We start from the raw sequence: 140,390 nt of genomic DNA, 5'->3' as shown, positions 1-140,390 counted from the left end.
ATATATTTTTCACCTTATTTTTCCTTTACAATTTTTTTTTTAGAATTTGCCACCTTACATTATAGATGTATATTAATGAAAGGCAAGAATAATTGGCTGTTTTTTAGCATGCAGAAGTAAATCAGATGTACTTGTTATAATTAATGAAGGAAGTAAATATGATGAACTTGCTAAAATAAGTGAAGGAAAGAAAGAAGGATAAACCACCAATGCAAACTCTCATGGCCTCCACCAGACATTAATTATTGTTTGCGGTGGCTAAAGCCGTGTGGAAGTAAAACGTAAGCGAGCAAAATGGGAAAGAATGAACTCCGTTGAAATAGTGAAGTTTTAGGTATTAAAGGAGGATAAAGTAATATATCTATTTCTATTCATAATCACAACTGCAAAAGAAAACAATTCTTGAAATATTAAGAAATATGGAAACCAGAGAAATAGAGAGAACTAATCATCAGATGTAATCTAAGAAACTCCAAGAATAAAATAAGGATCCTAAGCAAACAAACTCCAAAATTCTTCTTAATGCAAAATTATCAATTTAATCCCTCTCTGTTGAAATCAACATATCAACTCAAGAATCGATTAATGACGTTATTGCCAGGTAGATGCACTTCCATTAAGAGGGACAACAGATATAGCAGAGACAAAAAACGTTGTAGACTAAGAAATAAAGTTAAAGAAACAACAATACTGAGAAAGAGAGTGAAGACCAAACATTTTTCCTTAGTCCAAACACTATGCTTGTATCACGGGGCAGTTGTACGCATGAAATTTTACCGCTAGAATTATTTACAACAAATGCAACAAGCAACCAATAAAACATGACTAGCCAAGCAGCAATGCATCAAGGAAAAGAAATGGCGATGTACCTGTAATCGGTTATTGGGCAATTAAAGAATCCTCTTTCACTTTCTTTACATAAGTAGACTGTAGGCGTGTCGTGTCAGACATTCACAATTTTCCACATATCAATAGTTCAGCATAAGTGTACAACTCTAGCCAAACTGAATTGAGTGGCTATCACACAATTATCAATTAACAGCAGGTCTTCACGAAAAGGACCAGCTTACCAAAACATGGGGGAAGACAAATGTATCTCTACTGTCATTATTGTCATCAAGTAGATGTGTGGTGTCTCTTACAAACTCATAGTAGGCCCAATGTTTTCAACTGCTGAACATGCTCAGGAGGGAGAGCAGGGGGAGACCAATCAGATCCTGTCAGCTCTCCATCAACGTCTTCAACCACGTACTCCTATGATGACAAGTGAATAATTTCATAATCAACAATTCAAGATGATGCCAGCTTAATTGAGGGCATCATGATGCTTTCATAAAACACGCAATTAACACATGGGATTATTGGTCTTATTCATAAATTATAACTAATTACAAATTGTTTATGGTCACATATCAGCCAGAAGATGCCTCACTACTAACCGCTCCCGGTCCCAAAAACCTCTCCCACACAAGAAAAGAGATACAGACATGATAAAACACATTTTGGAAACAAAAAACAGAACAACACAGCTTGAACATGTCACGTAAAATAAAAAATTAATATTTTACAATCCCATTACAAAATATCTAAAACATAAAAATTCAAATCTTTATAATAAAATTTTTGCTATTTTATATATTATGAATTTATGATAAGTGTCTTTAATAAAATAAAGGTTCATAACAAATGTCGTCCTACTAAATTTGTCATATATAATGTTCCTAAATCCATTGGACATTATTCAGCTCATTGCATTCCAGTTATTGCCTACTTTGGAGGACAAATGCATTTCTATCACGATTTTGTATTTAAAAGGTGCTTTGATGGGATAAGGGTGCATATAAATGGTATTCGACTTCTAAAAAATGTGAAACTTTTTAGATATGCTGAAACAAACCCCTCAATCGAGTCTAATGAACTAGAGTGGCCTAGCTCCCCCTACCTAGCAAGTCAATGTTCCAACTTCAAGCTTCAAATGACAATACCTCATATGCAATAATCTTAATGTGTCTATAGCTCCAAGTAAAGGGGGGCCCAAACCACTTTAGCTCCTTTAGCCTCGGCTAGGAGGGTGGTTATGAGCACCTAAAAATACCACTTCATTTAGGAGCTAGAGCCAATAGTAGTTATATACACATTCCTCCCAAATCTACTAAGACCTATTTTAAGGATAAAATCGTGACGGGGACAATTTTGAGTTCCAAAACACACAACACTAGGATGCGGTGACCCTAATGAGTTATAACGAACTTGTAGTATTCAGAACAATTGACTAAATATTTTTTGTTTGAAAAGTAACATTTAAGAGGCCCAAAATCCAGCTTTAAGGCAACAAGCAAGATACAAGACCTAAATCAAGCCGAATTACTACAGCCATTTTAGCAAATCACTCTGATACAAATATGAGTTGAAAAATTAAATCTAAAACACTTTGTCCTGTCAGACAAAAGAAAGGAGAAAAGAGAGAGAATATCTCCAACAAAATTCTTCAAATAAAATCATATCTGATGGATAGCAAAGAATAAGAAAAACCAGATGGTAAACTCCACACACTAACTGAATGCAACTCCCAAACAGTTACGACCCATAGAATCCAGATCTTCAAACCGAGTCAACTCACATCCTCTCCAGAAAATTTTGAATTTACCAAAAATCCAGTCAAATTTTAACCTTCAATAGCTTATTGCACAGTAGTTACGGAAGAGAAAATAAAATAAATGCTACAGATTTTGGCTGCAGAGAACATCCTGTTGCACAGACTAGAGAAGATCTTAATCAATGGCAGCAGATGCAAAATGGTTTCAAAAGGGTGACCAATATAAAATTCATGTATTCTTTTTAGTGAGGGGCAACAATTATTTTGTATATAAAATTTTAAAGAAAATTGAAATTTTTTGGGGTGACCATGGCATCCCCAGTTACCCACTCTATCCGTCCCTAATCCTAATCCACCTGCCACATACCCTAACATTTCGCCAGAGGATCTATGTAAGAGACATGTCCAACAATGGTACATCAGCCTTGCTGTCCCACCAGTCCTTCAAAGTGTCCCATTTCCACCCTAGCTAAATTATGCAAACAATGGAAGAGTAGCAAGAGATTGCATAATGCATGCTCATGTACTTGGGAGGGGTGTGTGAATGAGAATGAACTTGGGGAATTGATTTGTAACAGATGCACACTGCAGGTGGGACAAAAGAGTTTTGGTTTGAGAGCAGAATTGGGGAAATGGGGAAGTGAAATAAGCATCTGAGCAAGAGTTTGGACAGAAGAAAGTATACCAATTGAAGGGTCTGTCATATATCTGTACTTATCTTTTTTTTCACCCAGTTTTTGTACAAAATTATAAAATCTGATCAATATAATAAATACTGTCGTATCAGTAGCAACAAGGATGGATGTTAGGAGAGTTTGGCAGTAATTTCCAAATTATGGAATCCAGTTCTCTATCTATCATTTATTAGACTACAAAATTCCTTTCAATTCCATCTACAAGTTCACAACAGCTACATAACAACGCATAATAAACGTAAGCTAGTAGCTGAAATACATATACTTTCGCAAAACCATCAGAAAATGCCTCGGTCAATGTGACTCTAATGCAAGAAAATCTTAAAAGCAAAGTCAATTATAAAACAATAAAAGTTTAGAGTTGACTTTCTTGGCATTTCCATCCCTGGTAAATGTTTGTGCGAAGATATCATATGGGGCTTAAATGCTAAAAATTAAATCAAGCGACAGCTAAAAGGCTAATTGCAGATATTGGTTAGGAATTAGCATTACTTGTCAGCAGAATTGCAAAACGGTTAGACAGCTCATATATATACACCAAAGGCACAAAAGAACATAAAGTAAACCAGCCACACCTTTGTTAACATCCTTTTTGCAAGTATGTGATAATGACGTTGCCATATCCGCTGACCTACCATGGTAGCCACCAATACACTGTAGAATATCCCAATTACAGTAAAAAGTCCCAGAACAACCAAAGCCATTATGAATAACAATGGCAGCCCTGCTTCCCCAGCACCCCCCAAACAACCACCACATTCAGTTGCCATGGTTCCACAACTCTCAAAGCAAGTGGTGCAATCAGTCCACATACAAAGAGTGCCTGGCAAATGACAGTCTGCACAAACTCTGCAACATCATGTACAACACAGAAGTTAACCTTCTGAATCACAAACTTGTTGCTACTGTAACCTACTTCATACACAACATTGCAAATCTTCTTTTTCTGCTTAGCATAAGCAAGCATGAATGATTTAGCAACTTAAATTTATATATCTTTGAAAAAATGTTCTTAAAAGAAGGGTCTGCAATATATAAATTAAATCTTATATATTGCTCTCCTAGCATATTTTCTGGCATCCTATAATGAAATAAGAAAACAAGCATTATAATGATGCCTTATGAAGATGCAGAGTTCCATTATGTGTTCTAACAATGTCAGATGCTTGTGAATGTGAAAAATCAAGATTACTACCCAGGTTGACAGCAACAAAGACATAATTCTCTACAAGGCTGAGCTAAATCATTGCGAACTCTTCGATCATAACAAGTAATGAAGCACCCAGAAAGGCCAAGCAATGCGAAAAATAATAGAGCTCCTGCATTAGAAATTACCAACAAAAATTAACCAAAACCAATATCTTTTCGACTTTGGAACAAGAAAACATTGAACTCGAGGCAATGGAGTCAAAAAATAATTTGCAGAAAACCATATTGCATTAGCATTTTGATGACATAACTCAAGTTAATCGTAATTTACCACATATGTAGTAAAAGCTCATTTCACTATCAAAACCCCAGAGAAGACGAAGCCAATATTGCTGGTATCCATCTATTAGATAAACCAAATATGCCAGTGCCGCAATGACCTGCATAAATAATTAAGGGGCTGAATCAGATCACCTATATGCACTCATAAAGTACAAACAGACAAGTATGTAGATGGCTAGACAAACGGAAACAAGTCACCTACAAGCTGGACAGACAGAAAAATAAACAAAATGTCTCTGGTGACAAAAAACCGAAATTTCAGGGTACGCCATTTCCTATCAGCAGCAACATGAACACGCAAATGGTAAGGAGCCTTGCACGTAGTGCAGTGAGCAAAGGCAAATCCTTCCTGGAAAAGAAAAAAAAAGTTAAGTAATATCCATATATTTCTTAGGTAAGCACGGTAAAGTACACCATTTTACACATGGAACTGTGGAGTACAGGAAAAAATATTCTGCTACTAAAAATTGGGCCAACTTTAACGACTAAAGTTTAGGCGGTTGCATATCATAAAAATACAGATTATTGTTAGAGCTCTGCATAATACAAATATCCAGGTGTTTCTCCATCTGTGGTTAGTACTTTATACTCTACAAAACACCACGCGCACCGGAGGATAACTGAAGGGTAAAAAATAAATGGTTTAATGGGTAATGGATAATCGGTAATGCATATCACCAAAATAAATAGGTAATGGATAGCCAGCAAACAGAGAGATGACTGAAGGGTAAGAATCAAAAGAAAACCACTGAAAGAGGTATGAAATGCTACCAACACATGTTAATACACACAAATTGGAAAATATTATGAGATCGAATCAACAAATGAGAGCATAACATAAATCACTGTTTAATTGATTAACCAAACAAAACGTTTACTAAACACCAAAGAACCCTCCAGTCAGTTTAGCATAACACTTGCTTCTTGCCACGCTTACTAACAGTGACAAAACTATCATCACTTGTAAAGTTGTAGTGTAATGTTATAAATCATAAAACATTACCTTAACTGCTCGCCAATGATCCAAACATTCTCGGTGTACGTATTTTGATGTCCCTTTGCACTTACAAGGGGCTATGAAATCTCTACCTGAGTAAAATAAACGGAATGCAGCTGATAAAATATATCATATACTCTAAGAGTCGGGGATCATCATTCAATAATGAAGCGTACATACATTAGCAACCATTCCCGACATAGGTGCAATACCCCACACATGGAACAACAACAACAGTCCCAAGAGCAAGTACACGCATAATTGCTAAAATAACGAAATTCAAATTCCAATGAACAATGATGAAATCCAGACTGTACTGCATTACTCAAATTCAATAATTAATTACTTTCTCCGTATAACGAAACCAAAATGAGCAGAGCTAGGCGAATAACGTGCTTCTCGTCAACTCACACGATTCAAGTTTCTGAAGACTTAAATTCTTAAATCGACAAATAAAAGGAATTTTAAGGACAGAAGTAGTAAAATTCGAAATTACAACATATTGAGTCCTTAGAATTACGAAGTGATTGTTTCTCAGTTCTGAGCCCATGAAAGTGCAACTTGCGAAAACCTGAAATCGAAAATTGAAAAAGAAAAAAGTATGGAAGTGAAATTACCATCGGTTTCGAGACAAATTCGGCATTGGATTTGTTCGGAGGGGCCGGCTTCGAGGTCGATCTCGGAAGGGTCGGTGAGAGGAAGGGGAGGGACGAGAGGAGAAGAGTCTGAGTGATCGGCCATTGAAATCCAGAGGGTAGAAATGTCAAATGAGAGATGCTGAATCAACTTTACTTTCGCGAAACCATAATTCTAATTCATCATCCTTAGCTTAGATTACAATTTAGAACTCAGGAGAAGAAGAAGAAGAAGAAGAATCTCACTGATCCTTCTCTCTCTCTCTCTCTCTCACTCTCTCTCTTCTCTCTCTCTCTCTCTCTCTGACTTGTAAGTGCGAATTGCTTTTTCAAGTTTTCGTTATCAGCGTAAACAAGGTTATGCGTGAACCGTTGGATTGGGAACGATGAAATGTTCATTTTCATTTTTATTTTTATTTAAAAAACTTAATTATAAGTTTTACAGTTTTGTGAACGTAAAAGTGTCAAAGTATTGTACTGCAAAACAGAGAAATCAAATGTAAGAAATCAAAGTTTGAATATAATTTTTTTTTTTAAATTGAAAGATAAGATAACTTTATCAAAGCAGTATTTTTTTTTGGGAGTGATTATTAGTAAATAATTTTATATTCGCAGCATTGATTGCACACTGGTTGTTTTGGAAGTATAAATATGTAGCTCTGAGCATTGAAGAGAAGACTCATTCTTGGGCATAAACCATGACTTCAATCTTTTTGGGCTTAAACCATAAGGAGCTTTTGGGCTCATTACTACTCTGTTCATGAAAAAAAAACTGCATTTGTTTACCAAAAATATTCTCCCATTTTTAGCAAATTCTCCCTCCACCTTTCTGATTTTTTTTCTAAGTTTTTCAACTTCAAGATTGTACAATAGGTATTTTCATATCCAAAATGAGATCTAAATAACTTATTATTATTATTATTATTATATATTATTTTAATAATAAAATATTTACATGTGATTTTATTTGAGTATTGATACGTGACAATCCGCATTAGATGAGAATTATAAATATTTTTTTATTAAAATAAAATAAATTTTAAAATTATATTATGTCACATATAATTGTAAAGTGGTGTCTTTGCAATTGTAAAATTAATATTTCTCATCTTAATTATATATTTTTATTCTAAAACTATTTTTTAATCCTTACTTTCTCCTCAATAAAAAAAATCATCCAACATTTCACAACACCTTGACACTATGTTTTTCCTCTAAATTATTTATTCTAATGATCTTCAATACTAATTGATATAATTAAAAAAAATAAGTTATTCTTACACGTTGTGCACCTCCAACATATGACTATCATATATATATATATATATATATATATATATATATATATATATATATATATATATATAATACATAAAATACTAGGTTTTGCTAGGTGATGAGTTAGAGCAATCTGATAAACTAATGAAATTACCTTTCTCATAATTCGATAAGATAAAAAAAAACAAACTTAAAAAATAATTTATCCAAGGTAAATTATTTGAAATATAAAATAGGGTTGATCTTTAAAAGAAAAAGAAAACTTACAAGCTCAAACTCTTTATATTGTGTCAACTTACTATAATATTTTAATACTAACAACAGAAAACATTAAATAATTTATGGTATCATAAAAAGAAGGGGCAAGGGATAAGGTGGGGTTCCCTTGCGCATGTGATATGTTGTTTAAGGAAAAACATAATTGTTGTTTTTATTCACTTCATTTTTTTCAAAATAAATTTATGTTTCGAAATGTGTCATTTATGATGTAGTTTGTTTTTATCATAATATATTTTCCGTCCCGTTTTATTTTTATGCTCAGGAACATAACCAAAAGAATTTGTAACAAATTATTAATTATAATTTATTCTCAAAAGAATTTGTATATTTTATATTTATACTTTTTCCTGCTATATAATATTTTAAAAAATAATTTAAAATTTATCAAATTAAAGTTATCTCTACGTTTTTAATTAGACAAAAATGTAAGTATTAATTTAGTTTAGTTTAAAAATTAAAATCATTTTTTTTATAAATTGTATCGATAAAATTATTTCTTATTTTTAAGGATTTTCAAATTTTAATTTAAAACTAAATTATTTATCTATTTAATGTGATAAAATATTCATTATCGATAACTAAAACAAACAGTATCTATCCTTCTGATACATTATTTTATTTTCCTTTTTTGTAATAAAACTCTCCAATCTAATCCTAATTGTACTAATATTCACTGATCGACTAAAAGATCTTCCAATTCTTTAAGCAGTCTTTATTCTTTAAACAAAGAAACAAAAGATGAAGAATCAAACAAAAAGTTTTTTTTCCTACAAGAATCAACCAAAAAACAATTCCCTTAAACTGTATGTTTATTTTTTATAAAAGTTTATTCTTTTCAAAAAAGTATATGATCATTCTTAATAATCTTATTTTTCGTTAAAAATAAACAAATAATTTTAATAATTGCTATAGTTTTCATTAACTCGTCTATTATCAAAATAAATTTACATGTATTTTTTAATATTTTTCAAAGCGCTTTTGAGAAATTTGCTTATTTAATCAATATAATTTAAAAATTTATTTTTATAATTTTTTTATCTTCTCATGTCATTTGTAGTGTCATGGGATATTGTGGATAAAGAGATCTTAGTTAAAGATATTAATGTTGTATCAGTGCAAATTAAATAATTTTGGGATAATCAACTTCAAATAGGATACAATACTTATTATTGAAATAAGCCAATAACAAAATCAAAGAAAACAAAGAGAAAAATTTAGTATATATCATTGAATACACAATACACAAGAAAGAAAAACAAATTACACACTAGCCAAGAATTTTCATACTCTTGACTACTCTAAATATTATAAGTTTGACATCGTAAATACTCTTGTCTGAAACATCATTATTATTTAAATATTAACTTTTTCATGGTTAAGAAAAATATGATAACTAATTAAATATTGAAAATATGCGTGTAATAAGAATAAGAGTAGTTTGCATCATCAAATTGAAATGGTGTTACCAAATATAGTTGTGTGTGATATCACTTGTAACATTAAAAGAAGATTCAGTGACGCAAGAAGAAAACATGATCCATAGAACATAGAAGCAGCCATAAAACCAAATTTCCCATCCATAATTTGCAGCATGCAAAATTTTTGTTTACGTGAACACATCTCAAATGATGAGAGTAGTTAACACCCTCTTTCATTTTTTTTCTCTCTTCTCTTTCTAAACACGTAATGTTCTTGTCTCTTACTTTAATTTTTTTTTTCGTGTTTGCCAAAATACACAACAACTTGAGATGGTGGTGTTTGAGAATCTAAATTCTTGCATAATAGGTGAGAGGCCCCAATAGCCATTCTTAGTGACAACCCACTTTCTTTGGATTGCAATTTGGAATAATAATAAAAAAAAAGGCAATGTGGGTGTGTTTGGTTGACCTATCATTAATTATTCAAAGAAAAAAAAAACAAAAAATAGGGAATATATGAAAAAGAAAATCACTCACAAATGCACCCACCGCCATCATTATGGCTTTATACACATCATTTGACACTCACACCTAATTGAACACAATTATTTAAATTCTAGTCGTTAAGATAGGCTCGAAATGGCTCTGATACCATGTTACGAAGTGGACTTTAAGCTTAACTCAACCCCATAAAACCGATTCATGAGGTGAGGTTTGCACTCACTTATATACAATGAAAGACTCTAATCTCTCGTCGATGTGGGATCTCCAACAATTATATAAAAAAAATTATAAAAAAGCTAAACCAAAATCTATATATTAAAAAAAATACCTAAATAATTTATACCTAGATGAAACTCTATTATTCTAATAAATATTATAGTTTTTTTTTATAAGAATTACAACTAATGAATTAGAATTATTTGGTTGACGAAGGAGAAGCCACTGTCCCTCAGAAGAAGTACAATGGTCGACCCTTGTGCTTTCATCATTGTCTCTTGCCTTTTCCAATGCACGTATGGTTCATTCCTTCCAAATATATTTTACATTAAATTAGGTTTTTTATTTTTTATATTAACCTCTTTTATTCATTTAAAAATATTATATAAATATTTTTTTATCTTACTCGGATCTCATGTTCTCTTATATTATTAGATTATTGTATTTGAGGAAATGGAGAACTGCTAGATCCCAATAATCTAGAAAGGGTCTTCTATAGGGTAGTGTAGTAGGTGCCTTGGATCTTCATTTCACTGTGTTATTTTCCTTTTGAGGACAAATATTCAGTATATTCTTAATTTCTTTAAAAAGCAATAAATTATTATAATTATTTCAAAATCATATCCTTCTTGCTTCTACAAAAAATTATTTTATAAAGACCTTTTTTTGTCTAATTCACTTTAAAGAAACATTTTTTTTGTTTTATTGATTTTTAAAAAGTAAGTGGTTATTTATGTAGAAGTTAATCGATTCTACAGTACCGAAATTAACGTATAAAAAACTGTTCTACTTTTAAAATAATTAAATGATTTTAAACCATGAAAAATTATGTCCAATTGCATTTTATCCCATGAAGTAGTAATTGCATAGTTCATTAAATTAATATATACGTATGTATATATAAATTAATAAAGGTGTGTATTGTAGGGAGATGTGAATCCCTAATTAATTAAATAAATAATTAATATTATGCATATATATTACATTATATTATATTATTCTATTTTTATTTTGTTTATTATACTATATTATATTAAAAAATGAGTTCGGCCAACTTATCTAACATATAAAGTGACCTTTGTTTTTTATTTGGTATCTTTTTTCTCTGAAATTGCAATATATGAAAGATATATTTGCTTAATTTTATTTTTGGCCATGTTCAAATTGTTTTAATTAAAGGAAGTGGTGGTCTAAGCATAAAACCTTTTTTTTCATAAATCAGTAATAACAAATATATAATGGTTTCATATTTATTATATCATATGTATATGTTATTGATTGGTCGTAATTACTAATCTTTTTCACATCTATTACTGTTATTAAAGTGTTGTGTTTTTTTTCCCTCTTCTATATTTATTTAATCCTTCTAACTAACCTTAAAATGTATTTTTAGTGTTTGCATGTTTACAAAATTAATTGTTGAGTTTATCCCTAATCACCCTTCTTTCTCATTCATTATTTTCCCCTTTCTCTTTATCCTTTTTCTCATCCATTTCTTTCCTTTTTTTTAGTGTGCCCACAATTTTAAACTTTCCATCAAATCCTCATTCTACACTTTCGATTCCTTTTTCTCAGTTATACTTTTTCTGCCCTTTCCTTCATAGACATTAACTTCTATAACCATTATCCAAATAATGTAATCAAGAATGGATGGAACAAATTTAAATTAAACCAACCAAGTTTTCAAAATTAAACCCTTCAAACTATTAAGTATGTCCTGATTTATTTTCATAAAAAAAAAACTAATTTTATGAAGTATTTATCACTTAATACTGTTTATTATAATATTACTGTACGATCGAGTCGAAATTCGATTATGTGGATTGAATTTTTGAATCGGTCGAATTAAGTCTAACAAATTGGATTGTGTCATAAATTCACTCTTTTCTTCTTTATAAATTCTCTCCTTAATTCAAATACATGAATATTTAGGTATTCGAGGATCACTCAATTTTATGAAATATTAATTAAATTTATTGATAAAATTCAAAAATTTAACACAATTTCGCAGAAATTACCTCAACATTTTCCTTTCCTTAATTAGCAAGTTATTAATTCCATTGTTGCGTAAATGAATACGTCTCCTAGTGCAGATTTTGACTCGGACTTCTCCACATTGACCAAACTCTAAAAAACAATAGCCAAATTATTCTAATCGATTCTTCACTCTTTCTATTTTTTTTTTCTGTGCTAAATTATATTCACAACTGTATATGTACTCTTATAATAACATATAACATAATTTTTATGATGCAGTTAGATAACAAGAGTGTAGCAATAAAAATAAGAGTAAATAGTTTATATCCCTAATACTAAATGAGATAAATTAAAAAGGGTAGTATTTTGCTTAATTGTTGACTTGTGGGAAAGATTAAAGTATGATTGGATCTTCTCCTATCTTGTCACTATGAAAAATTAAGCAACAAAGAGAACAAGTAAAAGAAAATGGGAAAGAAAAAAATTAGTTGAGGAATGTTGGGCCTACTTGAGGTGTTAGGCTTGTAGAGATATTGTTGGAACCAAAAAGTGTGCCAAAGTAGATTTGGATTCCCAAGTTAGGAAAGAGGGGTTATTTTAAAGTGGTAGGCAAAGGTAAACTTGCAATAAATTAAGGAAAAGGGGAAGAACCTTATTAGTATACAAAATGACTCACTTGTGACTAAATTATTAGTATAGAATAGATAAATTACATTATTATTTAAAACATTGTTATACAAATTTTCAATGACTTGGGATAATCACATTATTGAGTAATCCAAAAACTAAGAATATGTTTTTAAAGGACAAATATATATTAACTCGTCATATTTTGTATTGGGTTGATTTAAAAAAAATGTATTTTAAGTTTAATTAGTTATAAAACTGATTTATAAAGTGATATTGGTACTAATTTATATATTAATTTTTATCTCTAGTTAATGTGAAATTTTCAACATACTGAGACGGTCAACTTATACAAGACTAAATATTTAATGATAGTGTAATAATGATTTGATAACTAATTACATAATAGATTTAATAGCTCTTGTTAGAATAAACTCTAAAACTGATATAATTTTAAACAATATATTTTTAATCTAATTTAACCTTACAAAATGAGATTTGTATATACTTATTTCTAATCAAAATCTATAGCTAACAAATTAGGACTAACATAATGTAAAACAAACTGTTTGATTTAAAATTAATGGAAAACTCTAATTAAGAAAGTAATTCATTCTAAAAGTGAAACCTATTCTTTTTATAAGTTAAAGAAACAATTATTCTTTTGACGAATTAAGTTTCTGGGTGTCAAGGTGTACTTGGTATCACCAGACAAATGATCACAATCATGCGAGTTCTTTTCATTTTATTAGTAACACAATTTCTAATGTCACTTTTCCTTTTCATCTCTTTTTACGATAAAGTTGTTCTACAAGTTTTTCCAAGCCAAAATCATAACGAAAACTTCTATGGATATGGCTCTAGAATCCTGCAAATTCACGGAAGCAACGACAACATTTTTATGAGTCAAAACCAGTGTGTAAATGATTCTGGTGCATGTTTGATGAATACAAGTAACACACACATGTACTATGCAACCGACAAAACAAAAAAAAAAAAGTTGATTCCATAAGAAGGGAACTTAAAAATGTGGTTATCCTCGTCCCAACACTATCTGAAAGGGCAAAATATGTGACAGAAAATAGGTGTGTGGTTTGAAGGGATTGGTAATTAAAATATCAAATGAAAAGACAAAAGAGACAAAGAATGACATGTAGATAACAACTTAGCGACAGAGTTTTTGAACTCGTTTGTCTCAATGGAAAACTTTGTGCGCGTACCATAATCTACATCTTAATTAATAAATATATCCTACACGCATTCTAGCTCCTTTACCTATCTTTTCACAGTTTTTTACAAACAAGATCATGTTACACACTTATAGATGGAGAAACTGTTGCATAACAAAATATTTATCAGCTTGTGCTCTTTCCATCAAAAAAATAAGTGGGTCTCCTGCTAAATCCTCACATCTCTTGTATGATTCTTTCATTTTAAACTAATATAAGTATTATATTACATTCAACACATATTAAAACTTGGACATTGGTTCAGAGGGTTTTGATCCATTTTACACTAAAGTGTTCTTTTTTTAGTGCTGGTCTATTTCCTTTTTATTATTATAATGCCTTTTTCATTCCTTTTATAAGCTCATTACATTGCACGTAACGTAACTTATATAAAATTTAAATATATTAATTGCATATAAATAATATTTACTTGACAGATGTGTATTGTACCGGGCGGTCCGTAGATAGCTGGGACTCCAAACATTTGGTCAAGGTCAATTGACACAACTAAATTCATTATATTTAAACAGAAGATTAAGAAAACTAATTAGTGATAAACATTAGGTAATACACTCTTAATCATGATTTAAAATCCTAATTTGGTCTAATAAAAAAGAATTTATGATAATCATATAAATAGACACAAATTTCAAAAATCAAAGTACGTTATTATTCAGTACTCACCGATGACCGAATACTGAAAAATCACTTGAGCGTCAGAGTGTCTTTTACAGATATCATCTGAGCTTGAAGTTACAAATACGAGAAGTGGATGAGTGATAGAAGAGCGCAGAGACCGACCAACTGACAAAAAGGAAAGATAATAGTTTTCTTAGTCTAGCCCTTTCGAAAACTTGTATTAAATGATAAATATGAATTTAATATTAGAATGATATATTTACCCTTTTTTCATAATTATAAGTTAATTATGATAAAACATTTTTTCTATTCTATAAAAATAATTTTAATTTAAAAAACATTTTTTTTAATATTAATAAAAAAAACATTCATGATAAGAGAATAGATTTCATGAATAAAATAGTAGTAATAGATTTGGACACGTACTCGTTGAGTTGGGTATATCATAAGTACGGATTTAATTTGAAGGCCGAATCGTGATATTAAGCATTGCTTTACACATGGATATTAAGTTAGATAAAAAAAATCTTAATTGCGGATATTCGTATTGATATTTACAACCATTCCTAATTTATACGAACAGTTAATAGAAGAATTTAATAATAATATTTTTTTTGGTTGCAAATAGTGTAGGAAGAATAATCCGTGGTGACACAATTCTTATTCTAAAGACAACTTAAATTGGAAGACAACTTAAATTGGAAGACAACTAGTTACTTTAAAATAAATTAATGTGTTATTCATTTACCAATATTGTTGTGTCCTACATATATTATAAATACTGATATTTCTTCGTTATAACATCATCAATATAACGAATAGTTATTTAAGTTAGTTAGTTTGTAACTATGATCTAACTACTTCATTAACAATAATCAAAACATAAATCAATTTTAAAATTATGAGATGCTGGTCCCTACTTAGATATTAACTTTCCTAGTTAATTCTAGTATTATAAATAGAAGTATGTCCAAAAATAAAATGTGACTAATTAAAAATTTATTAAATCACTATTTTTATTAATTGACTTAAACGTTGAAATATAATCACAAATAACTCAATTAAAATTGAGACGAATCAAAAGTTAAGACTGAAACTAAAATTGAGACGAATCAAAAGTTAAGACTGAAACTAAGAAAAAAATCAAGAAGAGAAAAAGATGAAAAGTTAGAAACCTAAACTATGTAGTGATTATGTTAGTTGATCCGACCTTACAACAACGATAATGATATATCATTATTTATTTAATTATGGAAAATAAAAATATTTAAAAAAATGATAAACACTCTTTATCTGAGAATATTTTTTTATTGAATATGATAAAGATTAATCTTTTTTAAGATACTAGAATCCATTTAAAAGAGGTTTTATTTTTTACATGACAGATGAAGAAGAATGGGAAGATGGAAGAGCATTTTTAAAGGAGAAAACGATGTGGGGCAGCATGGTGGTATAGATGAGTAAAGATTAACGTAAAAAAATAGAAAACGCATTAAGTATTATAGTTAGGGTGCAGAGAGTTGAATTAATATGCATGATGGTTTGTTAGTTGCATTTGATGCTTTGATTTATTAGGCACAAATTCTTTTGGTATATATTATGGTGGAAGTGGTGAGGTGAATGGTTAAAAAAGTATATGAAATCACAATTATTCCAATTCTCCACCCTAACACAGCATCAATCTAACAGGGAGACGTAAGGATCTGCGAATCCTATTTTATTTCAATATAAACTAATACTGATAACAACTAGAGGGATGCATAGGTATAAATATTGGTTAATGTGCAATCTCAAATTCAAAAAACAGTATTATTAAGGTTAATCATCGCATTTGAATTATTATATGTTTTATAAATTAGTGTTTTGTAAGATCTTTGGAAGAGGTATATAAACTCTTGGATTTGACTTCTGAACGATGTGAGATTTAAAGTTAGGATGTGTGTATAATGTAAGCTATGAAACTCAGACACTTCTCTTAAATGACGTATTCGTGTCAGACACACTCCGTATCGACACTCGTAGGACACTTATCGGTGAAGTGTTCAATCCAAAAAATATTTGTTGGATTTATGAAAATTCTTTTATGGTTTTAACACAATTTTAAAAAAGATAAATACAATAATTTTCTAAAAGTTCAAATTTATTGTATAAATTTTTATTATGATTGTAGAAATAAGAAACAAATTCTTTTGAACTAGTTAGGAAAAACATCTTCCTACTTCCAAAAGAATCTGAAACATACTTGTGCATATAAATATTTATTGTCAATTTATATAATTCATAATTATATAATATATAAATTAGTGTCTTGTATCTTATATTTTAGAAATTTTACGTATCTCCGTGTTCGTGTAAGTGTCATATCCATATTTATGCTGTAAGAGATGAAAAAATAAATATTGAAATGATTAGGTTTTGTCGAATCTCGTGTGAAGGTGTGACGTCTTCTTCTATTCGAAACACTCCACAGCACCCTTGATTAATCATATAAAACTCATAATTTCTTGACTTTTTAAAATTGTTGGTGCCCGCATTCTCCTAAGGTTATCATTTGACAAAGGGTGATTAATTTCGTGGATGGTGACACCAATAATAGCTTATAGCACAGATAATCAAATACAAAAATACCAAGTATATTCATCATTAAAATATTATTTTATAATATAATTGGAGATAGAGAGATAGGTGTGGAGAACAGGAACATGAACAGGAACAGGGTTGTGGTCTACCTGGTGCGCACATTAGCGATAGTGGAAACATGACGATGACTGTGACACTTGGCTTCTGAAATATATTTGACTCTCTGTAGATCAACACAAGCAAGCAATTAGTATTCAGTAACAACAACAACAACACACAGAGACACAGAAAAAAAAAAAAGTTCCATTCTCTAAAAACAAGACACCAAAAAGTCGTCTCTGCATTTTTATTTGTTTTTGCATATACATAAATAATGCAACCCCATTTAAAAATGGGGGGCTATGTTTTTTTTAATATATATAGTAAAAATAGAAGGAAGAGGTGTCTCTGAAAGCGTCGTCTTCTGAAGTAGCAACGCAATGATGGAATGATAGGAAGGGTGTAGCGTTCTGCGGTTCTTCACCACGCCATGTTGGCATCAAGATTTTGAGCGGGAAAATAGTAATAAGACAACGTAAATAGCCTTCCTCAAAGTGGCTTTATAACAAGGTTTGGTTTGGCTTTTTGGATTTTGTTTTTTCAGTTTTTGTGGATAATTGTGTAACTGTCGAGGATGGGAATTGGTAAAGATCAAAGTTTGTTTGTAGTACTTTTCCAACTCAATATTATGATGACATCAATAGGCAGAGATACTTGGAGAGATTGATGCCTTTATTTATCTTTGCTTTGAACTGCTATGATTACTGGTACTTTCTTCTGGCGGTTGCTAAAAACTTTTGTTGCTTTGGGAAAAGGGAAAAAAAGTGAAAAAAAAGGGGGCTATGTAGGATTTGGTTTTGCTTTCCTATATTTGCGAAAAATGATGAGGTGCTTTGTTACCTTATTAATGGGAAAATCGTACAATAGATTCTTTTACATAGGCGTTGTCTGTGGCAGTTGTCGTACAAACGTGGATGAGGTGGAGGAAGAAACTAAAACACGGTTTAATTAAATGAATCATGCGGTTTTTTGTGCTTCTCTTTGCCTTTGTGATGTCTGTTTTTTCTTGAGATTTAAGGTTCTGTTTGTTGCCGTGTGTTTTTAGCTATTAGTTAAGGTATTTCACTCTTGGAATCTCTCACAGTACTTCTTCTGGTTGAAACAGTGGCAACTAAATAATCTACTCTGCTACCCTTTTGTATCTTATTCTACTTCCTGCTGCTACGATGTAGGATTAGCACAGTATGAAGACCTGCTCTATTATTTAACCTTAAAATAGATGTTTGTGATTCTTATTTTGTTTCTCACTGTTGTTTCTACTGTTAATCTTTGAAGTGAATGTGTTTGGCTTATAATATTTAATGCATTTTTTTTTGTCTTGACAGCAGTTTGCTGCATAGGTATGTATATGTTGAATGCTTATTTTTGAGTGGTGGCAGTGATCAGTACCAAGAGCATGAATTCAGCATCCCCACAGTTCGTTTCCGCAAGAAGGATGAGTGTGTACGATCCAATCCACCAGATTAGTATGTGGGGAGAAGGCTTCAAAAGTAATGGTAATTTAAGTGCTTCCATGCCTTTAATAGATGATGCAGACATGAAGTTAGATAGTCAGGTGCGAGTCTACGAAATCTGTGCTTTGTTTCATTGGCAAATACGAAGGCCTATTCTGCCAACTAACCAAATTTGTTTGTGCTGTTTAATACTAGTCAGAGGATGCTTCTCACGGTATTCTGGGAGCACCTAGCAAGTATGATCAAGAAGCTAACAAACCTACTGATAAGGTAAGAGCGTGTTATGCAAATTTGTTGGCTCTTTTTACCCCCCTTTTCCCCCAAACAAAAGAACAGAAAGAAGGGTTATGTCTTAGCGGGATTTTGTTACTGTAAACTGTATCTACTTGGGAACTCTGGAATACTTCCTGTAATTGAATTGTCAGCTCAAATTCCCTGTAAATGAAGAGGTGGATAATTTTGAGTAATACAATTTCAAGTTTCTTTCATTGGGCCATTTGTCTAGGATTAAATGTTTTGCATTTTAGATACGTTGTCATCTTGAAGGTTCAAGGTGTATTCTGTAGGGTGTTGTTGTATAATGTAATGAAGCATTCAAACCTTTTGGAGTTATTGGGAATGTTTTGGCACAGCCTTTTCAGTTCTGTTTCCTTTATGTGTACAATTAGGGTGGGAGTGAAAAGTATGTCAGTCCTGCCATTTTGAACTTTGAAAAATCTGTATTCAAATTGGATCCATGGCTTGGATTCATACTCTCTTTTATACCCATATATGGTGGAAACAAATAGGAATCTAATATGATGAAACATGCAGATACAAAGACGTCTTGCACAAAATCGAGAGGCTGCTCGTAAGAGCCGTTTGAGGAAAAAGGTTTGCATGTTTATACATTGATGGATTGTTAGATGTGCTATTGGAGTTTAGATATGCTAATGTTCGTGTGGATTCTGATATTGCCCCACAGGCCTATGTGCAGCAGTTAGAGTCAAGTCGTTTGAAGTTGATGCAGTTGGAGCAAGAGCTCGAACGTGCAAGACATCAGGTGTGGGGAAGATGAGTTAATATACTTGTAGTTTCTCTTGTGGATCACATTATGTTGATCATCAACTTCCTTTCTTTTCCTTTCTCTTTAATATCTTGAGGCAACAAAACTGCAGGGAATGTACATAGGTGGTGGGTTGGACTCTAATCATATGGGTTTTTCTGGATCGGTAAATTCAGGTTGGTTTCTTATCATGCTACTGCAACTAAATAAAATCAACGTATCTTTGAGAGTGACCTTAACTTGTACCAATTTTGGTAGCCTTATTGGCATTGCAACTCTTGAATTGTTGAGAAACTTTCGTGCTACCATGTAAGCTTACCATAGTTTGTTATGGTTGGAGTAATAGTTTTCCTGGTTTTCGTGAGTATCATTTCTTCTTGTGTTACAATCTGTTTTCCACTCTGTTCTTGCATTCTAAGAATACCATGCTTGCAGGAATTACAACCTTTGAGATGGAGTACGGACACTGGGTGAACGAGCAAAATAGGCAAATCACAGAACTGAGAACTGCTTTAAATGCTCATATTGGTGACATAGAACTCAGGATTCTAGTAGATGGTATGATGAACCACTACGCTGAAATCTTTCGCATGAAATCTGCTGCCGCAAAAGCAGACGTGTTCTATGTCATGTCTGGTATGTGGAAAACAACAGCTGAAAGATTTTTCCTGTGGATCGGAGGCTTTCGCCCCTCTGAGCTTCTAAAGGTGATGGTTCATATTTAATAAATGCAAGAAGTATAAAATGTTATTTGTAGAATGTGTTCAGAATCTACAGAATGTTTTCTACTAAAATCTCCATCACTCTGTCAGTGAGCCCCAAAGAACTTGGTCCAAAATTAAAATTCCGCACTTGAATGTTAAATCTACTAAAAGGGATTTATTGTGACACTATGAACTTGATATTATTTCTATTGCCATATTCAACTGTATGCTTGTAAGTATGGTTCTTGCTGACACTTTATTTTAATTGCAGGTTCTTGGGCCCCTGATTGAACCCCTCACAGAGAAACAACGGTTGGATATCTATAACCTAGGACAATCATGTCAGCAAGCAGAAGATGCCCTATCACAAGGTATGGACAAACTCCGGCACACACTAGCTGATAGTGTAGCAGCTGGACAGTTCATGGAGGGAACCTACATTCCACAGATGACTTCTGCAATGGAGAAGTTGGAAGCTCTGGTGAGCTTTGTGAACCAGGTAATGTTTCCACAGACATTTGTTCTCACTTCAGTATTCTTTTCCTTTTCAAAACATGTCATGTTAATTAACGGATGCCATCTAGTAATTTCAATACTTTTCATTCTAAGGTGTGTTGGATATCTTACATCACTTACGGATAAAACCAATTTATATTATATAAGTGGAAGCAAACCTCACCTTATAAATAAATTTTGGTTTTATGAGAATGAGTTAGGTTTAGACTCACTTCCTAATATAATATAATATCAGAGTCTATCCTAGCAAGATTAGTTGGATCTATTGTGCCACCCGCTATCTACTGTCGAACTATCCATAAATATCTAATCGCACACTCGAGATGTTTGATCCTCAGTATGAGGGAGGAATGTTTGATATCCTATGTCGACTATAGTTAAGACCAATTTACACTATATAAGTGGGGACAAACCTTACCTTCAAAGCTGGTTTTGTAAGAATGAATTAGGCTTAAACTCAATTCCTAATATAAATAAATCCTAGTAAAAACAGACAACAACAATTTTGTCAACTAATTTAAAGGTTAAAAACATGCTCTATGTGAAACAGGCTGACCATCTTCGGCAGGGAACCTTGCAGCAGATGTCTCGAATACTTACAATCCGTCAGGCGGCTCGGTGCTTGCTTGCTTTGGGAGAATATTTCCAACGCCTGAGGGCTTTGAGCTCACTGTGGTCTAACAGACCCCGTGAACCTGCTTAGTCTCACAAACAGGTTACAAGAACCAAAACTTGTAACATGAATGTGATGTGATGATAAATATTGGTCAGTTTCTTTGGCCAAGAGCATCAAAACCATGCATCATCTGAGGGTCCAGGTTGCTCTCAATTTTCCTGCAGTTTTGCGTTATGGATAAGTTGTAAATAGGACTGCTCGCTCATTCTATGCATACGAGTCTGTAAATAAATTATTTTGGACGCATGGTGTATATTGGATTGTTGCAAAATGAAATATTTAGAATATGCCATGAGCCTGTGTGGAAGTTGGTAATGTAAAATTGATATAATGTTGCGTTGTTTGTTTTTCAAAATTAATCGACTTTTAGACTCTCTTAGTGGACACAATTATTTTCTTATGATTGAGAGTAGTTTGTTAGAAATACCAGTTAGTTTTGTTAAAAAGCTGTAAACTCTAAGAAGCTCTATAAATAGAGTATTTATACAGTTTTGCTGTATCTTTGTTCTATAAACTACAGATGGTACTCCTTTTCTCTACTCTAATTTTATGGTGTATGGCCCATTATATTGGTATTACTTGTCTCTTTCCTCAAAGTTCTGATATTGACAGTGCTAAGTAATTATCATTCGTTCTTGGGATGGAGGCTTGAGTTTCTATCCAAATGCTGATTGAGAAAATATTGATTTGCTGAACACTCTATATTTTTGTTTGATTTTATATATACACAAATATCAGGAAACCAAGCATAAAGACCAGTGTACTTATTCACATTCAATTTATAATGTCAATTGTTTACAGGAATTTTCACTTTGCAATGGGATGAGCATTGCAGTGTTATTGGTAATATGTAATACACTACAGCAATGAGCACATACACAAGTGCAGCTAGCAGGACTTGTTTCCTTATTTAGTAGTGATTTTTGTAGTTTTCAACCATGAAAAGGGAATGAGAGCAGACATGGTTCTATTTTGAAAGCACACCAATGTCTAATTTGGCCTTTTTGCCTTGCCATATTACATTATTTATCTTTCCTCATTGACATTCAATCTTGCAAAATGTTCATGGGACTAGATCATGTGAAAATTCAATGTAAGAAGATCATTATTATCATTCCCCTCTTTGGGAATAGTAACTGAAACACAAATTATGAAGATAAAATTGATCTTAAGGTTCCAAGGCCTCAGCAAAGTCAGCTATTGCATGGTGTAGATATATGGTTGTTGTATGCTGCAAGAGTTTACTTTGCTCCATTATAGCATTCAGAACTTCAGGATGGCAATGTCCACCAGAAATAATAACTATTCCAGCAAAAGCATGAAGATAACACCTGCCATTCTCATCAAATAGATACTGCATCTTGCCCTGCACAATGTTGAGCTTTGCACATCATTTGATTCACATTTGAATTATAGATAGCTGTTTCTCAAGCATAATTCATAAACATCAACGATAGCTGTTTCCCAAGCATAATTCATAAACTTCAAAAACTGTACTTTGTCAATACCATTTGACTCTTATCACTCTGTCAATCATCTCTCCATTAATTTTTAAAAACATCTTTTATGAATAATTATTACAAAACACTAATTTTAAACATGAAAATCACTTTTACTTTTATTTTCTAAACAACTAAATGAAAGCTCTGTTAATGGTAAGAGATAATATTCAAAAACATAAATATTCTACATTTTTTTAAGTGTTATTTGTTCGCATACAAGAAAGGATGAAATTAATTTCTAATTTTGGAATTTTTTTTTATTTAATAAACTTTTTATCAATTGAATTTTCAAAAAAAAAAAATCTCTAATCATATAAATTCCTGCTCCTATTCTTAATAGAAAAATGTGACCATATTATTTTTTCAATTTATAAAAATCTTACGAATTTATATATTAAATTAATATTTTCTAGTTTATTAATATGTCATCAATTTTATTTTATTTTACTTTCCTTAATTATTTAATTAGTACTTAAATTTTTTCAATCATCATACTAATTAAAATAGGATACTTAAAATTATTATCCAGATAATATTTCATTAACTAAACTAATTCTTAATATTTTAAAATAAAAAATAGACATTTTCAGCCTTTAATTCCAGTAAAAAAAACTCATTAAATATTGTTATTTGTTATATTTAACGTATATTTATAAACTTGTTTAAATGATAATAATAAACTCACTTATTATAAACAAAACAAAAAAATTGGGTGGAAAAATGGTTTTCCACTTACCATAGTGAAAAGTTCAGTGTATCTAATTTACGGGGAGTATTGGTGATCGGATTAACATGTGATAACTAATGCAGAGACTTAATATAATATAATAACTAGTTTTAAGTTTTCCTTAAAATAAAAACAACTAGTTTTAATTGACATGGAATCTTCTTTGTTAATTGGGCGTTAACTTGGATTACCTTACTCCAGAAAAATTATGCTGAAATTTGTTTAATTTAAGCAATGTAATTAACAATAATCTCATGTTTAATAACTTTGTATTCATCTATTAAATATATATTGTTTTGCATTGTGCTATGACTATGTTGGAGATCTCACATCGACTAAATAAACATAAGTGGTGCTAAAAAGTTCACTCCATAACATGGTATGAATCTTGACGTGAGGGGTTGTGTTGCAATATTATATTTCATCGACATGTCGGATCTTTTACATCTTTGGAATCCAATTGATGTGGTTAACAAAAATACATATTGTTTTAAAACTTATATCAACATATACTGTAGATTTTTGATAAATCTAGTAGCTGGTATCCATACTCGTGGCAAAGTGATGCAATTAACTGCAGGAGTAGGAGTGTATAACCCGTAGTATAATTGTGTAGATCTTTTATTCGCATTATGGAAATACAAAAAAAGAAGTAGAAGATGAAATGAAGATATCACAATGTGAGTGAATGAATTATCTTAAAAGCCTGCAGGAAGACCACCCTTTCTTGGATCACTCACTGCCACAAGCCTTTCAATTCCAGTCACTTTAGTTTTCCTTGATGACACAGAATTCTCTACAACAATAAATTGACAAATAGTCCCACCGGCAAGGCTCTGTAGGACATGACCCTTACTTCTAAGGACTTTCCTGATATCAGCGCCAAGTTCAAAATGGTCACCGGTCACAGTTGTCCAATTCTCATAGTTAACCACGTTAGGAATTAGCTGCATAAAACATGGGGAGTTTCTCAGTTAATTAGTCATCGAAATTTTGAGACAAGTGTGCAGTCACAATCACAAATGAGAAAAACATCAGAAATAACAGTAGCAAAATAAATACAGAATTCTTATTACTTGAACTGAACCAGGGGAACACAGATTCGGAGGTGAAAAATATAGATGTGGTTGTTATTTCGGTATAAGTTTTACATTTTTTATAACATTTTTCCTTGGTTTTAATGCTGCCATTCATTATATATATCTATATCACTTTAAGTCTAAGTCAACTTCATAAAACTGGCTTATAAGGTAAGGTTTGCACCCACTTATATACTATGAAATACTCTAATTTTTAGTCCATGTGGAATCTCTAACACACCTCCCTCACACCGAGAGTGATAGCTCATGCGTGGAACAACATATTATGGGTGGTCCGATAACTGTTAGATAGCGGATGGTCTGATAAGTCAAACAAACTCTCACTAAAATAGGCTCAAAATGACTCTGATATAATATTAAAAAGTGGACTTTAAGTCCCACTTAACCTCATAAAATTTAAGATACCTGATGATAGACCCTTGGAGCCGTTACAGAAGAAAAAGGATCCAGTCCTTTACCGAAGTGATTCAAAAGAACCTCTGAAGTTCCACCAATAATGAAAGCACCTCCACTTGCACCTACTACAGCTTTTAGCTTCCCATCCTGAATGGACATGGTAAGAAATCATTGCAAGTGAACAATGAGTACCGTAACTAATAAATAATGACAGATTTCAAAAGCATTGATGAGGCTGAAATTGGGCAGTAGTGGATGACATAGATAATGTGGAAAAAGATAGCCAAATTAAGAGAGTCAAATCTTTGTTAAAGGATTGATTACCTTGAGAGCAATAGTTGGTGACATGGATGATAGTGGCCGTTTTCCTGGCATGATGAAATTGGAAGGAGCTGGTGGTGGGACATCCTTGGAAACATTTCTAGGTATGGAAAAATCATCCATCTCATTGTTCAGTACTATTCCAGTACTTGGTGAAAGGATCTTTGAACCAAAATATGCATTTACAGTGGTAGTCATGGAAATGGCATTTCTCTCAAGATCTATTACACATAAATGACTTGTACCATGATCATGAATTTGATTCCACCTGCAAAGACAATTAAGCAAAACTGAGACTTCTGTATTGCCACAAATAATTTTACTTAGAATATTAATTTAGACTTTGTTTATTTGGATCTATATATAGTGACCACACATACAAACATTTTCAACCTCCTTTTCATCGTTGTCATAACATAACACATAATATAATGCGAGGCTTCTGATATACGCTGGTTTGTGAAGATTGAATGCATTACTTCACTTGACTTTTAAATGGCATTTGTAGTTCTAACTGTGAATAAGCCTTGCCAAGTTGGTCAAATGCTTAGTCAAGTTAAATACAATTCTAGATATGCATGAAGAGCTTAGTCAAGTTGGTCAAATGCCTATAACAACTAAAGTCAACCTTTATAAACAAGTATGGGCACTTCCTCAATCAAGTTGACTAAATGCCTATAACAACTAAAGTCAACCAATTGATCACTAAACTGAAAGCATTGAATCTTTCAAATCTAGTTTGCGGCGCATGTTATGATGCATTATTTGTCAACGGTTACTGCATTTTTTTTCTGCCATTCATACGTAAAGCTGAATGTTCCTAGTGTATGAGGTAGAATACAAACATGGAATCTGAAGAATCTCATTAACTAGCACAGGCATGAATGAAACATTAGTGTAAATTCAAGGAACTTAGGAGCTTACTTGCCACCGTAATGAGTGGGGCTAAAAGTCTTATTATCGTTGATGTCATTTTTCAACACTGTAGCAAACCTACGAGAAAGCATATCAGAAACAACCTCGGTTATATTTACAAAATCAGGATCACCAAGATTCATTCTCACGGCAAATACATGTTTCAAAGCTTCAATTTCACGATGGATCCCTAGGGCACCAGAAAGGCCAGAAGGGAGTTTATATTGATCTAGAATGTTCAGCAGCTGTAACAAAAAGATAACAATGGCTAAATAAAAAGAAAAGGAAAAAACTATTAACAAGAGAACCAGTGTAGTGAATCAGATAGACTTACCAGTATCATTGGAGGCCCACCTGAAGGAGGAGGCATGGCAAGGAGATTTAGTCCAAGAACATTTGTAGACAATGGTTTCTTCTGGTTAACAGTGTAATTTTTGAGGTCTTTCGTAGTCAATATCCCTCCAGCATTCTGAACATCCTTAACTAAATTATGACCAATCAATCCATCATAGAAGGCTTTTGGACCAAACACAGATATTGCTCTGAGAGTGTCAGCTAGCTTCTTATTGTAGCATGTGTCACCTATGTTCAAGAGTTTTCCATTTGGTGCCAATATGCTACGAAGACCCTTGTCTTGCAGTATATCTGACTCTGTTGATTTCATCTGCATGTGCAGGTATGCTGATATCTTAAACCCTCTACGTGCCAGATTCTCAGCTGGATTTACAAGCCTTTTCCATGGAAGTTTCCCATATTGTTTCCACGCCTCGTGAAGGCCAGCAAGTTCACCAGGAACTGCTACAGAGAGGCCACCTTGGGCCTTCAAAGTAGTATTTCCACCATACATATCCTGAAAAAATGGATATACAATGTTCAATACACCTTACTAGTTGTTTCTAATATTGAATAATCATCCACACTGAATTCCCTAATATACATTATGTGATCACAAACCGACTGATACAACCAAAATCATTACGTTTAAATAGGATTAAAAAGACTAATTAACAATCAAGCTCTAGGTTAAGCACGCTTAAGCATGAACTAACTTCCTAATCCAGACCAATAACAAAACACCCATGACAATCATATAAATAGACACAGATTTCAAGATTTAGGTACGTCATACAGTGTTAATAGTGTCGAATACCGAATTCTTACTTGGAACATCGGAGCGTCTTTTGCACATACCATCCGAACTTGGAGTTCACGTGAAACGAGAGGTAGAGCAGCAAAAGGAGAATGAGAAAATTGTTTGAAGAGGATGGGAGGAAGAGTTGACTAACTGACTAAAGTGTTCAAATCATTCTCCTGAACCCAGTTCGAGAAGATATTACGTACTGTCCTCCCAAATAAAATCTGGCCAATTTTGAATGCTGAAAACCAGCCTCAAGAATTAACCCCTCACTGTACAAAGATACATTTATGGGACTTCCATCTCTCAAAATCATAAACGATTTCATTGCAATATAACAGTTACCTATACTTTTACTTTTACTTCTTTGAGCAGTGAGTGTCTATAGATACTAGCTGACCTTAATGCCAAAAAATCATAACAAGGCTATTGTGAGATGAAAGGAATTAAAATAAACAAACACAAAAACCGAGATACTTTTGGTTTTATCTCTCTCTTTCTTTCTCCTGAGTCTCAATCATGCAACAAATTCATCAATTGAAAGTATAATAACTGGAGTGGTTGGAGCTAGGAGGGTAGGTGGTACCTTAGAAGCAAGAGCAGGAGCAGTTTCTCTCATATCAAAGGCCTTGGATTCCCCATTTGCCTGCCTGAGAAGCATAAAGGCTCCACCGCCAAGGCCACTTGAGGCAGGACTCACAACCCCCAAACAAAGGGCAGCAGCCACTGCAGCATCCGCAGCATGCCCTCCTTCTAGGAGAATATCCTTCCCAATCCTTGAGCATCTACGGTCATCAGTGGCAACAGCTCCATTGCGGGCATAGATCACCTCTGCCCTGAGTCTTTTGGCATCATGGCTTGAAGCATACCCCAAATTTGCCACAAGAAGCAAGGCAATGACATGCCATAACAACACAGCTGCAACACTTGGCATGTGTAATGAGAGAATTTGATGCAGGCAATGAAACTGTTTTGTTAAACTCTGAAGGCGAAAATGAATGGTGCTTCAGGCTTCACCTCAGTTTTTTGCAGTCATAAAGCAATAATGGGTGGTGGTAGTGACACACACACACTCAGTGGTGAATATTTGTGTACTATCTTCTATGAAAGCACAATATATTTATAGTCAAAAGGGTAAAGGACCACTAACGTTTTCTAGGATCCTGCTATTCCAGATTTGCTTACAGTTAACAGCTTCCATGCTTTTCTTTGTCGATGTTCGAATTTAGGTAAAAATTAAAAATTAAATGAACAAGGTCAGTTTCTCAACCTAGAATTTGACTAAGTTGGTCAAAACTTATAACTTTTAATAGATACCAATGACATGGAAATGGAAATAGTATAATCTCTAATATATAAATATTAATTATATAATTATTAATTATATAAATTGATAATAAAAATTTATATGTATAAATATATTTAAATTTTTTTAACTAGAAAAATATTTTTTATAATTGATTGAAAATATTCATTTCTTATTTTTTAATCATCCGCAGTTAACATCTTGAATTTTAAAAAATTAATATATTTTTTATTTTTAAAATTTCATTAGAATGATTGAAGAATTTTTAAAAATCTAACAAATATTTTTTTATATTGAATATCTATAAATATTGTACGAGTGTCAGTATTTGATATATGTGTGTCTGAATGTCGGTATTTGATATATATGTGTCTCTCAGATACGTCATTCCATATATACAATATTTTTCAAACTATACTCAATCCATATACAATATTTTTCAAACTATACTCAATCCAAATTTAATAAAAATAGGATCTTTTAACATCGTAGTTGAATAGTGAATTAAAAAAAAAAATACTACTTCCGTTTAGATATTTTGTAGAAAAATAATGGCGATTTAATTCCTTCACTCTGAAATTCAACAATCAACTTGTTTATAACTCCTTTGTTTTCATCAAATGCGTTGTGCAATGCGTTTTGTCATTATGCAACTGCTCAATGATGAAGCAAATTTTGATGTGCCTTTTCGTTTTTTATTTCTTTCTATTCTATGCATTCGCGTTTATGAGACTTTAACGTTTCTTGCTTTCAGTACACATCCCTCTCGTTTGTTTTTATATACAAAAAAAATAACTTCACACCAATTAATAAAATCATTAGATTGTATTGTTTTTTAAAAATATTTTTCCTCAACTTCATGACGAAATCATTAGTTTGATTTAGAATCAATCAAATAATAATCTAAATACGTTTTCAAAATATGTGCTTGTGTTTCTCGCGGCTCCGTAAAAACATTATTAAAAAACTGTCTCTCAAAAAGTAAAAGCTTGTTTGAGCATTTAATTACTAATTTATTTTGTTCAGTTAATGTTAAATAACTAAAGAAAATCAATGTTAGACGAAATGTAAGGATGTGGGGATATTTTTGAACTTATTTAATAAACAAATTAAAGTTGTTTGTTGAAGGAAAGGGTTGTTTGAATTATAAAATTATAAAAGTAACGTTGGGATTCTCTTAAAGTGTGTTAAAAGTTAAACAAAATGTGCTGAAATAAGATGCTCTGAACATGTGATCTTATTCTTGGAAAAGTATAAAATATTGTTTGAAGAAAATTTGGTTCTTCGAATCTATCACGTATTTAAAGTAATCTCTCAACTATCCAAAATGATATGATTGCTAGGTATTCAAAAGACCTTATATTGTCATGGTTTAATCTTGAATTGGAATTAATATTTTATTTTTAGTGTATAAAATATGATAAAAAAATTATATCGATCAATGATTAAAAGTAGATGATTATTGTTATTTGAAGTGTTTATTTAGTGGATATATTAAATTAAATAATAATAATGTTTAATATAAAAGTTTTTATAAAAAAAATATGTAATGAAATGAGTGAATTAGAGAAATGGTGTGTTTTGTTTATTAAATATTAAAGGACGGCGAAGTGAGAAATAGCAATTAAGTTTGTTTGAAAAAAAGTGGGAGAAGTGGTTTTGAAACAAATGGCACGCGTAACTTTAATGAAACAACACAAACACTTTAAGCGCATTAGACAAAGTGCTCAAGTGGTCCACCAAATTCAATCATTTTTATTTTATTTAGGATACCTTGGGTTCACGTCCACTAAACAAAATTGTGTAGATTAATTTCTCAATCTGTATTATTCATTTATGAATTATATTTTTTAAATTTAACTTAATTTTATAAAATTAACTAAAAATAAAATAAATTATATATTATAATTTATTTTATTTTTAGTTAATATAAAATCTTTTATACATCTTTTTATATTAAGGATATTGAATATGAAAAACAGAAAGATCTAATGATAAAATATATTAACAAACTCAATCAACCTAAAATAAATTATTTACATATCATATTATAATAACTTTCATAGTTGTGAGTGAATTTAAATTTTGAGATTTGTTTTAAACTTTCATATTATTTGTTTTCAGTTATATATTATAATTTAATTATATATTTAGATAATATGGAATCTTCAATACAATATCTACAATAATATAAAAAACACACTAAACTTTAAAGAATATGAATGAACTAAACTAATCTTGTAGTTCAATAAATATTCAAATGCTTATTTTATGTTTGTAGGAAATGAGTTATAATTACTTTTTTTCATTAACCTTATGCACAAGAAGTTTTTCGAACTCTAATCCAACTATATATGCTTTGTCCGGTATGTGTTTAACCATTAATTGGTGCAATATAAGTCTTTCAATTAAGATATAGGGAGAACGAGGGATCATTTTTATAATCACTTTTTCATCCTTCACATATGATTCTAATTTTTTTATCTTAAATTCATTAATATACCATCGTTATAATCAATTATCGCATTCAATATATTGTTTGTTTTGGAACTTAAAGTTTCATCATCTTTTGTCCTTTAAAAACGTTTCAAATGATTATGTGAAGAATGTGTATTTAAATTATTATTGATATCTATTAAATTACACCTAAACTATGTGAACATATTAAACGAATCGAAATAGCTTGTATATCTAAAGACTTGTAGTATTTATGTTGATTTTTGTTGTTCTATCTTAGTTTTTTACTAACTAAATATAATGATACATATTGTACTACTTTCTACTTAGTCAGTAAAATATTTTGTGAACCACTTGTGAAAGAAACTCCACCCAATAATTAGTCATTCATATAAAATATTTAATTTTTTATTAATATTAAAAAATTTATTGGAAAACCTAATTAATTATAACTTAATGCGATTTTCTTGTCAAATTACAAATTTTCCTCGGCAAAACATCAAGTAAATTTGTTTACATTACGTATTTGTTTAACGGTATATAATATTTGATGACATCGCTTTCGTTTCGTTCATATATGTTATTGATATGTTTTGGATCATTTTGTTGAGATTACATGCTTGTCTTATGTAAATATGTTTTTTCTATTTTGTTTTTTATATTTTTGCCCGAAATATGAGTATAATGACATATATGTGTTTGTCCCTATTAGAAATAATGCACGATTCCACTGTTCACTTTATATACAAAGAAAAATGTTAGACAAAAAAATGTATTCCTGCATTGTTTTTATTGTTTTCAAAATTAGGATTTCAGAATAACTTTAAAATAAGATAGTTGGAAAATAATTAACCAAACAAGGGTTTTTTTCGTTTATTTATAAAAATATTTTTTTCTTAAAAACAAAAAACAGGCAAAAAATTAATTAACTTACATGTATTTTCAATCCATAAAAAAACTAAGTAAATATGTATTTGAGAAAGAAAAAAAAATCTATTCAAATATCATCTATTCAGACACTGTTATAATGAATTCTTCAAACTGAAATACATATATGATAGAATGTTTCTAAATAAATTAAAAAATAAACGTAAAGTGATATTATAATCATCAGAATACTAATTAAAGCTTAACATGTATTTTTATTAATATTTTGTCAATGTTTTAATTTTAAAAAGTATTTATTAAAAACCAGTGATGATGAGACGAATTAAAAACGTTAAATTATTTTATTAATTTAAAATATTGAATAAAAAATAAGATATAATATATGTAACTACCTTATTTATACTAAATAATAAATATACAACTTAATTAAATTATATTTATAAAAACTATAACTATCTCAATTTAGAATGTTTCTTCTATGTTAATTAATTATAGTAATTAATACTTTGTATTTTTATATTAAATTAACTATAGTTATTTATAAAGACTAAAAACTATACAGAGTTATATTTATAAGGATTAACAATATATTTTCATTTTTTATTTTTAATCAAATAAACTGAAAAATACATAATGTTATAACCCGTTTCTAGATTAATTGGTTTGACTTTGTCAAAGTTATCACCATCATGTTATATGTTGTGATTCACGAGTAGATTTTATCCTTTCTATTCCTCCTCCCAAGAGGCAAACCGTTGACTATTAACCATTGACTATAGTACCATCTTTATCACATTAATCTTCCTATTTTTTTCAGAAAAAAAAAAATCATTGCACCCAGCATCCAGTAAAAAATAAATTAAAAAAATCAATTTTCTGGATGAGAGATAAAAGTGTTTCGATAAAGTTAAGAACCGTTTATATATTTTTTTTCACTAATTTACAAAAACATTTTTTAAAAATAAAACTGTAATAAAATACTGATCTTTAAAATAAATAATATTTCGAATACAATAATTGATGTAATAATTTTATGGGACTTAAAAGTTCGAAAATATGATATTTTCTCACAGAAATTATTATTAAAGTATTATCTTTTAAAATATATAACTTTGACCCAGTTAACACTTCCCAATGAAACTGTTCATTCTGAACTTGTATTCACTCAACGTCAGAGCATTAACGAACAGTTTCTAAAACCAGCAAAGATGTAAAAGAAAAGTGACACGTCAAATGTAAAAGGAACACAGCCTCTTTGACTGCATTTTTAAGCATCTCTCTCTCTACACACAAAAAGTCATAAATTCACATTTGCAAAATAATAATGATAATAATATTCTTATTACTATTATTATTCATTTACAAATTATTATTATTATTGATTATGTATATATAAAGTTCGCATGCATTATTATGGATTTTGATATCCCAACGCTAAAAGAAAAGAGTCACTTTAAAGTTCAATCATCATGAAAAGTTGCATAAAAACGTATGATCAAACTTCTATAGAAGTTATACAAAAACCAAAGTATATGAGAACGAAAATAAGGGAACAAAAATAAAAAGAAAATAATATTTATACCATTAAATATCGAATCGTCTCCAACGTATTCGTATCTGATACCGATTTAATAACATAAATTTAACTATAATTAAACAATTAAATAATATAAATATTAATTATAACACACATTTTAATCAAGATCTAATAATAATAAAAATATTATAAATAGATACAACAATCAAAATAAATATATTATGTACCTGTTTGGAGTAATGGGGCCCAGGCACGGTTGGTTGACGTAATGAGATTGCTGACGTGTCGATCTTCTTCTCCTTCGGTCGGTCGTTCTTTTTTGGTGTCTCCTTCAGTCGGTCTTTCCTTCTTGGTGTCTCCTTCGGTCGGGCGGGGGAGGGTACCTGCGAAGGCACTCCGACGCTCAAGTAAGTATGAGATTCTAAGCGCGGTTTCGTAAGTGAATGAAAAACGTACCTTTCTCTGGCTTGAGCACAGTATTTATAGGATTGCCTAATGGGCTTTCTATCCCTTGGGCTCAGGGTGGTTATGGATATGTCTTGCCAGTCGTGCTCCGAAATACCCGGGAAACATATTTTCTTTAAACGCATATTCCTTATTCTTCGGAGTTGTATCTTAACCACCTTAGCTTGTCACATAAATGCCCTTACATTTATTGTGCATTCGGTCGGTCGATCACGTGCGTTCGTCCGGTGCCTACCAGTACATATTACATACGAAATACTTACTTAAACAATGATATAATATTTATTAAAAAAATCAAGTCACACTTACATTTTAAATATACACATAAAAGTCTAAAAGGTCCGGATCTTCCCAATAAAAGTTTTTATTTATTTTTCTTTTCTTAATGTAAATATTCATGTTGTGTATTGTTAAAAAAAGTTTAATAAATATTTGAAATGAATTTCATAAAATTATTTTGTTAAAAGATTATGAGGAAAATGAAAAGTAGAGAAGTCTGATGGAAGCAGAGCATTTAAGCCCTACTTTTAAAGTCAACCTTATTGGAAGAGTCAACACGCAAATACACTCAATCAACTACTTTACATAAATATTTATTTTCTTTTCTAAATTTGCAGAAGGTCAGTGTCTCCACTCGTTATATTTTTTACAATAAACATTTTAAAAAGTCAGTTTAATTAAATATAAATAAATTTTACAAATTATTTAACGGATTAAAGTAACTTTTTGAAATTTGAGGACCAAAATTAAATGTATCAGGAATTTGAACATAAAGCATAAAGAATTAGATTAAATAAAAATGATTTAGTTTTATATAAATATGAAGCAAATAGTTTTATGGAATAATAAGAAGGTGAAGCACTTAGTACAAGTTCCATTGGGCAGCAGTGCAGGAGAATAGGAGAATGTAGTGACAAAATAACCTTCAGATATTTCTTATCATACAAATAAGTTGCTCCACAATTTTCTTTCTCAAATACATTATAAATATTTTATAAACTCAAATTTAGTTTCTAAAAAATTAGGGTCACAAAACGGATAAACGATTCCAGTGGTCAAACTCAGTATTGGATGTATATATTTAGTTGTAATCATTGATATCACATATTTTAACATTAATAAAAATATAAGAAAAATAATAAAACTAAATTAAACTTTAATATTTTTATCAACAAAATTTTATTATCTAATAAAATAAAGTAAATATCAACAAATACTTCGATAAATTAAATGATGTATAAATAAATGTAAATAAAATTCTATATAAAATCCATCAAAATTTAATTTCAAAACATACCAAAATAAAAAATTATGGATTGACGGACTAGCCTATCTCACTCCGTTTGTAATCTGTTGGGTTTACAAGTTAAGTAGAGTAAACCGATCAATACAAATTCAAATGATTGATCTACCTCACTCAAATAGTGACAGATTAACGGACTAACACTTTGAACTCGACTCATTCTCAAATAAAAAAATGACCACTATCCAAATACGAAACTTATCACTCAATAAGATAAGAACTAAATGCTATCAAAATTTATTATAAAGTATTATTTATTAATGCACTTTCAATGTATCATTTCATATAAAGTTAATATTTATTATTAACTATGGACCAGGATTCAAATTATAATATATATATATACGTGTGTTTAAAAAATAGAAATATAAGGAAATGTGTATTTAGTTATAAATGTCTATCTCTTAAAATAAAACTACATTAAACCGAATATCCAGAAGTTATGATTCGATCCTACACTGTTGAGGTTTTACTCGAAAGACTTTTCTAGAAGAAATAGTTTTTCAAAAGATAAATTATAATATACTATAACTATTAGGATACATTACAAAACCTACAAAGTCAACTAAATTAAATAAAAAATAATAATTTTATTAATGTGACTTATTTACAAATGCGCGTTTAATTTATTATTTAAATTATTTTATTTATATTTTTTAAAGTAGTCAAAATTAAGAATGATAATCCAAGCTCATTCATAATCTGCAATAAACAATTGCATAGAGAATAGATATTTCAAATATAGTTAAATTCCATTAATTTACAACCGGCGTAAGTTTTATTATATTATATTATTTATACGTTGACTGATTAAATAATTTTATTCATCTTTTATTAATATTCTATTTTAATAATTATGAATCTAAATTTTATTTCATGTTTTTTTTAATATACGTCTTTAATTATCTGGAAATTGTTAATATGCACATGTTTATTTTTGACTTTATATTTACCGTAAATAATAATTTTTATTGAGATATTGAATTTTCTAATTATTAAAATTACGAATGACGTTGATTTCTTTAGTTTATACGAATCGGTCTGAAAGCGTAGTATTGATGGTCAAAAAGCAACATGTCAACTCAAAATAAACTATTATATTTTAGAAATCAAAGTTGACTTGTGATGATTGCTCATGGCATCTAGAGAAAAAAGTGAAAAAAACACAATGTTGAAGATGAAGATCCACCTCTTTTTTTTTAAAAAAATAAAAAAAAAAATAAATAAATAAATATATATATATATATATATATATTTAGCGTTTATGATTCTATAGTTTACTTTTTTTAAGACTATTTTTATTGTTAGTTTAATTTATCAATTCAATTCCTCTACTACTAAATTAAATTAATATTTGAATTAAATTTAAACTAAATTATTAACATATTTTATAACTACTCTTTTCCATTTAAATTAATTTTATAAAAAAAAAAATTAAAAAATAATTGTTGGACTAACTTGTCATATTTTCTTTGACAAAGTGGTGGTGGATTGGGCTCAAAAGAGTTCAACTAGTATGTTTCGTCGGCTATAAAGAGCAGAAATCATTTCAAATTAAGCCCATGTTCATCATAGAAAACATTAGATAAATTGACACGAATAATTTAAAATTAAATTCTCTTACAATAATTTTTACCTTTTTCTTAAAAGAAATTAAGTGTATGTATTTTATTCAATAAATTTTTATAAATTAATTATAGAAAACACAACACTACTCTATTCACATAATGTTATTGTCCAAATATGTCAACACACTAAAGTGGAGTTACTGGGTTTTGAGAAACGATTAAAGCCCAATATGAATGCAGCCCAATCTGAATGAAGCCCAATCTGTTTCAAGAGTCATAAATTTGTTAAAATAAATTAAAACTGTTTTTCGAATTTCTTTTGGCTGTAGTAATGGTTAACGCAATGAACGTGACCTATGTACGAACTTTCTGTGATTTTCGTTCACATGATACATAGATCAAAATCAAATTTTTAAGTATCACCTTCACTATTTTAGTTAGAGCGTAAATTTTAAATTTTAAAGATGACGTATTTAAATTTTATCATTTTTGTTTGAGAAGTATTATTAAAAGAATATTTGGTGCTTGCAAAAGCAAAACGGAAAATTAGGAAGCATCTTAATGATAGATTTATGAGATATAGATATTTTAAGAGAATTAGAATTAGAAGAAAATTTCAATGGTGGAAAGGATATTGATACTATTGACCATGAAGAAAAACAACAACTAATATAATTAGCATATGTAAAATTCAAGGAAAAAAAATCATAAATGCTATAAAAGATCAAATTCCAAAACAATGTTAATATTGTTTCATCACTTGTATATAGCTCATTTCGTTTCTTATCCTTAAAACACATTTTATTATTTCTGTAATAAATTAACTTTAATCCAGAGATATAACAAATTATTGTTAATGTAAAGTATAAATAGTATAAAATTAAAAAATAGATTTGTTTATTAGAAGGACACTAAAAAAAATCATTAAATAATAATCAATTTTTTAAAATAATTAGTTAAATTAGATACCATTTTAGATATTAGAAAATAATTGGTATTTAAAGTAATTTCTACTATTAATAAAAATCTATAAAATAAATCTATAAAATAATTTTTAAATTGATATATTAATTAGTTTATAAAGTTTTAGGTACTAATGTTTTATATTTTAAATTGATGTTAAGAAGTGTACTTTAAGTATAAGTTAAAGTCATAAAACCGGCTTATAAGGTAAAGTTTACATCCATCTATATACAATGAAATGTCTCCATATCTAATATATGTGGGATCTCTAATAATTAATCTTAAAAGATCAATAAAGATTATTTTAGAATATAAAGTAGTTAGTAATTAACTTTTGGTAGGTAATGGGTAGATACCAATTTAAAAATTAATTTAAATTTTTTTATTAATAATATAAATTAATTTATATATCAATAATTATTTTAATTTATAAAATGATATTTAATGTAATAAAATATTAAGTAATTATTTTATTTTCTAAAATTAATTTTTATTCAATGATTTTCTCTGATAGTCCAAACAAAAATATTTATTTAAAATTACTTATAAAGTTTTTTTTTTTAATTTATAAAAGGAAAACGATTTTATGACGCGTTAAATCATAAATAAACCGATGTCAAATTCTATTTATATAAAAAGAATTTAAAAATAAAAAAGTTTTTGACAATATTTTTTAGCACAACCAAACTGAATGATATGATAGTTGTTGGGTGTGAAATTGTGTGTACTGCTATATGATCTTTGTAATGAACAGCTTCCACAGAAAACATACGTAATTGGATTCTAAGCACAGTGAGAAATTTCTAAAACATAACACTCGCGCATTTACCTTGCATGATTTTCAGGCAGCCATGGCTACTATCCTTGTCACTTTTTGACATCCTATCACAGTGTTTCAAGATTGAATGAGGTGTTATAATGTTAAAGGCATGCAAAAGAGAAAGTAGTAATTAAGAAGTATACAAATTTTGAAGATCTCTACAATATTAAAATAATACAGAATAAGTTAAGTTATAAAATCAGAATCTCTAATTTATGTAGATATTCAAGCATAATAAATTTCTAATAGTAACTAGTCTGCACCATGGCTTACATTTACGTTGCCGATGATGTTCCCGAAAGGATAGCACCCACTAAATCCATTGGAACATTTGTGTTTGAAAGGGTGTGAGAAAGAGGGGCTTCTTCCTTGTTGACCTCGATCTTTGTCTCTCATGGAAAACGAGGGAAATGGTGATGAATGATATGACAAAGAGCAGGAAGAGGAAGAGGAAGAAGGTGACCTAGAAGATGTTGGTGGCGACTCATGATGAGACTTTCTTGGCCCTACAAGCCTTGGCAGAAGGGTTGAGAACATGTTGTTGGGCTTGGAGCTTCTCCCCTTGGCATTGCGTGAGTTTGAAAAATAGGAAGGTGGAGGTGTGAGAGGTGGTAGAGATGTCTCAGACAAGGGGTGTTTGGGAGTACCAGGTTGTGCCTCCCAGGTAAAAGGAACAGCTACTGAAGTTCCTCCATAGTACAAAATCCTTGAAGAGGAGTTTGGGGTGGTGGCTTCCTTCGCCATTAGCCTAGAGAAGAACCTATCATCCTTTGTTATTGTGAAGGACATTTTGGATGACTGATTCTTCCCACCCTCACTCAACATTTTGCAGGATATTTCTGAGATTCAGCCAAGTTCTGTGTGTGTATGTGTTGTGTTGGCTTATCAGATCTAAATGCCTCAAGATCTGAAAAGAGAGTAAAAAACAGTGTGATAACTATTTTCTACAAATTTGTGTGTAGAGAGGTTACGGCAATATTATGTTTGGTTTGAAGTGTTCACGTTACTCAACAATATAAACAACTAGCTTCTCCTACTTCCCTGACAGGATCTTTATTTTATTCATAATCATTGTAAAGTGGACACCTACTCAGATTTTTAATTCATCATAATATTTTATATATCAATAATGATTTTTAGACGCCAGAATACATCTAGCTTAGGTGGATGTATAGCTTACGTGGCATGTCATTTTGTCATTTTTGCAAAATGACATCGCTGACGTGGCATGGCGTTTTTGTAAAAGGGAATTTGAATTTTGTTTCACAAATCCCTGAACCCTAACTGGGTGCTGCTCAAACGCAAGGAGTGTGGGTGCGAAGCGGTTGCGGTTGCGGTGCGAAGCGGTTGCAGAGCGAAGCGGTTGCGGTGCGAAGCGGTTGCAAATCGTGCTGATAGAGGTCACCGGAATCAGAATCAGAATCAGAATCGGTACCACTCCAAATCGCACTGAGAAAATGGGGCTGATTTTGGCTTTCTAAAACCTACTCTTTTACTACAGAACCCTAAATTTTAAAATTTTGCCACCTCAACAATACTGGCCCCACATCATAATACTTTATTATATTTTCATCCATGTCAGCAGTGTAATCTGGCTCTAACACTTAATTAAGTTAGAAATTGTACCGGTACGGGGAAGACATCGGGACCCACCCGGCTGCCCGATGCCGTGTCAGCCTGACCGAGACCATGAGAACCTGGTCAAGACCTTTGAAGACTTGACCGACCGGCCGTGGGCCGAGACCTTTGGAGACTTGGCCGAGACCTTGGAAAACTTGGCCGACAGGTCGAGACCTTGGAAGGCTTGAGACGACCGAGAGGTCGAGACCTTAGAAGACTTGGCCGAGAGGTCGAGACCTTGGAAGGCTTGGCCGAGACGACCGAGAGGTCGAGACCTTAGAAGACTTGGCCGAGAGGTCGAGACCTTGGAAGGCTTGGCCGAGACGACCGAGAGGTCGAGACCTTAGAAGACTTGGCCGAGAGGTTGAGACCTTGGAAGGCTTGGCCGAGACGACCGAGAGGCCGAGACCTTAGAAGACTTGGCCGAGAGGCCGAGAGACCGAGACCTTTGGAGACTTGGTCGAGAGGCCGAGACCTTAGAAGACTTAACTTAGACGGCCGAAGACCACAGGTATTTGGCCGATGACCGACCCTTACCATGGGAATTGGCCGATGGCCGAACCCCATTACAACTAACGCTCAAACCGAGATCAGTGAAGCTAATCCATCATCAAGAATTAGGTAATGCAATCCTAAGCGGTATCCACCTCGATAAACGGGCCCAACAAGGTAGGCCCACTAGAATAATATAAATAGCACGCATTTCAAGGAGTAAGGTATGTCATTATTACTGTTCACCTACCTGAGAGCTAACCACCCGCTTTACTGACTTGAGCGTCGGAGTGCCTTCGCAGGTACCCCCACCATCCGGTGTTCACCCGACGACCGAGTCCCGAGTGCCGAAAGGTAAGCAGAAAAAAGAGAAGGATCCCAGTTCATCACTCAGCCACCTGCCCGACCGAAGGAAAGAGAAGAAGACTTCAACAGTTCTCTAGGTCCCATCTCCCTAGCAGGAACAGAAATGTTTTAGTCTTAAATTATTGTGTTTATGTTTTAGTCTTAAATTATTGTGTTTATGGTGAGTTTGTTTTCTTTCTTTTGTATAAGATAATACTTTCTTTTGTTTTCTTTTTTATTTAGTTTTATTATTTACTTAATTTAATAATAAACTTTATCATATATTTAAAATTGATTATTTGAAATTCTTTGATTAATATTAATATTGTATTAATATTTTTAACTAAATATCGATAGAGAATATATATATATAAAAGGTATATACTACACTTATAACATTTTTTTATTAAAGAGGATAACATTTTAAAAGAAAGTTACGTGTAAACTTTTCTATTCGTGGTTATTCCATTACATGCGTATAAACAAGAAGGAGAAGAAAAACACTAGACCCTAAAATGTAAGATTGAACCTAAAAAAGCTAAATAAAGTATATCATTAACTAATAAAAATGACTTCCAATTACAACTCTGTTCACGAATTAGATAGCGAGACTAAAGTCACATTTTATTACTGTTCACTTTTTCCGTACCGTTTGCTTCTACTATTAATTGTAAGAAAAATGATTTTTTTACACCTCATTTTTCTTTTGCTTCAAATTACATCTTTGAATTACTTATGTGATAGGGGTATTTTGGTAAAATAATAGACATAAAGAAGATGTAATTTAGAGTATTGGGTGTCAAATTATCACTACTCTAATCGTAATGAAATCATCATTTGAACTTACCTAATACTTTTAAGTTTATATTTTAAACACGTAGTTATATCAAATTTAAATACCTCTAATAATAACTCTACTTTAACTCAATTCAAGTAAAAATATTAATATCTAATTTCTGATACCATCTTTATTCACGTACTGAAATTTTATTAAGAATTGACCTTTAAAATCAACTTCTTACGATTTACAAAATTGACTTATAAAATATTTTTATTTATTTTTGTCTATTAACGAAAGATAATCATAACACATGCTTAAATTTTTCTTTAATACATGATATTTTGAAAAAGTATAATAAATGTTAGTGTAAAGTATTTGAAAATAGAATTTTGAAGGGACCAAATTGCAAGTAGATTTAATGAGTGATATAAATGGCAGACAGACCATAAAAGCGAATAGAATGGGTAGGTGCGCAGTTATTTTTGGAAGCATTTGGACCATAGATTTTGAGATTGATGAATATTATGGCGAGGCATGCATTTACAAAAGCATTCATCACCCGAAATAGTTGATGTGGTTTTAAGGAGGAAGAATATATTAAAATTGGTTATGTGACAGTTGAACACTAATAAATGGAAACCAGTGATTCGTCCAAGTGGGGCTGGGACATTTAAGCTACCTACACCAAAATGTTTAACACTTACGTTAACCTAAACTATTATTTGATTTGATTACTATATATCTTGGGTAGACTCCCAACAATCGAAGATCCGGTGAAATATTATTTATAACATAATAAAAATATAATAAAATAAGTATGTTTTGAAATATGCGGGTAAATATATCAGGAAATCACTACACATGTCCTGATGAATCGTTTATCCAATTCACAAAGATAAGGACTTAAGTTAACTTATAAATATAACTGTTGAAGGGGGAAAATGTATGTTTCTTCATATACTACTAGAGCACACAAAAAAATAGTAGCATTAACTTAAGCGTCGGAGTGCAGCCGCAGATACTCCCAACCGGCGGAACACACACAACAAGAAAAAGAACTTCAAGGAACTAAGAGACTACTGACACACCAGCAAATTGTGTACCAATGACAGATATTACCTGGGTCCCATCATCCATACAGGTACACATGTAAAATAAAATTAAAAAATTATACTTATTTATATATATTACAAACAAGAATATTGAAAATCTTAAACTTAAAACATTAAATGTAATCAAGAATATGAAATTTTTTAGCTAGTCTTTTGTCTTTCTTGTGTAATCTATCTTTATTTTTTTGTGTTTTCTCTAATATATACTGAAATTTTCATCTTATCTCTTTTGTATCTTATTAATTCAATAATAAATGTTATTTTTTATTAAAATTTAATTATTAAAAAATCTCTTAATTTACATTAATACATTTAAATATAGATATCAATATCGAACTCCATTTATAATACTACAGTTCCTAAACTTAAACATAAACCAACAAAACTAAAAATAAGTTTATTTTAACAATCTTTGATCAATAGAATAAAAATATCTCTCAAAACTAAATCCTAAACAGTACAATATATTAGGAGAATAAAGAGATGCAGAGTATTAACGTTGTACATGTTGTACAGTGACCTGACATGGAGTTTCACGGTTTCACACAGTGCAGAACAGTCATATGTGAGTTTAATGTTTAATGTGATAGCTGAGATTGCAGTATCTATTTTAATGTTATATTGAAACGTGTCAACTTTTCATTCTTCCTGCTACCTTTGCTTTAGACAGGGTAGGTTCAAAATTGATTTTATAATCATTTCTATATTTTTATTTTTCAGATATTATTACTTTTAGTTCTTCACATTTTAATTATCAATTTCATTTTCTCTACTGTAAATGTGTCATGATAATCTCTCAATGTCATAATTATGTCTCTGTTGGATTCTTTATCAATCATAATCATGCAGTTGTAATTTCTTTACCAACATTAATATTTTATTTGGAATAGATGGAAATAAGAAAGAAAATAAGGGAGTGAATTTTAGATGGTATAAGAAAAAGTGTAAAAAAATTTAGAGTTTTTGAATTAAGATAAATAAAATAAAAAATATGAAAATTTTGTATAAAAATTTATGAGTATTGTCACTGAAATTATATATTTTTTAATTGATAAAAATTGTAAGTTTATAAATTTATTCTTATATTTAAAAATGGTAAAAAAATTAATTTGAATCATTTATTATAAATTATAATTATTTTTAATTAAAATATTTGATAAAAAATCATTTTTATATTAAATAATAATATTATTTTTATGTTAATTTTTTTGTAATTAATATAATTATGATATAAATTTATTTATTTTATTATTAAAAAATATATTTATTTTTATTGTTATTTATATTTATAATTTATTATATATATAATATGATTAATTATGTTTTTTATAATAATATTTTTTTTATATAATTTTGATTATATTTTTTATATTTAAATTGTAATTCTATTTTAAATAAAACTAATAATAATTTAAATTTAAAATAAAAATAAAAATAATAAAAAATAAAAATAATATATATATATATATATATATATTTGGTGATGAATTGGTGAAGATTATTCCATAAGTTAACCATAAAAGAGTAATATGATTTTAATATTTATATTTATATTTGTCTTTTTAGCTTGATTTATTTTAAAATATAAGTTTTATTTTAAAATTTGGTTTATAATAATATAAAATATGTACCGATCGATCGGAGTCGAATGAGTCATGTTATTCGACATCGATGATCGATCGAATGACTGTAATTACATTAATAGTAAATAGATGATATGTGACAAGTATGTAACATCCTACAAATCAGGATAACACCTTTATAAATCCAAATAACACTTCTACAAGTCTCAGAATTATGAGATAAATAAGTTAATATTGTTTTATTAAAGATATGTGTCAGATAGGATCCATGAACGAAATAATCTATTACTAAACACTATAAATAAATCTTTTTACACAATAATATGGTATACTTTTATCAATATATCACACACTTTCGTGTATAAAGTACTTTACTTAATTATAAAAAAAAATTATAGGTTAATTTCCAACCAAACACTAAAAAAAGAGCACGTAAATTACTAAAGAGTAGAGAAATGATTCACCATTAAGAAACAAAAATGATAAGAACAAAAAATAAAAGACAGTAGAATAAAAACAACTATTATTATCCCTTTAAGTTACTACTAAGTAATGTACTAACTATAAAACTTAAATTTTTTAGTAGTCATTCTAAAACATTTATATTTATATTACTTGTTTTAAATAGTACAAGGTTTAAAAAGTATTTGGAATAAATTTATTTTCGCCATACATGTGATACATTTTTCAGTTATCCAAATCACCAAATCTTACGGTCTTCTACAAATATTCTGGTCTTCCATGTCGTTTACCAACATCTCATTTTAATTTTAATAACCATAAAAGTTCAAAAAACAAGAAAAAAGAAGTCCTTAAAGTAATCACTCACCATTACCAAATAACTTGTTCATACTACATTTATTTACATCATGAGACATGGACTTAAAAAAAATGAATACAATCTAAACATCTTTGAAAGTACATATTAGTATTAAAGTAAATAATATTTAAACTATATAAAGGACAAAAGAAGCTTCTCTCTCTTCCAATCAATTTCATGCAAATCTAATCAAATTATCAAATATTTATTTTCTTGGCCAACACTGCATGCATTTTCCCTTTTCCCCGCTGAAAGAGCTAATCATGATAACTAATGATGAACAAGTCATAATAATATTTTTTCTTATTTTGATATTCACGTTACCTACTTAAATTATTTTCTCCGCCTTCCAAAAATGTATGTGTTTCTCTTACTAAATGGAAAATTAATTATTAGAGGCTTCTTAATTGATGATTTATCATCGTTGTGCATTAAATCCCATTATTTTACACTGTCATAATGCAATGTCACGCATTAATTGATAAAAATTTAATTTTATTGACACCAAATCAATCTCAATGAAAGGATTAAATAGTAGATATTTTTAAGAAAATAAACTGAAAACATTGGCAATTTTAAAAGGATAAGTGTATAACACTACTCAAACTAAAAACTCAGACGATACTCCAACTTCATAACTCAATAACCATAGAGAAAATGGTACAGTAATCAGTGATAAACTGCTATTTATAGAACAATAAATAATAGTTATATATAACTAATCTAAATAACTCGATATCACTTAATTAATTTATAAACATTATACTCTCTAATAAGTACACTTCATCATATTTTATATTATTTATTAATTATCATATTCTTAAAAATCTATCATATTTCTGTTGCTGCTTACTTAAGTATCCAAAAGTCATTTTTAAATAAATTTTTTCTTCCTATTAAATATAAATCAAAAGTTCATTCCCTAAACATCATTTCATCGTTAAGTCACACTCTTCAAATTCATTTCCATAACAAGCATTTAATGAAATGGAGAAAGCTAGTAAAATTAACTTTATGTAAAAACTAATTTTAATGTACAAGGAAATTGTTTGAATTTTTTGTGTTTAGAAGTAGTTGTTGTTGTGCACTGAATCCTTGGTACTCTCTTTTGAATATAAAAATCTAAAAACTTTTCTTAAAGCAACAATTTCACTGTAGCGATGGCAATTGGGAATGCTTTTACTGCGTGCGCACTACTCAAACTAATCGTAGCAGTAACCAAAGGAAGTTAGTGCTGGTGGGTCGCCCCAAACGTCGTCGTTTCGTTCCAAGCCTTTCCCCCGCTAAAAAGTCAATCATAACGCTTTTCCGCGCCAATCACGCTCTCAGTCATAACGATCTACTAAGTCTCCTTATGACGTGTCACTCTATCATTGGCTCTCACTCGCACCAACCAACCACCTTAAAGCGCACCACTATAACCCATGGTTCTCAGCCCCACCCTATCATTCAACGGAAAAAGGAAAAGGTCCCTCGCAAAAGCGTCCTCTGCAACCCTTTCCCCTTTTCCTTTTCCCGTTTGGCTCACCGAGTCGACTCGGCCATGCGACATAATCATCACGCCCATCCTTCCGATTCCATCATCCTCGGATTGCATAAATTCCGCAATGGTTTTTTCGCGGAAGTCCAAGCTTCCACTAAGAAACAACCTTTTCGCCTCTCGGTTTTCTCCATGCTTCTTCTCTGAAACCCGCGTTTGCGTTCATACGCTTTTCTTGTTTTCATCAAAATGGCAGAAACTCGAGACGCCGCCGCCGCCTATGGGGTGCCCGGAACGCCCGCCATAAGGGAAGTTAGACCCGACACGGGGAACCATGGCGGAAACGGGTCGGGCGGAATTCGGAGAGTGAATTTCCGAGCGGAGATTGACACGTCACCGCCGTTTGGGTCGGTTAAAGAGGCCGTGACCCGTTTTGGAGGTAGCGGGCCCTGGATACCGTTTTTTGTAAGTTTTTTCTGCACCTTGGACTTGTGAGAACGAGTTTGTTTCAAATTTTCTTTCTTGCAAAGTTCTTAGTAAGAGTAATTGAAGATGGTTCTATGTTCAAAATTATTAATTAAACTACATTAATCGTGCATCAATTCATATATGTGGTGGGTGCTTATATATCCTGAATACACTTTTTTATCACCATCTTTTTAAGGAAAAAATGAAATGAATCTTTCTCATGTATAAATGGATTTTTTAATTTTGTTTTCAGAAGTTTTTTTTTACTTATAAGCTAATTTTATTTTTTCTTCTTAACCCTAGGTTGTTGTCCATTTTTTTTTTGACAAAACATAAATGAAGATACTTAAGTATTCCTGATCTTCAATTAAATTGATGACTCCCTAATTTAGTTTTTTAAATTGTTATTCATTGCACTTCAATACGAAGAATTAACAAAATTAAAAGAGTTCCTACAACTAATATCCATCATTCATTTTAATCCAAAGTTACATGTGAAACGTGATTTTAGGGATAATACGAATAACAATAAATAATTAAATGTTGGACTTAAACAAAGCGAATACACCTTCAGGATTTTTTTTGAATGTACTCATTAAAGTTAGAGTTTCACCTGTAATTACACTACAATGCAGATTCAAATTTTGGAGTAAACACTTGGACATTTTAGTATTTTTTTATTGTCAAGTTTTATTACGCGAAATACCAAAATTGGAATTCTAATTCAAGAATAATGCAAAAAAAAAACTTGTATGGATTTTGCATAAGTTCTGTTCCTGTTTTTCAATTATAGAAATTAATGAAAGGCTTTAATTATTTATTTGGTGGAGAAATTTGGTTGCATGGTTGGTGGATTACTAATATGCTTTAAAGTAGGATAGTTCTTTGTACATTCTTGATACCTGCCCCGTGGGTTAGTTTACTTTCTGATGTAGAAGAAGATTATCATTAGCAGAACAGCATTGAAGATTTTGACATAAAGAAAGTGGAGGAACAGGCAGCAGAGTTGGAAAAGGATTTGATTGTCAAAGAACTTGAAACTCTTGATGTGCTTGAGGAACTGGGAGCTACCAAGAGGATTGTGGAGGACTTGAAGCAGCAATTACAAAAAGAGGCTATGAAATGTTTTGAATCCCGAGATGTAAATTCATATGAACAAGTTGGAACTCCTGTTTTTAAGGAGATGAATAAGGAGAATTGTGGAAACAATGTCAATGATGAAGAACAGATGATGAAAATTCCAAGCCCGTGCTCTATCATGTCATCATCACCTGATATGATCTTAATGGAGTTGAAGCAAGCCAAGTTGAATTTAGGCAAAACTATAAATGAACTTGGAGTGATACAGTCCTCCGTTGAGTCTTTGAATAAGAAGATGAAGAAGGAGAAAGTTTTTCTGGAGAGGACACGTGAAAAACTAGCATCAAAGTTTGCAGCAGTAACTGCTCTGGAGAGGGTCCAAGAGCAGACAAGATCAAATCCACCAGCATCTCATGTAGAATGTGCCTTTGGTAACCCTGCTAGTACTATGAGAAATTTCAATTCTGATTCCGGGCAGTGCAATAGAATGGTTGAGACTAGAAGATCTGAACCTTCAAAGCCCTTAAGTGTGTATGAAGAATATGGATTCAGTGTTAAGACTGCTGAGATGAGGTGGCTCGCTGCTAAAAAGATGGAAGAAGCTGCAAGAGCAGCAGAAGCTATTGCTCTTGCTGAAATCAAGGCTCTATCTAATGGTGAGAGATCTTCAGGATTTGTTCTGCCAGAACCTGAGAAATTCACTTTCGCTTTTGGAGATCGCTCTCCCCTAAACTCCAAGGCTCAGATACCTGAGGAGTCAACCTTGAAGAAGGTAATAGATGCCAAGTTTCAAATTAATGAAACAAAAATTTCTAAACTGACTATTTTGAAGAAGTTGGAGGAAGCATCAGAGGAAGTTCTACACAGCAAACAAGTCTTGACAGATGCTTTAAACAGAGTTGAAACTGCAAACAAAAAGCAACATGCTGCTGAGGAGGCTCTGAGGAGATGGATTCCAGAGGATGACCTCAGAAGGTATAACACTATCAACTGTAACAAGCTTAATCAAGGTGGAATCTGTCAAGATTCTCTGCATGATGTAACCAAGTCAACAGCAGCAAACAATGATCCAAAGCCAACATTAAGACCCACAATTTCTATGAGAGATGTACTTAGCAGAAAGCAGGTTCCTGAAGGATATGCTACAAGAAAGGAGATGGAAGAGCACACTGAAAGACAAAAGGTAGCATTGAGTCAAATGCTTCAAGCATTGAGGGAAGATCTAACTCTTCCAACAAAGACTGAGAAAGATGGGAGTAATCAGAAGCAGTTCATGCCACAGAGGAAGAAATTTGGATTCATTCAAATATCACTCCCCCCCTTGACAAAATCAAACAAGAAAAGGTCATGAAATTTCAATCCACAATCCCCATGCATGATTGAATAGCCACTACTCATGCACCTTTATGTTCCCATGTCATTCTTTATCGGTTCATGTGCTTACTTTGATGTTATTTATGTAGAGGTTTTTTGTGGGTGCCTATTTTGTAAAATATGTCTTTTGAGTGATTGGTTTGTAATTCTGTAACTAGCTTTGCTTTGATGGAGCTAGTACATTATGTTGCTTGGTTGGATGCATTAGAGTCATAAGGAATTCAAGGCATTGTGTTCTATCACATGGTTCTACCAATATATAATAAGTTCAATGGTTTATTGACAAATGTTGAAAATACCTTAATTCACTTTTTTTCTACACACACTCTTTTATATTTGTTAAAACTAATTAAAAACTATTAAATTAAGAACAAAATTCACAAATATTTACATTTTCAATAAATATTAAATCAACCATAAAGTATTTAAGAATGTGGCTGGAATATTCCTTGCACTTTTGTTTGTTACCCCGTTTACAAAAACTTGAAGGGGTGTTGGCTTTAGTTGGTATTCGATGCTTTTATTTTTTGTTTTTACTACTTTTTAAATACAAAAAATGTCATAAGGTTTTTAATTTAATTTCTCACCTCGGACGTTTGTATAGGAAACATGAAAAACAATTACTTTATTTTCTCTTTCCTATTTTATTGCCAGTGACTGAAATTATATATATGATATAGATTAAAAAAAAAATAATGAGAAAGTACTTGAAAACGAAAAGAAAATAAAAGGAGAAAATAGTAGAAATGAAGTGGAGAGATTCTCTGGTTGAAGAGATATGAAAGATAAACAAATAGAAAGCTAATTTTTTTAGATTGTTTATTTTTTTAATTGTTATTATTATTATTATTATTAAAGCTTCAATAAAGTTAGTTCCAGTAAGAATAGAGACTTTTGATTTTAGTGTTTATAGTTTTTTTAATCTCTATAAAATTTTAAAATAACTATTTTTACTCGTTACGAAAACGTATGAATTTTTGTTTTAGTTTCTGTAAAATATATTTTTATGTTTATCCTTTTAAATTTTAAAAAAAAATATTTGTAGTCAGTAATATTCATTTTAAAATAAATAAATAAATAATAGTTAATTTTATGAGTTTTAAGTACTTTTTTAATGTGTCACATTTATATTATTACAATTCTATGGTGTTATTTATCATTATCATTTGACTTTTTTGTTTAACGGTGAATACTTTACTTTTTTTTCAACTCAAACAATTAACTAATCTTATAAAGTACTAGGAAATAAAAAAGACTAAACGAATGAAACTTTTTATAAGGACCAAAACTAAAATGCTCTTATTTTATAAATATTTAAAATGTATTTGAGTTTTATAACGAAAGTTCTTCTATTTTTTTAATTTTTATTATAGGAAAAAATAAACCATCGTAGCCTATAATCAATTATGTTATACTTAAAAAATATGGAATTCACAATTTAAAGAAAAAAATTAATTGTACATTTTACCATTTTGTTTTTACTTTATTTTATTTTATGAATTTCGCTTTTAAGTTTTCTGAAACCATTTAATCATCAAAATTTTAAATTTTCACCATTTCTAATTCACTGGAGATTGTGATGAAGAAAATTATAAAAAAATACGGCGAAATCAATGACATCATTTTGATTTTTTTTTAATATTTTTTTTTTCTGTGTGTAACAGTTCTGTTATGGAAATTAACTATAAAGTGTGCGAAAATTGAAAAGTTTGGTGCAGAATGAGCCAAATATAGAGTTAAGTGAGAAATAAACGATATAAAAGAAATAAAAATAAAATAAATAATAGTGAAGAAGTGAGAGCACGTGAGATGTCACGTGAGTAGAAAGCAGGGAAGCAAAGGAAAATCGAGAAGGCGGAAGCTGGCTTAGGATCAGAATTAAAAGCACAAGGATTCGGATTGGGAGCACACACAAATGAAATAAAGAGTGAAACAAACAAAACAAATACCAACGAACCACATCCTCGTCGTCATCTTCCTCTCCTCTGTTCTGCTTCCGTAACATTAACGTTGCTGTTACTGTTGCTGTCGTTTATCCCAAAACCATGGACTTCACCACTTTCGCAAATTCCATAACTACTCCTCCTGCAATTCCTCCCGCACACCCTTATTGCCTTCAACCCTCTCCTTTTCCTCTCCACCTCCCAGTATGCGATTTTCTTTCTTTCTCTCTCTACATATATATACACATGTATTTATTTAATGTTATCTCGTTTATGTAAATTCTTCTTTTTCTTTTGTAATTTTCAGATTTTAAAGCGCTCGGGTTTGGTGAAGAATCGGCTAATTTCTCGTTGCAGTTCTAAGTCCGATGAATTTGGCTCGGTTAATGGGTTGCACTTGACGCCCAATAAGCTTTTTGTGGAAGAGGTATCGACTCTACTGATTTTCCTGTTAATTCTCAAGTGTTCATAATTCATCTTATCCATTTTTCCCCCATTGTTCTACACGTAATCGAGATTAAGGGTTTTTGTTTTAGGTCTGGCTAGCACTTCGGGCGCCGGTTAAAAAGTGTTTTATGTTTTTGGATGTAGGGTGTGTTTAAGAAGAGTTTGTTTCAGCTTCTTTTGAAATTCTTGTAAACTTAATTTAACTGTACGTTTCTCACAGAAGTTTTAAAAAAATGAGTTTATTTAGGTTGTTTGTAAAGCTTGCTTATGACTGAGCTCTTATTTGACAAGAGTATATGGAATAAGGGTTTTCTTGGAAGAGCTTTTTTGCAACTTAATTGGTCTTATATTATGACATAAACACTGGTGCAAGAGTTTGAAAGAGCTTATTAAAATAGCTTATGATATGTTTATCAAACGTTTAGCTTATTTCAATAAGCTCTCTAATGACTTAGAAAATATCGTACAGCTTATATAAAAACAACTTAACCCAATTTCCTCTGCGACAGTACAAGCAATTTATCAATAGTTGCTTATATGATAAGCACGTATTCAGTATGCCGTTGATGTCTACGTACGTGCCAAGTAAATAATAAATATTCATAAGCTCTTCTTTTGTAAGATTTTATCCAATGAGTACTTAACTAAATTGTTTACCAAAACATGTTTGTAATAAATACTTTTTATTTTTGTTTTCAGAGAGGGCAAGCTTTTTTTCTTTACACTTTCCATTTCCCGTCTATACTACAGAATTTTGTTGGAACTGAGTTCATCAATGTAAAGTGATTGTAACTCTTCTTATTCGTTCGTTTCCTTCCAGACTATTGGAGCTGAATATGGGGAAGGCTTTGAGACTTTTAGGACAGATGGACCGTTAAAAGTTGATGTGGTAAGGAATTCTTTGCCATCATAGAAATTTCTAGTTTTTCTTCAGAATCTGCTTCATTGCCTCTTTGTACTTTTGTGATGCTACTATACAGTAATTTATGACTGAAGGTTGATAACTCTATTTGAAAACAGGACTATTTGAATGAAAAATTGCAAGATGGTTTTCTTCACCGCATACGCTATGCGATGAAGCCAGATGAAGCTTATGGTCTGATTTTCTCTTGGGACAACGTGGTGGTAAGTAATTTTAACTCAAATTTGTATGTTTTTTTTTTCTTTTATTCTTGGGTTAGAATGTTCCATGCTTGATTGTTGTCTTTCTATAGTATTTTTCCATGTTTTAGAAATGTTAAATACTTCTAGTGAGTTTATGAAATATATTGCAATTGTGCTGAAGATATGTATTTAGTAATGTAATATCATGCAACCAGTTCATTTAAATCAATTCCCTGATGAATGCATGCAATTCATTTCAGGCTGGTACTCGAGCTGTAAAAAGGAAGGCATGGGAGCAGCTGGCCTCTGAAGAAGGTATGCTAATTTTTGTACTTAATTACTTTGGGGCTTTAGATGCGATGATCTTCATAGATGCATGGTACAAAATAGAAACAAAAGGACAGACTTAACTCGATTGCCTATCACAACTAAATCATTCTCAGGCAACAATGAGTCAGACTTTTTAAGAATTAAAGAAAACCGTGATTTGCTGTAATTTCCACGCTTCTGTTACACCCACAGTGCAACCAACACCCCTCACCTTTATCTCTTTTGTGCAAAAAACTCCCACTCTTCTCCAACAGTGTCTCCGGTTATGCTCACCATCCATTGTTTTCTCTGTTTGGAGCTTTGTACCCTCAACCTACTCTGTTGTTTTCTTTGTACAACACCCATGTTCTCTTTTTATTAAATATTTACGATGCCCTGTATTTGAATTAGGACTTGGTCTTTGGCATTATTGTTTTTTTTTTCTCAGCAATCATAATTGTTTGTTTCCTTGACCTATTTTATTACTCTTCACTAACAGTCCCAATGTTTTAAATCTCAAATTGGAGCCTGTAGCATCCAACCCCAAAAATGCTATAGCAATATAGTGTATAACTGGATAGTCACTTTTTTCAATTTTTTTATAGTTTATTTAATGTATGCTACACCCACGCACAAAATTAAAAACACTGATATTTAATAATAAAAGGTCAGAGGTTAAATAAAACATGTAAGTAAATACCAACAAAAGACAAATATAAGTTTCCTAGATAGGAATTAATAATCATATTCTGTATCATGATCTTCTTTATCATTGTTACTATTATTACATCTATGGATTCAGCTTTCGAAATTAACCCCAGAAGTAGCCCTCTAAAAAGACCCTAATGTCTCTGTTCAGAGGGACTTTTTTGGAAGCAACACACAACACTATTTGCAACCCTGGTATCTCCAGTGATACTCACTATCCTTTTTTTTATCTGTTTGGAGCTTTGTACCTCAACCTTCTCTGTTGTTTTCTTTGAACGGCACCCATCTTCACTTTTCATTGAATGTTTAAGATGCCTTGTATTTGAAATATAAACGTCTTTTTGAATTTTGTTTGTTTTACTTATTTTGCTGTTACATGTATCTTTTGCTTTAGAGACCTATGAGTTTTAATTGTTAATTATGAATATGTCATGAATTCTGAGTATTTATATACATATAAATACTCACTTGGTCCTTTTACCTACAGAATCTTTATGCTTTAGTCCCTATACTTAAAATGATTCATTTAGTCTTTTTGCATATATAGTTTTTAATTGGTTTTAGTATCTGTTGTTTAGAATTACAGGGACTAAAATAGATTAAAAAGTACATGTATTGAACTAGAAGGAGTTAAAAAGTGTATGTGTAAGGACTAAAATGAGTAGTTTCTAGGTGTAGGGACTATAATGTAAAGATTGTGCTGGTACAGGGACAAAATGAGTAAGTAAACCTAAAAAACTCATAATAATAGTCATCCTGCTATGGACTATCCCACCATAACGTTTTTGGAATTGACCTCTGCATGCTACTGTCTGATATTGATAGCTATGATTATCATATGCAGGAAAGGATATTCCGAAAGAAGGTGATATCTATACAAGTGCTGATTATGTGTTGCATAAGGTTTGTTTTCCTTTTTCTTTTGGTTTGTTGGTTTACAAAGGCTTTCAATTTTGAAGATATGCTTTCTCTAGAGATGATAGCATCAACATTAAAAGTCTAAAACATTGTTCTGAACATTTCTCTTCACTGATTATCCTCTCTTCATTTGCAGTTTTTTCTATCAGATAAGGAAGAAAATGAGCTGAATAGGCTAAAGTTGAGGTTTTCTCAGATATATTATGATAATCTTCTCAGAGTAAGTTGCCTTGATTTATTCTAATGGATATTGTCGAGGGTTCAGAGGGGTATAAAACTTTAATTTCTTGCTTGTAACTTTGTTTAGCTTGCAAAACCAATAGATGGCCTCAAAGACTGGTTAGAAGCAGTTTATACAGCTCGCATCCCCTGTGCTGTGGTTTCAAGCCTTGATAGAAGAAATATGTTGAAGGTTTTGGAGCGAATGGGGCTCAGCAAGTATTTCCAGGTTGGTTTTCAGAAGAGTTTACAATAATCAATTTTCACCTTGTTTCTCCAAAAGAAAAAAAAACATAGTGGTATGTATACCTAATTTTGCTTGAAATAGGGTTATACTTGAAGACTGCCAGGACTTTGTTCCCCCTTATTATATTGTTGTGCTAACATTTCTCTTAAAGGGAATTAGGGATACAAAATGACTTTCCTCTTCATTTTGCGGGTAACCCCAATTTGATAACTTGGCCGTTCATTTATGGCTAGACTTTGTCCTATTTTATGTACTAGATATAGTATATAAAATTATGAATAACTTGACATGATTTAAAGTTTGGCAATTGCTGATTGTCTCACTTGACTTGCAGGCAATTGTGACAGAGGAGGACGGAATGGAGTCAATAGCTCATAGATTTCTTTCTGCTGCTGTCAAGGTACAGTTTATCCATCTTATTCAATTTTGATGAAATGAAAACTATTACTATTACTATATAATATATATACTATGGTTTTTTAACATTTACGACATGTATAATTACACCCAGGCAAGTTTCCATCACCATGTCTACTAAATTGTAAATACCAACAGTAAGAAATTTGTGAAGTTATAGCAGTAATGTACTATCTATGGCAAAACATAGATATGAAACTAGATTTATATTCACTTGTATGTAAAGTTGAGTTTTTTTCTGTATTTTGAAGTTGAGGCATATCACACAGGGTAAAGATGCAAAGAAATTGTTATATATATATATATATATATATATATATATATATATATATATATATATATATATATATATATATGACATTTAGATCCTGAAATCATCTTAGTAAGACATGAAATTTTGGAATCATCGTTTCTAATTGTGTAGCCCCAGACATTATTCACAATAAATGCCAAAGGTCCAAAGTGCAAATAAATAAGCGAATGTTTAGATGTAGCATTGTATTATATTTAGGGTTGTTTAAGTTCCCCTGGCTAACTATCCTGCAAGTCTTTCATAAAATTTTCTCATTCATATTACAATATTATGCTAGTTTTTTGACCTGTTTGCTATGCCCTGCAGTTGGATCGTAAACCTTCCAAGTGTGTGGTTTTTGAAGATGATCCTAGAGGAGTAACTGCGGCGCACAATTGTACAATGATGGCTGTAGCATTAATTGGAGCTCATCCTGCGTGAGTAATTTCACATTTATGCATAATAGCATAAGATTTGATGAAACGTTTAAGAAATGCACATTTCAAGTTTAGTGCTTTTCATGTGCAAACACCATTTCTCATGTGCACAAGTACATGGAAGTCACTAGAAGTTGGACTTGGTATTTGATTTTTGTGTCAGCTTGTGAGGGATGGCATTAATGCATCATATCATACTTCCCTTCATTGAAATGAAAGAGTAATTTCCATTCAGTTATACTCTTCAGCACTTCAAATTTTCTGATGAAATTATTCATTTGAAATTTAGAAACTGATTGATGTTGAAAACGTGCAGGTATGATTTGGGGCAGGCTGAAATTACTGTTGCTAACTTTAGTGAACTTTCTGTGATCAACTTGCGAAGACTATTTGCTAACAATGGTTCTTCATTTATGGACCTGCAGAGGCAGTTCATAGAGACAACTCCTCCCAAAAGGAAACTCACAATAGACACCATTTTTTAATGCCTTTTCCTTCCCATTTTCCTCCCCCTGCTAAATTTCCTTGTAATTAAATAGTTATGAGTTCGTATTTTTTTTTATATCCAATAAAATTGCAATCAGTTCGATCTGATTTCATCCCTATGTTTTATTACAATTTTTTTTTCACTTATTGGCATTTTATCTCTTCCAAATTCAATCTTCCAACTTGAAAACTTTTTAAACTTTGCTTAGTGTTCAATAACCTATGCGCTTCTAAACTTTTAAATTTATTTTGTATACTGAATTATTGTAATCCCTAAATATTTGAACAAAATAACAATGTGATGGTTTTTAAGTATTAAAAACAGTGGGAAACTAAATTTAGGTAATTTAAAAAATAGAACTAGAAAGCAATTAAAAATTAATGAATAGTATAAAGTCAAAAACTAGCACTTGTCTATTTCTTTTACTTTAAAAGTAACTTAGGAGAAAAGACAATGAGCGTACGAGTTGTCGTAAACTTCTTGAAATGTATCTAATTTCCATGAATAAAAAGAAGCTAATTTCATATTTAATAATGGTTCGATTTTATTCCATGATTTTTTTACTCATTTTATTATGGACAATGAATATGTTCACATGATATTATCCTAGTAGTATAGAATGACTATGTAACATTAGAATACTCCTATCTTGGATAATCCATGCCTGTGTTTTTTTTATATTTTAATATAACATCTTTAATCAATGTAAAATTATATATTTTTCTTATATTCAAGTCTAAACATTACTTAGAATGTTTATTTAGAAATTATAAAACTATTCTTTTTATAAAAACGCTCTCATGTTTCAATTCAACTCCAACTTTAATAAAAGAAATTTATATTTATTGATTCATTGAACACTAATTAGTATACCAAATTTCATATTTGCCCCTTTAATATATGATGTATAATTCTGTTACTCCATTATTTTGCAATTGAAGTTTTCAGATTTTACAAAATATGCAATTCTAGTGTAATATTTAATTCTACAAACATTTTTTTTCCAATTTTTATCCAATTAAAGTCTAAACTTAAGGATTAAACTAATTAATTGAAGTATACAAAAAATAACCATCTGCAAATTAAAAATGAAACTAAAAGTTACATTTTTTTTTCTGAAACAAAAACCACCTATTATAAATTAAAGGAAAACAAAATTAGACTTTATCTTTTTTTTTTTTTTTTACTTTTATTTTGTTAGGTAATTGTAGATGTGCTTATTCAAATTTTATCGCAAAGAAGATGATAGCATAGGTGGAAGCAGAGTGTGTGTAGTGTCAGAAAATTCCATGGTGAAAGTTGGTGACATGGCAGAAGCGCAGCGAATTGGGGATTGCAATTGGTGAATCAAACTCTCATTCATTTCCTTATCTTTCCTTTCTTCCCTAACCATATCACATCCTTCAAACTTCAATTTCTCTGACACACACCTTTCACTTCACCTTCACTCTGCAATTCAATTCAAACATGTTGTGCGTCAACACCGCCTTCACTTCTTTCATACCCAGAAAACCAACTTGCGTTTTTTCCTCCAAATCAACCACCCCAATTTCCTGCACCCTTCAAGGTATTATTTTTATCATCATCAACTCATTAGGGTTTTCATTTTGAGGGCATTTACTGTACAATTTCAGTGTTCTTCTCGACATTTCCAGCCCTCCACCAAGACCCAGATAACGCATCGTTGACCTTTAACTTTTGCCCCCAAAATTAAATACTACCTATTTCTTTTTTTAATTATAATTTAATAGCTCTGAACCTGAAGTTGACGATTTTCATTACATCTATTTTGCTATGAACTTATTATTATCGTTATTACTTTTTCAATTCCGTGTGTTAATGTTGTCCTCATTTCTAGTCAAAGCTCCAAAGGCATTCTTGAATTTTGTTCTCTGATTAATGAATTTTGTTTGAGTTCTGCAAAATCTTGTGCAGGAACCGTTGCTGAACCAAAATCTACAGCTGCTGCTGAACCGCTTTTGCTTAATGCAGTTCGTGGGGTAGAAGTTGAAAGACCACCGGTTTGGCTCATGAGGCAAGCAGGGAGGTACATGAAGGCAGGTTCATGCAGCTATTTTTGATTTATGGTTTACGTAATAATGTACGGTGTTTGGGATTTCCATTATGGTTGTAGAAGTAAAACTTAATTGAAGGTTTAGGGCAGCCTAGTTTCGTATTTGGTCTCATAAATTTTTGTATATCGTTAAATTGCATATGCAGTGGTATTATGTGGACTTTGAGAAAATTTGTACAAATTGAAATTTTGTTTAAACTAATTTAAGGTTACCAGAAGCTTATTCATTTTTTTTTCTTGTTTAAGTACATATGGATAAGCTTATCCAAACAAGACAGGTGTAAAACGTTGTGTTTTTGTTAACTCTGTCGCTATTTAGTTACACACCTCCTCTGAAACTAGACATTGCTAGCGGAATATTTACATTTTCAAAATTTATCTCCATTTCAGAAATTTTCTGGAGTTTTTTATGATGACCTTGGCCCAAGAATTTGTTTGAATTGTATAAGATCCATGGTTATCTGCTTCAATTATAAATTGAAGTCCACTAACTATCATGATTTAAATGCCACCAAATCTAAAATTGGTTGGGTTCTTGTTCTTCTTGAACTGAGTTTGGTTAGTGTGTCTTCTTTATGGAAAATGGATCTAATTTGCCAATTTTTATTTATCAGAGTTACCAAACCATCTGTGAGAAATATCCTTCATTCCGTGAAAGATCTGAAAATGTGGATCTTGTGGTGGAAATTTCCCTGCAACCATGGCATGTTTTCAAGCCTGATGGAGTAAGATAACACTCTGGCACTCATTAATATATCTATGCCTTTTCAGGCATTTTTTTTATCACACTTTTTATATTATGATTTTGATTTTGTTGCCATTAATAATTTGCTTCTCACTGATTCTGTGACAGGTGATTTTATTCTCAGACATTCTTACTCCACTTTCTGGAATGAATATACCCTTTGATATTGTGAAGGGCAAGGGTCCTGTCATATTTGATCCTATTCACACAGATGCCCAGGTCAATCAAGTGAGAGAGTTTGTTCCTGAAGAATCAGTTCCATACGTTGGTGAAGCACTGACAATTTTGAGGAAAGAGGTCTGGCTGGTCCTATGCTCTGTTGCATTTCTGCTTTTGTTCATTTTACACCCCACTTCCTTTTTATACCTGAATCATGTATGTTTTGTCCAATACCATAAGACGGGAAATCTGTATGTTTATTTGAGTAAAAAGGAATTCTCTGTATTTTAAGGATGTTCATTGGTTGTAAATCATAGGTGGGGGGCTGTAATAACATGGATGATGGAGAAAAGGTGATTAGGCATATGTCATGTGGTACTTGGGGGAACATATAAATTGAAAACTCACAGAACTATATATTTTATTGAACTGTCTTCCATGCTGGTGGTATTAGTATACTGAGTTAATCTTCATTTCCCCGTTTGTATTATAAAATTGTTTCACGTACTAGTAAATAATGGAGCTTGATGGAGACCCAAATATCTTGTTATTGTTGCTTTATCATTATTCTGTGTCCAATTGATGTATTATGTCCCTATAGTTTTCTATATCATTGAATGCATAACTATTGATTGCAGGTGAATGATAAAGCTGCAGTTCTTGGTTTTGTTGGGGCACCGTTCACTCTGGCATCATATGTGGTTGAAGGTGGTTCATCTAAAAACTTCTCAAAAATAAAAAGATTGGCTTTCTCTGAATCCAAGGTAATCTTCAGCAGTCTTCTCTTATCATTCAAGCTCACTAAAGTTGTTGCCCATGGCAACTCACGCACATTCTATGTTTTATATCAGTTTTTTTTCAGCATTTTGTGACCTGAAATATACTGATCAGTCCAGATAGTCAACAAATCCTTGAGTTGGTCATTAGTTAGAAAAATAGTTCTGGTTGCAATGGAAAGAAGTTAGCACGGTTCATGTTACCATAGTTGTTTAGGTTTTTCTTCTACTCTATTTTGTGTGTGTGCATTTCCAAAATGAATTTTGTTCATTACGATTAAAAATCAACTCCTAATCTTAGCTAATAAGGAAATCATTCGATGATCAAATTTGCACCATTTCTTTAACTCGTTTTACTATAAAACTGTGATTTCTCCACAGATCCTGCACTCATTACTGCAAAAGTTTACAACGTCAATGGCAAGATACATTCAATACCAAGCTGATAATGGAGCTCAAGCTGTTCAGATATTTGATTCATGGGCAACAGAACTTAGTCCAGTGGATTTTGAAGAATTCAGTTTGCCTTACTTGAAGCAGATTATTGATACTGTGAAGAAAAGCCATCCAAATCTCCCTTTGATCCTATATGCTAGTGGATCTGGGGGCTTGCTTGAAAGACTAGCCTTGACAGGGGTGGATGTAGTTAGCTTGGATTGGACGGTTGATATGGCTGATGGTAGGAGGCGACTGGGACCAAATATAGCTGTCCAGGGAAATGTGGACCCTGGTGTTCTTTTTGGTTCCAAAGAGTTCATCACTGATCGGATAAATGATACTGTGAGAAAAGCAGGAAGAGGGAAACATATTTTGAATCTTGGTCATGGAATTAAAGTAGGTACGCCTGAGGAGAATGTTGCACATTTTTTTGAGGTTGCTAAATCAGTCAGATACTAAGCACCCAACTATGATTAATTAATTTTTTGTTTAACGGCACTTCTAGTCTCTTTACTATATCTGTCTGATTTTGATTCTCTAGTGCATTTTTTCAGTGTAATTACATTTCCCCTCTGCTAATCTGTCATCTAATTATGAATAGAAGGCAGACACATGAACAATAATGTATGTACTTTGCTTAATACTTTACAGAGTTAGCATATCACAACACAAACAAATAAATAGAAGTTATCAGTTAATCCATTAAATTACTATAGGTTAAAAGTACTGTATCTCCTTACGACATTTGCTTGTTGTAAAAATAATAATAATGAAGAACCAAAATCACAGCATTGTCCAGAGAAGTGCAATTGAACCATCTATGCGTGCACAATGTGAGATTCTGCATCCCTACTTTTTACATAATTCTATCAATCAATTTGCAAAATGAATATTCATAATTTTGTTAATGAATAATTACTTTGAAAGTGTTTTAGCTTCATAAAAAAAAAAAAATACCGAACTAATAGGGAGCAACGTGTGGTGCAAACTAAGTGACATATTGAGTCCACATGGGTCTCTGGGCCCTTGAAGGAATTTGGGTAAGACTATCTTGGGCTTGGTTTTCTTAAATTGCACCTAACAATGTAAATCGACTGTTTCTTCCAGCACCTCCATATCTTCTGCTGCCACCTCCATACACAACATAAAAATACATTTTTATCCTTTTTATGTCACTCCCATATAGTAGTTTCTGGATTATGTAATCTGGAAACTCATTTGAAAAAAGACTTCCGGATTACATAATCCAGAAGCTAAATAAGATTTTCGAATTATGTAATTCGAAAATTAATCATGCATATGAAAAAAGGCTTCCGGATTATGTAATCCAGAAGCTAATTACAAATTTGAAAAATGACTTTCGGATTACGTAATTCAGAATAGTATAAAAGGACATTTTTGGAAATTTGAAAATATATGAGGGTGCAGGAAGAAGCAGTCATGTAAATCTTGAACACTACACAAACAAGGGCATTACGTCCTCATCTCCATAATTTAAAAGGACACTCTATATAATTTAAAAATTCAATTCTGTCATTTGAATTCAGAATGTATAATTTAGATTGTACATTTTATAATATATCTTTTGTATTTTAGATTGTGCTATAATAAGAATAAAAAAATATGTTATGAGATGTCTGGAATACATCATTTTTGTATTTTTTAATATACTTTTTTGTATAATTAATTATAAACTTAATTAATGGGACGTTCAAGGGAGGATCTTTTTAAGTAGGATTCATATCTTTATACATTCATGAATTCAACATGGTTCATATTCATATGTTTAATTGAAAATAAATTTAAGCAATTCAAGTTACTTTTGTTATTTACTAGTGTGACATAATCTCCTAATTGCTTTATCTATGCAAAGCAAGCATCAACCAGTCGTACATGTGAGTAAGTGTAACAACTTCTCATGCATACCATCACACATCTTCAAATTTTCGAATAGTAGCAAGTACATCAAGCTAACAGATGTTGTACTTTTATCAGAAAATATTGTGCACCTAGTTAGATGTAACAAATGAGCGTGAACTGCATACTCCTATATGTGGGGATGATACAATCCTCATACACCTCGCACAACTAACTTAGTTTGACATAAACACTACGATATTGTCTCAACTCTATCACGACGTCACTGAACTCCATCCCAAAGAACTCAACCAACAATGATGACATTGATATGAAATATAGCATCACATATGAACAAAACTATCCCATAATGGGAGATGCAACAATGTCGACACATGATTCAAAGTGATGGTCATATCAACAACAAGGAGGTGAAAACTATTGGTGTCGCGCTACCACCTTTTCACAAAGGCTAAAATGAGACTTTTTATCAACAATCTCATAGTTAATGTTGCACAATAATAACAACCTAGTATTAAACATTGTGACCTCATTTAGGGATGAGAGATCACAAACTTTCTTAATTCACGTTCGGGAGAGACCAACTTCAGTTTCCCTTAATTCTCACCATTCCAAAATCTACAAGTCACGTAGTCAGTATATTTCAGTAGTACGAACGTATCAAAAAAAGTCTTTAGTAAGTCTTAATTGTTCATTGTGTTTTTGCAGAATACATGCCCACGACATGATTACGTCTTTGGTAATGTTAATGGCTAGGTGATGCAATTGTCTTGGCATTTGATAAGCTAGTTGAATATAAGTAAGCTATAAAATGATAGGTGTCCTATATAGTATTTTGAAATGGGTGATCGTATATGAACATGATCTTTGGTAGGAATATGTTGTCTTGTATCAAACACGGTTCTTCACAATGAATGACAACAAGGCTTAGGACCATCTTCTAAGCTAGCAAAATTCCCAACTCAACAAAATTCAACCAGTTGTTGCATCATGAGATTGAGGTAGATACTCACATTTTAATTATAATGGTCCATTTTTAAGATGAAAGTCTTACTATTAAATTGGTGATGCTGACTAATTTACTTCATACCTAATATTCGAAAGTACCTTTAATGCATTGCAATATCTCATTAACTACCTAAAAAGATGGTCTTCATTAAGACCCTCATAACCAGCTCAAGATAAACCTTATGTCTCAGATACTACCAGCTTAAGAAAAAAAAATCTTTCTAATTTAAATTATACATGAAATATATATGAACACAAATCAATTGCACGAAAACAATTCTCTGTATATGGTTTCTTAGGTTTATAATTTCAACGCTAGAAATAATTTCAATACCTTTTGGAAACTAAAATCAAACAAGACCTTGATGATATAAATCTTTAACATCAAACTCTCTATTACATTTTATTACGAGAAAAATGATATACCTCCAAACATGATGAACATATGAGGTAGCTAAAAGGTTTAGCTTACTGCATGTACATGTGAAGTGTCTTATATGGATATTATGGATCTTAGATAATGTGATTTAACCTAAAACATCTAATTTGACAATATTGATCACATTTTGATAACTGTGTTTCTTTAAAGTGAAATATATTAATTGGAAAATGCCTCGGCATCGACAAGAAAAAAAAGAAAGAATTTTTTTGATAAATTCATTATTTATTATATATGTTCACACAACTAGTAATTGACTTTCACTAATAAAATTGCACTTTTTTCTCAAAAGAAATTATGGTGGCATTTTCATTACATACATGATAGTAAGATGTATTTCTCTTGCAAGTCACAATTCAGAAACAAAAGATAAAGTATTTGGAAAATCTTAAAAAAAAATTAACTGTGAGAACTCCGTTGGATGCAAATTAACTATTAGAAAATCATTAAATAAAAATTAATTTTAGAGAAAAAAATAATTACTTGATACATTGACTAAATTAGATATTAAAATATTTTTTTTATTTTTAAATTATTTTATATTATTAATAAATAGTTTCTAAATTGGTATTTAGTTAGCTACCAAAGTTTTAAACTATCAATTATTTAGATTCTAGATTTGGTGGCAAAAATCTTGATAGATACCAATTTAAAAATTATTTATCAATAATAAAAAATAATTTAAAAATCAATAATTTTTTTAATCTCTAAATAATATCTAATTTAGTCTTTAAAATAATTTTTATTTAATAATTTTTTTATAATAATATATTGGCTGCCAACAAATATCTTATACTTAAAAGGAGATTGGGTAGGTTGATGCACTTTTTTCATGGATGCAAAGTTGTTGACTTGGTGTTTTTGTTAATTGAAAGGGGTAAAAAAGAAAACAAGTGAAAGAATCATGGTACCTACATTGAAGAGAAATACACACATGTACGTGGTGTTTAAGTTATGTAATAACTGATACAATGTAATATGATACCATAAATCAAATAAACTGATAACTGATAAGGCACCAAATCCAGATCAGATACAAGTAAGCACTGATCCCACTTTACCTTCAACTATAATTCAAAATCAAACAAAACAACTCTCAACGATATTAATAATATCTTAGATCAGACACTCAAATTTTGCATTCATAATCAAATCTGAACTGTACATTTTTATATATAAATATCATATCATAGCTGAAATAAATACAATTATAATCATAAAAACTGTTTATATTTTAAAACTAGGACTTTCCTTTTGTACCTATAAAAAATTCAAAACTGGGGGGTGGTTTTCGTTTGCTACTCTTCCCTATGTGGCCAAACAGAGGCATACAATCTAAGAGCATTTGTTCTTTTCCTGAAAGAGTTGTTTTCGATATTATTAATATAATCTCACATCATTCAATAATTGATATATTTTTTTTTTCTTCAATTTATCAAGACGTATTTTAAGAAAAAAATCTACCAAAACGTCTTTTAAGAAGAAAATTGTGACGAAATATCACTCCAAAACATACTGTACCTCAAATACCGTGATTGACCATAACAATGCCATATAAGTAAGATATTTTTGTGAAAGTTGAATACTATTGTTTTGTTTCGATACTATTGTCCAGGAGTTGAAGTTAATGATAATTCATATACTATTTTCTCATTCAATCTACTCAGACACCTTTTTAATAAGAAAACGGTAACAAAACATCGACTTTCAAAACTGACCATACTTCAAATGCGATGATTGACCTAACAATATACTCGTGTTAAAAGTTATATTTATAAAAGTTCTAAAATAATTGTGGTAATAAACTTTACAAGAAAAATTAATATGTAATAATACATTATTCCACGTAGTTTGAATGTTCCATTATATATCCATAAAAAAAGATATTAGATGTAAGAAAACCCTGTCAAATGAAAAAAAGGTGTGGAATAGAATATTAAAGAGAAAGTGTATTAAGTGTTGTAACACATCAGATTATAATGGAATATTATTAATAATCTATTGAAATTATTAATAAGAGGAATTAATTGTTATAAAGTTATTTGAATGTAAGTAGTAATTTTGATTTAAATATGCAGTTGGCTTAAATACCGGATAAAAAATATAATAAAAAAATAAGAAAGGGGGAAAAGACAGTGAAATATGAGGTGGAATAAAGTCAGACTGAAGTGTAGATTGTATTTGAGAAGGTTAAGAAAGTGATTTACAAATAAAAAAAAAAAAATGTTGCTTTATAAATAGCACGCTATTTTGCTCTTTCTAATACCATTATGCTTTTCCCTCTCTAACGTTCCTTCTTCCTTCAAACGGTAATGCCTTCTTCATCTTCATCATCTTCTTCTTCTCTTACTCTATTCTTCACAACCTTTCTGCATTTTCTTAGGCTTTTCTGAATGTCTTAATTCAACTCAATTCTGCTTAACTTTTTTTTTTGTCTTATTTATTTTTTGTTTGGTTGATCCATCGAGGGGAAGGGAGAAGGTTCGTTTGCTTGTGTATTTTTTGTTTGTTTGGTGGTTGCAGACCATTATGTGGATGCGTTCACGGTTTGTGAATGATCGTGTTTTTATTTTTGTGATGTCTTATGTTGTTTCACTGAATTGCTTTCTGTTTTAATTCTACTTCGTGTATTCTTTGCGTTGGAACCTTCATGTACGTGTTTTCATTTACTGTTTTTGTTTCTCATTTTCAGGTAGAGAGCATTTGAATTGAGCATCTTCTCTGAAGCCATTTTTTGGTTGCTTTACGCGCGTTTTTTGGTGGCTTCTCGAGGAGGTTGAAGGACTCAGGTGAAAGAGTGATTCATCTTTTGAGTTGGTAATACGCACTGGAATTGCTGGTGGTGGTGTTTATTCAAGGTTAGACAGATAGAGGGAGAGATAGATAGATAGATAGATAAAGGTTCCTTGCTTAGAAAACCGGGGTGCTTAATTTGTGACTGAAGTTTTGTGCTTGAAAATGGGGAAAAGAGGGAATGTGTTGATGCAGAAGTATGAACTTGGGAAACTATTAGGGCAAGGAAACTTTGCAAAGGTTTACCATGCAAGGAACCTCAAAACTGGGGAGAGTGTTGCCGTTAAGGTGATTGAAAAGGAGAAAATTCTAAAAAATGGGTTGGAGGATCAAACGAAGCGAGAGATATCTATCATGAAACGGATTAAACACCCCAATGTTTTGCAGCTGTATGAGGTCTTGGCCACCAAGACCAAGATTTACTTCATCATAGAATATGCCAAAGGGGGTGAACTTTTCAACAAGGTGGCTAAAGGTAGATTCAGTGAGGACAGGACAAGGAAGTACATTCAACAATTGTTCAGTGCTGTTGATTTTTGCCACAGCAAGGGCGTTTATCACAGGGATTTGAAGCCAGAGAACTTGCTTTTGGATGAGAATGGTGTTCTGAAGGTAGCGGATTTTGGGTTGAGTGCGTTTGTTGAATCGCATCGACAAGACAACATGCTGCATACAGTTTGTGGAACTCCTGCATATGTGGCGCCTGAGGTTGTAAGTAGAAAGGGCTATGATGGAGCAAAATCTGATGTATGGTCTTGTGGAGTGATCTTATTTGTTCTTTTGGCTGGTCATTTGCCATTCTATGATTTGAATCTTATGTCACTGTATAGGAAAATAGGCAGGGGGGAATACAGATGTCCAAACTGGTTTTCGGTTGAAGTGCGAAGACTGTTAGCGAAAATCCTTGACCCCAACCCAGATACCAGGATATCCATGGCAAAAGTTATGGAAAGTTCGTGGTTCAGAAAAGGATTAAAACCCAGATCTGGTCAAGTGAAAAGAGAGTCTGCAAAAGTGGCATTAATTAATTCTGATCAAGTTTTTGGTTTGTGTGAGAATACAAGAGATGCTTATGTTGATGCAGATCAAGAATTGGTTGTACCTGCACATTTGAATGCTTTTGACATAATTTCTCTGTCTGCTGGGCTAGACTTGTCTGGCCTTTTTGCTAACATTGGTGAACAGGAACATATCAAATTTACATTCATGAGCTCTGCCTCATCTATCATGTCTACAGTGGAAGACATTGCTCGCATTTTGAGGATGATGATAATTAAGAAGGATGGAGGGTTGCTGAAATTGGTGAGATCCAGGGCAGGTAGAAAAGAACCGCTTTCCATTGATGTTGAAATATTTGAAGTCGCTCCATCTTTCCATTTGGTTGAGATTAAATCCAGCGGCGATACATTAGAATTCCAGAAGATATTGAGGGAAGATTTAAGACCAGCTCTCAAAGATATTGTTGGTGTTTGGCAAGATGAGCATTATCTGCAGTAGCGAGGTTGTACTCCTTAAAAAGTTCATAGAATTTTCAAGTTATGGATTAATTACAGCTATGACAAGGTTACCATGGCAATTGAACTGTTGATATTCATACTTTTTACTAAGCATAGTTTTGGTTGATAATGCCTGCTGAATTGTGAGACGCCATTACATCACACCTTTGCTAGAGATAATTTTTTGTTTTCATGCCAATATGTAAATTCGAACTTAAATCTGTAATGATTTCCAAGGGTTATGGTTATTCAGTATGCAACTACTGTAAGAAAGCCCATGCCTACAGCGCATATTTCAGTCACAGTACTAATAAAAGAAGAAAATAAATGAAGCTCGGCTGAAGCTTATTTGGTTGTTCTATGATCAAGGTTGTTCGTTGCTGTCATACATAAAATATATTGATATATTCTTCTAGATTTTGCTTAGGTATGTATGACTAATAGTGAAATCACTTTGCCGCCCTCATCAATGGGTGAAGCTTCAACCACTTTGCACGCAGTGGTGGCTAAAGTACATGTAATTTGATCAATAAATCTTCTGCTTTGTATCAACATTTTTTTTTCCTTGATTGTTTATTATATTATTTGTTTCTTTTGAGTATGGATAACATGGTGGAATGAGAAAATTTAAGTTGAATGTTTTCACATAACCATATAAGTGATTGTATCTCACAAGAAAAAAAAAATCTTAACTGATGATTTCTCATCAACATTAGCTACCAGCTTTGTATTTTACTCTAAAGGGTGCAAGGTGCACTGTAGTTTTTCGCAACCCCTTTTTTCAAGTTAAGCTGTAGCTTTTTAAGGTTGAAGCTTTATCACATTTTATCATTAGTTTTCTAGGAAAACCAAAATAGAATAAAGTTTACCCCACACCTTCACTCATGTTTAAGCAATAATGGCTTTGAGTGGTTATTTTTTACCTTTTAGTAAAGATGCTAAGCTGTTCATTGTTGTGTCATGCGTCCAGACTATTTTGGTTACCAAGCAGTCAGTGTGGACAGTTCACCATTAGTTTTTTTTTCCTATATAAAGAAGGGCATAAAATAATATTTATAGTCCTCAGATTAAGCTTTGTGTAGTTTTGAATTGATAAATTTTCAGGCATCTTAAGATTAGAATTTAAGACTGAAAAGAAAATGTAGTTCTGTCAAAATATTTTTCTAACTAAACATTTTTCAACTTAATTTCATGGAAATCTCTGTTAACTTATGATACCATTTAAGTTCAAGTTCCAGATGTCTGGTTTTTGCAAATCGACTCCCTTTTTCCACGTTAATAGCGAAGTAACTCCTTGTTTTCTCACACTTTTTTTTAGCTGATTCCAACGTTAAACTACACACAGGTTTCATTGTTGTGTCTCTACATTAGGTTTGGATCATATCATTGTGAAGGACATGAACCTTTTCATCACCAAATCGAACAGAATTTGTACAAAATGTAATCCAACGCGTTCTTCATAATGGATACATTTCGTGAGTATATGAAATGATAAAAAAACAAAAAGTAAACTTAAGAAAGAAAGATGTGATGAAACTCCATTGGCAAAAGGCGAAAAAGAAAATACTAACATTGCACACATTTTACAAAATAGCACACACGGTGTGGTGAATACTGAGATATTAGTTTATACATTCATAAATTCTACACAAACTTGTGTATCTGAATTTATTTGGCTCCAACCTCACTTACTTAGAGATGGGGCCAATTAAATTCAATATAACAATCATTTATCAGTTTGCCGCAGAATCTGTCAAGAAAATTTAAGTTTAATATCATACTACCGGTTATTTGTCATGGCCAACCACACTTATTGCTAGTTTTCACACTTGTAAACTAAGAGAAGCGTCCAAAGTTGGGTTCCCCTCCATTTGAACACAAAGGCCCTCCTTTACCCTTATTGATTCCCTCTTATAAATGTACCTACTTGAAACCCAAAGAAAAACTACCAAATTGATACTTGACATGACCAACAAGAACCCATAATAGTAGTCCAAGTGACAATCATTCAAGTTGTCCCCTATCCAGCTCTTTTTGTCACCCCTTCCTGTTATTTTATCAACCATTGTCACCAAAAAGCTGTTCAAGAAGTTCCCAACACCGATCCCACTAGTGAAAAATGTTGTTCCAAGGCTCTGCATGTCTTCAGGTGATTGATCATAGAAGAATTCTAGTAATCCAATGGCATTAAACACGTCTGCTATCCCTATTAAGACATACTGAGGCATCAGCCAAAATATACTCATGGGGACAATATCTTTAGGACCAGCTACGTGGTTTGCACTTATAACATGCATTCTTCTAACTTCTACTGCATAAGCAATTGCAATGGCTATGATCTGGATTGAAAATCCAATCCCAAGCCTTTGAAGCAATGTGATTCCTCTGGGGTGACCAGTTTTCTGGCGCATGAACGGCACAAAAAACCGGTCGTACATTGGCACCGAGAGAAGCATGGAAAATGTCACAAAGCTTCCAAGAGAGGCTGAGGGAATTTTAAAATGAGGTCCAAGGTTTCTGTCCAAAGTGGTTCCTTGTTTCACAAAAAGAGTGTTGATTTGTGCCCAAATGGTGCTTGGAACCAGTGTCACTAGCCATACAAGGACCATACCAAAGATAAGTTTAGAGCCTTCTACTTGGGTTACTGTCAGTGGTACCCTTTTGGAACCACCACTGTCTTCTTTAATAGCAGCCTTGTCCAAGAACCTGGACACACAAGTTTTCAGTTTCTAGCAAAATTGGTGTAAGTAAAAAATATATTTCTTTGTGTGGCAGTTGAATGTTCCAAAATGATCTAATCTTCTGCTAATGAATCTGACCTACGTGTCTCTCTATCCACCAAGAATGCAAATGGGGACTATACCGTGTTTTGCATGCAATATGTGATGGCTATTGTTTGTAGCAACTTGCAACAGTGGTCACAATTTGGTTGAAAGATAGGGACTATGAAAGAAGGCCTCAAAGAAGATAGGGTGAAGTGTGCAGATGGAAGAAATTCAATGGGATGAATGACATAGTAGGCCCCGAATGGATCACTATTTTGCCTCAAAAACTGGGTTCCCTGGTTAAGCACAAAAATAGTACTGAATGAATGAGACTCCCTTTGACTTTGACAGCCTCAGAGCCAAGAGATTAAACGGGGAACATGCAATCAGTAGACATGCTCCATTTTCTAGATTCTCTGTCAAATTGATGAGTTGGACAAATATGGAAAATTCCTTTCCTAGATGCTACTACCAATTTTTACTAGATGACCAATTAATGCACAAGAATCTTTAAAACATGGAAATTTTTACCTGCTATGAAAACGAAACATGATCTGTCCTTTAGTTTCCATGTATATACATTTTTAGATGTGAATATATGAAAACACAAAGTGAAAGGTAAAAGATAACTAATCATATACAGAGAATTTCATATTTTTCAGTAGTGAAATTATTAAAACATTTCCCCACTTATTTTGCGCCCCCTGTTTCTTTTGATCATTAATTTTTTAAAAATATTTTTTTTCCACTCTGTTTTATTTTCTTATGGAATAAAATTTATTTGGAAATATTAAAAAATAATCACTCTATGATCATTTTTTTTAAAATAAAATATTATATTATAATAAAATAATAATTTTTTAGATATAAGTGAATGAAACTAGTCTGAAGACATGATTGATGTCTCTTTTTTTTTCTCGCCTACATCCATGCTTTATTTAGTTTTACACCAAAAAGTGAAACTATTTTTTACTATAAAAGACAAAAAGAATGTAAAAGTAGAGTCTAAAACAAATATAATATCAAAGAAACATGTTTACAAAGGAGAATGATTTGTTAACATTCAATTCTACTTTTTCGAACACGTATAATTTCTCTTTATTTTACAGTTCTGTCACATCATTATATCTATATTTTTCTTATGTCTCTCAGGTGTTAAATAATAATTTTGGTGTCTAAAAGTCATGTTTGTTTTACATGTGAGGTTGATAAACATTGAAGTACTTTAGAAACTCTCCCAGAAGTTATTTATTAAGAAAAAAACCAAACACTTAAATACTTCATCTATCATTCTATATATTAATTGATGTGTTAAGCAGAAGTTCTTTCAGATGCACAATTGCTTCCACATCACTCATATATGTCCTTGCATAGGCAAGAATGATACATGGCACTCCAAAAGTGTAAACACTCATGACACCTTTTACCCTTGTTATATCATGTTACTTATTATATTGTCATTTTAGAGGATGTAATGTATGAATTAAAAAAGGAGTGATGTAAAATGAACAATACTAGTATAGTATTGTTTTTGAACTGAAACTGCATGTGCTGACCTGAGGTTTGGAGTGTGATAGACTTGGCGTTTCCCGCTATTAACATAATGTTGGAGGTTGTGCTCAAAGAGATCCAAGGGGTTAATAGGGAGTTGAAGTTTTCTATTCCTGAATGCTGCAATGGGGACACGAACTAGGTCCCTAGCAGGAGTGTTGGTTGTCCTTACTTTGTGGCGATATATTGGTGTGCCTATATAGAATATCACCAAAGACAGTATGAGACCAGCAGTGGGGATACCATAACCAAGTCCCCATCCCAAGTTCTCTTGAATGTATACCAATCCTAAAGTGGCAATCAAAGCACCCAAGAATGAGGTAAACATCCACCAGTTGAAGAATGAGGCCTTTAGCTCTTTCTCATTGGGGTTGAAGTCATCAAACTGGTCAGCACCAAAGGTTGAGATGTTGGGCTTTGTTCCCCCTGCCCCAATTGCCATAGTGTAAAGGGCTGTGTAGAAAAATGCAATCTGTGTGGTTGAAGCCTTATTGCATATACCATTGCTGCATGGTGGTCTCAAGCTCTTCAGTGACACTGCTACTGTCAGAAGAGTCATACCCTGTGATCAAGTGGAACTAGTAAGTGCATGAAGAGGTTTGCTAGATAGAAAAATGTATACCACAAAGCTATTAAGTAAAGAAAGAAAATTTGGTGCTATCCTTAGGGATGAGAAACATGGTTTCAATTTTGGTATTATTTGTAACTTTTTCACAATATTTTCTTTGTTTGGAATATAAAGATGCTGAATGTTGACACAGTTGGATCCTGATGGAGAAAATATAGAGAAGTAAAGTGTTGATTGTATATTTGAAAGAAAGAGAAAAGAAGTTACCAACACATAGATGAGAGATGAGAGACTGAAAGTCCAAAAGCGACCCAAGTAAGAATCTGCTATGCAAGCTCCAAGAATTGGCGTTATCCACACAGATCCTGACCAGTTATTTACATTCCTCACTGATGAAACTGTGTCTTCATGAAGTTGGGTTGTAAGGTAATTCACTAAGTTCGAAGCCACTCCATAAAAGGCCATTCTTTCAAATGCTTCATACCCTGAAACAGTATTATATATATGCCATATATATAACACAAACTAATTAAATGAGGAGTAGAATAAAATATCATATATATATGTTTTCTTATTATATCATGCTTCATGCTATACGTGATATAACCAACCATTAACAACAAACATGCTGCCTGCATAACAAGCTATATGAGCATAATGCAAAGAAGGGTCTACAAGAATTGTTTTATAAGAATTAAGAAAACTTGAAAGATTGTTATGAAAAAACAGAAAAGAAATTGAGATTCTGACCAACAAGAAAAGCACAAGCTTTCCATTTGCCGGTTTTAGATGAAAGTGCAGGGTGGCCACGGAAATCAACAGTGGCATCTTGGGTATAATCTGCATTGGCTTCCATTGATAAGAGATAATAAAAAGGAATAAGCAAAGTAAGAGATATAAATATATGTAGCCAGGTAGTGATATATGAAGGAAAGCAATAAATGGAGAAAGAGATTGGTGATAGAGAAAACGGAGGTAGCTAATGCTATCATATATATATATATGTATATATATATATATATGTATATATATATATATATGTATATATATATATGTACTGCATAGTGGCATTATTGTCCGTCACGGCATTTTGTGGATTAAATTTGTTTTTTTTCAATTTACTCTTACTCTTAGAAAAATGATAGTAGTTTGATAATTCAGAAGAATTTAGAAATAAATATATATAATGAAAAGTAAATTTAAAATCAAATAATATAAAAAATATTAAAATAATAATATTAAGAGTTATTATGTGATTAATAAAAAAGTGGATTGTAAATGTATCATTGTATTTACTATAAATTTTAATTTTTTTTAATAATTGTAAGAAAGAAATTATTAGATTGGATTTTTACTAGTATTTTGTAAATATTTTTACTATTGAATGTATTATAATATTAAAGTTGATAAAAAAAATATTTGGAATATCTCAACCTTTTTACATTGATAAAATAAAAAAAACCCTTTTTATGTCTACAAAATTGATGATCGAAAATCAACATAAACTCTATTGTTCCCTTTCAACATGACTAAATTACTAAATTTTCAACCAGTACACAGAAAAAAGAAAAATATAAAATTCAGAAGAAATATAATAAGAACTCAAAGCTTGGTATTCTTGTGATTATCACAGACAATTAATTTATAAATGAACTGATGAAAAGTAATATAAATGATTAAGGCACAATAACATGAACATAAATGAAATAACATGAGCATAAATGAAAGTAATAAAATGTGTGGCGATACTTCATTGACTGAATTAAGCATTGATTTGAATTGGAAAATGTGGAACCACAAAAGAGTGAAAATGCCCTAACTTTTGAAGTGCATCACATAATCCAAGTTTGAAATGGTGAGCATATGAATAGGGTACCAATTTGCACCGACCCATTATCTCTGTCATATCAATATCACAATCACATTCACATTGTTACCTCCTGCAGGATCTTTGACTCAATTTTTACAATTACATTATATATCTTCACACACATCTCAATATCATGCCAACAAAAAATGTGTAGTTTTTTATAATAATAAGTAATGTTTATGTGTTATTACTAGTTTCAAATCCATTATAGCAAATTTAGTAACTAGTTTTCATCAAATTTTAAATTCAAACTCTATTGTAATATATTATAAAAATACAAGTTTTTTTTTTCTGTAAAAGACTATTTTACATGCATGCTTTTCCAAAATTAAATAAACTACAAGGTAGCAGATAGAAACCAGCTAATAGCTTATAGTAGATAGAACGTATAATAACTTGTAGTTTACAAGCTAGAAGTTCATAAAAAAAGAGTTACTTTTTTAAGTACTCATAAAAAAAATTGTATTCATAACTTATAAGTTAATCAAATAAGATAATCATTAATGGTCTTATCAAACATACTTTACGTAGTTTTAAAAATATTACAAATAATTCTAAATCACTTTTGAACCTAATTAAAAAATCTATAATCCAATCTTTGATCTTTATTAAAATATATCAATTTAATAATTAAAGTGATAAATATTCAATATTAGTAAAAAAAGCATTCAATATTTTAAATATTTCGTTAAAAAGTATTTAAGAAAAAGAGAATATAGTAGTTTTAAAGAATATAACGGGGATTTATTCTTTTTCATTTGAGAATTGAATTAAAAAGATATATTCGGATGATTTTTATTATGAAATGTATCTAGTGATAGGCAGATGGATACGGTAGTATAATGTTGTTAGCAACTGCCATGAACCTGTTTCATCAATAGAGGACCTGTTTTGGGGACAAAAGTTGCATATATGATAATAATACCCAACAGCATATTCTATAGAATGACGTTTTTCTCATTACCTCGCATCATTCCAACTCAGAAATAGTCTCCTAAAGGTTTTCTTTCCACAATATTATCTTAAGAAACCATTAATTTTATTTTAAAACTACGAGATGTATCCGTGTTGGATATATATATATTAAAGACTGTTATTAGTACAATAGTAATACGCCTTTATAATTTTTTTTTCACAATATCCTCTTACACCCAATTTGTTTGAAACAGAATCATGGACACTTGTATTAATAAAGATTCAGAACTTAATTCACCGTATAATGTGGGAAAAATTAGCCTATTTTAACTATATTCAACCTCAATGGTGCACTAAGGTAAACAAACAGACAAATGAGAGGAAGTAGGTTTTCGGATGAGTAGTGTAAAACAAAAATACTGGTTCTTTAGTCATGCAGTTTGGGGATGAAAGTTTTTTTTCAGGTAACATTTTAGCTTGGCTATTACAGCATTTAGATATAGTGTTCGGGTTGAAGATAAAGTATAGCAAAGAATTAATATAACTAATATAAAACACTTTATGAGTATTTCAATTTTTTATAAAAACACAAATATATATTCAACACATAACAGATTAAATCAACCATAATCTAAAATATTATTTATCATTATGCTTTTATGGAAAAATAATATTACTGATTTAGAGAGAAGTCAAGTTTTTTGTGAATTATCTTTTTGTAGGGGTTAGTAAGTTGCATATGCCAATAGTTTTCCTCTTGATGTACTTTGAATATGAATTTGAGTATCTCATGTTATACTCATCAGTCTCTGGAAGTCCAATATTCAATCCAATCAATCGAGATCATTACACTCAAACAAGCAGAAGACTGGTGAACTAATCAGAGGTTAAACATTAAATAGTTTATTAATTATAGATTAAATTCTTAAACAGACCCAATAATAAATGATCCATAATAATTATTCATCTAGTGCTAAATATTAAGTATCGAATGTCAAAGTTTGATTTTAGCGTCGGAATATCTTTTGTAAGTATCATCCGAATCCAAAGTTCACGAAAACGATGAGTGAAAGAGTGAGAGTTGCAAGAGTTTGTTAAAAAAAAATGAATGAGGTTGATCATCCCACCAAAAAGTGATTAAATAATTCTCTTGGTTCTAGCCCCCGGAAACACATGTATTCATTTGTTTACATATCTTTTTACTAATTAAAAAAAATTACTTGCAGGTAAACATATCTCTGGCTTGATGAGTAATGTGTGGCTAATGCAATGGACCACATTTTGTTGGCTCCATAATGAAGGTGTGAATGAATCCAATGAGTGGTTTGATGGGGTGGTAGATATTTTCTCAAACACTAAATGCTAAGGATATCATTCTCATAGCTTAGGTCAATGCTATCTACACCAACTCCTTCATTAATCCTCCATTCTTACTACGTGTTAAACCATTATCGGCTCATCTCTTTTAAGTGCCCACTCCTTTTAATCAATTACTCAATTTAGTTACAACATTTTGATCAATAATTCAAGGGCATATCTTGTATGTGTGGTGTTGCCAAGAAACAAAACACTTAATATTCAGCTTCTAATTAAGTGATCTCAGATATTTATGTAGATACACATTAAATTAAAGGGATAAAGGAAGGTGAAGTTATTTGATTGATTTTGTATATGGATTAGATACTCATAGACTGGTTTTTATTTATTTATTTTAAAGGGTTAAAAATGTGAAAGTAAACTTGATGTTGCATAGAATTGAGGGCAAAAGGTGAGTGACATATAAACCCTACCCAAGGCCAAACCTGGCGAAGAATGCATGGCTTGCCGGCAATGGTAAGGAAGATAGAGACCGAAAGAGAGTATTTGTATGGCTGATAGAAGAAGAGTACAAGATACTGCTTTGGACACTCACTCACCTTTAGGCCCCTCCCTCTGAATTCAATACTCTCAGGTCACTATTCCACCTTCCTCTTCCTCTTCCTCTTCCTCTCTTTCTCTTGAGATTGATTCCTCAACAAACCATACACATCACTGCTTTGTACGTACTTTCAATACCTTCACAATCAAGTTACACTTCGGACTCACATGCCATCAACACTCTCCTTCACTGCCTTGGATTCTTGTTAACATCTTTCAACTTTCGTAACATGTTAATCAATACCCGTCTTGGGACAAAACCAAAAGAGACAAGGACTATGGCTATCTAAGATTTGTATTATATAACTTATACTCAATTACAAGTTAAGAAGACACACATATTATGTTTAAACAACAACAAGAATACATGAAAGTATATAGAGAGTTGAATAATTATATAATGGTTAAACAAGAATACATAGAGAGTTGAATAATTATATAATGGTTAAGTATGTTTTTCGTTCCTCAACTCAAACACCACTCAAATATTTAGTATAAAAATTATTAAAATAAATTATTTTGTATGTGAAATTATTATAAAAAAAACTGAGATAAACAAAAGAAAAAAAATGTAAAGGATATGAGAAAAAATATTTCTTCTATTTTCTTTTTCTTACATAAATCAAATTAAAGAATCTGAATATATTCAAACAATATACTCATTTTAAGTTTTGTTAAAAAGACAGAATGTAAAATAAAGAATCTAAAAGCGAGAAAAGATAAAATAAAGGTTATACATATGTATAAAGAGAAACATCTAAGAATTAGAAAAAATAAAATTAATATTAGCTTCCTTTTAGAAACTTTGTATCCATATCTTTTGTTATTCCAGCAAGCTAGGGAGAAAATATTGATGAGATCCAATTTGAAACAAATACTGAAAACTTAAAGTTTTGGTATAAATGTCAATCAATTGCTTTGCGGTAGAAATGAAAAGCAAATGCATGAAATTCTTCTTCACTGTAATCATCTTATATGTGTTTTATATGGTTGTGAAACACTAAATTTACTATAATACATTGGTTAGAAATGATTGTTAGTTTTTTGTAAAATTATTTTGATTTTAGAAGGATGTCCATTGTAGTTATTTCCAATGAGTTAAATGGAATCTTAAATCAAACCAATTTCCATTGCACAAGGGTTCATCTCAATTATTTTCATAATACAAGGATATAGATGATCTAAAGTTTAGAAAAAAAATAAAAAACATATTTAACCATCTTTGACATTTTTTTGTTATAAGTGATTGATTACTACCATCAATTTTTCACATTATAAATATTTAATAAAAAAAATGAATAAGATGTGATTATGTCTTGACTAAAGATTGATGAATGCCATGATAGTTTTGTTGTCCCCTCAGTGATGATATGAATTATAGAGGTAGTAATCCAAAGTCAAAATCAGAAAGAGTATAGGTAATTCATATACCAATCATTTAGGATGCGTGTGAATTGATGGCTCTTTGCAATTGGTAAGAGATGAAGGAGTAACAGAGAAACTGTGTAAGATTCATGGGTATACAACAAGTGATGACTACTACCAATCATGGGAGACATCAAAGAGAGCATATGCATGCAGCATCTTTAACATGAACCGTTGAATGTCAAGACAGAAAAGAATAGAGATAAGAAAAGTGAAGTAGACAGCAGAATAACATACCACAAGGAATCACTGTCTGTCGGTAATAACCTTCGACCCTTCCATATTTTAGATTCCAATTCACTCTGCACGGTTGCAAATTTGGCTGTGTTAACTTTAGAAAGATGCCATATTTTTAAATAACGATATAATATTAATATATTTTTCTGAGGTCTAAATTTATGTACGGACAAAATAAATAAAGTAAATAAAATATGAGAGAAATAGAAAAGAGAAGATATATATAATGTAATTTTTATTGTTTGATTTGATAAAAATAGAAAAAAGAATTGAAAAGAGAAAGTTCTACAAAAATATGCTTTACCGTAAATTATTTATAAGATAACATTTTTATAAGGAAAAAATTTAAATTAGTTATGTTAAAATAACAAGATTGTGCATTTCCAAACAACAGTTTGTTTAATACTCTTAATCATAAAAAATGTAACGAACAAAATAAAATATATAAGGATATAAAAAAACTATAATATTTTTTGTATTTTCAAATTTATTTGAAAATAAGTATAGTTTCAATCAAAACAAATAGAGTTGGATTGTTGAATTTCGTTGCCATGAAAAATCAAATTTCATAAACACTTTAAATGCACTAATAATACACTCAAATTTCATATTAGAGATAAAAATCAATTTACAAACCAAACTCTTTTTTGAAAAGTAAAACATAATCAATTCTATTAAAACATTTTGGTTTTGGGATGATTTATTATCATTTTTTATTTATAAGCTAAATTTTAAAATGATTATTATTATAACTTTTATATTTGATTTCCTATAAAAAAAAAGTTCTACTTTGGTTGTTATACTTTTACTAAGCGAATATTTTGTTGAAAGGAGAATTTATTTCTGTGTACCCTTAAAGAATCGTTTCCCCTTATAGGTAAAGAAATCTCACTTGAATGGACAACAAATCTTGAACCGATCATTATTGTAAAATTTCTCTTTTGAATTTGTGATTGCCAAAACTTTCATAGGGCAAAGGTGTAAAAAAAAATGGCGACAACAAGAAAAACAAGACGACATAAAAAATATAATGAGATGAAAAAAGTTTTGATTCGAAGATAAAACACTTTAAAAAATAATAGGAAATAAAGCAAGATCAAAAAGGCAAATGAAAGCCAAATAAGAATTATTCGTTAATAGTTTATAGATGTTGAATTACCAAAGACAATTAAAGAGATTATGAAAAATAAATTAACTTATATTGCTAAAAGCCATCCAAATCTAATCATGGATAGCAGCGATAAATGATCTAAGAAATATTATTGACTTAATTTAAATTTGAACATAATTAATTTGTTATTATAGAATTGATTTTATAAAATACACTAGCAATAAAAGTGTACTTTAAAGAATACTAAAATCTTAGAAAGAAATTTATGCTCACTGTATTGAATGTATGACTTTGTCTAGTATTAAACATTGAACTACGTAAGTTAATATAATTTAGGAAAAAATATTGTTGGCTAGCTTACTAGGTTAGATGAAGAGGGGGTGAAATGAGTTGAGTTGTTTTTATATTTTTTTAGGACATACTATCCTTTCGTCTTTTTTTTGGGTTTTCAGTTCATAATTAAATGTTTAACTGATTTTAGTCCATGAATGTAGTAATTTTGAAATTTCTCCCTTCACCATATCATTTTAGACGTGGACCCAACAAAAAATTTAAAATTTAATATTGTCTTTGGTTTCATTTTTGTTTGCAGATACAGAAATCCGGAAGTGATTGTTATATACTTTGGATTTTAATATCTCGAAGATCATTTTCATATTTCATTTAAGTTTTTGGATGACCATATCCAGAAGTGAGTTATGAGTTCTGAATTTTCATATCTAAAATGGTGTTGAGGATCGGGATCCGAAACTCTTTTATGTTTGCTTATAGATCTTGATATCCAAAAGTCATTTATGCTATCCATATAAGTTTTTCGAATGGCGAAATCCAAAAATGATATATTAATTCTAAATTTATATATATGAAACTTTATGATTTGACAAATATAAATATTTGGAAGGTAAAAAAATTTAAATTATTAAGGACAAAACGGACCTTTTCACATCCATGTGTGTTTGAATTGATACGATGAGTCTCTAAGTTTTTGGACCCTTCCTATCACAAAATGATATTGATTGAGCCCCTATATCAGCAACCAATTCAAAATTGACACAACCACAAACACTGGTACGAGCAGAAATAAATGTTAAAATGATTTTTGAACAAGACAGTAATGTGCATTTAATTTAGTTTATTTCTCAGAACTAAAACAAAGTTATACACGTGTCAAACTAAAGGTGAACGCAGAAACTAAATAATGATTAGCCTGATACTCAATTTTGTGTGTTAATAGACAGAGTCAGGATAATCACGAAAAAGAAAAAGGCAAAAACTGTACAGACTCTGTTGTTTGTGTAACAAGCAAACCTAGTAGTATTTACTAATACTAAGACCCTAAAATATAAAAACGGAAAACGTTTGTTTTGATGGGGTAATGTTTGCTGAAATTTAGAGCCAGGGGAACCATCTTGGAAAGTAGGCTTGGGGAGAAGGGATTCTATCACAGCTAGCAGAGCTGATGCCAATAACTCCATTCCTGCACCCTTTATCATTTAACAGCTCTCAAAACGATTTTCGCTAACCACGGGCTCTCTGTGAAGGACTTGGTGGTTCTTTCAGGTACTCTGTGCTAAACACATTAAATTATACGTGTATCAAGTCTGATCAAGACCAGGTAGGGTTCTAAATAAATGCTTTGTCAAGAAAATTTCTATGCTATTTTAGATTGAAACAGAACGAGAGAAATTGTGAGTGTTAATTGAGAGGCTAGCTTGCTCTATCTACTTATTGCCAGAAATGAGCAATATCAAGCCTCTAACAGGAAGCGAGAGGCAGATCAGCAGAAAAAGTCAATTAAACATTAGCCAACTATTTGTACCTACACACATATATGTATGTATCTATATGTATTCTCTGCCTGTCAAGCTACCTGGTTTATTGTCAATAAACTACCTCATTTTATATGACTTTGCCAAGCTTCCTATCTTCCCTGATAACACATTTCACCAGCAGAACCTGTAATCTCCACGAGCATGAAGAAATGACATAAAATAATATCATCAATGCCAATCCTTAAATTTGTTTACACTGAAATACGGTATTTGGATCCTGTAGCTGATCCAGGAATGCAACTAGATGAGATTAAACAATTGTCAAGTTAAAATTCCAATATCTCAGAAGAATCATCTATGTAAAACAAGGCAAGTGTATCCAATCACAAATTCTTGAATCGTTAAAATACTCAAAAATCTTCCAGGAGAAATTTATCAGAAGTGACAAATATAGATTTTCCAAGGTCAACTAACGTATTAAGTGTAATTGGTTATGATCAAACAGTTTTTCTTTGATTTCTACATTAGAAAATTGGGAAGATTGTCATGAACTTACACTCTCACATTTATACATTAGCCTGGTTACATCATATTTTCATTATAACCAAAACAAGGATTGGAAGGAGTCTCAAGCTGCTAGCCCTACTACTGCTCCGTGTTCCTCTTAATCCAGTTCATGAACAGATTCAACCTCCTCTTCTGGTAGTTCAAATTCATCAACCTCTTTAAAGTAGGCATTCTGTTTTTCAATATAATCTTGAAGCTGGGCATCTTTCGATACGTCTTCTTTATACGACACAGCACGCTTCCTCTGGAATTAAAATATCCATTAAGAACCACATACAATTCACCTTTCATGTAAACCACTCTAATGATGATTAAATACACAAAACTCAATTATGCCTTAGAAATCTGCAGAACCATCCTAAACAGAGTGAATATTAAACAATCTTTACCTTCCTGCAAGAAACCCTTAAAACCCTAGCCTTAGGCAGACCCAAACCTTCAAGTTCAACTCCATCACTTTTGTCCCTGTTTGGCAGGAAAGAAACTGGGATGACAAAAGAGTAATTATAGGAAAACAGATGAGGGAGTAATAATTAAACTCGGTTCCCTTAATTAATGTAGCATTGAACTTAACATGACTTAAATTAAAACAGAGAATGGTTATTACTAGTTACCGAATCGTAGGGATTTTTGACTTCGCTATTGCTTTTTTTGCATTCCTTTTCTTTTCATTCAAAGTATGTATTCGGGAGCAGAATGCTGAAATTGGCTCAGAAACATCAAGACCAGCAGTACCTGAAGTAAAAGCAGAGAGTAAGAAACATATATGGTTAATATAGTGGTATTAAGCTATAATTTACGAGAGAATAAACGAATGATTATACAGAGCAAGAAAAGATTAACGAGAAATTCAGACGCAAAGGAAAATGCAAAGTTAATGTATATAGTAATATGTGATTTCATAAAAGTGAAGTACCGCGTGTGGAGTTGATTGGGGAGGAAGAAGAATTTGATGGAAGAGCGTTGGAATTGGTGAGATCGGAAAGAGCCTTTCGTTTTCTTTCACCACCACTAGCGTTTTCCATTTCAACGGTTCCGTTTCTGAGTTTCTGAGTTTCTGAGAGTGTGAAAATTCACTCACTCACACTTCTCTCATGCTTTTTCTGTTATATTCTTGTTTCCCATGGCGGGAAATGTCAGTTGGAAAACAACCATTTGCTAATTCTCTTTTCACCACTCATTTTTCAATGCCACTTTGAATGTGTTTATAAAATTTATTTCAGTTCATTCAAGTAAAGTTTAATTCAAAGAAGATGCCACTGAAAATTTTTCAATTCAATATAAAAGCTATGTTCTATTCTTTTTAATCATATCCAAGTTCATTAGACTTTTTTTTAACAATATATAAAAATCTACATTTTTACTAAAATCAGGTTAGACTAATATTGTATATGCAACCAAACACACTGAATTTGAGTTTCTGCAAATGATATTGCTAATTCTTAAAACATTAACTTTTTTTATATGTAAGAATTCTTTAGAAATTTACAACAATTTGCGCACACCGCTTAACCAATTGACGTAGAACTTGTTATTTAGAAAAGAAAAAGAATAAACCTTAATTAATATATTAAATCAATTCGGAAGATAATAAACGTTGGTTAATTTAATTCTTAAAGTTAAAAATAAGCTTAAATAAATTTAACATGTTTTTCTAAAAATGGGTATGCTAATGCAAAAATATATAGTATAGTATTTTTGTATCTTATCTTCCTTTAAATTTCTCTCAAACCAACTTATGTATTTAAAGTATTTTGTTGATGTTGTTAATTTATCTTCTCTTCCTCAAATAGAAATTATCGTCATTGATTCATGTTTCTCTCTTTCACATCTAAAACGACATCGTTTGCTAGCTCCTTATAGTTTATCTTCGCTTCCTTAAATATTTCTTAAGTTATATGCTTTACTCTTACCATCTACATGCCGTTTATGTTGAAATACATGACAAATTATATATACTCTTGATAGGATATGTTACCATGATATATAACACATAGTTATAATTAAAAAAAATTGAGATCAAAAGAAAAATATAAAAAAAATGAATTTAAAAGGTCAAGAGAATTATAGAGATAAAATATAAATAAATATTTATTTTAGAAAATTAAACCAAAAATTTATAGATTAATATATGTTAATTTCAAACTTAAAACAAATATACTATGAGATGAAACTTAAATACATATTTTGATTGTAAGAAAATTAAATATGCTATTTTGTTTCTTTTTATCATTATAATCCTTGAAATAATATATATATATATATATATATATATTCTAAAAATATTTAATATCAATTATTTATTTTTTTATATTTTAAAGAGATAAATAAACCACAATATAATAAATTTTGCAATTAATTTTTTTATAATTTAAAAACAAGTTATATAAATAAATAAAAACCTTCGAAATGTTGGTGTAAAAATGCTGAATATTCCAATTTCCACTATTAGTTTTCTTTGGTAATAAAGATTTGTTTTCCCAATCAATGGTGTCTCCTAATCAAGGGTCAATGCTGAGAAAGTTTGATAAAAAAAAAAAAAAAAAAACTTGCTTTCCTGAAGCAGCTTTAGAGAAAAAAATTATTTATAGATTTGAAATCCTTTCTGGTTTCATATTGTATTTGGACCCTATAGCAGATACTCAGAATTGAGAAGAGTAATAGCACATGAAGTGTAATAATAAAATATTTTTTCAGTACAATGGTGATCCAATGCTTCTTTTAGCTTTATAACATTGTGTTGCATGTTAGTCACCGACCCAAAATGGGAGAAAAATTAATTAAAGGATAATTTAATTAAACAATTTTTAATGGTTAATTAAATTTAAAAATATTAAAAGATTAATTTAATGTTTAAATTAACGTTAAAGAGTATCTAAAGTTATGTACTATTAGAAACTTTTAGGATACTTTATGTTCTTACAACAAGGACCAAGAATACTAGAATTAGGTTGACAAAATTAACTCTTATACAAATCTTCCGAACTATGGACTGAACTCTCTCGGTCTCTTCTCACATTGGGTGCTCTAGGCTTCTCCTCAAGGTAGATGCTCTCGACTTCTCTTTCGGCTAAGTGCTCTCGGCTTCTCCTTCTACTAAGTGCTCTCGGCTTCTCCTTCAGCTAGGTGCTCTCGGCTTCTCCTTTAGCTAGGTGCTCTCGACTTCTTCTCGGGTTGGGCTCTCACGGCTTCTACTCGAGTTGGGCTCTCGGCTTCTTCTCCTCACAGGTGGGTGTGTGTACCTGCAAGGCGCTCCGATGCCAAAGTCAGATATAGTTTTATGTTCATCAGATAAATTGAATCTCACTTACCTCTTGAGCTGAACCTCTATTTATAAGGCTCTCTTATTGGACTTAAGAGTTACTTGAGTCTTTTCTTTTTGCACCTAACATTTTAAAAACACGCACCTGTATATTTGGGCCCATCTTATGGGTTTTGCTATAATCACTAATTTAATTTTACTTATTTACTTTTTATATTTAACCTTTCGGTCGAGACTTTTGGTACAACCTTTCGGTTGACCTTTCGACCTAGACAGTACACTTTATACTTTTATATTCATATTTACCGTAAGTGTATTTTAACTCTTATCACTTTTGTTGCCGTAAAATCCACATTGCATTTTAAATTTTAAGACTTTGGTGACTCCTTGAAAATATTCCATAATTGTATTTAATTGATAATTATTCAATGGGTTTTCAGTGTTTGTTTGTCATATGTTGGTAAATTTAGTTTTAACCAATATGTATTAATATCACATCTCGGTGACAATTATACCTATTAATATCCAATAATTGTAACAAAATTTCAAATGTTTTGGTATGTCATTCATACCTAAATATATATTTTACATTCTTATAATATGATATAGCTTACATTATCATAATATGATGTTATAAAAATAATATTTTTACTAATTTCTTAACTCTTTTCAATTATGATTGTAATTTATTACTCATAATCTATCCTCCTGTGTAATATATTATAGAAAAATATAAAATAAAATATGGTAAGATATTATTTTAAAATTTTCAATATTATTCTATTAGATAAGCATTTAACAACCATTACATTTCCTACTATTCCCACTACAATATATTAATCAACTATCAAGGGGTTGATTTTAAATTTAAATTTTTTTGGCACGAGTCCTTCAATATTTTGGCAGGTGATCCTAAACTTTGTAATGCAGCGTAAATGTATTTTTATCTAGTATGTTCTTAAAATTCTTTATGAATAGGTATAGTCTATTTATGTATCGTTTTTATTAACATGTGGCTTTTGGTTTAGTCCTTATATTTTTATATTTTTTTTAATAATATTTTTTTATGTGATAGTATATGATTGTTGTTTCTTCAGGTGTCAATCTTAATTAAATGTAAAGTTCCATAGTAATATCTAACATAAGATTTTTTTATAAAAAAAAATATTTTTATCTATAGTACATCTGAGAAGCAAATACTGTTAAAAAAACAAAGGCAAAAAAAAAAACCCTTTGTTTCTTTCAATACATTTGATTGAATTTTTGTGCTTTTGTAGCATACCATCCAAATCAAACGAGAAAAGAAGAAAATATCTTTCATATGAAGAAGAGAAATTTGGGTAGTAAGCAATTAATAGAGTTTAGTACACATGGATATGTTGATATATAATTTTTAATACTCAGTCTATTAAAATGATTTTAAGAAAATTATTTTAAACGTGCATGCCATTTTTGTACATTAAATAATAATTGTCACAGTACATATATATATGAGGGGCCAAAAAATTTATATCCACTCAGTGTAAATGTTAGATAAAAAACATTTTTAATAATCTTGAAAAAAGAGAGTAAATAAGCATAAAAAGCATCGTATTTAATATAGGAGAATAAATAATTACTATTTATTTCCTCTATTATACAACAATAGTATTTTCAAAAATATTTTTACTAAAATAATAATCTTTTTAGTTTTTTATTGTTTTTTCAATCATGGTTCTATATTTAGTTAAAAGCAATCAATTCAATACCACTTACATTAAAAAGAGATAAAAAGAAGCTTGAAAAGTTAAGAATGTTTTTATTAAATTTATAATAATTGATTTTTTAATTAATAAGTCATGACTTTAAAAAAAATGAATAAAAAGATAAAATATTATTACAAAGGTTACTTTTATAATGTTAAAAATCAACTAACTTTGAAAATAAAACTTCATAGTTAGAATATGTTTTAAAGTTATTAAATTATCCTAATTTATTTTTTGCTTCATAAACACTCACCTATTTTAAGTTTCATTTTAGTGTGATTCTCACTTTTTAGACCATCAAAACTATTATTATTACTAGAATAAAATATCATTATTAGATGCAAAAAAAAAAAAAATACTATCATTATTAGTACTATCTCTTAACATAAATGGAACCAATAGCCTCATTACTCACTCAATAAGGAAATTATTAAAGATAGAGATTAGCAAATGTATATAATCTCCAATGATAAATATGTCATCAAGTTAACAAGCATTTAATTAATATAATATAAAAATTAGTCTGAAATGCAGGGGAAACATGTGACAAGACAAAAAAAAATATCAGTTTCTTCTCTCCCAATAAAACAAAACCAATAAATTTTATATTGTTAAACTGTTAAGAGTTATCTTAAATATTTTACATATACACAATCAGTTTAGCCACTAAAAAACACAACTGATCTCTCTGTTCTTTTACCAATTTCGATAAAGGTTTTGATTCTCACGTTATAGCTTTCAAAGCATATGTTTCTAAATAAACATATTTTTCAATCCTTATTAGGAGCTAAAAAACATAATTACTTAAAAATCTCTTGGTATAAATAACATGTTAGAGAAAAATAATAGTTCATGTTTTTATCAATAGTTCATGTTTTTTAGATGATTTGGCACGAATATTTGCAGTGCTGATAACGACAGAAGCGGTTTCATGTTTCATGGAGCCTCTGTATCAGCACCACTGATCTAGGTGAAACAAAACCCGTTGGCTCCCTGTGCATGCCACATGATTGTAATAAAGCAAATCACTAGATTGACAAAAGTGGATGCACAGAACAAAACCACCACAAATAAGCCTCTAGTTTAACTCATTTCCAATGTTCCAATCTCCAGCAAAACCCATGGGCCAACCCAAGCACCAAAACCAAAGTCACAAATTTCAACATCAACCTCACCCACCCTTCTATAAATATTCTTCCTTCTCACACCATTCATCACCTTCACTACCAGTTCCAAAATCACACTTCCCAGATCAAGAAGAGGGCATCACCATCATATCAAACACAACATGGACGCAGTTCAGTCCTGGGTTTCAGACCACAAGCTCACCACCATTGGTAATTAGTTATATGGGAAAATTGTTGAGTTTTTAATACTCTAGTTCAATCATAGTAGATGATAGATTCATTGCCTTTTTATAGTAATTACCTTAAAAACTTATACTAACAATGTCCTGTAATAGGATAAAACTATTTTAAAGTTTAACAAAATTGGTCTTGAATTAATCTTAATATTATTACAGGAGCACTCTGGGCATCTGGAATTGGAGCATCACTTGTGGCTTATTCATGCAAAAAGTCCCCAATGAAGCCTAGTCTCAGGCTTATCCATGCTAGGTACAAATATGTTAAGAAATGAGTTTTCACTATATATCATATTAAGACTTAAATTTAAATTTGAAGTCTAACTGTAATCTCTAATAATAAATAATGAAATGTGTGGTGTAATAATAATATAAATGTGATTAATGAATGAAATGGTTTTGCAGGATGCATGCTCAGGCACTAACTTTAGCAGTGTTGTCTGGTGCAGCTGCTTATCATTATTATGAGAAAGGTTCTCTTCAGCCAAAACCAGTGGCAGATAATAATATTTCTGCCACCAATTTGAACCAGATTGTTGAATATGAAATTCACTGTCCTTTCTAAATAAAAAATGTAAACAATAGGGATCATGCTATTAGGATGTCTTTTCATCAAGTTACTGCTGTTTTCTAGAATGAAAGTTGTTGGATAATGATCAGACTCTAGAACAATTTACAATGCATCCTATATTTATGTATGTTCTGAGGGTTGATTTATTTTGTAATGTATATAAGTTTTATGAGAAGTTTCAGCTTGATTTGAATTATGCCTAAAAACTCTATCATTACCTTATCTACTCTATCCGGAAATCTTACACACGTGACACGTACTCCTTTTATTGGGTTCTTTTTCTGCTACAACGTGTTTCTGGATATGCGAGTAACACAATTCTAATTAATAAGGTTATTTTTTAAATGGGATAATTTTAGAAGTTTTTAATACAATTTTTTCTAAAATTTGTGGACAAGTGTGCCAATAACACATAGTAACAGGACTAAAAAAATAGGTCATATAAATGTGAATTAATCTGAATAGTATTTTATTTCATCCAACATTAAAGTGATTTTAATGTCCCCTTATACGATATTATATTAGTTTCCTCTATCTAAAATTGTATAATCACATAATATTTTAATAAAATTGTAAGCCATAATTTGTTCATCTCGATAATTTTAAAAAATCTATTAATCAATTTTTGATTTTTATTAAGATATATCAATTTAATAATTAGTAAGATCATTTTAAAATTTGGATTTAAAGCCGTTGAATCATGTACAATATTATATACACATTATATATGGTTTATATGGATCAAATAAGTTATATTTTATTATAGGTTGGTTAATTAAACACATTAATAATAAGTTATATTTTATTCTAGTTTAAGTCTTAGGTGCCAAAGAGAACGTTTATGTAACCAATAGACTAATCCAATATAAATAAAATAGTTTTTCTAAAAGATACGAGTGCTTTATTTAAAAAAATGTTAACCAAGAAAAGAGTAAAAAAGAGAAAATATTATTTGATTTAAAATTTTGATGACAACGATAGAAAAAGATGATTTATAAGATTTGTAGAGAAATCAGGAGCATAACAAAAACAAAGGACACAAAAACAAGTTAGATTGAGAGAGTGAGAGTAACTACAGTACATGTAAGTAGTGAGATACAAACATAAACTACAAAATCATAAGTAGTTAGTGGCGAGTTACTGTTCTAATTTATGGGATGCTGATATCTTGATACTCTTAACAATAAAACCATATCTTTCACATCTCAATAAATTAATATTCTATTTATTTTTGTAACTGATGTTGGGTTCACTAATCCTTCATGCTGTTGTTGTACCCAATGAGCAATTAATGATGGCATCTAATGTTTGTTGCAGCTTTGGATATTAACTAACTATCCAGGGTGGCCTTAAAATACATTATTGATCATACTGTTCACATTAAACTAATCTTAATATCAATAATTAACAATGGTTACATACTACAAGAAGGAAATGAAAAAAATAGAAAGTTGGTTAGAGGAATAGCCTTTGCTTTGCTCATTTGTGCTGTTGTGTGGTTGGAAAGTCTTCTCCTGCCTAACTGCTTGATTCCTTTTGTTAACTACTTTACTAAACACTACTCTAAAGAGATAGCCTACCAAACAATACCTTCTTCCTATTTCTACTCTCCCATCTCATTCTCAATACATCTTCCTCTACTCATTTATTATAAAATTATCTACAAAAACAAAATGATGGGACATCTCCACATACTTATGAGGTTACATCCAACCTAATATATACTTTTTTAGTTATACAAAAACTTTAATGTGTAGTATATAATGATGTACATCTTCATCATTAGGCTTCCATCATTTACTATGATGGGTCCAAGCAATGCATTATATAAAGAATGAAGGTAGATGGCAACTCTTTAAATTGGCAAGTTCTTTGGAAGAAGGGAATATCTCCTTCATCTTTCTGTGATTTAGGAAAGCAGAAAGCAGAAAAAAGCAGAAAGCAGAAGCAGAGGAAGGAATGGATTGTTGTGTGTGTACAACTATGCCACTGATCCTAAGGCCTCCGAGGAATACAATATGTGGGGCATGTTACGAAGGAGTGAGGAGCATAATCAACATGATGGGCAGTGTTGAAAGTGAGAAGGTAAAAGCAATTGTGGCCAATCCAAATCCAAACACTTCTCTACTTTCGCGAAGAAATTCGAGTAAGGCAAGCTCTGATTCGTTTGTTCTTTAACCGTTTGATTGAAAAACATGGCACATGTCTCAATTTGGTTGTTCTTCTCTCTGCAGACACTTGAAGATTGTATAAGATGGTGTTCGGAGCAGATGGAACAGTTTAATCAACAAAAGCAAGACTTGGTTTTCCTGAGAGGCTTTGTTGCAGCCTTCAAAGAACAGATTCACACAGATATATTGGTCACTCCAGGGAGACACGGTCCACCTATACCTGCACATAAGTCCGTTTTGGTAAGCTCTTTTTTTATGTGATTGAACATTACTGATACAGTTTCTTAATTGTACCAAAAATCTTAGATCAAGTTGTTTTATTTAAAGTTAGAAAAAATCATATTGAAAATTTGACTAGAGATTATAACATTTTCATAGTATGTTATCAGAATCTCAGGTTTAAAGTCTATCATAACGAGTGTCATATCATCTGTTATCGGTATATTATTGGATCACTTGTAACACGATCTGTCACTCTCGACGTGAGAGTGTTATCGACTAAAGATTAAAGATTAGACTATTTTTATAGGATGATTGATATGATTCTAATTGGAAGGTGATGACAACATATTATAATGTTACAGGCTGCGAGATCAGAAATATTTAAGAACATGCTAGAGTGCGATGAGTGCAAAGAAGCACCGAGTAAGAGCATAACTATAACGGATTTGAAGCATGAAGAACTAGAGTGTCTGCTTGAGTTTCTGTACAGTGGGAGTTTGGGTGTGGAAAAATTGGAGAAACATGTGTACGCCTTGTCACAGGCAGCGGATAAGTATATGATCCCACATTTGCTGAAACACTGCGAACGGTACCTGCTGAGTTCGCTAAGCACTTGTAATGCCCTTCAGACACTGGAGATTGCAGACACTTGTTCCAACCACACCTTGAAGGAGACAACCTTGGATTTCTTGGTCAAGAACATTGATCGTGTTGTGTCCTCACCTAAATTTGAAGCTTTTGTTCATAGGAGCCCACACCTCACTGTTCAACTCGTTACAAGGGCCTTCGCCAATGGTGCCAAATAATCAATTTCTCTCTTTATTTTTTCAATTTAGCACTGTATTTATTCTTCAACCCTATCAGAAGCTAATAAAAAAATATGGACACATTTCTTTTTTTAATTTTAAAAACAATAAATTAGGCAGAATGCCAATTAAAGTGCATTTTTCATGCAATTTTCCATACAAAATATATTATTTATTAATGGATTAAAATATTAAACGTTAGTGTTCTCTCTTATAGCACAGTCTTTATCTAATGGGAGTTAACTATGATTATAAATACTATAGATTTATATTATAATAATATAACGCATTATATAAATATTTGATATAATGATGATATATTTCAATTTTTTATACCAATAGATAGGTTTGCCTGTTTATAAACTCATGAAATTTATATTAATGATTTTAAATTTATCAAATAAATATATTGACTAATCTAATATTAAAATGTTAATATCTGACCATTTTTTAATAAAGTCTGCAGCCCTCAACAAATGTCTTTTCGGCGTGTCCAATCATAAAACCATTCGAGGCCTCTTGAGATTTCTTTTTGCACCCAAACTTTCCTTGTGTACTCCCACAAATATGAAAATTCTTACTTTTTTTATCTGTGCAATTTAAAGTTTTTCTAATTTTTATTGTATAATCTGAAAAAAAAATTGACTTATAGTTTAATTTATAAGTAATTTTTTTTGTATAAATAAAACTTTCAGATTGCATAATGTAAAAGTCATTCTCAAATTTTAAATTATACAATCTAAAATCTTTTTTACTTTTAAATTATACAATCAAAAGTATTTTTTTCATGAATTTTTGTTTAGATTACACCATTTAAAAATATTTTATATAAAAAAAATTCAGATAATGTAATTCACATGGAAACTAGGAGGGTATAGAAAGAAATGGTCTCTAGCAGAATCTGACCCAACCAGTATTAAGCCCATCAAAGACTGTAAGGCAACAGAGCGACTTATTTTTTTGTTATTTAAATATATTTGTACTTTTGTAAAGCTAGTGAATTTTATTTTAATTTCTACAATTTTTTATAAAACTTGAAATAACATTTTCCAGTATTTTATAAAATATTTAAATTTTACTTTTAATTCTCTTAAAATATTTTTTTTATTCTTTCAAACATTTTAAATCACTGTTTTTAATTTTAATATTTACTTTAAAATAATGAATAATATTTATTTATAATTTTTTTTAAATGACACATACTGATATTATATTAATATTTATCAGATAAATTGACCATTTAATATATTATTTAGCACATAAATAATTAATATAATACAAGAAAAAAAATCAATTTAGAGAAAATAAGAACAATTTTCTCCTATAAAACCAATTAAAATTCGCTAATTTTATAAGAATTAAAAACATGTTAAAGTTTAATGCATTTTGAATCTAGTAACAACAATTTTTTTTTTCTGTTCCTTCCATCTCAATCTCTTTCTTAAACTAAAACAGCCATCCACCCCATTTTTTTTTATCAGCATGAAAAAATAAAATAAAATAAAATAATAAAAAGTATTTCAGGATACTTCAACTCTTATACAATAGATTATAAAAATATCATCTACTTCTACATATCCAACTAATAAAACTTTAGAAAATAATAACTCATCAAACATAAATCTAAAATTTTATAAAGACAATATATGACATTCAAAACCTTAGTTAGCATTCTAAATAAGAAGTTCTAAAAAAAACAGAAGAACCTCGTACAAAAGTCCGAACCACAACCTCAAACCACTTCCATCTTTGAATTCCAACAATGTTGATTTCCTTTTTTTTTATCAGCAAATATTCATTTCCTTCACATTGATTCTTCTCTCCTAGTAGATCAACCTAAGAACTTTGACCCTTCAAACTCTACACATCATTTTTCCTCCAAAACAATTGACAATATTTTACGGTTAATAAATCGATGGAAAAAATTCCTTGCTACCAGCAAAACACAAACTAGGATTCTCCTCCATTCTACAACAAGTCAAATAATACTATTACTTAAAGGCGCAACATAATACACAGCTCTAAGTACCTTATGTAATATACCTCATAGATGTGCATATTTGATACATATATATATAATTTATAACATAGCCATAGTTGGAGTTGAATTGCTTTCACCTATAATGCAAGCTCCTCTACCAAGATAACACCATGAGCAAACTAAATGTGAACATCTATCATCTATGTTAACAAGCCAGATGTCATGTATAATCGAGCATGCATGCATGCAACAAAAAACATAATCTTGTGATATCTATAACCTTTGATGTTACTGTGTAAAGAAATTGATTCTTTGTTTCCCCCCCTTAAAGAAAACATGATGAAAAAATTGCAAAATGAATTATATATATGTTGATGAAGCCTTACAAATTGGACGTCAGATTTGAAGGACACAACACAATCAATCTACGAATGGAGGAGATGGATTTTGTCAGGAGCTTTGTTGCTGGATTTAGCATTTAGTGAAGAAATTCCCACTGATATAAGAGTCAGTACTGCAACAATGGGCCTCCCATTCCTGCACAAAAATGCTGCATTGACATGATCGCTCTACCCTGTAACACTGCATGTGATAAGGTCCTACCCACTCTTTTATCATAAATTATTATCATAATAATGTACATTTCAATCTAACTCCACAACATAAATTACTTTTTTTTATTCTTTAGTTAATATGGTAGAATGTGATATTTATTAAGCCTGAAGTTGTTAAATAAAGATACAAAAACTCAAATTTTATGACTTTAAAACAAATTTTAATTTTGAGAGTAAAACATTTCCTTGGCTGCAAAAATTAATCACATAATATCTTTAACATTGTTATTCAAACACCTTTATATTAGGGTAAAACTATTTGAATCCACTAAATAGACGAGGAAGCAATTATTAACACTAAAAAAATTATTAAATAAAAATTTAATATATTATTAAATAGAAATCAATATTAAAGATGAAAAATAATTAGTAAATATAGTGATAATTATTTTTTTAACACTAATTTTTATTTAATAATTTTCTTACAATGTAAACAGGAAATTAAATTAAATAAAAAATTAATACAAAAAATAAGTAATTATTATTAATTAAATTAGATATTATTTAATAGACTAAACAAATATTAATATCTAAAATAATTTCTATTATCGAAAAAAAAATTAAATTAATTTCTAAATTGATATCTAGTTAGATATTAATATTTTACCAATCAGATTTTAGTTAATAAATACTAATTAGTCATAATTAAATTAGATACTATTTTATAAATTAAAAAAATATAATGTAGTTTCAATTATTAAAAGTTTATTAAAAAATAGTTTATAAATTGATATAGTAAGGAAACTAGTTTATAATTACTAACCACTTTAAATTCTAAATTACTATTTAATTAAATTAATAATTAATTTATAATCTAAAATAGTTATTAGTTAAAATAATAATATTTAATATTAGATATTAATTTAGAATTTATTTTATAAATTTTATTATTAATAAAAACTACATTAAATACTAATAATTTTTTATTATTGGACTGAATAGAACCGAAAATGATATTTCGAAATGAAATTAATGATCTACTTTTTTTTTCCTTTATGATTTTTTTCTGAGGAAGATCATATATTAAGTGATCCCTTTATTTGCATGGTGCAAACTAGTGTGAACCTTGAGTGTGTGCACGATTTGAACCAGCAAGGTCACTTCTCTCCTTTAGTTTTGTAGTACTTCATTCGTTTTATCCCTCAAAAAGTGGGGACTTCATTTTCTTATTGTTTCTGTACTGTGTCGTTTCACGTTTATCTCTATCACTGGATCATACACATTCAACCGTACACTTTGCCCCAAAATTTTGTTTCTTACACACAAAAGCACTTGCGCACGATTTGAAGTAAGAAAATTTTCAAGTTGTGAAACTCTAACATACCACACATGAACATGTGAAGATTTAGATATTTCTAGGAATGCTTCACAGAAGCTCGATTGATTCCTTGATCAACAAAACTACAAGTTAGGTCTAATGGAAGAAAATGCGTAAACTAATCAAAGAAAATGCACACGCAAGATACAAATAACATAAATGTAAAAGCTGACATTTTATTACTTTTAGTCAGCATTTTGGCTCCAATTCTGTATTGCTTGTCCGATTGCCTGTTTCACTGCTCCTGCATCAATATTCTTACCTTGTTCTTCATTCTGCACAAGTCACAATACTTTCTGTCATTATTCTATGCATGAAAACATAGAGAGAATGAGACAATATTCTAAACCTGAAAATATTTTAGTAACTTCAACATTATAGCCAAACGAGCTTCTGTTTGTATTAACCCAGTAATTAACGAAATATAAGATTCTACATGGTTAATTATAGTTTAAAATACCAAGAAAACATTTAAATCACAGCAACGTGGTCCCTCATCCTTTTCTTCAAAAAAGGATGAGAGAGAGACTAACAGGTAGAAGAGAAATTGTTAATTATATGCATAAGGACAAGGCATGTGACCTACAAAAATATGGAGTAACTAGAGGGAAAAAGAGAGACACTGAATGATATAATGAACTGGCTTAGAAAGCATCTATGGTATAGTAGTCGATTTGGAAGTTGTTGTTTTGTAAGGTCGTGTTAAATTCATGGTTACAAAATATTGTGTCTTACCTTTTCTCCAACAGCATGAAATCGAAACGTGTCGATACAAGTAGCCCTAGCTTCAAGCACGTTAAGACTCATCTCTTCAAATGACTCCAATATGGAAACAAACAGACCAGGGCAACTCTTTGCTGAAAAAACATTAATAAGAAAACCCTTTTCCGTGGTTTCTACTGTAACCTGTTTATGTCCATCCAGAAAATGCAATTCCAATCAAAAAAAAAAATCAGATTAACTTTGAACTGAACACATATATATATGTTGTTAAATTTTACAGTGATTGAGAAAATACCATGGGCGAAGAATTTTGGTCAGTTGAAGTCTGTGCATTGGCTACGTCTTGATTCAATTCTTCCACCTTTTGCTTTAACTCTTGGATATACTTTGAAGCATCTATTATGATCGAGGTTTTGTTTAGCTGCCACCACCCAGCAAAATAACAAAAACTATCAGGTAATTCATCATCTCAAAGCGTAAGTTCAGTACGGATATAAGCATGGGTTAATAAGACAAATGCTTAAGGACTATATAATATTCTTCTTATCCTTGTTTATATGTATACATTGTTAATTGCTGATAAAAAAAAGACTATATAATATCTTGAACGAGATATTAAACAATCTTCATTTTAACAAGTATGTGCTTCAATCGAAATAATGATAACATACATGCAATACATATATAGAAGACAATATATAGAAGACAATGCAGATAGCAAGAACTCTGTGTGTGGGAGATTAAGTAACCAAGTAAAGAGGAATCCATGGTATTGAAGAACTGATAAAGAATGAAGGTGGAACAGAAGGGAGGATAACAATGTGGAGTGAATTTTCAGTGAGAAAATAAAATAATGAAAGATAGAGAAAATAATGCAAGGAATTACAGCATGAGAGTTAGTAAGAGAACGAAGTAGTTGCAGCTTCTGATGCAGTGCTGCTCTCTTTTGCTCTTTAGAAACCATTTTGTGCTCTCTATAAGTGCTTAATTTTGTTATGCTATGAAGTATATGCTGATAGAGGTCTCTGTAGGGTGTTTAAAAAGAGGAGATGGGCTCTCAAATCTATATGAATTATTCTGAGTGAACTTCCAGAAATACCCTTTTGCAATTTGATGCTTAATGTGTCTAAGAATTGGTTTGATAAGAGTGAAGCATATGAAGATGGTTTACGTAATGATATTGAAGTTGAGTGAGGTATAATTTTGCACGTGTAAGTGATTAAATATTTGGAATTTAAGCAGAGAGATATGGAGAATGATGAGGTGGCTCAAATGGCATCGAAAGAAGGAAGAAATGAGAGGGTGGATGCTAAGTTCTGAATTTGGAATGCATCCAAACACTTCTCACGGGGAAATTTAAAGCTGTGCGATCTCTCTTCAATCACCACCAATCAAACTTTGTCTCTTTTTCACTCTCTCTCCACACGAGCCATCCTACCTTTCTTTTCATACAACACATTCTTTTGTTTTCCTTTCCCTCATGAAAGTGAAATTTAGATCATACTATTCAATTCCAATTCACTTCCATCTATTTTACCCAAATAAATAATGAATGTCTTCCATAAATATGTTTTCACTCTTTCTAAATTAAAATATACCACTTCTTTTTTTCACTTGTATGAGTGTATGAGAAAATAAGGGTTATTGTCTTTGGTTTCACTCTCCTTGGAGATCTCACATCGATTAAAAATTAGAGTTTTTCATTGTATATAAGTGAGTGCAAACCTCAACTCTATGAGCCAGTTTTATGGGGTTGAGTTAAGCTTAAAGTCCATTTTGATATCATCTCCATTTTAAACCAACACTCTTCTTTCCTCCTTTACTTCTAATTGAGTCCTGGATCAGTTGTGTTCCTGGTGTTACACTACAAACTTCTTTTGTTTTCATCCCAAACTTAGAAAAAATATATTTTGTATGATATTTTAATGTTAAATATAATAATAATCATTATGTCTAGTGAGTTTTAAATAATAATATTAGGTTTATAAGTTATATGAGTATATTCGATTATAATCATTCATATTTATATAAATTCATGCTTATGAGTTTTTATTTATGGACAAAAAATTGTTAGCAAAAAATACATTGAAATTATTACAAGGAGTTTTATTTTTAAATAAGAGGTTCTAGGGTGTATATTTATTTAAGTATCTTCTTCATCAATATTGAAATGTTAGTAGAAACTTTGTACTTTGAAATGTAATTTTATTTAAATTTATAAATATGAATTATACATAGAAGTGCCAAAAAAAAGGGTTTGAATTGTACAAGTGCTTTCCTCGATTAAAATATTATTTTTTGCACTTTTTACCTTCTGGATTGGTGCCTTTTGTATTCATCAGTATAAAAGATAAAAAAAAATGTTTGAATTGGTGGAAGAAGAAAATTTTGGGTATAAATAGCAATAGCTCCTTACCCAAATAGATCGTGGGCTAAAATCTCTAATTCATCTGAAGTCCCGGTTGGGCCTAGCAATAGCGTCATTTATTCGGAACCCGACCCGGATAACACATTTGGTTCGGATTCTGTAGTGCCATCTGATTTTTGAGGAAGAACAGTTAGTGAGAATTGTGAGCTTCAGCACAATGCGCGCCCTAGCAGCTCGGTTCTCTAGTGTAATCATTTCTCTAATCCTTGTGTTTGACTCTGTTCAAGTTTAACTATCTATTTTATGATCCATCTTTTTATAAGAAAGAAAAACATTTTCAAGTTCAATCTATGTTTCGTGTTGATGTTTGTCTTCTGGGTCGTAAGTACCCACTAGCTAATTCATTTTCTATGCTACCCTTTTATTTTTTTGCAGTATTTATACAGAAGAAAAATTGGGGTCAATACACGATCTCGCAATTTTTCATCATATAGTGGTAAAGGTATCACCTTTTTTTCCATCGGTATTTCGGAACAAAGAGTTAAGAAGTTATGACCAATTTGTCATTCTATGAAAGCCCTGAATTTACAGGACTATTTTATTGTTAGAAATAAATAATAAGTAGAAATTTGTACTTGTATGTTTCTAGCAGTAAATGGTAGGTAACATGATGCTGTTTTTGTGGATTCTGGGATAAATCATTGAGGCAAAATCTGGCATTGTAAAATACAAAGAAAGTGATTTCTTTTTCTAATTCAATTTCTGTCTTCTTTATTTGAACTGCAATTATGTTGCACGGTTTCACTTATAGCTGTTTTGATTTTCAGAGGAGCTATCGATTGAGGAAGAAGCTGAGAGGAAAGTTGGATGGGTATTGAAGACGATATTTTTTGTGACTGCAGGGATGGCAGGATACCATTTCTTCCCTTATATGGGTATTCCTCCAACAATTTCAACTTGTAAAGCCTTTATTTGCTTTTTGGTAGTTCTAGTCTTACAGTGTTGTTGAAATACTAGCCTTTATTTGCTTTTGGTTGTTCTAGCCTTACAGTGTTGTTGAAATACAAATTTTCAGGAGAAAATTTGATGCAACAGTCTGTTTCGCTTTTGCGTGTCAGGGATCCCTTGTTCAAAAGGGTGGGAGCTTCTAGATTAACTCGTTTTGCAATAGATGGTAAGTTTTCCTATCAATTGCTATCGGTACTTTATGATCCATACTTCTTTGGTACATGACAAGTGTTGAAGCACTTAGTGGTTTATTAATTCTTAGTCATTTGCACATTAGGGTAGATAGTTGTTTTCTAGATCAGATTCCTATTATTGCTACAAGCATATTGTCATTATCCTTGGGCTTTACACTACTGACGTTTAGTAATTTAGTATTAATCTCAGCTTATTCTTGAGATGACAAAATTATGGTTGAAGGGAGATTTTGAAAGAGTTAATATAGATTGAAATTTTGGCTTTGAACTGATGGTTTAATAGTTACTGATTCTTTAATTGAGCAGCATCTGTGTAAACAACTTACACCTAACAAAGTTACCTTGTTGTCAGTTATACTATTTTTGTCGTGATCCACAACTGAGTTTTACTCTGTTAAGGAAAAATTACCTCAATGCGATTTAACTAGCTTTTGCACTATAAAACTGCTTATTTATCTGTAGTTTCTCAATGTATAGGTATTTCATGAAACTGACTAAAGATGAAACACGGTGATACATTACTTTCTAAAGTCTTTTGTCCCTGCATAAGTTGTTTATACCCAACATCGTTTGATTTTTGCTCGCAAGATGAAAGAAGGAAGAAGATAATTGAGATGGGTGGAGCTCAAGAACTCTTAAATATGTTAGCCACAGCTAAGGATGATCGGACACGAAAAGCAGCATTACAAGCTCTTGATGCACTGTCACACTCAGGTGGAATCATAATTCTTTAAGTATTTTTATTTACGTGTTCTGAGTAAACTTTTTAAAAAAATACACTTATTATCGTGTTGTTGGAATGGTAGATTATTGAGACCGAAAGTACTTTTGTTGCTCTAAATAGTACACCAGAAGTGTGATAAGAATTAAGAAGCTTAAAAAACTTCTATATGTTTTCAGTTTCTGTCGTTCTTATTCAATAGATATGGGCTTTTAACGATGAAAGATAACTTAAATTTTATCCATTATTTTGGGACATTATATGTCAATATTTTGATTATTAAGAACCCAGTTCAAATAACATTATGAAGTTGAAATATATGCAACTGTATAACCAAAAAAGTACTGCTAGTTAGTACTAATATTTTTTGTTTCCTTTCGATTGACATAAAACACTTCATTGTTATAGATGAAGCTCTAGCATCCATGCATAATGCCGGGGCAATTTCAATAATCAGATCTGCACCAAATTCACTTGAGGATGCAGAAGTTGAGGGTTTCAAGTTGAGCTTGATGAAAAGGTTCCAAGATCTGAGATATGATGTGCCATCATGACTTTACTTGAGGTACATACCTCTTTTTGTTTGTTTTTTTTCGTTGGAGCATGAAATATTACTATAGGAGAGAGTAATCTGGCAACCAAAACATTTTTGGGGAAGAGTAATAGAAGTTATTGTGTAATCCTTTGGCTAAATCCAATAAAGATCACAATTCTACTGTTATTTTGTTTTATTCACTTGTCAATTGCGATTTGTTACTCATTATTATGTCAATCTTGATAAAACTGTACCAGTATATTAGGCTAACACTGCATTGTTAAACTTAAACCATTGTTATGTCAATCTTGATAAAACTCTAAGAGTATATATGGTTGATCATACAAAGTCATTATTGAATGTATGCAATTTCTAGTAAAACATGACCTTCATCTTTAATCATAGGTTGCTATTTAAATTGTTCAGGGTCAGCTAGCGAACCTTACATCTTTGATCATGGATGTTTTTGAACAAAGGATATTTGTGAAAAAGAAAATTAATCATCAGAATATACATACAGGATTTGTACCTCTACCAGATATTCCTTGTCAATTCAAGTGTGCAATTTATGATCAAAGACATGTTTACGATCCATTTATCTTACCAAGCTCTGAATGATGCTCCATCTCCAATCTTTGCAGAAAGACCATATATATCACTGTTTACATAGATGAAATGATAATATATAATATATTCTAATCTGAATGATTTCAATAAGTTTTTATAAGAAAAGGAAATAAAGAAAATGATATAAGTTTTTTTGCAAGTTAAAACTATTTTTTAACCTTTTTTTTTATTGATAGAATACTCTAGGCTCATTAGATTCTTTTATTTAAAAAACTATGAAACTAAATCAATATTTGAACACAAAATGACAAACATAATGGAAAATATTTGAAAAAATTATGAACGAATGAATAACTGAAAAAAAAAATCAATATCAAACTTTCTTATGATTTCTTGTAAATCTTATTTTTCACACGATTTCTTATGAATGAGTAATTTTTTATAATATTAATTTATTATGAAGTCGTTTAACAATTCATTCACTTATATTTCATGCAAATGAATGTATTCATCGGTATAATTAAAATGCTGCTCGTTATTTTATTTTTCTTGTGTGAAACTTTATACACGTGACCCAGTGATATATTTTGGTATATTTAAATTTGAAATCTCCTTATTCATTGTCACGGTTTTCTTTGAACTTAATACTCGAAAACAATAGTTTTATATTAATTAATAAAATCGGTTGAAATAATTTAATTTCATTAATTTATATTATATTTTTTAAAATGTGTGTCATGAAAACTTAATACTATGAACAAGAAAGATAACACGATGGATCTTCATATCTATCGCACTACGTGCCATCAATAATTGCATATCTTTCGCATAACTTATTTTAAAAATACATACGTATGTGTCAGTGTGTCACGTGTTCAAATTGGGGTAATTACAAATTTTGGACTTCACATCTTTAGAAGTTTTTGTCACTATATACTGCAAGGCATGGACCATATTATTTAAAAGAAAATATTCAACATTAGGAATGGCGTTTGACCCGATTGCTTAAAAATTACATTTCATTGTTGACACTGCACAAATCGTTATCCTCACATGAGGGAAATCTTATAAATAATACACTGTTGTGGATAAAATAACTCAGCACGTACCTAACTTTGGATTTGATAGCATTTTTTATTTAATTATAATTTATTTGCTCTGTATTTTCCATGTGTGTATATTAATTGTGCCACTTTCCACCGGCCTAAGAAGCTGTGATCAAAGATTTTTTATTTTTATTTTGGATAAGCGTAATTCTACAGCCTTCGTTCTTGGTCTCTTGATGAGCATGACACGACAGCGAGAGAGACGATAGTGAAAGGGGTGTTACATCACTGAAAAAGTTTAACTATGTGCCAAATGTTGATCATTCAAACAATCAGAACAGTTCCCCAACCAGAGAACATCGATCTTGCAATCCTTGCACCGCACAATGTTGTGGACCTCTGAATCCCATTCCTTTAATAATATATATATGGTTATTTACAAAGCAATGCTACTCAAAATACATCATTATCATACATGAATTCTATGGTAAACAACAAGGAATCCAAACTACAAATGTAATGGAATGGCCACAGCAATCAAATGCGACTACTATTGTCTTTCTCCCCGGCCACACCCACTCTCACCAATTCATTTTTTTTATAAATAAAAAAACAAAAAACAATAGTAGGGGAGAAATGAGAACCAGTTTTTATGACTTGCTACTGAGAACATTGTATATGTTGGTGGAGATGGCAAGCACACTTGTCACCACGGCTAGTATAATCATTATCAGTGCGATAATTTTGTCCCTTTTTGTTGATATACCATATGCATCCCTGAAATTAGTAACAAAGAAAAATAAGGCACTGGATTATTTAGTTTTTGACCAATGCAATTTTTAGTTTGTCTCTACTTAATCAGAAGTCAAATGCTAGATTACCGTAAAACAATAGAGCCGGGGAAAATGAAGGCAAGGCACACTGCGGATGATGATCCAAGAAACTGAAAGAAGTACCAAATATCTGGGATTGCTATAGCAGCAAGGTAGGAGAATACAAGCAGCACCAAAGTGAGGATCATGAATCTTTTGTTGTCTGTGGCTAGCATAGGCTTATTGGAGAAGAGAACTTCATCTATGTTGGATCTCAAAGAGAAGTTCAAGAGAGGAAAGACCAGCATGATGTGGAGTGCATAGCTTACACGGACCAAAGTACTGAACAAGGAACCAACCACAGAGTCATTACTCTGGTCAAAATTGATGAGAATGTCTGATTGTGTTGAATCCCCAAATAATAGGTACCCAAATAAGCCTACTGAAATGTAGATCACAGCACAAAGCAATAATGCTAATCGAACTGCTGTTGTCATTTGAGATGGCTTGGCAAACTCAAACCCAATTGGATGCACTGCAAGTAAAATCAACCATCAGCACCGAAATTTTCTGGGCATGCCCTTCAACAAGAATTAGCATAGTGATTGGGTCCATTACCGTTAAAATGAAATGTGAAGGCTGTGACAACAACGGGAACTGCAGTAAACAGATCAAAGAATGAGGTTTGGTAGTCCAACCGAGGAAACAATCTAGGAGTTTGTGTTTTTCCTTGCACCAGTGCAGAAATAGCCAACCCACAACATATGCCAACAAATGCCACTGCAAGGAAAGTTGACACTGCAGAACTGTACTTCAAGGACTCTACCAGTTCCAAAACACCAAAAGCAAAAACACACGTTAGTTACTGAAACTCTTCAATTCCAAATACAAGAAATCTTGCAAAGAATTAGATTGTTGACACTGACCTACACGTTTGTACAATACCAATGGAAACAAAACTGAAACTCTTCAATTCCAAATACAAGAAATCGTGCAAAGAATTAGATTGTTGACACTGACCTACACGTTTGTACAATACCAAAGGAAACATGACGAAGACCAAAGTGAAGAGAAGAGCAAATTCCCGGGAATTCCACCAATGAATTCCAAACCACTGTTGCAGAATACCCAGATGCACTTCACCTCCATCTTGCTTTCCAGATAGCACATCCCCTGTAGTTCAACAAAGGCAATAATTACAATTCAGCTATTTTTTCTTTCATTTTCTTTTTACTATATTTTCATGCTATGTTTATCTTTATTTCCTATCAGGCCACTTTTCCTTTTCTGTATCGTTCTTCTATCCATTGCATACACCAAAAATTGAGATGTACATTCCGGAAATAGATTTCCCATGTTAAATCCTTCATTCAGCAATCATCCATTTTGAATACGAATTTTAAAATTAAATTTATTGAAATAAATTACGAGTGCTTCGATCTGTATCTAATTTAACAATTATGAGTACTTAAAGAAAATCTAGATCCTTAACTTCGATTGCTTCAAAACAATTAAAGCCCAAACATTAATGGAAATAACTCATTAGTTTAATATATATATTAAAAAAGAAAAATTAAAAAAAAAATGAACTACTAAACAAAGTGAATGTGACCAAAAACCAGGCAAAGTTCATATTTCCCCCCTATTTTTTAATAATTTCAAAAGGAAGAAAAATAAAGGGAAAGGGTTCTGCTACCGATGATGATAAGGTAGAGAATTAAGGCCCCAACGTTGGTGATGATGACGCAAACTTGCACGACCAACGCTCCCGGCGACCCGAACGCTTCCCTCATGACGCCGGCGTATGTCCTCGTTTCGCCGGAGTGCGTGAAGCGCATGAGGAACTCGACGGAGAGTTCCGCGAGCACGGCCACGACGATAATCATGGCGAAAGCGGGAACCACTCCGAGAACCTTCATGATTGCCGGAATTGACATAATTCCGGCGCCGACTATGCTCGTCGCCACGTTGAACACCGCGCCGGAGACGGACGCCGGCGTCATCGCTCTGTTGGATTCCCCCAATAGTGGGACGCTGGCTCCGACTGCCGGAGACATGGCGGAGAAGAAACTATCGGATCGGAGAATGAACAGCTGGGTAATTGGCTGTTTGGCTTTGAATGGTTTTGATTTGTGAGAATAATGACAGTTCCCCTTTCCTTATTTATAAAGGTGTCACAGCATGATTCAGGTTGATTTTGCTGCCACAATTTACTATTTGGAAAGTTTAAAGCACAGTAGCTAATGGTTTACTTCATCAAATAAACCAAGTTACAACTTATATTAAATGCCATCAGACTTTATTTTTACTCTCTTATTACCAAAATAATATAATGGTAATGATACATTCATAAATTATAAATTTTTTTATAATCATTATAATTTTAATATTTTTTTATATCATTTAATTATAAATTTAACTTTTATTATATATTTATATTTAAATCCATCACATTTAAAGTTATATATAATTCTAAAAGTTATAAAAAACATCATTATACCTATATATAAATAGAATTATCATCTTTAACTGTTATTTTATTTTATTATTTTAAAAATATAAATATATATATATATATATATATATTTGTAATTTTGTGATCAGTTTTAATGTTATATCTCAAAAAGGATAAGGGAAGAGATAAAACTATTTTTAAATTCAAAATTAAACGGTGTAAAGTGAGACTTGTTGAGGAGTATTGCACAATTGCATATTTTTCTCCCGTTCATCTTCACTTTTATCTCATCAAATACCTTTTCGTTTTCTATTTTCATATTCAAAATTCAAAATATGAGAAGTCGTAGTTTTCTTCTAGAACCACGAAACCAACCAGTAAATGTTGTTTTCCAATTATAAAGTAGAAGATGAAAATGCAATGTTTGAATTTATGTATGTATTTGGTATTGTATGATGACAATATTGTTATTATTGGATTGACACAAATAACGTCATAAAATACACGAAGATAATAATTTAATCAAACTTATAACATAACTATTAAAGAAAAAAAAGAAGAAGATTTTGTTCATTGAATAAAAATTTGAAAGGAAAAAAAATGTCTCATATAAAAGTGTACCGATGATGTATGATATGAAGGGGAAGTGGTTGACGGTGGTGGTAAATGATATGAACGATTTGACTAAGTCGCTCTACCGGTCTAAGACAAAGAAAAGAGAAACATATTTCATTATATTTTCTTCTTTTGTATATAATATTTTTCATGAATAATGTTGATTGAACAATTGAAGATGAATTTTTGGTTTATTACTTAATGATTTTCCATGTGTTTTGTAATGATAAAACAAAAAAAAATGTGAATACATAGGCGTCGTGCCTATATTCCCACTAATATTAATAATTAATAATAATAATCCAACGTTAGATTCAATTTTTACTTTTAATTAGTATATTAAAAATTGTATACATATATAAATCGATCTTAAAAGTATATAATATCTTAAACTAATAAAACATATCTAAATTAATATATGTAATGATTGGATAGGGGAAATGCAGTTTATATTTCCATTCTTTCAAAATATTAATTTTAAATATTTTTTTATAAACAATTAAATATTAAGAGAATACTTTTGTAAACAAAAGAATCTAAAAAAATACAAGAATAATCTAAAAATAGAAAACAAAAATTGATTACTATATTAATATTTCTATTTTTAAATAATGTATATAATCAATTTTGATAAATAAGACAAAATTAATTTATATTAATAATAGTATTTTAAAAAAAATCCACATCTGTAATTTAAATTAATGTCAACTAAAATAAAAATTTATATTTCATCAATTTTTTTCTTCAGAAATACAATAATAAATTAATGAAACAACTTATCAGAATATGAGATAATTAATTTATTAATATAATTATTGAATTTCAAATAAAATATTCACATCTAAAATTGAAATACATATCAACTAATCATTTCTAAAAGATATCAATTAAAAACACATTTAAGTTAAACTGTAAATATATTGAAGCCAATACAAACTTATTCACATAAATGAAGTTGTGCTTGAACACAATTTTGATTAAAAAAAACAAAAATCACTCAAAACACAAATTGAAAAATTTGGAAAAGTTATAAACATAATTGATTACACTCCGTCTTAAAAACAATCTAATCGATTATTCAAAGGTTTCAAAATTATGCCTTTCATTAGAAATAAAACATAATTGATATTTTGTAACACAATTGATTAAACTCATATTTACACAAGATCACATGATCGATTATTAACTATTTTCAATAACATAATCGATTAAGTGTTATGTTATTCTTCAGTGCTAATTGATTATGCACACTACAAAACTCAATGAATGTTAACCTCATATAAAATATGCAATACCAAATTCTTTCTCATACCACTCTACTAACCACGAACCTCTCCAAGCCCACTCAACCAATGCAAAAAGTCTGTTTCAATTAAGAGTTTGAAGCACTCCATTCATGCATTCAAACACATTCATAGTGGTCAAAGAGATTTTGTGTGCATGGCATGCGTATAGAGTGGTGTTCTTATTGTTGTGCATGGCGTGAAAGTCGAACATTGATGTAAGATAAATTCACTATCCAAAAAAGTGAACAAAAGCAAGGGTAACATGATGACGTGACTTTCTACTTAGAAACCCTCCACTCTCTACGTACTCGTGCTTTTCTTCAACTGGAATCGAGTCGCTGCTTCACGTTTGACTTTCATTCTTTCCTTCATGGCTGATTTTCTCAACATTCATTTTAATAAGGGCAAAGTTGTCATTTAGAATTATATGGGGGTACAGTATTAAAATATGGGGATGGAGAATGAAAAACGCAGCATAGAAGAAAAAAGCCCAAGCTGGCCCAAAAGCTATTAAGGAAACGATTTTTCCAAAAAGCGAAATTTGATAATTCTTCTTCTTCTCTGGCAGTTCTCAAAACTCATCCTTAAGCAGCTTTCCTTGTTTTTTCTTCGTTTGCGGTTTTGGATTTGGACTTGGTCGTCAACACAGTCTGATATAATATCTTTTATATCTTCTTCCTTAGCTTATGATTCTCTGCAACACTCTTAATTAATCCATAGCTATCAGTTTCGATCGGAGGGAAAATGGCCGATCAGCTGTCGAAGGCTGAAGAATTCGAGAAGAAAGCTGAGAAGAAGCTCGCTGGCTGGGGCTTGTTTGGCTCCAAGTACGAGGATGCCGCCGATCTCTTCGATAAAGCCGCCAATTCCTTCAAGCTCGCCAAATCATGTTTTTTTCTCTTTCTCTCTACTTTTTTCTTCTTTAATTCCATTCTGTGTTACAGTTATGCGATAATTAATTTAAGCGCAGATGATAATTTGATTATTGTTGTTAGAACTAGCACAATCGGCGAATGTTGATTTTAGGTGTTCGATTTCCGATTCCGTATGCTGAACTCTCCCTAATCAGTTAGTTTTTATCTGATTTTACTGGAAAGACTTTTGACCTATTTTTCTGTTTGATCAATTACTCGAATAGAAAAATTAGAGTTGCAGAAGAAGTGGTTGATACTATTATCGACTGTTTAACCATACTCTCTATGTTATGTTGTTACTGTTCTCACTTTTACATTGATGACTTTCTTATTCGCTTTATTTTCTTGAATGTTACTGGCATTGAAATTGAGGATGGAACAGTGAATAGTTCTTTTTGTTGTTCTTGGTTTGATCTATTTTGTGGCATTTCAGGGGACAGAGCTGGAGCGACATACCTAAAGTTGGCAAATTGCCATTTGAAGGTATCATCCAGGGGTGGGGTTTATACTGTTGAATCTCTTTTGCATCCTTTAGTTTTCTATTGAGTCTGCGGTGACATTGCTGTCTCGTCTTCTGTTTCTAGTTGGAAAGCAAGCATGAAGCTGCACAGGCCCAAGTTGATGCCGCACATTGCTACAAGAAAACTAATATAAATGGTATGCATGCATGAGTTCTTTGTCATTTATGATTTATGATTTAAACCAATTTCTTTTTTCTACGCAGCAAGGCCAATTCCTTTTAGACTCAATATTTCTTTGTATCGACATCAATGCGATCATATAAAACAGTTGCTGCATTTATGCCTGGACATATGATATGTGAAACACATCTGTTATCTCATTGTTCAATCTTTCCATATGTATAAATAAAATACCGGATTTGTATAGATAAGCTCCAATTAGGGGTTCAAACTTTTATCTTTTTTGTAAGGCATATTAAAATTAACTGGGATAAGTAGGGATTCATTCTTTTTATGGTTGTCTATATTGGATAGCAATATTTTGATTTGTTATTTTATCTGTTTTAATTATTAGATTGGAACTTGTGATTATAACCCTAAGCATGAATCAAATCAAAACTGCTCTAGCCTATCTTTATTTCCTCGAATTAGTTAGAAGACAATTAAAATTCAATTTTCTCTCTTTGAATACAGAGGCTGTATCTTGCTTAGACCGTGCTGTAAACATTTTCTGTGACATTGGAAGACTCTCTATGGCTGCTAGATATTTAAAGGTATACATACACACAAACATATATATTTACATTTTTGTTTCAGAATATTTAGCAAACGCGTATTTGGTTATCTGTGGTATATAATGTATTGGTATCCCTTGTCCTTGGTATTGTTTAAAATTTATTCATATCCCAGCTTATGGAACTCGATTTTTAATTAAATGCATTGAAGTATATGAGTTTGCTTGAGTTACTCTTATCTTGTTTTAACTTGGTTTCACTATTTTACAATTTAAATACAGGAAATTGCTGAATTGTATGAGTCTGAACAGAATATTGATCAGGCTCTTGTTTACTATGAAAAATCAGCTGATTTTTTTCAAAATGAAGAGGTGACGACTACTGCTAACCAATGCAAACAAAAAGTTGCTCAATTTGCTGCTCAGTTAGAACAGTAAGATTTTGTATTTTCTGCAGACTGTACCTATATTATTATAGTGATGACCTGATTTATATTTCTTCAACTCAGATTCATTCTTTAATTGGTTAGAACTTAGTAATTTCTTCTGGAAACAATCTTTCTGGTCTTTATTTTGATGAGTTCCTTATTTGTCTAACCCACTGTCCTCAGTCTAGCATTACCTTAGGTCACTATAGGTTTTTTATACTGAGAATATTGGAATGGCCTATGATCTTATAGAATTCTTGCATGTTTCTTTCCACAATCCATAATATATTGACTTAGGTACTTGGAATGAACAAACGTCAGTCCATTGCCATGTCTGGTCTGGGTCACGTGTTATTGTGTATGATTTGCAATACGAGCTACAGCGGGAACTGCTAAGAAATCCAAACTTTATGTTTTAAACAGAAGCAGCTTTATCAGAACCTTCTTGTATGTTAAATTGAATATTAACTGTTTCCATGTGATGATCTTTAGGTATCAAAAGTCAATTGAGATTTACGAAGAGATAGCTCGTCAATCCCTCAACAGTAATTTATTGAAGTACGGTGTTAAAGGGCACCTGCTGAATGCTGGCATCTGCCAACTCTGTAAAGGGGACGTTGTTGCTATAACCAATGCATTAGAACGATATCAGGTCTAAGTTTTTCAATAATTCGCATCTTGAGACTGGACATATTACTAGTTGCTCAATTTTTTTGGATATGTATTTATTTTGCAGGAATTAGATCCTACATTTTCGGGAACACGTGAATGCAGATTGTTGGCGGTAGGTCACTAGTTTTGGAATTTCATATTAAATTCTAATTGACAAGTAGAATATTTGGACTTCTTCGAACTTCCTTCTGCATCACAAGTAAACCATACATTTGTCAGATGTAATACTGACTTTTTTTTCAATCCTGGTGGGTAGGATATTGCTGCTGCTATTGATGAAGAAGATGTTGGGAAGTTTACTGATGTTGTGAAGGAATTTGATAGCATGACCCCACTGGTAAGCTCCAAAAGTTGTAAAATAGGAATACTTTACGTGGTGTTTAACAAAAATATTTCCGCTGTATATTTTATCCACAATTTATAACAGAATAAACGTAATCTATCATAACTGAATTCCCAATTTACAGCTATTATATAGAAATATTTCACCTGAAATTTAAGTTTTATTTAATTACCTAGAGTGAAATTTCCGTTTTCTGATACTCTTCAAATTCCTGCGTATTATGTATTTGAATTTGTTTTCTTCACTCATGTATGTACCTGGTTCTTTTCCTTCAACGATAAATATGTGCCTTTTGTTTTTTAAACTACATATTTAATTTTAAAATTCCAATTAATCATTGCTTCCTTAACCCAGCCTTAAATGCATACCTGATCTTGTTGCTGATTTTTAATTTCCTTTTCTTTTGCATTCCGTAAGTAGTATTAGTGTCCGTAGCTCATCAACATTGTCCATGGACTTGTACAGGATTCTTGGAAGACCACACTTCTTTTGAGGGTGAAGGAAAAGCTGAAAGCGAAAGAACTTGAGGAGGATGATCTTACTTGAGTTATACCTTAATATTTTGATGGTTGGACCTATTGTTTGATGATTTACAGTTGTACTATGCGTGTCTGTTCAGTTGTTCATCTTACACATCTACTTACTGAGTGTACTTGCTTTGGTTTCAATTGAATTGGTCTGACTAAATTCAAGAAATGAGTTTTTAACGAGGGTGCTGAGTATGAATTGAATTACTACCATCACTTTCCTGGATTATGCTATAATTCTTCACCAAGGAAAAAATAATAACTAACCTTCACAATTTATTTATATGAATACACAGTTAATAACTTTATCAATTGATATATACAGAGAGAGTTGTCTAAAAGGGATGGCATTGTTCAGTTTGATTTTCTCCTACTAAAGCCAACGGTTTATAAGTCTTTATGAGCAATCTAAAGGTTTGCTTGCAATCTTAAATTATACCTTTCATCCGCGAGAAGGCAAGGAAAGATAATTAAATACAACAAAGCCCAACTCTTTCTGAGTGTCTCGCTTTATTTCTTTTCTTTTCTCTTCTCCATACCCTCAACAAAACCATCATCACTGTTCTATTCTACTTTTCATTCCGACGTACTTTTTTATAAAGTTAAGATTCAAAGGGAAAACGCCAAATCCAACGCGGCTTTCTTTTTTCTTCTTTTTCGCTGGCTTATCTTTTCTTTCTATCCCTTTTTCATTTTTCAGTCCAGGAAAACGGTGCACAGACTTTTCTTTCTTCATCCATTAACACTAACAGATTTTTTTTTTTATAACATCATTAATTCAATTAAAATGTCTTTTTATTGGTTTTTTTCTTAAAGAATGTATGTTCTCGTAAATCACGACTAAATCACACAAAGAAGTGCTGGTGCATGGAAATAAATGAGAGATGATGCAGGTAAAATTGTTTTTACTTTTCTTTTCTTTCTTGGTTTGTTCTTTCAAAGTATGAAATTTCTATATTTTCAGTGCTTCCTTCGCCTTTACTTCATCTAGTCGGTGGCAGCCGGTAACCTGCTGTCATATTTACCATTTGAACATTGAACTGACAATCTTAATCCATTCCCCTATTGTTTGACTGCGTTGTGATTGTTATTACTTGCTACGCCTGCGAGTGCGAGGATCCATTCTTTTTTTGCCAACTTTATGCATGTCACTCTTTTTTTTTTTTTACCTTTTACTTTTGTATTAATGCCCAAACTTTTGATTCCATACAATTCGTTGCTTCTGGATTTTATCAAACATGTAACTATCTGTGAGGGAATAACTTGCATTCACACTTCGGCGTGACGAATCAGCTAATTGGTATGGTTAATTTTCACCACCAGCGCCTTGAAAATTTAATGCTATTACAATGGAATTTCTTTTGTTGTTTGTACATTCTCATTTTCGGGATATTGAGACTGTTTGTGATGCATATATGTCAACTGAAGTTTTTGTATTATTAGAATTAGATTAGCAGTTGTTTATTAAGCAATTAATTCTGTCTTTACTCTTCATTTACTTCAATGCTTTCCTCAGTGCTTATATTGATCCGTAGGAAATTTTCTACAGATTTGTAATCTTGCCATAGTTTCTTCTGCTATGTCTTCTTTGCAGTATTGGTTTTTTACCTAATCCATTGATGATACGGTTCTGATTTGATCAAGAACTATCAGAGCTTTTTTTAATCAGAATGGTTTCGGTTGATAACGGGTTTGTGAATCCTAAAGATGAAATTGAGGAATCTAGTGGCAGTAAAGTGAAGGAGTTTGTTTCTATAGATATTTCAACAACTCAAGAAAGATTTCTGAGCAGTGAAGATTCTCAGAGAAAGCTTCAAGGCACTTTAAGTTCTTCTGCTCCTAATAGGATAAATTTTCTTAAATTTGGTTCGGCATCTGCCAAATTCAAGAGGCTTGCTACTGAGAGAGACCAGGTTTCACTATCTGTGCCTTCTCCTCGTTCAAATGGTCTAAGAGCACGGTTCAGAGGCATGCTTGCTCAGAAACTTGATGGGGGTTCGGTCAAGAAGATGTGCGTGGAGTGGATTAGAAGTCCAGTGAACATGGCCCTTTTTGTGTGGATCACATGTGTTGCTATTTCGGGTGCTATTCTATTCCTGGTCATGACAGGCATGTTGAATGGCGTGCTTCCAAGGAAGTCTCAGAGAAATGCATGGTTTGAAATAAATAACCAAATACTCAATGCATTGTTTACACTCATGTGTTTGTATCAACACCCTAAGAGGTTCTACCACCTTGTTCTTCTAATCAGATGGAGACCAAATGACATCTCTAGACTGAGAAAGTTGTACTGCAAGAATGGTACTTACAAGCCCCATGAGTGGACACATATGATGGTAGTGGTCATTCTCCTTCATGTTAACTGTTTTGCTCAATATGCACTTTGTGGTCTAAACTTAGGGTATACAAGGTCTGAGAGACCAGCCATCGGAGTTGGAATATGTGTATCTTTTGCAATTGCTGCTCCTGCAGTTGCTGGATTGTACACCATTCTTAGTCCACTTGGGAAGGACTATGAATGTGACTCTGATGAAGAAGTGCAGGAGCAAATTACTGGCTCTCAAAGGCAAGATCAGCTGAGAGAGAAACTATGTGAGAACAAATATTCATTTGCATCCAAAGATCAAAGGGGTGTTGAAAATAGACCTAAGTGGAGTGGAGGAATACTTGACATTTGGAACGATATTTCCTTAGCATATCTCTCACTTTTCTGCACCTTCTGTGTCTTTGGGTGGAATACAGAGAGACATGGCTTTGGAAACATGTATGTCCATATTGCCACTTTTATGCTGTTTTGTATGGCACCTTTCTGGATTTTTATTTTGGCTTCTGTTAACATAGATGATGAGGATGTCAGGCAGGCTCTAGGAGCTGTTGGTATCATTCTTTGTTTTCTTAGTTTACTATATGGTGGATTTTGGAGGATCCAAATGAGAAAGAGGTTCAACTTACCTGCCTATGACTTCTGTTTTGGCAACCCTTCAGCTTCTGACTGCACACTCTGGCTATTCTGTTCCTGGTGCTCTCTTGCTCAAGAAGCAAGAACAGGAAATAACTACGATCTTGTAGTAGATAAGTTCTCTAGGAAACAAACTGATACTAGAAACCTACCTTCAGTCTCACCTTTGGCTAGGGAAGATGTAGTATCAACGAAATCTGACACAAGTTCTCTGGGTGGCAACTCTTCCCCTTATATGATGAAAACATCTAGTCCTCCAAATTCAACCAATGTCTTCAAGGGAGGTTATAGACCAGATAGTATTGTAGAAAAAGAGAATTGTGAAAGAGGTGAAGATGGAATAATGAACCCGCCGGATCCCCTATTGATCCAAAGAGAGTGATTGTAGAGTTTGTAATTTTAACTTATGATAAATATGATCTCACATCATATTTTAGAATATGACTTCTACCTATTTTTATGTTTTTTTTATGTGTTATATAAATATAAATATAGTATTCAATAATGTATGAAATATATAAAATTAATATGGTATTAGAGTCATTTTGAATTTATCATAATAAGTGTTTGTTCGACTTATCAGGTCACTTACTATCGGACTGTTATCGGATCACTCATAATATATAGTCTCATGCATGAATTAGTAGTCTTTCCGTGAGGGAGTGTGTTGGAGATCTTACATTGACTAAATATAAGAGCATTTTGTAGTATATAAGCAGAACTTTACATTATAAACTAATTTTAAGTCGAGTTAAGATTAAAGTCCAAGTCTTAATATAATTTTTAATATAACTTTTCCTCTTACTCGCAAATAGGTTTGTTCTATGCTGATCTTATGACGACATTGGCAGATAGGTCCAGAGAATGATTTTACTATTATGTGTATTTTTCTTTTTTTTCAAACCAAAAGATACAATGCTCTCAAATCTACTTTGAGCGATGTAAATGGATGTAAATGGGTGTTAAACCTTTAATTTTGATATATGTTTAATGTATGTATTAATTATGTACCAATGAAAATATATAGATGAGATGAAAATGAATATTATAAAACATGAATATATATATATATATATATTGATATATGCTTGTATGTAAAATTTTAAAACACTTGTTTGATGTGCTCATATATGTTGTTTTTTAAACTATAATGATTGTGTGTCACTAGTAGATTATATATCTTAGAAGAAAAATCTCAATAAAAATTGACTAAGAAAAAAAATATTTTTTTTCTGTTTTTGTTAAATTTCTTTTCTTGAAAAGTGTATATATTGTAATCTTATAAGAGAAGGGTTTTTTTCTTAAAAGACTTTAAATTATAATGTAAATATTATATATATTATGAATGTAAATATTAGTTATATATTGTTATTATTAATAGTAATATTTTGTTAGTGAGATGTTAAAAAATATGAGAGTAAAACAGATCCGCAATTTGATAGAAAAAATTATAAAGACAAAAACATGTAAAATATGTTTCTAAATTTTGTTGCAAGAGGAAATTAGAGAAAACCGTTAAATGAGAAATAAAATAAGTGTTGACAAAGAAATAAAAAGAAAAAAGTAATTATAAGAGGTCTTAAAAAGATATTACGTGAATAAAAAATAAATTTGAGTTTTACTCGGATTACGCAGTATTGAAAAATATAGACTTCAACTCTGTCTTATCATTTTTTATGCATAAATCAGCATCACCGTTATGAGCTGGACTGCATTTTTTTATACACAAAACCCACTTTCTAATATTATTAAACAAATTCAAGAAAAAAACTAATAAACTTAAAAAGACAACCTTCTTATGAAACTTTACTTTAATTTATGATTTCATAATCGTCACATAATATAATTTATTTGAGTTATTTCTCATTATAGAGTTTCATTGCTATAAAAAAAATAATAAAAAAGGTTTTATAATTATTTTTTAAAAATAGATACCATCTATCCTAAACGAAATTTTCTATACCACATATTTTAGATTTGACACAAAAATGAATTTTTTATGATGGTTATACAACCGTCATAAATAAAAATACAAATTTTGTATGTATATGTATCTATAATAAACTGATATAAAAAAAATTGTTTTAACCATCATATAAAAAAAAAGTATATCTACGTTATTAGTTGAACTTGATTTACTGATCAAATAATTTTAAATTAAATTGAAAGCTTTACCAGGTAAAATATAAAAAAGTACAAACTTATTATTTTAAACTTTTATTAACAAACAAAATAAAAAATATATATGATTCATTGTTGCTAAAGAGTAAAACCTTTGTACAGTTCATAAATGGTGTCCAACCCACATAACAGTATTGTGTTTATAGTAATACCCTGAGTCAGCAAGCAATATAAACCCACTCACTTAAAAAGTCAAACCCATTGATTTTTTGTGGCCACTTTGAGTTTTAGGTCTTCTTTTTCTTTGCAAAGTTGGGACCTTTGAAGTGAAACATAAGATGAAGTTGATAGTGACACAGTGAGAGTGACAGAAAGAGAAGCTTTTCCATTAGTGAATAGGTTGTTTTGTTTTGGCATGGCCCTTCTGGGGGAGTGCCTATTTGGGGCATTGCCCTCCACCACACCCCAACAAGGACACCATGCTTGTGTCATTTGGACTTATTTAGATTCTAACACTTGTTACTATGCCAATTTATTTTTACCACCAAATATCAATTTCATAAAGACTTCAATTATAGTTTATTCAGAATATAACTTATTGATATCTAATATTTATAAAGTATTGGTTCGATGAATAAATTTTATCTTTTAATATAGTTATGCATTTCTTAATTTATATATGCTTAAAAATGTCTTTTAGTTCCTATTAGTTTAGATCATGTGAACTAAAAGAGAATAAATTTTTGTTAGAAATTAAAATGAATTGTTTTAAAGATTAAAAAACATTTTTTTATAAAATTATGAAAATTAAACGAGCAATTAAATTATTGTAATAATTTTAGAATATAAAATAATATAATTAAAATCACACATCAATATTTTATTATTAAAGTGAAAAAAGTATGTAAATAAAAAATTAGTTATTTAGGTTTCATTTTAAATATATCTATAAAAAAATATTCTTTACCTTTTTTCTAGATTTCTAACTTTATCTTTCATTATATTACCTATCAAATACCATCTTTGGGCTCTTAACAGTAAATAAAACAAAGATACTCAATCAGATTTCGGTTTAGAGTAAGTTCATTTTTGTTATTTTTGTTTCCTTTGAGTTAGTTTTTGAGACTTTTGTTCACCTGAGTATACATGTTTTTCATGTAGTATCTGTGTGGCTTCAGGATTGATCTTTGTTAATTTAGGGTCTTAATATCGTGTTTATGTCGTTGATCAAAACTCTCTGGTGCGGGTTATACTATCTTTACTTTCTTTAGGAGTTAGAACTATTTGTGAGTGTGCGTTATTCTAATCAAGTAAGAAAGCTAGTGTTATTTTTCAATAGAACTCTAAGCTTGATGATTTGGATGTGAAAGTGATATGATCACAAGTTCCAATTTTTTTCTTGTAGAGTTTAGTTTTGCTGATTGAAATAGATGTTATTTGATGGAAATTGTTTGAAGTTTAGACAATCTGATATGTAGTTGACTATTTAATTGATTGTGATATATGTTTAGAAGTTAAGTATTAGTTTTTACATGTTAAATTGTGATCTTAATTGAGATATATTTGCTCCCTTGCACTCGAGTGGATAGAGGTGTAGTTTTTGGGATGTCATCAACCTCAAATTTGCTTAATGTCATTCTTTTGCACTCAATTAAGATGTTGCTTTTGGAGTATTCTCTATCTGAAATCCATTCAACACCAACATCATGTGCTAAACTCAAACTTCAGCTTCCTAAGCTCGAACATTTTCATAACCCTTGTCATTTTCACTCAATTACTTTGTTTCTTTTGTATGTTAAGAAATTGAATTAAATCTTATAAAAAAAATATTATTTTGTAAATTATTACAACTTTCTAAGCCTATATTTCAATACACAAACAAAAGAAAAGAGATTCCAATGATAAATCTCAACGATATGAATATTAAGGAGTAGCATAAAAAATAAAATAAAAATATGGTCGTGATTATATATTGAAAATTCATATATAAGTAGCTAGTAATTTATAATACAATATTATTATATACCTATACATTAAATTTTATGATATAATCACTACACAAGTTAAAATGTTACACTTATAAATATCTTTCATGACATTTTGGTGGAAATAAATAAAAACAAGAAACAAGGAGTAGTAAAAAAAAATAAAAGACATTAAAAGTAAACATTATTTGATTTGAATAAGTTTTTTCATGAGTTTTCTAATAATATTCCATACAAGAGTTTTTATATAAATACTTCACTCATTAACTATTACTATTATTAATTTTAACACTTTTATTTATTTCTATTATCATATTTTAATATAATATTCAATCACTAATCTTAAATAAAAATAAGAATAACAATTACAATAAATATTCTAATATAATATCCAATCACTTATCGTAAATAAAAAAAACATAATAAATTACAATAAAAATTCAAAATTTTGTTGATTATCATTACCTGATATTATTTTCTTTTTTTTAAAGAACATTTGTAATTATATGATATTATTTTATTTTTCTTCAAGAACATTGGTCCTTGATATTATTACTATACTTTTCCTCAAGAAATTTTTTAGTTAAGCCAATATTAACATTAAAACTTATCATTTATTGGTTTTCAATTTAAGGAGTAAAATCTTCAGAAACATTAGTTGATTTATCATATGATGAATTATTAAAATATTTCATAAAGACTTTTCCTCTCGCTTTGTGAAATAGAATACACAAAAATAGTTACACAATTAGAAAATATATATAATTCTGTCTACATGTTTATCACTTATTTTTATTTTTCTTTTTTCTCTTTTTCTTAACTTCCTTGTGTTTATTTCCTTTTTTCCGACTTCTTCTTTTCTATTTATTTTTTTCTCGAATCCTTCTCTTTTTATTTCTTTATCTTTAACTTCTTTTCCTTTTGTTTTTTTTACTCAACTTTTTTCTTTTATTATTATTTTTCTCTAAACTCATTCTTTTTATTTGCTTTTATTTTCTATTAGTTTCATGTTATTCTTTTTCTCTACTCCTCTCTTACGACTATTACAACATTTTTTTCTTCAATATTTTCCAAACATTTTTTTCTATATATTTATTTTCTTTTTTCGCTCATTTCTCAAATCGAAATTCTCTTTCAACTCTTTGCCATTTGCAAAGCAAAAGCATCAATGCAATAAATTGTGATATGCATTTATTATCAGAACAACTTGAACACTTGTACTCGGTAAGTCCTCAACTTTTTTTACACGGACAAATTGAAAGTCAAAATATCATCAAGAGTTGAATTTGAAAAAAGAAAATGTGATCATTCTAATACTTTATTTGAACAAAAAATATTGATGTTACACTCAAAGATAAATGAGAAAGTAAGTGATGATTCATGAAGTCGAACTTCATGTCTTACAATGATAAATTTGAATTTAAGATCTTATAATTTAAAATTTCACAAAACTCGGAGAAAGAAAAAAAAAATCTTCCAAAATTCATATATTTTTCTTGTTAAAGTATAAGTATACAATTTTATAGGCTAAATTTATATATTAATATTGAGTTGTAATAATATTCTAATGAGTTGTCAATTAGTTTTTATTAAGTAAACGATAAATTCTCTTCTAATATTTGATCAACCTTTATTCTTATGATAATCGAGTCCACTTAATTAAAAAATATATAAAAATTATAAATTAAAATTAAAATTATATTGACTCTTTCTGGATTACATAAAAAAATTAAATTAATAATTTTCCTTGCAAGCTAAAATTATGATATGTTAAGCTTTTCTTAAAAAAAATTAGAGAAGTTAAATAAAGTAGTTTTAAAAATAAATTTATGCAAAAATTAATTTAAAGTTACGAGGTTTTCATTTTATTCGTTTATTTTTATTTATATATTCTAAAAGTCATTGTATGCATTAACACCCTATCTACTATATAGAATAATTCATTGCTATTCTCATAGTTCGTGAAACAACTTAATTTCGTAGGAATATATAATCAGTTACATATTTTATAATTTATAAAAATATATTACTATTTATTTTAATTTTTTATCGGTATGTGCTGGATAAGTTATGTCACTCGGTTTTAGTGACTAAACGATCGGTTGAGAACATATTTAAAGCAATTACAAGTAGTTAAGATAGTTGTAAGAATTGATGAGAGAGCCCCAGTCACGCAATCACATAATAAGGAAAATGAAGACTTAGAGGTTGCTTCTGCCAACCACTTTAATTTTCTAAAAATAACAAACGGAAATGGAGCCAACCTGAACTCCCTGAAAATACATAACACGTCTCACCAAATCCAATAACTTTCTAATAAATTAGGAACCTCCCTATAATAAAACTAACACTGATATATGATAGATTTGGTCTGTTACAACATATGGTCCATGACTAAGCACTATAAATAATTTATCTACCGTGGTGTAAGGTACGTTTTGAATAAGTTCTTACTATACACTTTATATACTGAATATTTACTTAATCGTCAGAGTATTTTTTTCAAATCAACTTCGACAGAGCACCAGCAATAGAGAAGGAGACTTGAAGTGAGAAACGAGGAAGCGATTGACACATCAACAATTATACAACTAATTTCATATACTACTTAGGCTGGTTTTGTCTATACAAGGACAATTTTTCTTCTATAATTATCTTTAAGGAAATATATTTTTTATTTTATTTTTCATCTTTTATTTTCTATCTACCCAATGTTGTCTTCTTTTCTACAAAGCACACAGTTAAATATTGAAAATGCCTTGACTTTTAAAACTTTGAAGTTTGCGGATACATCATACCTAACTTTTTTTAAGGCAAAGAAAATATCGGCTGATCTTTTGTTGGAAAGTTAAACATGCACATATTGAAAAATACTTAAATTTATGAGTTGCTTAAAATTTAATTATAAAAAAATAACAATTAACCAAATATCAATTTAAATTGTTATTGAATAAATAAAAATAAGATAAAATTAAAAATAGTGTAACATACAATAAAAAATTAACTATATCTTACTGAAGAAATTGAATACGAAGTGTATACTTGGCTTAAAGCTAATTTGTACACGGAAAATCTTAAAATGATATAAGTTTAAAATCATAATTTTATAAAACACTCTTGTTTGAACATGATTTATATCACATAAAATTTAAATGTAACATCTTATATTATAAATAAGATTTGGAATTTTACTTTATAATTTTTGCCTTCATTGACGATTGACTTGTTATGACTAAGTGCATATTAAAAATTATTTAATTATATAAATATTTTATAATTTTATAATTAATTAATGTTTTAATTATATAAATTGAAAAAAAAAATTACCTTTACATAAATTACTTTATAATAATTAATAATTAAAATTGAATTTATAACTAATAATAATTTAAGTTATAACAATATTATATTAAAAAAAATGTTTTAAACTATTTTTCTATTTAAATATTTAATAAGAAAACATATAGATACCAATCTGTCTAAAAGTATAAATTTATTGTAGATTAGTGTTACTTGCCACCTATTCATATTCATGTTAGTTATGTTATTAAAAAGTGGATTTTAAGTTTAATTTTATTTTATTAAATTTTTAATTTTTTTTACGTTAAACTCCTTAATTTAGGTATAAAATTATATATTTAATATCAATTTAGTTTAATAAATCCAACCAACTTTTTTTATTGAAATAGATTCTAAATAAATATGATATTAGGTTGATTTTAAGTCTAATTTAATCTTACAAAATTTATTTATATAATAAAAATGACATTGATTTATATATTTTTAAATATTTTTACTTTTAGTTGGTGTATATAGATAAAAGCAAAAGTACAATTAGTGATAATTTTGTTTGTTTCTTGTGTTATTATATTTGCATACCCCTTTATTTATGTATACCAAACCTCAGTTCTCAATTGGCCGAAGTCTTGGTGCTATAGATTTGTATAACTGGGCTATCACTTCTGGATAACTATTAACAAACAACTTTCAAAATAAATCAAATATACCACTGTTTTTTTTTTCTTCTAACTTTTAATTCTAAATTATTAATATTTTGACCTTTCTATGTTTAAATTATTTCTGTCTTACAAATTTCAATTTACATATATTTATTTTAAATAATTATATTTTATTTTTAAAACAAATACTGTATCTATAACTTTTCTAAAAAGTACTTTTGGTGAACAATAAATTACATTTGCATCTTAAAATAATAATAAAAACTCGTGAATAAAAAAATATGGATTAAAAGTTATGAATGTTGTTTGGAATCTAAAATCAAGTGGGTGCCGGCAGTTGAATCCGAGAAGTAAAGAACACGCTTTCCGAAAAAAAAAAAAACACAAAAAAAAAGTTGCTATTTTTCCACCTCTAGTTGAGTTTCCTTGTTTCTTGCAAATTGCTATGTTTTTCTTTTTCAATCCACTTAATAGTATTACCTACTTCTATTCTGATTTTTTTTTAATTTTGTTTCATTATTTTTAAGATTTTTAATTTATTTTTTTAATGTTAAATTTACGATAATAATATTAGTATAGTAATATATATAATATTTACTGTTGGTCTTAGGTCTTACATATTATTTTTATCAACAAATTATATTATATAATTTATTATTTATTTCATGTATTGTTATAATCAATAGTGTTCTCAAACTAGTTTGGAGACTGGTAGAATTATTGACTCTGGGTGCTATTCGGTTGGTTCTCGTGTGTTCAACGTTCATTTTTTTCGGTCTTCTTCGTACGGGTGGGGTACCTGCAGATGAGACTCTAATGCTCAAGTCAGTAAGGTGTCGTATTCGGTTGTCAGAATACTGTAGATAATGACGTATCTTTTTCTTGGAATGCGTGATATTTATATTACATTGATGGACTCTTGTTGTTGGGCCGGATTAAGGAGTTGGTTTGTGATTAGGGTTAGATTAGGTCATCCCTTAACCGTGGGTTAGTCTTGCTAATCAAGTCAACCTTTGACTTGAGCGTCCGGTGTTGGTCGGCCACGTGCGCCACGTGATCGACCTCGTCGTTTAGATTGGGGTCTGGTCATCTGGATTGACGGAGTTACGATGACCGGTCGGTCATCCCAGTACAAATAGTTATAATAGTTTAACAGTGGTTTTTTTAAATAATAACAAATTAAAAACATGATTTTTTTTATCATAATAATAAATATAACAACTATTGAATCTTCTTCTTTTAACAAAAGAATATAAATTTAATTTAATTTTGTGCTCTCCTGATTCAAATTACGTACAAGATACTACCACCTTCGTCATTAATTTAATTTTCAATTAAATGTCGCTTTGAAACAGATATTATTAGTACTAATTTATCAACGGCGTCTTTACATTTTCTTAATTTATATTATTCTGTACAGTTGTCATAAATTTGATTATGAATAAAAATCCCAAAAGTAAAAGAGATGTAAATGAGTTGCTATCTATTTATATTTAAGCATGCATGAATTCATATGTTTCAGATACTTTAACACGTGTTTAGTTTATATAAAGTATAAAATAGCTTGAGCTAAGAATTCTTCAACATTTTAATTATATACGTTTATCGTACATGCACTGTAGACAGGCACAGTAAAAGAATCACAATGCTAATTACATATTTAATTTTAAATGTAAAAGTTATTTATTCTATTTTACGTGAAATTTATTGGATCATAGGATTATAAAAATATTTAACATTTATTTTGTTATAAATTTTATATTTTAATTTTAAAAAAAGTAAATGATTTTTTTCATAATATTAGCATAGTTACATTTTTAAATTCACAATATTGGTCTTTTTTACATGGTAAACTGGAAAATATAGTAATAAGAATAAAATAAGTTAAAGAATGAAGTTACTAACAACCATAATCATACCTTGTGGTTAAGGAAGCGAAGCAAGTTAAGCTAAATCCATTAACCTAAGAAAGTAACCCAGAAAACAGAGAAAAGCATCTTTATATACACGCTTTCACTTATCACTATATTCTTTCTTTTCTTAAAGTGGACAAAAGTAACACCGTTTTTTAACCTATAATATTATACACACAAAACAACAACTTTAACTGTAAAATCCACCACAGTGGTTTCGATACTTTATTCTAAAACCACTGTTACTTTTTTGTGACTAGAGAAAAGAATAAAGACAAACTCAAAAACGCAAACAAATCTGTAGAGAAGCTGGCAAAGCCCCGCAGAAACAGCCTCAACAACTCTAATGCATGTACCATACACAATAAAAAGAAGAAACTCACATGAAAACAAAAGTAATATCTTTTAATTTATTTTAACATATTAATTAGAATATTTATATATTTAAATTAATATATTGTAAAATTAATTTTAATGACATAATGAGTAAGAGAATGCATAATAATCTACTATTCAACATGAATTATGGATACAAAACTTTAAATTTATAAGACCTAAACTTTAAAAAAATTCATAAAGAATGGAATCCATATCCAAATGAAAATATATAACATTAATTGGTTGCTCTGAGCAAAGAATTTTCTTCCTCTGCCAAGTTGAGACCTTAACTTCACACAAACACATCACTAAATCCCAAGTCAACAAAGTGGACTTGACCAATCTCATACCTCGTGACGTTGCAACATTTATACCCATTAAAACCCTACTGTGCCCCACTTCATCCACTTATCATCCCAACTAACCAATAAAAAATCGACACGTAACCCACAAAACCGACTCCAAATAACATTGCCCGCAGTGGATCGCAAACATCGTGGCGCAGCCTTCCTATATAAAACCCCACTCGGTCCCCTTGCAAGACTCAAAACAACGAAAACAGACATTGTTTGGTTGCTGCCGATTCTCGAATCGTTTTATTCTCCACCGAACCCCAAACCTCTTTCTCGAACTGGCTAACTCTCAGGCAAGTGCTTCAGACGCTGATTCCAGCAACAAACGGCTGGTGGTAGCACTGTATGACGCCCTAAGATCCGGCGACTCCGCCGCCGTCGTCAAGATCCTCGCCGCCGACCTCGAGTGGTGGTTCCATGGTCCGCCGTCCCACCAGTTTTTGATGCGCATGCTCACCGGCGATTCCACCGCCGAAACCTTCCGATTCGTTCCGCAATCCGTTGCCGCCTTCGGCTCCACCGTCATCGTCGAGGGCTGCGACACCGCCCGCAACATTGCCTGGGTTCACGCCTGGACCGTCGCGGATGGGATAATCACTCAGGTGAGAGAGTACTTCAACACTGCCCTCACCGTCACCCGCTTCGAAGACTCCGGCGAGATTGTTCCCGCGAGCTCCGGCGCCGGCCGCTTCCCCTGCGTGTGGGAGAGCAGCGTATCGGGTCGGGTCGGGAAATCCGTGCCCGGTTTGGTTCTGGCAATATAAATAATAGCAATAAAAGATAAAAATAATTAAAACGCGGTCACGTGTTGCCGTTAGTGGAATAATTAAATAAAGTGGTTGTGCACGTGGCGGTGACTGGGTTACTCGGTTGCAGGGAACACTGATAATTGCTATTGGTGTTTTTCTGAGATTAGAGACATGTAAGACCCGTGTTCTTGTTGTTGTTGTTTAGGTGGTTCTTTCAGTTTGTTTGTTTGTTTCATTGCGTGTTTTCATTCCGTGTTTTGGGCAGCACTATGGGTGTATCCAGGTGGCTGAATTTTCCTTCTTCTACAATGTGGTGTGATTATGATGTAATAAAAATATCCATGGATTGTGATTTTAAGAATCGTGCTGCGATGTTGCAAATGCCTTTTTTTATTATTCTATTTGGTGTTTTTCCTAATTCAGCTTCAACACCCAATATGTCATCTCCTTTTTCTTCTCAAATTCTAACTCATGATTTTATCACTCATAATACTTGTGTTAAAGTTCACTTTGATGTTCTCATGAAATTTTGAGGGATATTCTTTCTCTCTCTCTTTTTTTTAGGCGACAAATTTTAAAGTAAAAGTTGTATAAAAGTTGAGATTTTGGTGAAGTGACAGCTTCACTTTACTAAAGTTAGGAAGTCAAGAAATACCTATTCACTGTTAAAAATATGAAGAATAAAATAGTATAATCTTTTAAAACAAATAATAAAATACTCAGGGTTGATTTTTTTACTGGGTTTATTATTTATTGATTTCTTGGTTTTTAATTAAGAAACCAAAAAAATAAACCCCCTCTCTATTTACCTACTTGTTTTTCTTAATAAGATCTTAAAATTGAATATTAATTTTAAAGAAATAAAAAAAACATGACTTGTATTTTATGTATTTTTTGAAGTTACTTATTTTTTTCATCCATTTTATTATTATTTTATCAACTATCAATAACGCATTGCAGAGCGTCGTTTATCACGTGTGAACAAACTCTCATCAATAATTACTCCCCTAAACAAATTCTGGTCAATAATCATACTCCAACGCAAAATTCTCATAAAAAATTGTTTGATTTATGGGAAAATAATAGATTCAAACAACAATAATTATAATAATAAGAGGCATATTATTTTCTTAAATTGCAATAAGTTAGAAAGTTATCATGAAGAGTGAAAGGTTTAGAGTGGTGTGTTAGTGGTAGGGCTAAGATCCTTCGGGAAAATTCGAAAAGCGATGCAATCGAAAGAGAAATTAATAAAATTGGTATTAGAAAAATGAAGAAAGAAATATAAATTTGTTTCTACTCGTATTTTGATGTGATGTTGCACTTTACTTATGCTCGTTGCTTAGTTCATTGAAAAGACTGAGTTTTAGTGCGTGCTCCATAAACAGCAACACCCGTTTTCATCAAAACTAGTGATAAGTTGAGTCGTTTCGTGTGTGTATTCTCTACATATCAAATTTCCAATAATTATTATTTACGATTTAACTACTCTAATGATTAAATTAATTATGAAATCGGAAGGGAACGGAGTTAGAGATACGTCTGGAATATATTGTCTAACTAACTCAATCTCGCAACTTCAATCAATTAATATTTTTTTTCCAGCTTTAGAATAAAATAAAAAGAAAGAAAAGATAAAGACATTAGTAAAAAAAAGAAATACAGAGCTTTAAAAAAATAGTATTTTTTTGTAATGGAAAAAAAATGAAGTGACATTGTTGATCATAGTTCAAATATAATTTTTTTTATCAACAAATAAAAAAATAATAATTTTAGAAGAATTCAACCTTATACAACTTGATCTAAATGTTATTAATATATTTATAATAAAAAAAATATTTTTTTAAGTCTATTAAACTAGATACATTTATTTACTTATATATGTTAACTATTTTCATTTCTTGGGTAGGTACTTTTTATGATATTTATTGTTAAGAATTATTAAGAAATAAAATTTAAATTTATTTAATTTTATAAATTTAAGATTGTATCTTCTTATCTATTAAAAATTATTATTATTTTAAATTTGGTAAAGATGATAAATCTTGTTAAAATAAATTTTAAATAATTTTAATATTATATTAAGAGATCAACTTTAAATTTAATTTAATTTTAAAAAATAGTTTATAAAATAAAATTTATTCTATTTATATAATATATCATGATCTGCTGTTAGCTCTAAATAAGATTTCTAAAATATATCTTTTTATGAAACACGAAATATCTTTTTGGGCAAGTATAATATTAGAGTTTTATAAAATGTGGAGGCACAGCTAGCTCATAGGAAGCTGGAAGAAGGTCCAAAATTTCTCTGGCAAATACAAACAAAAACCTGTTCATTTTTCTGGCATTGATTGAAGTTGGACAGTGATCACTCACAACCTTTATTAGTTAAAATTTGTTAAAAAAAAATTACAAAATTTGATACTATTATTAAAAAAAAGGGTTACATGATGAAAATGAAGCATCTTCTGTAATCAAATACATATGCATTTGCATAGGATGTCATCGATGGGGTAGTGACAGATGAATGGTCACTTTCCCATGGTCGCTGCAGAATGTGGCACAACCATTTATTTTTCTTATAGGACCCATTTGTTAGATAATAATCTACTGCTGCATTCATTTTGTTACATATTTTACACACATCTTTAGTGTTTTTCTCATGGCTTCCTTCTCACGTTTTCTATAAATTCTTTTACGTCTTCCAAAGCAACTACAAATTAAAAGCAGGCATGTGCATGTGCCTTTTATAATTAATGATTTAGGTGGATACATCATCTTAACTTCCAACTAATTAAGAATGGCTTAATATATAGTTTTATTGTGTGTGAGTGCTAAATGAAACAAACTACTTGCTCACACTTTTATTCCTTCAGGATTATCGAGATCACTGACTGTGCATGGCGAATGCAGCCAAATCTTGTTTGATAAAAAAATCAGATATTTTTAATGGAATTTGTACGGACTAACAGTCTTGGTCTCAATGATCAGCAACCGATTCTGACTAACCGAGTGAAAGAACATATCAAAAAACAACACGTAATAAATGATAATAACGATAGTTACAATAATATTAAATAAAAAATAAATAATTCTGACAAATCAGTTGATTGATTGAAAGATCTTACAGATATCCTATATACTAATGTACTTCCCTATTAGTTACGGATCACGATGCATATTAGTCCATAATTGATATTCGGACCATCATAACAATGACTCATAATCAGCACTATAAATAAAAAAAGTTTGTGAAGATGTGAAGTTTAGGGTTTTTCTCCACCAAACATCAATATTAGAGAAAGAAGACTAAAAAAAAAAAATCAAAGTATCATCAACACAACAATTATACGCTAAATTTCAAATACTATCTAGGCTTCTTAATTGTAGATGTAAAAAGTTAAAAAAAAAAAACACAACAACAATTTACCATGTCGTTTAATTCAGACATGAGTCCACGATTCCTGCACTGGTTTAATGATTAATGAGTTTGCAGTGAAACAAGAAGGCACAAAGAATTGACTGTCTCTTATATATGGAGGACTTGGCAAATCCAAGACATGACTTGTTCATTGGAATTGAGTTGAGTTGAGACAGAAACAAATGGATCCGAAGGCTCGGTAGAAAATTATAGGTGTTTTTTGTTTTGTGTTTATCTTTGTTGAGGATGCTCAGTGGAGTCCACACCACACACACTGACTAGGACGGAGATAACAAGATAAACAGTTCAACACCCATATTGCTCCTTTGATCAAATAATAGATCCATCTTCAATAACTAATAATGTTGAGTTGTTAAATCATTGCTATTGCTGTATCTACACAAGGGATCAATCACAATGAGATATCTACTTCAACCTTTGGATGAAAAAAACAGGTTAACACAATGTGTCTAATCACCTAATTACAGTGTTCTTCACTTCTAGCCTCACTAAGCAACTTACACTAACTAAATTTAAACTAAATATCTTCAATTTTCCTATTACACTGCTGCCACATGTATATTTTTTATTTTTATTTTTAAAATATATATTTAATAAAAGTTGTTTATTATAATAATTCTTCCAAAATTGATTATTTAGAAGGTGTATGATTTAATTATCAAACTTTGCTAGTTTATTTGATTTTTTACCTTTTGAATACATATATTTTCCGCTTAGAAATAGAAAAGTGGGGTTAATAAATTTAAGTGACACAAACACGTCACCTTCGTTTTCAATGTGCCATTCTGCTTTTCTCCTCAATTTTTTCAGTAATTGTTTTCAGCTACGGAACAGAATAATTCCAATAAATTGAGATTTGGACAGTATTTCATAACACATTTTGAAATTCTCTGAATAGGTTCTACCGGAAAATAAAATTCTCTTTTTATAGGCCTTTCCCTGAAATTGGATTATTATTGGAAGTATTCACATAAGTTTCATTTCCTTTCAGTTACTTTTCTCCAATTTCCCCAAGCAAGTGGTGCAATTCTACACTCTTGCTTCTTTTGGTATGGTATGGTAATATGAAGGAGTTTATTTTTTTTTAAATAAAAGTTTTTATGTTAGGTATCACTATATCACTTAAGATCTCAGCTAGGCTGACACCTCAAGTAACAACAATTATTTACCATCACATGAAAAAAAAATATTATTAAACAAAAAAAAGAAAAAAAAATACAAAAATACGGGAAACTAGACCAAAACCCATATGTTAACAAAAACGGTACATAGGTAGATTATACCTATTCATAAATATGAAGGAGTCTATTTCATCATGAGTTTCTTTTAGATGATTTATAAATAATTATCAATAATCCTCTTCTGTGTTCTTTCTCTAATAATCCTCTTCTGTGTTCTTTCTCTAATGTTATAATCAGAAAGAAGAAAAAATCATAACCACAGGTGACTTTTGTTTTAGGTATGTACAGAAAGTTTGTCTTATTAATCTCATGTTTCACACATAATTGACTATATAATGTTGTCGTATATGTATTTTTTTTTTTATATTTGTAATCTTTTTAATTTTTCACAATAGATCACTTGTATAATTTAGTATGAGTTTACTTTTTTTTAATTTTATTTTTTATTATTATAAAAATAAATAAAATAACTTTTTTCAGTCGAATACTTTTTTTAGCTTTTTTTTTTCTTTCTACTAAATGAAGTCTAAGGAATATTTCATCATTCGACGTCTTATCAATTTGATGATTTGTTATGGCACCATATACTGTATATGTCAAATCACTGATTAGTGGTAATTTTGATGCTGTTCTGGGCTATGGAGAGAATAGTATTAATGCTATATTAGATAGAGAGGAAAATAAATAATAATAATAATTATTATTATTATTATTAATTAGAAAGAAAGAAATGCATATAATTTTTTATGTTTTTAATTATTTATTATTATTGTAATGGAAAATACACATAATTAATTATAGATTTTTTTTTGTATGTTTTATTTATTTACAATATTAAAACTCAAATTCTAGTATTATTTGTTTTCTTTTCTTGTTTATCCATCTACCTATTCAAACCAACATTTATTTTGTTAAGTTAGGAGGAATATGTGTGAGTTCTCTTGTCTTTCAGATAAAGCATAAGGTAAATTTTCCAATTTTTCGTTATTAGTAAATATTATTTTAAATTAGAGTTGTGAAAGAGTTTGTAAAAAGTAGTTTCAACTTTAGAAAAGTCCAGAAAAACAAGATCAGGTTAAAAAAGTTGTGGCCATAATTAGATCAGTAAGTTTTATTCAATCTGTTATTCCTAATGTAAATGGACGTAAACCAAACTCGTTTTAAACTTATAGTGAGACCATTTTAAAAAATTATTATTATATTTTAAAAACTTAAAAGTAATATTATTTTTTCTAACATATATTCATATATTATAATTTAAAATTATTCATATATTACATTATTATATTTTAATTTTGAATTTAAAATCTATGATATGGCTTAAATTTTAAAAACATATATTATTTTCATTTAAATTTAATTTTTAATTTTTTAAAACAGAATAAAATAATCTGTTGTTCCAAGACTAAATGAAGGTAGAAAAATTAATTGCAATGCTTTGAAAAATGAGTTTAGTGGTTCTTATACTAATTTTGAAATGACCTTTAGGAAAAATCTCAAAACCCAAACCTATTTCACAACTGCATTATAGATATTTGTTGTAGTTTGTGGCATAATATTAGAAGGGGTATCTTCACCAAATATTCTATTGTAAAAATAGTGATATGAATTAAAGACTACTTAATTTTTTTTCTTATTTATTTTACCATTATTATTATTATTCACCAAGGCCAAAAAATTGTTCAATAAATAACTTTTGATCATTGACAAGATATTTACAATAATATATTTTTATTTTTCTTCTTTTAACTTGTGCAGTTGGTGCATTATAATAATTTTTCTTCTTTTTATTGATATAACTGTTAAAGACAAGCAGATGAAACAAGCATTTTTTGTTTTTGAGATCAGAATTGAAGTAGTTAAACATGTTTGATCACGTATCCCCAACGTTATTTTTTTGCATATAAGTAGAAAGTTATGTTTTATTGCTTTTGTGTCTTTTACTGAATAGATATGTGTGAAATGCAGTTGGGAACAGCTAGAGTTAGTGGTTCGAGGAATCTAGTGACCAAAAATGTCAATAACTTAACTTCTTGTTAAAATCACTAGCCATAGATGCTAAAAAAGGTTACAATTTATCTTAGTGAGGAACATTTTGATACAACATTAAAGGAGTAATTCAAATTCTGAACACAGTAAGCAACTTAAATTTTATGACTCTATACTAATTATGTCATTACTTAATTAGCCCCAACCCAAATATATATTTTTTTAATTTACTAAGAATGGATAATTTTTTGAAATTATCTAAATAAAGCAAGTCACACCTAGAAATGTGATTTCAAAAGAATAAAAAATGTATTTCAATACATGATTTTGATATGTATTTTTTTTTCTATTATTTGTGAATAAAAAATACAACATAGGTTGGAGATCTCACATCGACTAGAGATTAAAGTCTTTCATTGTATATAAGTATGTGCAAATCTCAACCATATGAGCCGATATATAGTCCCACGGGTTGAGTTAGGCTTAAAGTCCATTTCGTTTTTTTATATGTATCATCTAAATAATAGTATCCACATGCATTTTCAATAGTAAGTATTCGAAATGTGAAATAAGTAATTTACATATAAAATTAAGGTGAATTTTGGTATTTGATGTGTTAGGATAAGTTGTAGTGTTGTGGGTTATGACAAGTCATTTGAGATTGTTTTTTCCACGTCTTGCACATCACTCTCCACATTTTTCCATCACTTTACTTTTCTTGAGCTTATTAGATAAGATAAGAAGCACTCTATTCATATCATATTATCATATACCATCCCATCCCATCCCTTCTCATCATATATCAATTTTTAAGCCTCTCTTCAGTCCTTGTCATAAATTTCTACATAATATTCTACGTTGGTTTTTGTTGGTTTCTAGCATGTTGTTGCTGATTTCAAAAGTGGTTCATATTTTTTAATTTTTTTATTAGACTTTGAATTTGAATGTTGAATGGTGTAAGTAAATTTGCATGGGAATTCTTTTGAGGTAAAAGGGCAAAGTTATACTCATTTGGCCTTATGTTGTTATAAAAAAACATGGAATAAATATGATAGAAAGAATACTAGTCATATTCCCATTCTTTCTAAAAGTAGTTGAGAATAGACAGAATCCTGAAATGGTATAAGATCAGTATCTTATTCCATGGCTACCCTTTTTGGTTAATTAGACATGAATTCGAATGTGTAGTGTGGGAAAAGGAATCACCCAACATATTATATATTATCTCTTTCTTCAAAGAGAAAATAAATAACAGGAGGAATCAGAAGCATATGTTATTGGTGTGACAACTTATTTTATATATATATATATATATATATATATTATAAATCAAAGTTTATTTATTTTTTATTTTGATAAAAGTATTGTCTTTCTAAAATATAAGTTCTCTTTGTTTTCTCTTTAAACTTTTTAACGATTTTTTATTATTTTTTTAAAGTCGCAACAAGGATACAGTTGTAGAAATTGAAACAAATTTTAATTAAAATAAGTTTTTTATTTTTTTTCTTTGTCAGTATGTGATACAAAAATTTGTCACATGAATGATAAGCTTTGTTAGTGAAAGTTATCCTGTTATATTTATTTATTAAGTTTGATCTTTGAAGATTGCCCAAGATAAAATTATAAGGAGGAATGATGTTGAAATGAAGATTGAAGCCAATGTTACACATTGTGTGAGGATACATGATATTTGGTTTTGATAATAAACGAAGAGGAAGGATTGTGGAATATTTAAAATTAAGATTATTTGTGTATTGATGGTGAGTGCAATTTTGATGTTGCTTTATGTAATTTTTTGACCGATTGAATAATTCGCTTTTACTATTAATTAAAAAAAATATTAATTTGAGAGACAAAGAATAATTTATTATTATATTAACTGAAATACATATTATTTTATATATTAAAAAATTATTAATATATAAAGTATTTATTATTATTAATAATTAATATTTAATTAGTTATCAAAATTTTAGTTATCAATTCTATAATCTAAGTAATTAAAATTAATAATTTTTTTATCATTACATGTTTATCCTTTATCTAATTCTTAATTAATATATATATATATTATTATTATTATTATTATTATTTTCTGTAACATAAAAAGAGTGTAAAAAATATTGTATTCGTAATTGATAGAATATTAGTCATAGGTTTCTTTATAGTCTGTTTTCAAATTTTTTTATGAATATATATAATTTATCTATATACCATTTTTTATTTGAGTTTTCGTTATAGTTTTTTCATATATTTTTAATAATATTTTTTATAGAAAGATATTTGAGGAGTTAGAATATGTCAAGCTGTATAATAATAAGAAACATCAAAGCTTAAAAAAAAAAATCTGTAACTACCGCAATTTTTTTTTTTTTTTTAATAAGGAGTGGTAAAATATAGGTTATTCAACGCGTTTGTAATTAATGGGTCAGTACGTGACCATGATAAATAAATGGGCCTTTGCTATTATCAATAGGTCCAAGACCAAATCCGTTTCCGTTCCTCAAAAGCCCAAATTGGATCCGCAAATGCTTCAATAGAATTAACAATTGATTCGATGTGATGCTTTTTTGGATTGTGCAAAATTAAACTTTTCCTATTATAATTAAAGATGGTATCTTTCAAAAAGTTATTTTACTTTATAAAAAAAAGTATGATTCACAACAACAATAAATCTCAAATTAATATTCTAAAATACCAAAAGTAATTATAAATTACACAGCTTAAAAAAGACATAAAAAATAGTATAAAAAAACTCTTATTACTTAAAATACAATGTAACAATCATTAGAGTTGTTTAGGAATTGTTACTACTAATAATATTTAGTCAATAATTATTTTTAAACAGAAGATAACAAAAGTATAAAAATGTTAGCATATTGGAAATTGTTAATAATGAGGATGTTATTATTATTATTTTTTAAATTCAACACTAATTATTTTTGTATACATTATCTCATAAATTGAAGGGTTTGTTAATCTGGCGAAATCAAACCAGTGTTTGTGTTGTTAATTACATTTGGTTTATATTAATGGTATACGTGAATAAAGTAAATGTGTGGGATGATGAATAAAAAAATAATGGAGGAAAAGATGAACAACACAAAAATGAATTTATTTATGAAGTCATAGTTATATTATAACAAGCAATTTTAATATTAAAATTTTGAAGAAAATGAGAGAAAATGGATAAAGTTGATTTGTGGATGAAAGAGTTGAATTAGGGACACTTGGATTTTCCTTGCTTGGACTTCCAGTTGTTATAACACGGACATTCTTCCTTGTGGCCATAGGTTCCGGACGGAACACATAAACATTTATCACAACACATGTTACAAAAGTGGAGACACGTCGTCGGAATCCGAGCCTTTGAACAACGATACTCGCATGCTTTTGGACATTCTGAAATAATTCACCAAAACAATTTTCAACTCTCAACATCACATTCAAATACTTCTATGTTAATTTTGAAAAAATTCACCACAATCAATACCTCCTGGCTTAAGCGATCCTTCGCCACCACCCTGTACATGTACAAGAGAATATAATAATTAGAATTCAATGTTACAACAAATTTTTAAGTTACACTTCAATAGAGTGCATAAATAACTTTACATTAAAGAATGAAGTGCTTAATATGCAACATGAACAAGTAAAAATAAGAATAACACATATATAAGAAAAAATATGCGTGGGAGAGAAAGATGAGTCACATAGGCAAGCTCAGAGACGAAAGCCATGAGAAAGATGAGAAGAAATGCAAATACAAATTTAGTCATGACGAATTCTCTTTGGAATGAAACAAAGTCTAAGTGAGTAAGAAACACTACGAAAGTAAGAGTTATATAGATGCAAACTATCAAATTTGGTAGTTTTGATCATTACTCTTTCTGTGTGCTGAGTTGACTCCTAGTTTTGTTTAGACCAAATTAAAATTTAATTTCCGCAATATGTATTAAATTCTAAAAAAAGTATGTTTAATTATCTAGTTTAAATATATGCATATTCAAGTTAAAAATAACTAATACAATAAAAAATTAAAATAATTAATACGCCAACAAAATTAGTATAAAATATTATAACCTCAATTAAAGCTAAAAATTGTTTTCCAACTTATGTTATTTAACAATTTTTTTTTTCAGTTATACTAGGAAAACAATTTGAAGTTACAATTCTTAAATTTGTGTAATAATTTGAAGAGTTGTGATGGAAAGAATTAATTATATCCCATAATTAAATTAATTGTATTTCATAAATGCACGCATTAATACTCTAAATACTTTATTTTAAAGTATTATTGTGTGTAGTTGTAAAATGAAATTAATTTAATTATAAATATGATTTTATTGATTTAAATTGTTTAAAATAAAAGTCAGACTATGTATTTATTTTGAATTTAAACATCAAAATATTACAATGTTAATATGAAATTTAAATATGATAAAAAAACTTGAAAAAAAACTTGTAAGCAAATAATTGTAACAACATTTAAATATATATATATATATAATTATTTTATTTACTGCTAATTTAAATTGATTTTAAATTTATTATTCATTCTATTTTTTTTACTTAAATTAAAATAAAATTTAATTTTAATTGTATATTTATTTTATATTAGTAATTTTGATTTTTTGTAAAATAAATATTAG

At 30.4% G+C, this 140,390-nt stretch overlaps 19 protein-coding genes across 35 annotated transcripts; 11 read left to right on the top strand and 8 right to left on the bottom strand.

Annotated features, from left to right (window-relative positions):
* Window positions 1-703: 703 nt before the first annotated feature.
* LOC137815131 (uncharacterized) lies at window positions 704-6,776 on the bottom strand. The gene is made up of 7 exons (XM_068618187.1): window positions 6,397-6,776; window positions 5,786-5,871; window positions 4,985-5,131; window positions 4,772-4,880; window positions 4,487-4,610; window positions 3,867-4,140; window positions 704-1,254 (listed from the first exon to the last, which is right to left on the bottom strand). The coding sequence occupies exons 1-7, from the start codon at window positions 6,518-6,520 to the stop codon at window positions 1,147-1,149; spliced, it is 972 nt and encodes a 323-aa protein (XP_068474288.1). The 5' UTR covers window positions 6,521-6,776; the 3' UTR covers window positions 704-1,146.
* Window positions 6,777-17,250: 10,474 nt separating this feature from the next.
* LOC137815130 (transcription factor TGA4) lies at window positions 17,251-22,010 on the top strand. Of its 6 annotated transcripts, none has more exons than XM_068618180.1 (9): window positions 17,251-17,770; window positions 18,589-18,815; window positions 18,910-18,984; window positions 19,528-19,587; window positions 19,679-19,756; window positions 19,872-19,935; window positions 20,195-20,466; window positions 20,735-20,962; window positions 21,530-22,010. In XM_068618180.1, the coding sequence occupies exons 2-9, from the start codon at window positions 18,657-18,659 to the stop codon at window positions 21,680-21,682; spliced, it is 1,089 nt and encodes a 362-aa protein (XP_068474281.1). In that variant the 5' UTR covers window positions 17,251-17,770; window positions 18,589-18,656; the 3' UTR covers window positions 21,683-22,010. The 6 variants fall into 6 exon arrangements, with proteins under 6 accessions (XP_068474281.1, XP_068474282.1, XP_068474284.1 ...); XM_068618181.1 differs by having other exon boundaries at window positions 17,278-17,770; window positions 18,586-18,815; XM_068618183.1 differs by having other exon boundaries at window positions 17,399-17,770; window positions 18,640-18,815.
* Window positions 22,011-24,484: 2,474 nt separating this feature from the next.
* Window positions 24,485-29,022, bottom strand: LOC137815128 (glutathione hydrolase 2). Of its 6 annotated transcripts, none has more exons than XR_016515254.1 (7): window positions 28,338-28,908; window positions 26,951-27,466; window positions 26,775-26,861; window positions 26,626-26,694; window positions 25,705-25,969; window positions 25,371-25,527; window positions 24,485-24,831 (listed from the first exon to the last, which is right to left on the bottom strand). XR_016515254.1 is itself a non-coding variant. In XM_068618176.2 (6 exons), exons 1-6 carry the CDS (start codon window positions 28,683-28,685, stop codon window positions 24,583-24,585), a joined length of 1,752 nt encoding a protein of 583 aa, XP_068474277.1. In that variant the 5' UTR covers window positions 28,686-29,022; the 3' UTR covers window positions 24,485-24,582. The 6 variants fall into 6 exon arrangements, 4 of the variants coding, with proteins under 4 accessions (XP_068474277.1, XP_068474278.1, XP_068474280.1 ...); XR_016515253.1 differs by having other exon boundaries at window positions 25,390-25,527; window positions 28,338-28,879; XM_068618176.2 differs by having other exon boundaries at window positions 25,390-25,527; window positions 26,626-26,861; window positions 28,338-29,022.
* An 8,497-nt stretch (window positions 29,023-37,519) lies between these two features.
* LOC137815127 (uncharacterized) lies at window positions 37,520-40,070 on the bottom strand. Its single transcript, XM_068618175.2, has 3 exons — window positions 39,332-40,070; window positions 39,068-39,120; window positions 37,520-37,537 (listed from the first exon to the last, which is right to left on the bottom strand). Exons 1-2 carry the CDS (start codon window positions 39,881-39,883, stop codon window positions 39,106-39,108), a joined length of 567 nt encoding a protein of 188 aa, XP_068474276.2. The 5' UTR covers window positions 39,884-40,070; the 3' UTR covers window positions 37,520-37,537; window positions 39,068-39,105.
* Window positions 40,071-47,057: 6,987 nt separating this feature from the next.
* Window positions 47,058-50,500, top strand: LOC137815143 (WEB family protein (DUF827)). 2 transcript variants are annotated; one of them, XM_068618204.2, is made up of 2 exons: window positions 47,058-47,756; window positions 48,712-50,500. In XM_068618204.2, exons 1-2 carry the CDS (start codon window positions 47,541-47,543, stop codon window positions 50,188-50,190), a joined length of 1,695 nt encoding a protein of 564 aa, XP_068474305.1. In that variant the 5' UTR covers window positions 47,058-47,540; the 3' UTR covers window positions 50,191-50,500. The 2 variants fall into 2 exon arrangements, with proteins under 2 accessions (XP_068474305.1, XP_068474306.1); XM_068618205.2 differs by having other exon boundaries at window positions 47,245-47,756; window positions 48,715-50,500.
* A 1,541-nt stretch (window positions 50,501-52,041) lies between these two features.
* LOC137815142 (Haloacid dehalogenase-like hydrolase (HAD) superfamily protein) lies at window positions 52,042-57,857 on the top strand. The gene is made up of 11 exons (XM_068618203.1): window positions 52,042-52,360; window positions 52,464-52,583; window positions 53,424-53,492; window positions 53,624-53,728; window positions 53,968-54,022; window positions 55,569-55,627; window positions 55,779-55,862; window positions 55,950-56,090; window positions 56,443-56,508; window positions 57,145-57,254; window positions 57,571-57,857. The coding sequence occupies exons 1-11, from the start codon at window positions 52,259-52,261 to the stop codon at window positions 57,737-57,739; spliced, it is 1,080 nt and encodes a 359-aa protein (XP_068474304.1). The 5' UTR covers window positions 52,042-52,258; the 3' UTR covers window positions 57,740-57,857.
* Window positions 57,858-59,189: 1,332 nt separating this feature from the next.
* Window positions 59,190-62,449, top strand: HEME2 (Uroporphyrinogen decarboxylase). The gene is made up of 6 exons (XM_068618202.2): window positions 59,190-59,308; window positions 59,677-59,798; window positions 60,430-60,540; window positions 60,669-60,857; window positions 61,358-61,483; window positions 61,877-62,449. The coding sequence occupies exons 1-6, from the start codon at window positions 59,209-59,211 to the stop codon at window positions 62,390-62,392; spliced, it is 1,164 nt and encodes a 387-aa protein (XP_068474303.1). The 5' UTR covers window positions 59,190-59,208; the 3' UTR covers window positions 62,393-62,449.
* Window positions 62,450-67,520: 5,071 nt separating this feature from the next.
* Window positions 67,521-70,095, top strand: LOC137815126 (CBL-interacting protein kinase 2). The gene is made up of 2 exons (XM_068618173.1): window positions 67,521-67,567; window positions 67,951-70,095. Exon 2 carries the CDS (start codon window positions 68,217-68,219, stop codon window positions 69,546-69,548), a length of 1,332 nt encoding a protein of 443 aa, XP_068474274.1. The 5' UTR covers window positions 67,521-67,567; window positions 67,951-68,216; the 3' UTR covers window positions 69,549-70,095.
* Window positions 70,096-71,088: 993 nt separating this feature from the next.
* LOC137815125 (Major facilitator superfamily protein) lies at window positions 71,089-75,396 on the bottom strand. 2 transcript variants are annotated; one of them, XM_090294660.1, is made up of 4 exons: window positions 75,182-75,396; window positions 74,699-74,916; window positions 73,869-74,425; window positions 71,089-72,608 (listed from the first exon to the last, which is right to left on the bottom strand). In XM_090294660.1, the coding sequence occupies exons 1-4, from the start codon at window positions 75,285-75,287 to the stop codon at window positions 72,593-72,595; spliced, it is 897 nt and encodes a 298-aa protein (XP_090150786.1). In that variant the 5' UTR covers window positions 75,288-75,396; the 3' UTR covers window positions 71,089-72,592. The 2 variants fall into 2 exon arrangements, with proteins under 2 accessions (XP_090150786.1, XP_068474273.1); XM_068618172.2 differs by having other exon boundaries at window positions 71,089-72,253.
* An 8,656-nt stretch (window positions 75,397-84,052) lies between these two features.
* LOC137815124 (sororin-like protein) lies at window positions 84,053-85,318 on the bottom strand. Its single transcript, XM_068618171.2, has 4 exons — window positions 85,162-85,318; window positions 84,860-84,980; window positions 84,635-84,710; window positions 84,053-84,489 (listed from the first exon to the last, which is right to left on the bottom strand). Exons 1-4 carry the CDS (start codon window positions 85,268-85,270, stop codon window positions 84,343-84,345), a joined length of 453 nt encoding a protein of 150 aa, XP_068474272.1. The 5' UTR covers window positions 85,271-85,318; the 3' UTR covers window positions 84,053-84,342.
* Window positions 85,319-90,236: 4,918 nt separating this feature from the next.
* LOC137815123 (uncharacterized) lies at window positions 90,237-91,379 on the top strand. The gene is made up of 3 exons (XM_068618170.2): window positions 90,237-90,589; window positions 90,775-90,868; window positions 91,021-91,379. The coding sequence occupies exons 1-3, from the start codon at window positions 90,541-90,543 to the stop codon at window positions 91,178-91,180; spliced, it is 303 nt and encodes a 100-aa protein (XP_068474271.1). The 5' UTR covers window positions 90,237-90,540; the 3' UTR covers window positions 91,181-91,379.
* A 1,384-nt stretch (window positions 91,380-92,763) lies between these two features.
* Window positions 92,764-94,481, top strand: LOC137815122 (BTB/POZ domain-containing protein). The gene is made up of 3 exons (XM_068618169.2): window positions 92,764-93,337; window positions 93,421-93,597; window positions 93,942-94,481. Exons 1-3 carry the CDS (start codon window positions 93,146-93,148, stop codon window positions 94,383-94,385), a joined length of 813 nt encoding a protein of 270 aa, XP_068474270.1. The 5' UTR covers window positions 92,764-93,145; the 3' UTR covers window positions 94,386-94,481.
* A 3,820-nt stretch (window positions 94,482-98,301) lies between these two features.
* Window positions 98,302-100,066, bottom strand: LOC137815121 (uncharacterized). The gene is made up of 4 exons (XM_068618168.2): window positions 99,908-100,066; window positions 99,317-99,442; window positions 99,034-99,204; window positions 98,302-98,573 (listed from the first exon to the last, which is right to left on the bottom strand). Exons 1-4 carry the CDS (start codon window positions 99,983-99,985, stop codon window positions 98,484-98,486), a joined length of 465 nt encoding a protein of 154 aa, XP_068474269.1. The 5' UTR covers window positions 99,986-100,066; the 3' UTR covers window positions 98,302-98,483.
* Window positions 100,067-101,507: 1,441 nt separating this feature from the next.
* Window positions 101,508-104,441, top strand: LOC137815120 (ARM repeat superfamily protein). 2 transcript variants are annotated; one of them, XM_068618167.2, is made up of 7 exons: window positions 101,508-101,636; window positions 101,825-101,891; window positions 102,217-102,324; window positions 102,465-102,563; window positions 103,180-103,305; window positions 103,721-103,877; window positions 104,274-104,441. In XM_068618167.2, exons 1-6 carry the CDS (start codon window positions 101,607-101,609, stop codon window positions 103,864-103,866), a joined length of 576 nt encoding a protein of 191 aa, XP_068474268.1. In that variant the 5' UTR covers window positions 101,508-101,606; the 3' UTR covers window positions 103,867-103,877; window positions 104,274-104,441. The 2 variants fall into 2 exon arrangements, 1 of the variants encoding a protein (XP_068474268.1); XR_016515237.1 differs by lacking the exon at window positions 104,274-104,441 and having other exon boundaries at window positions 103,069-103,305; window positions 103,721-104,043.
* A 1,408-nt stretch (window positions 104,442-105,849) lies between these two features.
* Window positions 105,850-108,546, bottom strand: LOC137815140 (amino acid transporter AVT6C). Of its 2 annotated transcripts, none has more exons than XR_016515228.1 (5): window positions 107,969-108,546; window positions 107,199-107,445; window positions 106,891-107,094; window positions 106,342-106,807; window positions 105,850-106,237 (listed from the first exon to the last, which is right to left on the bottom strand). XR_016515228.1 is itself a non-coding variant. In XM_068618199.2 (5 exons), the coding sequence occupies exons 1-5, from the start codon at window positions 108,327-108,329 to the stop codon at window positions 106,111-106,113; spliced, it is 1,311 nt and encodes a 436-aa protein (XP_068474300.1). In that variant the 5' UTR covers window positions 108,330-108,546; the 3' UTR covers window positions 105,850-106,110. The 2 variants fall into 2 exon arrangements, 1 of the variants encoding a protein (XP_068474300.1); XM_068618199.2 differs by having other exon boundaries at window positions 107,293-107,445.
* A 2,542-nt stretch (window positions 108,547-111,088) lies between these two features.
* On the top strand, window positions 111,089-114,889 carry ALPHA-SNAP2 (alpha-soluble NSF attachment protein 2). The gene is made up of 9 exons (XM_068618198.2): window positions 111,089-111,517; window positions 111,976-112,025; window positions 112,127-112,199; window positions 112,697-112,776; window positions 113,019-113,170; window positions 113,657-113,816; window positions 113,901-113,948; window positions 114,093-114,173; window positions 114,645-114,889. Exons 1-9 carry the CDS (start codon window positions 111,373-111,375, stop codon window positions 114,723-114,725), a joined length of 870 nt encoding a protein of 289 aa, XP_068474299.1. The 5' UTR covers window positions 111,089-111,372; the 3' UTR covers window positions 114,726-114,889.
* Window positions 114,890-115,131: 242 nt separating this feature from the next.
* LOC137815138 (uncharacterized) lies at window positions 115,132-118,104 on the top strand. 3 transcript variants are annotated; one of them, XM_068618196.2, is made up of 2 exons: window positions 115,132-115,599; window positions 116,301-118,104. In XM_068618196.2, the coding sequence occupies exon 2, from the start codon at window positions 116,377-116,379 to the stop codon at window positions 118,045-118,047; it is 1,671 nt and encodes a 556-aa protein (XP_068474297.1). In that variant the 5' UTR covers window positions 115,132-115,599; window positions 116,301-116,376; the 3' UTR covers window positions 118,048-118,104. The 3 variants fall into 3 exon arrangements, with proteins under 3 accessions (XP_068474297.1, XP_090150767.1, XP_068474298.1); XM_090294641.1 differs by having other exon boundaries at window positions 115,165-115,599; window positions 116,275-118,104; XM_068618197.2 differs by lacking the exon at window positions 115,132-115,599 and adding an exon at window positions 115,700-116,006.
* A 10,227-nt stretch (window positions 118,105-128,331) lies between these two features.
* Window positions 128,332-129,484, top strand: SAG20 (senescence associated gene 20). Its single transcript, XM_068618194.2, has one exon. It carries the CDS (start codon window positions 128,818-128,820, stop codon window positions 129,136-129,138), a length of 321 nt encoding a protein of 106 aa, XP_068474295.1. The 5' UTR covers window positions 128,332-128,817; the 3' UTR covers window positions 129,139-129,484.
* A 9,448-nt stretch (window positions 129,485-138,932) lies between these two features.
* Window positions 138,933-139,517, bottom strand: LOC137815117 (gibberellin-regulated protein 12). Its single transcript, XM_068618163.2, has 3 exons — window positions 139,452-139,517; window positions 139,232-139,262; window positions 138,933-139,140 (listed from the first exon to the last, which is right to left on the bottom strand). The coding sequence occupies exons 1-3, from the start codon at window positions 139,515-139,517 to the stop codon at window positions 138,959-138,961; spliced, it is 279 nt and encodes a 92-aa protein (XP_068474264.1). The 3' UTR covers window positions 138,933-138,958.
* Window positions 139,518-140,390: the final 873 nt, after the last annotated feature.

This window comes from Phaseolus vulgaris, chromosome 1, assembly GCF_051622355.1.
Source record: "Phaseolus vulgaris cultivar YP4 chromosome 1, ASM5162235v1, whole genome shotgun sequence".
Lineage (NCBI taxonomy): Eukaryota > Viridiplantae > Streptophyta > Magnoliopsida > Fabales > Fabaceae > Phaseolus > Phaseolus vulgaris.
This window is presented reverse-complemented; position numbering and strand designations above follow the sequence as displayed.

Excerpts from the sequence above, each read along its gene's own strand:
- LOC137815131 (XM_068618187.1), bottom strand. The coding sequence starts at position 6,520 with ATGGCCGATCACTCAGACTCTTCTCCTCTCGTCCCTCCCCTTCCTCTC. Across the intron at positions 5,872-6,396 it reads AATTTGTCTCGAAACCGATG|GTAGAGATTTCATAGCCCCT; the intron begins GTAATTTCACTT and ends TATTTTACTCAG. Across the intron at positions 4,141-4,486 it reads CTTTGTTGCTGTCAACCTGG|AGTTTGTGCAGACTGTCATT; the intron begins GTAGTAATCTTG and ends ATGATGTTGCAG.
- LOC137815130 (XM_068618180.1), top strand. The coding sequence starts at position 18,657 with ATGAATTCAGCATCCCCACAGTTCGTTTCCGCAAGAAGGATGAGTGTG. Across the intron at positions 19,588-19,678 it reads AGAGCCGTTTGAGGAAAAAG|GCCTATGTGCAGCAGTTAGA; the intron begins GTTTGCATGTTT and ends ATTGCCCCACAG. Across the intron at positions 19,936-20,194 it reads TTCTGGATCGGTAAATTCAG|GAATTACAACCTTTGAGATG; the intron begins GTTGGTTTCTTA and ends CCATGCTTGCAG.
- LOC137815128 (XM_068618176.2), bottom strand. The coding sequence starts at position 28,685 with ATGCCAAGTGTTGCAGCTGTGTTGTTATGGCATGTCATTGCCTTGCTT. Across the intron at positions 26,862-26,950 it reads GTGGGCCTCCAATGATACTG|CTGCTGAACATTCTAGATCA; the intron begins GTAAGTCTATCT and ends TTTTTGTTACAG. Across the intron at positions 25,970-26,625 it reads CCCACTCATTACGGTGGCAA|GTGGAATCAAATTCATGATC; the intron begins GTAAGCTCCTAA and ends TTGTCTTTGCAG.
- LOC137815127 (XM_068618175.2), bottom strand. The coding sequence starts at position 39,883 with ATGTTGAGTGAGGGTGGGAAGAATCAGTCATCCAAAATGTCCTTCACA.
- LOC137815143 (XM_068618204.2), top strand. The coding sequence starts at position 47,541 with ATGGCAGAAACTCGAGACGCCGCCGCCGCCTATGGGGTGCCCGGAACG. Across the intron at positions 47,757-48,711 it reads GGCCCTGGATACCGTTTTTT|CAGAACAGCATTGAAGATTT; the intron begins GTAAGTTTTTTC and ends GATTATCATTAG.
- LOC137815142 (XM_068618203.1), top strand. The coding sequence starts at position 52,259 with ATGGACTTCACCACTTTCGCAAATTCCATAACTACTCCTCCTGCAATT. Across the intron at positions 53,729-53,967 it reads TCTCTTGGGACAACGTGGTG|GCTGGTACTCGAGCTGTAAA; the intron begins GTAAGTAATTTT and ends AATTCATTTCAG. Across the intron at positions 56,091-56,442 it reads GGCTCAGCAAGTATTTCCAG|GCAATTGTGACAGAGGAGGA; the intron begins GTTGGTTTTCAG and ends CTTGACTTGCAG.
- HEME2 (XM_068618202.2), top strand. The coding sequence starts at position 59,209 with ATGTTGTGCGTCAACACCGCCTTCACTTCTTTCATACCCAGAAAACCA. Across the intron at positions 59,309-59,676 it reads AATTTCCTGCACCCTTCAAG|GAACCGTTGCTGAACCAAAA; the intron begins GTATTATTTTTA and ends AATCTTGTGCAG. Across the intron at positions 61,484-61,876 it reads TGGCTTTCTCTGAATCCAAG|ATCCTGCACTCATTACTGCA; the intron begins GTAATCTTCAGC and ends ATTTCTCCACAG.
- LOC137815126 (XM_068618173.1), top strand. The coding sequence starts at position 68,217 with ATGGGGAAAAGAGGGAATGTGTTGATGCAGAAGTATGAACTTGGGAAA.
- LOC137815125 (XM_068618172.2), bottom strand. The coding sequence starts at position 75,287 with ATGGAAGCCAATGCAGATTATACCCAAGATGCCACTGTTGATTTCCGT. Across the intron at positions 74,917-75,181 it reads AGCTTGTGCTTTTCTTGTTG|GGTATGAAGCATTTGAAAGA; the intron begins GTCAGAATCTCA and ends ATACTGTTTCAG. Across the intron at positions 72,254-73,868 it reads TATCACACTCCAAACCTCAG|GTTCTTGGACAAGGCTGCTA; the intron begins GTCAGCACATGC and ends TTGTGTGTCCAG.
- LOC137815124 (XM_068618171.2), bottom strand. The coding sequence starts at position 85,270 with ATGGAAAACGCTAGTGGTGGTGAAAGAAAACGAAAGGCTCTTTCCGAT. Across the intron at positions 84,711-84,859 it reads TCAAAAATCCCTACGATTCG|GGACAAAAGTGATGGAGTTG; the intron begins GTAACTAGTAAT and ends CCTGCCAAACAG. Across the intron at positions 84,490-84,634 it reads TAAGGGTTTCTTGCAGGAAG|AGGAAGCGTGCTGTGTCGTA; the intron begins GTAAAGATTGTT and ends TTTTAATTCCAG.
- LOC137815123 (XM_068618170.2), top strand. The coding sequence starts at position 90,541 with ATGGACGCAGTTCAGTCCTGGGTTTCAGACCACAAGCTCACCACCATT. Across the intron at positions 90,590-90,774 it reads CCACAAGCTCACCACCATTG|GAGCACTCTGGGCATCTGGA; the intron begins GTAATTAGTTAT and ends ATATTATTACAG. Across the intron at positions 90,869-91,020 it reads CTCAGGCTTATCCATGCTAG|GATGCATGCTCAGGCACTAA; the intron begins GTACAAATATGT and ends ATGGTTTTGCAG.
- LOC137815122 (XM_068618169.2), top strand. The coding sequence starts at position 93,146 with ATGGATTGTTGTGTGTGTACAACTATGCCACTGATCCTAAGGCCTCCG. Across the intron at positions 93,338-93,420 it reads CGCGAAGAAATTCGAGTAAG|ACACTTGAAGATTGTATAAG; the intron begins GCAAGCTCTGAT and ends TTCTCTCTGCAG. Across the intron at positions 93,598-93,941 it reads CTGCACATAAGTCCGTTTTG|GCTGCGAGATCAGAAATATT; the intron begins GTAAGCTCTTTT and ends ATAATGTTACAG.
- LOC137815121 (XM_068618168.2), bottom strand. The coding sequence starts at position 99,985 with ATGGTTTCTAAAGAGCAAAAGAGAGCAGCACTGCATCAGAAGCTGCAA. Across the intron at positions 99,205-99,316 it reads ACCAAAATTCTTCGCCCATG|GTTACAGTAGAAACCACGGA; the intron begins GTATTTTCTCAA and ends GGACATAAACAG. Across the intron at positions 98,574-99,033 it reads TTCATGCTGTTGGAGAAAAG|AATGAAGAACAAGGTAAGAA; the intron begins GTAAGACACAAT and ends TGACTTGTGCAG.
- LOC137815120 (XM_068618167.2), top strand. The coding sequence starts at position 101,607 with ATGCGCGCCCTAGCAGCTCGGTTCTCTAGT. Across the intron at positions 102,564-103,179 it reads AACTCGTTTTGCAATAGATG|ATGAAAGAAGGAAGAAGATA; the intron begins GTAAGTTTTCCT and ends TTTGCTCGCAAG. Across the intron at positions 103,306-103,720 it reads TGATGCACTGTCACACTCAG|ATGAAGCTCTAGCATCCATG; the intron begins GTGGAATCATAA and ends TCATTGTTATAG.
- LOC137815140 (XM_068618199.2), bottom strand. The coding sequence starts at position 108,329 with ATGTCTCCGGCAGTCGGAGCCAGCGTCCCACTATTGGGGGAATCCAAC. Across the intron at positions 107,446-107,968 it reads TCTCTACCTTATCATCATCG|GGGATGTGCTATCTGGAAAG; the intron begins GTAGCAGAACCC and ends GTTGAACTACAG. Across the intron at positions 106,808-106,890 it reads CTTCACATTTCATTTTAACG|TGCATCCAATTGGGTTTGAG; the intron begins GTAATGGACCCA and ends TTTTACTTGCAG.
- ALPHA-SNAP2 (XM_068618198.2), top strand. The coding sequence starts at position 111,373 with ATGGCCGATCAGCTGTCGAAGGCTGAAGAATTCGAGAAGAAAGCTGAG. Across the intron at positions 112,026-112,126 it reads TGGCAAATTGCCATTTGAAG|TTGGAAAGCAAGCATGAAGC; the intron begins GTATCATCCAGG and ends TTCTGTTTCTAG. Across the intron at positions 113,817-113,900 it reads ATGCATTAGAACGATATCAG|GAATTAGATCCTACATTTTC; the intron begins GTCTAAGTTTTT and ends TTTATTTTGCAG.
- LOC137815138 (XM_068618196.2), top strand. The coding sequence starts at position 116,377 with ATGGTTTCGGTTGATAACGGGTTTGTGAATCCTAAAGATGAAATTGAG.
- SAG20 (XM_068618194.2), top strand. The coding sequence starts at position 128,818 with ATGCGCATGCTCACCGGCGATTCCACCGCCGAAACCTTCCGATTCGTT.
- LOC137815117 (XM_068618163.2), bottom strand. The coding sequence starts at position 139,517 with ATGACTAAATTTGTATTTGCATTTCTTCTCATCTTTCTCATGGCTTTC. Across the intron at positions 139,263-139,451 it reads TCGTCTCTGAGCTTGCCTAT|GGTGGTGGCGAAGGATCGCT; the intron begins GTGACTCATCTT and ends GTACATGTACAG. Across the intron at positions 139,141-139,231 it reads AGGATCGCTTAAGCCAGGAG|AATGTCCAAAAGCATGCGAG; the intron begins GTATTGATTGTG and ends GAATTATTTCAG.